The sequence below is a fragment of the Ovis aries genome, chromosome 5, assembly GCF_016772045.2.
Source record: "Ovis aries strain OAR_USU_Benz2616 breed Rambouillet chromosome 5, ARS-UI_Ramb_v3.0, whole genome shotgun sequence".
NCBI classification, from domain to species: domain Eukaryota; kingdom Metazoa; phylum Chordata; class Mammalia; order Artiodactyla; family Bovidae; genus Ovis; species Ovis aries.
This window is the reverse complement of record NC_056058.1, coordinates 50,253,657-50,372,670: the sequence shown is the minus strand read 5'-3', so window position 1 is coordinate 50,372,670 and position 119,014 is coordinate 50,253,657. Positions and strand designations below refer to the sequence as shown.

The 119,014-nt window shown below is 41.9% G+C and overlaps 1 protein-coding gene and 1 non-coding gene across 2 annotated transcripts; one reads left to right on the top strand and one right to left on the bottom strand.

Annotated features, from left to right (window-relative positions):
- Positions 1–1,167: 1,167 nt before the first annotated feature.
- Positions 1,168–118,723, top strand: DIAPH1 (diaphanous related formin 1). Its single transcript, XM_060415855.1, has 29 exons — positions 1,168–1,415; positions 33,882–33,908; positions 34,922–35,077; positions 37,744–37,845; positions 38,194–38,324; positions 38,513–38,599; positions 39,401–39,464; positions 41,791–41,930; positions 43,005–43,113; positions 43,572–43,682; positions 43,984–44,102; positions 44,756–44,872; positions 45,338–45,453; positions 45,981–46,045; positions 46,735–46,914; positions 47,684–48,203; positions 48,241–48,509; positions 49,374–49,488; positions 49,990–49,998; positions 99,779–99,877; positions 105,517–105,611; positions 105,935–106,036; positions 106,245–106,484; positions 106,603–106,732; positions 107,449–107,574; positions 108,175–108,338; positions 108,846–108,981; positions 110,853–110,939; positions 116,798–118,723. The coding sequence occupies exons 1-29, from the start codon at positions 1,299–1,301 to the stop codon at positions 116,950–116,952; spliced, it is 3,888 nt and encodes a 1,295-aa protein (XP_060271838.1). The 5' UTR covers positions 1,168–1,298; the 3' UTR covers positions 116,953–118,723.
- Positions 82,351–82,457, bottom strand: LOC114115127 (U6 spliceosomal RNA). Its single transcript, XR_003589609.1, has one exon. It is a non-coding gene; the product is annotated as a U6 spliceosomal RNA (small nuclear RNA).
- Positions 118,724–119,014: the final 291 nt, after the last annotated feature.

Genomic DNA, 119,014 nt, shown 5'->3' with positions numbered 1-119,014 from the left:
CAAAGAACACACTTTTGGAGAATGCCTGTTCTTTTCACTCAGTTTGGGTTATGTTAATTCAGTTGAGTTCAGTTGCTCAGTCGTGTCCAACTCTTTGGGACCCCATGGACTGCAGCATCCCTGTCCATCACCAACTCCAGAGCCTACTCAAACTCATGTTAATCGAGTCAGTAATGCCATCCAACCATCTTATCTTCTGTCATCCCCTTCTCCTTCTGCCTTCAGTTTTTCCCAGCATCAGGGTCTTTTCTTTTCTCCCAGCATCAGGGTCTTTTCTTCATGAAAAGAAAGAACTGAGTCAGTTCTTCATGTCAGTAGGGAATCCTTTTTAAACACAGGGCTTGGCAATCAGACCAACCTGGTTTTATTTTTTTTGGTCAATTATGTGTCCTTGGGTAAGTCACTTCAATTGTCGTTGTACAGATTTCCTGTCCTTAAAATGGTGAGACTAGTGGAATCTGTCACATGCCATTGTGGAGATTCAGTAAGAAAATACACGTCATGTTTTTGCAAAGGGTCTGGCATAGAACAAGTGTATGGTAAATGGTTAACTATTATTAAGTTTCAGGCACAGCAGTGGCAATAACTAGTTTTCCCAGATTAGGAACGTGGAACGTAGTAGACCTGGAATTTAGAACTAGGTAATTGAACTCCAGAGCAGGTAGAGTTTGCTCTAGCACTGGCCCTGAACCAAGCTCTGTTCTTGGCACATAAATGGTAGCTATCACTTTATTTTTTCGTGTGCTCCGTGGGTATTGAACACATAAAAACTATTATCCGGGAAAGCTTGGCACTAAATTTTCTGCCAGGATAAGTCTCTCTCATGCAATTTTTTTGTTCAGATAATAATATCACACTCTGGGGTGTGAGAGGGTCCAGGCTTCACAGCCACGTGGGCACTGCATGGGAGCAGGGAGGCCTGCGCTGCTCCAACCGGCAGGCGGCGCTGTCCCAGAGTTACACCGCCCACTCACCCTCCCCCCCCACCCCTCAACGTGAGTCCAAATGGTTAGGCCCGCCAGGCAGGTAGTGCGCTTCCGCGGCTTTCCTCCACCCTCTCCCTTCCCCCGTTGGTAGGTGCTGCGGGTCCGGGCGGAAGTGGGGCAGGCGGGCGGGAGCAAGGCGTCGCCGTTGTATATTCATGAGGCGCGCGCAGCCCGGCATGCTAATGAGGCGGGGCGCGGCGGCGGACTGAGAAGCTGCTGGGCGGCGGCGGCGGCGGCGGCGGCAGCGGCGGGCTTGGAGCTGCCGGGCGGGAGCGGCGTGGGCGCGGGGTCACTAGCAACGCAAACCTGGACATGGAGCCGCCCGGCGGGGGCCTGGGACCCGGCCGCGGGACCCGGGACAAGAAGAAGGGCCGGAACCCGGACGAGCTGCCTTCGGCAGGCGGCGACGGCGGCAAATCCAAGAAATTTGTGAGTGTCCCTCCCACCTGGTTCCCTCAGGCTGGCCCCTTAACCGCCCTCAGGACCCCAGAGACCCCCCGCAGCTGGCCCCAGGGGTGCACGCCCGTTTCTAGGGAGCCGCCCCCGCGCCTCCCTTCCTCGTTTTGCTCGATGCTGGGCTCCGAAGCCCGACCTCCGGCCGCTCTGGGACCTCGGGAATCCCCGGAGTCCCACCCGGCTCTTGCCCTGGCAACCTCGGGGCTTTCTTCACCCCTCTTCTCCCCGCCCTCATGTTCTGCCCTTACCCGCGTAGCCCTGGACAGTCTCAGCCCTATCTCTTCCCTCTCAGCCCCACTTCCTTTCTTCTTCCTCCGTTACCCGAACACGCCTTCTCTATCTCTAGCCTCAGTGCTTTTCTGGGTCCGTTTTCTCTTATTACCCTTCCCCCCTTTTTTGGTATCTTCTTATTTGCTTCTCCAAAGGTCACTTCCTTCCCCAGGCTTGATCCCTTTCACCTGCTAACTTTGCTCCCGCCCAGTCCCCTCTCTGGGCCCTCAGCCCGGTGTCACCTGATAATCCTTCCCCTCAGGAATGTTACCTGACTTGGGCCCTACCTTCCCTCTTCCCTTGGACGTTTGTCCTTGTGACTGCAGAAAGGGGTTCCTGCCCAGTTCCTGTGGTCGTTGGGTATGACGGTAGTTGACTTTCCAGTATTTCCCCATCCAGAACACCTGTCTCTTTGCTCTGTTGCTAATCGGTCACTTGTCAGGGGATTGGAACTTCTCTCAAGAATATGCCCTTCTTGACTTAAGAGTGGTGATCACCCTACCCCACGGGGAAGAAGTTGGACTAAAAAGGTCCAGAAGTTTTTGAGTACCTGATTATAACTGTCTTCTGTGCGTTTTCATGATAACAATCTCCTCAGCTCTTCTGCTACCTCCTGTGCTCCAGGGCTACTGATAACCTTTTTCCCGACCTGTAGAAGAGTCGGGTTTTCCTCAGGTGCCAGTTACTTCCAGTCTGAAAGGATATTGGTATTCGTGTAACACCGTGGTATCTTATTATCTTTGCCTACACTGAATGTTGGTTTTTACGCTATCGAGGGAAAGATAGGAGGCGCTGTCCAAGATAGGGCGTCTTGGATCTTAATAACCTTTCCTAACTAGTTTTGTAGTCTCTCCCAGGTAATTAACTCCGCGCCTCGGTGTCTTCTTTCTACTAACCAAATGGTTTCTAACTTTCCCTCTTTCTCTTATCCCCACCCATTAGCATTCTGACGCAGCTCCACAAGTTTGGGAAGAAAACTGAGAAAGTGATGAAAACAGGAAGATAATGTTGCTTTGGGACGTTGAGGGTTGAGATGTGGAGAGTACTGAACAGATTTAAAATAGTGACTCATCTCTTCCTACCTATTTCCATCAAGACAGGTGCTTCTGGACTGTCTTATCCAGTGACTATAGGCTGTCAAGTCAGTGCCTGTTTTTATCTGGTGACTGTCTTTTCCCCCCCAGAAATGTGGGTTTAATAGTAGTGACAACCTTCCCTCACTGGTGATCAAAGCAACATTCTCCTAGGTTTCTTTAGGATAAGCATGACACTCTAGTTAGGGAGCTTTCCTGCGAAGTCTTAAGCTTTAGGGCCCGTGTATCTTCTATTTCTGTATCCTTTTGTTTTGCTTTTGTTTCCATGGGTACTATTTGACCTTACTCACCCGAATTCCAGCTATTTTTGCTGATTTATAGTGACCTTTGTGACTTGTAAATGTTTTTCAAGTTCTAAATGGAATTTTATGTGTGCTTGTTGTATCTAACATGAGTTTCACCAATTTGTGAATTCTGCGAAGTATTTGGGGCTGAACAGTGAGATACCTGAGGAAATTCAACTTCTTTTCACCTGTTTTTTGGAATGTCCATGGAGTCTTGTGTATGCTGAGTGGATTTGGCTCAGAGTTGGTATTTGCTTTAGGGAGGGTGGAGCTGAACCAAGTTCTCTTTTTCTTTTGAGGTGTTTTTCTTAACTCTTAATCTGCTGAATTTTTAGAAAATATGTACACACACAGATAGTGAGAATTGCATTCCTGGCTGAGGGATTGGTAGGTTTCCAGGAAAGTAGTGCTGTTTAACCCCTTTACTGCCAGCTGTACCATACCTCAAGGCTTTACCATAGTCTGTCTTTCTCGTTGCTTTTTATGTAAGAACTCTGTGGAAATGAGAGCCTAGGAGGAGCATTGCAATCCACTTCTCTTTGTGTCTGTGTATGTATATGGGGGTGGTAGAGTGGGCGAGATTGCTGGTTTGCATTTGTTACCCATGGCTTAGTTTCCTTGAACTGTAGGCTAAAAGTGAAGTCAAAAGGGTTTCGCCTACTCCACCTTTTCTAGTGTGTGTCCTCGGGAACTCCATTAAGAATACATTTTATAAAACTGTGCTCGTTTGGACTGAGTGTGCCTGAAGATTATTTGTTTGCATCTGAGGAGTTACTAATCCCTTTAGCTGCTGTATACCTTTCCAAGCTTATGCGGTTCTAAGTGTAGATCAACTGATGAGAAAACAGAACTCACAAGTTACCAAAGATTTGCTCTTTACTCTCTGAGGTAGCTTGTGTGGAAAGCACACAAGGAGCCTAAGTTGAAAAAGGGGTGAGGATCATCTTTTTAAAACATGTGGTTCTTCGAGATGCAAATGTGTGTGGTGAAGCCAGGGTGTCTGGTGTTCCATTCCTTGGTTCTTCTTCAGTCTGTCTCTGGGCCATGAGCTTATCCCTCGTCCAGCATTATTTCAGTTCCTTTTGGAAGCCCTTAAGACAAAGGAAGATAAAAATGCTAAATGAACAGAGTGTTTTCTTACTTTTTAGCAGTGATGAGCGTGGGTGTCAGATAGACTGATTTCTGAAATATGTGTAAGGGGAGTAAGTATAACCAGGATGTTAGGAGGCTGCAGAGCATTCTGCATTTTGTAGACTGCATATCTTCTCATACAATCAAGAATTGATCTGTTTTAAGAAAGACTATTGCATCTTAATTCAACTAGGAGCCTAACTTTGTAAAACATGCTTAGTGTGGGATTAAAGACAGTACAAGGTATGTAATTTTTAAAATCTTGTTTATTGTTGGACACCTATGTTAAATTTTTACCATGTTGCAGTTTCTAAAAGCAAAGTGAGAGTGAAAGTTCATTTAGTTGTAGATCCCTGTTCATCCAAAATGAGAGCAAGGATGAAGGATGCTAGGCAGAATTTTAAACAGATATTAGGAAAGGTGAAGATTATAAAAGAAGTGGAGTTGTTTATGTTTCTTTCCTCTTAAAGATACTAACTTTGTTCCAAAAGGTCGCTCAAAACCAAGGAGTATGCAGAGAACTTTATACAAATCATTTGTGTTTTTTGAAAGTTGATAAACACAGGGATTACATAGTTTGAAAAGAGGGAGAGGAACCTATAGGAATGTTAGTGAGAGTTTGAGATGACAGCATGATACCTTAAAAATTTGCCCTCTGCCTGCCTAGTCTTTAAAGACACAGCCCAAGGATCACTGGATAATGTTACTTTCACTTGTCTCTAAGGAAATCCTCCTTCACAGGAGGTGAAACTGAGGGAATGCCTCAGCATTTAAATCTCTTGAGAGAGTTGTTAAATGTTGGGATATTTTTATAAAAAGAGTTGAAACTTTTATGACCTGTAAATTGTTTTAAATTGTTGTAAATTTATTTTAAAGAGCTAAGAAAATAGTAACAAGTGAGGAATGATTTAACTTTGTTGATGGGCATACAGGTCAGAATAGACTAATTTTATTCCCTGTGTGGTAAAATCACCTTTTGTTACCCCTGGGGTGCTCAGTGTATTTTGTAAATGGATTGTCAAGTTATTCTTGGAGAGTGTTATATTTTCAGTGAAATGTAATAGAGACGTAAAAGATAAGGTGTGAATTAGAAGAACAGGTTAAAAGCATGTTTATTAATAAGAAATATTCGGTATTGTAGAGAAACAAAGTTTGTACATGCAGGTGGTGTTTCCTCTCATTTTGTGTCTCAGTTGAAATCATTCATGACTACCAAAAACATCTCCATATTCAAACAAACCTTGTGTTTTTCTTTGTTGTGTTGAACCTTCCATTCTTTATCACTTTTATTTGAAAGCAGTAGGGAAAAAAATCACCTCTTGCTAACCAGCAGAGCACCATTGATTGGTTGTCCCTGATTAGGGTTAGGTGAGACCGTGCCAACCCTCTCTCCCTGCCCTGCTGTCTGTCATTCCCTTCCTCTTTGTTTTTTAATATTGCCCAGCTGCTATAAGAACTGATTCTAGTTCTTTTTTTTTTTGATGCTAAAATTTCTTAAAACTTCAAAGCTAAGATTGAAAAGTAAATATTTTAATCACTATGAACATATCTTCTTACCTACCTGCTTTGTTTTTTCTTAACAACTTTTCTTTTTTTTCCAAATGATTTTTCTAATTGAAGAACTCTTTTAAGAGAGTAAAGTTACTGAAGGAAAAGGGAAACTGAGACCAGTATTTTAAGGAATTTTACCACTGATTACAGGATAACTCTGGGTGAATCATTGTTCTTTGAACTTTGAGATTCTTACTTCATTCATTATCAAAGCTTGCTATGAATGGTAGTCTTAAAATTTTAGAGTTGGAAGGGACTTTAAATGTCATCAAGCCCAAACACCCACTCAGTGCAGCAGCAATCCCTTCTTACAGTTGTAGGTTGAAAACTGAATAAATAACGAGGAGGAAAAAAGCATAGATTTTGGATTCTACATTTCCTTTAGTAAATTTCAGGATCTTGGAAGAAAAGTGATCATGTAAAAGGAAGAGATACGCTAGAAACTCTGAGACTGAGAGAGAAAAGATTGAAGAAAGTGACTCTGTTGCATAGTTCTGTGACAATTAGGGAGTATCAATTTCTCCTTTAAATAGTTGCTTAAATTTCTTCCCTCCAAGAAGGGGGATGAGATGGATAAGGGAACACAAGAAAGAATTGTCATAATGAACTGAATTAGAGAAACACATTGCCTTCGTGTGTGGAAGCAATGTTATATGGCAGATGGGAAATCTTATCCTTGGTTGTGATTATAAGTGGTCTTTAGGTGGTAGCTGCTTTGGCATTCTGTCAGGGTAGCAGATACAGGTAGAGTTTATGGTGTCCTAGATGATTTTTCTGGGTTTCTGATTGTGACTTATTCCCTGTTTTAGGAGTAATGCTGTTGAAAGCAATAGGATTTTCATTTTCTTTTAAGACTTAGCATACTTTAAGGATCCAGCAGAGATTGGTTTATAAACTGTCTTTGATCCTAAAGGTTACAGAAAACCAAGGTAGTAGGCTTATATCTCACATATAGCTGCCTTTTTAAAAATATGTTAGAACTTGAGGATCAAGTAAAAAAATAACCCTCACTTTTTTTTTCCCTCTCCCTAGAGAAGGCAATGGCACCCCACTCTTGCCTAGAAAATCCCGTGGATGGAGGAGCCTGGTGGGCTGCAGTCCATGGGGTCGCTAAGAGTTGGACATGACTGAGCGACTTCACTTTCACTTTTCCCTTTCATGCATTGGAGAAGGAAATGGCAACCCACTCCAGTGTTCTTGCCTGAAGAATCCCAGGGATGGGGGAGCCTGGTGGGCTGCCTCTATGGGGTCGCACAGAGTTGGACACGACTGAAGTGACGCAGCAGCAGCAGAGTAGCTCATACTTTATTCGGGGTCTTCACCTTTCTGGCTGTTAAGCCTAACCATCTTTTTTTATTGGTGTATAATTAACATATAATAAACTACATATATTTAGTGCATAATTTGTGAAGCTATTACTGTAGTCAAGATAACGAATATATCCCACACCCTCAACAGTTCCTTCTGCCTCATTGTAATCTCTTCTTCTCAGCCCTCCTTGTGACCCAGTGCTCAGGTAACTAACCACTGATTTGCTTTCTTTAACTGTAGACTTGTTTGTATTTTCTAGAAACTTATATAAATGGCATTATACACAATATGAACCCTTTCTTTTGGTTTCTTTTAGCATAATGTATTTATGTTAGCTATATTAATAGCTCATTCTTATTTTTTTTATTGCAGAGTAGTATTACATTGTATGGGTTTACCATAATTAGTTTTTTATAATTTTATTTATTTGTTTTGGCTGTGCTGGGTCTTTGTTGCTGCCCAGGCTTCTCTTTAGTTGTGGTGCACAGGTTGCCCATTGTGGTGCCTTCTCTTGTTGCACAGCATGGGATCCAGGGTACTCCGGCTTCTGTAGTTGCGGCATCTGGGCTCAATAGTTGTGGCTGCCAGGCTCCAGAGCACAACCTCAGTAGTTGTGGTGCACTGGCTTAGTTGCTCTGCTGAATGTGGGATCTTCCTGGATCAGAGATCGAACCTGTGTCTCCTGCAGGCAGCTTCTCTACCACTGAGCTACCAGGGAAGCCCCTACCGTAATTTATTTATTTACTGTATAGACATTTGAATTGTTTCCAGTTTTGGAGCTTTGTTGTTTGGATTGTTTCCAGTTTTGGTTCTTTATTGTTTTGCTGGGAACATTCATGTACCAAGTTTTTGTCTGGGCATACGCCTTTATTTTTCTTTTGTAAATACCTAGGAGTGGAATGACTAGGCTATATGATACGGCTATGATTAACTTTCCAAGAAATTGCCAAACTATTTTCCAAAATGGTTGTACCATTTTACAGTTTCACAAGCAGTGTATGGGTTCTGGTTCCTTGTCAGCTCTTCGTATGATCAATCTTAAATTTTAGCCATTCTAGTGAGTGTGTGAGGGCTTCCCAGGTGACTCGGTGGTAAAGAATCTGCCTGCCAGTACTGGAGATGTGTGTTCCACCCCTGATTGGAAAGATACCCTGAAGGAAGAAATGGCAACCCACTCCAGTATTCTTGCCTGGAGAATTCCATGGACATAGGAGCCTGGCAGGCTGCAGTCCACGGGGTCACAAAGAGTCCAACACACAGAGCTATTGAGCACACATGCACACCTGCACAGTGGGTATATATAGTGTGAACACAGAATTTGTCTGCCATTTCAGTAAGCAAAGGATGTTGTGGCCATAAAGCCATCAGCCACTGTCGGGGTCACTGATGCTGTACCCTGAGGGGAATTCAGGAAGGAGAAAAACAGGTTGCCAGCCACCAAGCCATCAGTCACTGTAGCTGTCCTGACAGTGCACCCTGAGTGGAATTCAGGATGGAGAGAAATAGGATACTGGCCTTAGGTAGTTAAGATGTGTATCAGAGGAATGATTGAGTAAGCCCATACTCTTACGTCTTCTCATATACAGAAAAGTCCTGAAATCATTAACTTGAGATAATCTGTTTTGTGATTAGCAGTAATCTTTTGATGTGCAACCTCATGTTTTTTTTTTTTCCCAGCAAAAATTTCTGTGTATCCCGGTTCCTTTCTTACATCTTTGGAATAGTCCCTCAGAGCTATCTCAGAGACTGCCATCCCGGGCTGTAGTCCTCAGTAAGGCCTTTGAATAAAACATAAATTTCAGCTTTCAGGCTGTGCGTTTGTTTTTTTGTATTTTTTCAGTCAACAAATGGTATCTCAGTGTGGCTTTTTTTTTTTTTTTTGGTTGCACCAGATTTTCGTTGCTATGAGCAGGGGCTACTCTGCTGTGCATGGGCTTCTTGTTGCGGGGGCTTCTCTCGTTGCGGAGCATGAGCTCTAGGTATGTGGGCTCAGTAGCTGTGTTTCAGGGTCTCCAGTAATTTTGGCACATGGGCTTATTAGTTGCTCTGAGGCATGCGGAATCTTCCCTGACCAGGAATCCAACACCTCTCCCCTGGACTGGCAGGTGGATTCTTTACCACTGGACTCCCAGGGAAGTCCTCAGTGTGGCTTTAATTTGCATTTCTTTAATGATGTTGAGCATCTTTTCAGGTGTTTACTTGCTCTCTGTATATCTTCCTTGAAGTATCTGTTCAAAAATTTTGCCCACTTAAAACTTTTTATTACAGTCTAAATACAGGTCCTTTGTTGGATATATGTTTTACAGATGTTTACTTCCTCCTGTGACTTGCCTTTTCATTTTCTTAACAGTATATTTTGAAAAACAAAAATGTTTAGTTTTGATGAAGACCAATTAATTTTTTCTTTTTAAATTAATTTTTATTGGAGTACAGTTGCTTTACAGTGTTGTTTAGTTTCTGCTGTATAGCAAAATGAATCAGCCATACAAATAATATATCCCCTCCTTTTTGGACTGAAGTCCAATCAATTATTTTTGCTTTTTGTATCATATTTCAAAAATCTCTGCTAAAATCATAGTCACTAAGATATTTTTCCTAAAAATTTGAAAGATTTAACTGAAATTCTCCTCTTGTCACTGTGGAAATGTGAGTTATATTCCACATGTTTTCTTTGGGGTGTAAATTTTCACCTTTAGACAAGACAGACCATTTCCAATTCTTTTAGGGTTGGGGACCTTTGAGATTCTGTTTATCCTGAAAGTATTTGCATTTCTTATGTGGCATTAGAAACCTTTCGTTTTCCTGTATTCACTGTGTTACAGGTTGTATAATGCCAATCTTCCTATCTATAAATATTAATGATTGTTCAGCATCTTTATAGATAGGAGGATTACTTCATTGCAGACCGGAAGAACATGGAGTAGTAATAACAGTAAGAGTAACAATAATAATAGCACTTGTCTGTTACACTTGCTTAGCCCTAGTGCTACACTGAGGAGAAGGAAATGGCAACCCACTCCAGTGTTCTTGCCTGGAGAATCCCAGGGACTAGGGAGCCTGGTGGGCTGCTGTCTGTGGGGTCACACAGAGTTGGACACAACTGAAGCAACTTAGCAGTAGCAGCATTGCTACACTGAAGAGCTCTAGACTCATTATCTCATTGATCTACATCAACCTCATAAAATAGGTACTGTTATTATTCCCACTTTATAGGTAATTAAACTGAAACTCAGTGTGATCAAGCAACTTGCTTTAGGTCATAGAACTGGAATTCAAAGCTAGGTCTAGCCGATTAAAAAATAAAACACACACACAAAACCATGATTTTATTTACTGCATTGTGTTGACACTTTATAAGTGTCCAGTTTTTTCACTTGTATAGTGTCAAAGAAATTCACTATTAGGAATTTCATAGAAAATTTTGATGGTATATCTTTAGAGCCCTTTGACTACTGGGGTTTATTTAAACTGGACTTTCCTTCAGTTCAGTTAGTGGGAAAGAAGTATTGGGTCTAGGTGAACAAAGTGCAGTGGCTAAATACCTAACTGCTTTTTGCATTTAATAATTTAGACTTTAAACCATTGCAGGAATCTTAATTAAATCTTTCTTTTCTTAAGCATGTAAAAGTAGCTGTTATAGTGCATGCAAAACCCATCTTTCTCCTGGTTATTAAAAAGTTGTCTAAATTATTATTTTTAAAATGTAACCTTGTCTCTTTTGTAGATAGAACAGCTCTAGCAGCATCACTTGTCAGGAATGACTGTCAAGAGCAACAAGTAGTGGACATACAGGGAGGAGGAAGCTGCTGCTAGACCAGCTCTCTAGTTGTCTTTTCTATATTTTAGAACTGGCCCTGAAACTTGACCGTAAGGATTGCAAATGGTTACCAACTCCAGGGTCTCTCCTGAGTCTGGGAACTGCTGGAGTTTATTCTCTAGACCTAGCAATTGGTTAATAATTAAAACATTGCCACAGAGGTCCAGGTACCTGGAAACTAGGATTTTCTGTATGATTGGTGGTAAGGAGTAGAGAATACAGTTTCCTTGTTTGTGTGAATCTACCCTAGATGCAAAAGGCAGAAGAGCAAGAAGTCATGTGGTTGACCTGACAGGTTCAGTCCATGCGTTAAAAGAGGTTGTAATCTCTTCCATAGCTGTAGAAGAATGGACAGGAAAAGCTCAAAGGCCATGAGCATAGGAGTGGGGACCTTTGAGATTCTGTTTATCCTGAAAGCATTTTCGCTGCATATGTGGTGTTAGAAACCTTTTGTTTTCCTGTGCTCAGTGTGCTATAGGCTGTAGCTGTTCAAAAGTTGTAGAAATTCAGAGAATTTAAGGAATTAAGTGGAAAGATTACTGAATTGAGAGTCAGAAGACCTAGGTTTCAGAATCTTAGAATGCTGGAGGTGAAAAGGATGGTTAAAAGTTATTAATTCATATCTCTTATAGATGAAGAAATGTGGGCCTACAGAAGTGATCTGTCCAAATTTACAGCTAGGACTAGTATCCTCATCTCTCATTCCCAGTGACATATTCTTTCCATATATTTCTACTTAGTCTGACTGCTACTAATTAACCATGTGAACTCTGGGCAAGTGACCCCTCTTTTCTTGGTCTTTCCTTATGAAATGAGAGAATTATTAATAGCATAAATGATTTCAAAGATCTATACTAATATCCCAAACTCTGCATGAATAATTTAGAATATAGTTGCGGGCAATGCTAGTTAGCGTCATAGAAGATGGGGAACATGATCAGGCCTGGACATAAATCCAAGGATTGGTAGAGGAGAGGGGGAGGGGGTTTCATGGGGTGGGGAGTAGTGTGAACACAGGGTCAGGTTTGAGTGTGTGGCTGTAGTAAAAAGAAATGGCCTGGTTATAGCCATCAAGAGGATGGGTGGGAGATGAATCATTTAAAGAAAGCCACTTCATAGAGATTATTTTATCCCTGGGAGGAGCTTTTAGGTTCTCTTTCTGTAGAAACCTATAGAAAGCAGGACTGAAAATTTGCATTGGGTAACGTCACGATGCACATTGATGCAGTTTTTGGCCTTGTGGGTATGTGATGGTGAAGAACTTGAATACATTCGTCTTAAGGTTCCAGCAAATCACTTCTGCTGCCTAGATGGAGTTTAGATAGTTGTTTGATTTCCACTCCTTTTCCATTATAATAATCCAGCTTCTCAGACTTTCAGTGATCATTCTAGATTTTAAAAGACAAAACTGTCTTCATCTGGAGTCAAATTGTAGGCTCAGGTGGGAACTGTCATTGGAACAATCTGAGCCTATCTTTGGGTCCTTTCATTTTCTTCTAAACATACTCCAGCACAGTGCAATGTAGGTTTTGATCACATGCTAATTTGAAATGTTCTTTAGTCTTTTGTGAAGGCACTATATATGGGGAGAGAGAGTATGATATCGAGATCTCTTTTGGGGAGGGTGGGTCATACCTCCCATCTAGCTTGTAAGGTACCTAAGAGCAGTGATAGTGTTTAGTTCATGTTAACAATATCCTGTTACATATTTTAGTTTTACTATTAGTCTTCTGAATCTTGGGATTACTTTCAAGGATCTCCATTTCTGTGATCTAATGACAGTTTTGAAAACATTAGTCCTCTCACCAAGGTAACGGTAAGGCAAAGAGAATCACTGATATGACTATACCAGACCAGAAGAACTCTGTTGAGAAAAGATTTTAATTTTTCTCTAAAGATAGTATCTTAGGTTTTGTCTTGTGTTTAATGAAGGGACACATCTATAGGATTAAAAATCTCAGCATTATTTCACACAGAACAGAGCTTCCAACTTTTATCATTATAAATGAGAGCAGTATTTGGCCCAATGGTCTTGGGATTGATAACATGTATTTGGGGCTTCCCAGGTAGCTTAGATGGTGAAGAATCTGCCTGCAATGCAGGAGACCTGGGTTTGATCCCAGGGTCTTTAACATACAGTTAAAGTGAACAGTTGCTGAGTCCCTGTATTATTGAATCTGTTAGTACAGTAGTCTTTCATAGCTTTACATAGAATATTAAATTAAAGGTCTACATAGCATAAAGAAGATGAAGAGGAGTCTTCAGGTCCCTAGGATATGTCTGGATCTCCACAAAAATTGCTGCTAGCAGTAAGACTGCCTTCGTTTTTTTTCTCCAAAGTCACATATTTCTGCCCATAGCAATGGAGTGCCTTCAGTTCCTTCATTTGGCCTTAGAAGTGAAGTTGTTTTGGACTCTTCTAAAATTATTTCATCTTGCTTTCATGGGGCCTAAAGAGATATTTTTAGTTTTGTTAGTTTTTGTGAAAGATGTGTGTCAGGCTCCCTAGGCATAGAGGTTTCTAGTGATTTCTTGATTCTGGTATTTTAAAAAGATGGGAGTTGGCCTTAGTTGGCAGCTCTTTGCATCCGCCAGGGTTTGTTCGTTACTTACTTCTAGGCCCATGGGTGACGTCTGTTTCCTGTGATTGAAACCACAAGAAGAAGCAGTGAGAAGCCACTGTAGGATATGTCCTATTCAGCAAGCAGCAGGCATTGGGCTGCCCTCAGAAGAGCAGTAGTAACTAAGCACTGCTTTTAAGGGTTCCTGAAGAGACCCTAGACATGATCTGACCTAGCCTCCTCATCTTAACATGAGAAGGCCACTGAGGCCTAGAGATATTAAGTTGCGCAAGGTCATGTAATTAGGTGAGTTAGCTTTTAGACTCCACTAACTGTTCATTATTCTTTCTCATATTGCATTTTGTAACTAAAGTTTATTAACTGTGCCCTGCCAGATTGTTTCCTTAAGCAAAGTACTACTGGAAAAGAGTAAATGCTTGTGGGCATTTTGAATATGAAAATTGGATGATGTTGCTTTGCCTTTAGAGGCTGTGCTATGATTTTTTTTATACTTTTCTTTTGAAATGACTTTTACATACATTTTCAAAATAGCAAAGTCTAAGAACCCTCAATTTTTAAATTTTTATTTCACTTAGTATTTGAACATTTTAGTCATTTTTATGCACAGATATTTTTTACAATATTGCAATTACAGTTTCTACATGTTTTCTTCTTGTAAAACAATGTCATATACATTTTTCAGCTTTCTCATCTTTGAAAATTGCTACTTTTGTTTAAAGTGGAAATTTGTTTTTCCTAACCACACCACACGGCTTGTGGGATCTTAATTCCCCCAACCTGGAATCAAACCTGGGCACCCAGCAGTGAAGGCAGAGTCCTAACCACCAGACTGCCGGGAAATTCCTTGGAAATGTATTTTCATTATAAAAGTGATTTTCATTATTATCATTTTCTAAGACAATATAGATGTGTATAAAAATGAAGTAAAACAATCCCCTCTCTTGTTTTCCAGAAATCATACTTATTTTTTAATAATTAGATCCAAAGAGAAAAATACATGATATTAACACATGGAAGTCTCTTTGGAGCCTGAGTATTTTGGCATGAAATTCTGTAATGTGTTTGCATTAAAACATAGTTCCACACAAGTACAGGTACTGAAAGTATTAGAAAGTTCTTGTTTTAACTCTTGATTATACCAATATTTCTCGTTACAGAGGAGTAATGAGATTTCACCTCATGCTGTCTCCCTACTCTCTTCCCCAAATTTTCTCAAAATCTTAGTTCTAGATTTCTAAAAGGCCAGTAAATGTTTACTGTGGTTTCGTAAGATCAAGTCTGGCTTTTTGAGTAGTTTAATTTTTGGATCAGTTAAGCTATTATCAGTAGGCCCTGATGACTTCTATCGTCACATCATTCAGGAATGATATGAGAATAAAAGAAAAGAGGTGTAACCATCATTTAGAAATGAAGGGTTTGAGAATGGTATTTAAAACAAGGTGGCCTCATACTCAGTGCCTGTATGTAGCAACAGTCTCAGCTGCAGGAACTTCCTGTCTACCAGGCCTTTGGGTGTGTCATTCACAGGCTCACCCATGAGGAAGAGTAGATGTTCTGCTTCTCACATCACAACATGGGAGGAGAAGACCGTTGCTACGGAGATTGGGAAACAGCATTCCTGAGTCATTGACTGTTTCCAAATGAATGAGTAACACCCCCTTTTTTCCTTAGCTTGTCTAAGCTAAGGCAGTAAAGAGATCTAATAAGTAAAGAACAAGCATCAGTATTTGGATCTTGAGAAATATGTCAAAACTTTGGAAAAGTAGGTTAACATTATTTATTGCTTTCTATTTATGTATTTGGAAGTTTTATCAGAACCTTGAGATGTTTGAAAGAGAGGAAGCTTTACTTAACTCTGTTCTCTCACACAGATGACAGACTGTTTGCACCTCCTTCCTGACAGCAAAGGAGATGGGCGTGTCTGCCGCACCATATGACACATTGGTAGGAAACTCAGTTTGGTTCAGTTGCTCAGTCATGTCTGACTCTTTGCAACCCCATGGATTGCAGCACGCCAGGCCTCCCTGTCCATCATCAACTCCTGGAGTTTACCCAAACTCATGTCCATTGAGTTGGTAATGCCATCCAGCCATCTCATCCTCTGTTGTCCCCTTCTCCTCCCGCCTTCAATCTTTCCCAGCATCAGAGTCTTTTCCAGTCAGTCAACTCTTCGCATGAGGTAGCCAGAGTACTGGAGTTTCAGCTTTAGCATCATTCCTTCCAAAGAACACCCAGGACTGATCTCCTTTACAATGGACTGGTTGGATCTCCTTGCAATCCAAGGGACTCTCAAGAGTCTTCTCCTACACCACAGTTCAAAAGCTTCAATTCTTCGGTGCTCAGCTTTCTTTATGGTCCAACCCTCACATCCATACATGACCACAGGAAAAGCTATAGCCTTGGCTAGACAGTAGGAAACTAGGACTTTAGAACCTGAGTGCTTGCTCTATTGGCTGCTTGTTTTCGCAACCCCTGAGTTCTTTGTAGTGCAAGGGGGTGGCAGTTTGTTTTGGATGGACATAGGGGAAGAATGCCATGTTCCCAGTCTGTTTTCCGCCTGTTCTGCTGAGCTGGAATAGTGAAACCTGAGTGGACTGTCCTTCCTGGAGGCTATCAGCTATCTAGGATGCAGGCTCTGCCAGTCCCAGGCTTCAGGATGAGCTAAGCTGGAGGCAAAAGGTTACCTTCTCCTTTTCCTCAAGAGACTTGTCTTGTTGGACAGTTAGAGAACTATTAGAATATACTGGACCTATCTGTCAGAGGATTGATTCTAATACTAAGATAGTTTTTCCCCTCATTTTAATTATAGTTGGGAAATGTGGTTTATTGGAAAACAGACGCTCATCAGTTTTAGATGGTTATGAGGGAAGTTGAGTTTGTTGCTCCCAGTCTATAAGTAAATTATTGAAGAAGGGAATGGATATAGGCACCTAATGCTTCTTATATGGCATTTCTCACTCGTGTTTCACACAGGCTACTGCTTAGAATCTTTCCGGGCTCCCTGGTTTGTGTCAGGAAACATACTGATTCTGGAAGGCAGGGGAAGACTGAAAGAAATCTTTTAATTAGGAATAAAAGATCTTGGACTCTTCTCTACTGTGTTTCCTTTGTTGTCTCTTGTTTGAATTCTGACAATACTGAGTTCAGCTGTGGGGCTGCCCAGGCAGTGTGGAGCTAAGTGGATGAGCTGCTAGAGTCTTACTTACTCCTTTACCACGTTTTCCTTAGCAGTCACGGAGAATGGGAGTGTGCCGTCTCATTCCTGGGGTCTGCTAGATAATCTTCAGTTTTCTTTCCCTGAAGCACATTTCACTTTTGAAAGGTAAATTAGCTTTATAGTTCATGTTTTTTCAGTGTCTCATCATTTTGTGCTTCTCTTTTATAGACTTCCTTTCCTCAGATATACCCTTTTCCTTTGATTTTCTTTTTCCAAGTGGGTACTTCAGTTCTACACAGCTCCTGTTGAGTCTTTTGGCACCAGAAAGTAATGATGTCAGAATCTAGTTTGTTTCTCTGTAAATGGTCGATGAGGTATTGACTCATTCAGTGCCATCTCTGGGCGGTGATTTGAAAATGGAAAGGAAGGTTTCCTACATTTGAAGGTATCCATTATTTCCTTCTCTCTAGTTTTAATTGACTTCTTTATAAGAAGTGGGAATTGAAGGGAGTTTCATTTGTTCCATCATCATAAATTATATACTTTTTACCAAGCACTTTGCAAAACAAAGTGCTTTACATCTGTTTTATTCTTCTTCACAGAAACCCTGTGAGACAACATAGTCCCAAAGATAGGAAGACTGAAATTGTGGTGGATAAAAAGAAAAGCTTACATTACCTTTTCTGTCCTTTAGTGGAAACGTAGCAAATCTTGTGGCAAAGATGGAATAGGATTCTTTGGCAACTGAATTAAAGTTTATGTTATGATCATCCATTGCCTGCTATCCTAAGAAACAATGTCAGTCCTGTACTAGAATAAAAAAATGAATCAGAGCCAGACCTTTCTCTCTGTTCATTTTGATTCTGAGTGACAGATACCTTACCTGTTTCTTTCTGGGTAGGTGTATTAGGACTTGGAAGGAAACTATTGTTGGCTACAGTGAGACTTATTTCCCATTTTACCTATCAGTTCAGTTCAGTTCAGTTCAGTCGCTCAGTCGTGTTGACGCTTTGCGACCCCATGAATCGCAGCACACCAGGCCTCCCTGTCCATCACAATCTCCGGGAGTTCACTCAGACTCACGTCCATCGAGTCGGTGATGCCATCCAGCCATCTCATCCTCGGTCGTCCCCTTCTCCTCCTGCCCCCAATCCCTCCCAGCATCAGAGTCTTTTCCAATGAGTCAACTCTTTGCATGAGGTGGCCAAAGTACTGGAGTTTCAGCTTTAGCATCGTTCCTTCCAAAGAAATCCCAGGGCTGACCTCCTTCAGAATGGACTGGTTGGATCTCCTTGCAGTCCAAGGGACTCTCAAGACTCTTCTCCAACACCACACTTCAAAAGCATCAATTCTTCAGCGCTCAACCTTCTCCACAGTCCAACTCTCACATCCATACATGACCACAGGAAAAACCATAGCCTTGACTAGACAGACCTTAGTCGGCAAAGTAATGTCTCTGCTTTTGAATATACTATCTAGGTTGGTCATAACTTTTCTTCCAAGGAGTAAGTGTCTTTTAATTTGATGGCTGCAGTCACCATCTGCAGTGATTTTGGAGCCCCCCAAAATAAAGTCTGACACTGTTTCCACTGTTTCCCCATCTGTTTCCCATGAAGTGATGGGACCGGATGCCATGATCTTCGTTTTCTGAATGTTGAGCTTTAAGCCAATTTTTTCGCTCTCCTCTTTCACTTTCATCAAGAGGCTTTTTAGCTCCTCTTCACTTTCTGCCATAAGGGTGGTGTCATCTGCATATCTGAGGTTATCGATATTTCTCCCGGCAATCTTGATTCCAGCTTGTGTTTCTTCCAGTCCAGCGTTTCTCATGATGTACTCTGCATAGAAGTTAAATAAGCAGGGTGACAATATACAGCCTTGACGCACTCCTTTTCCTATTTGGAACCAGTCTGTTGTTCCATGTCCAGTTCTAACTGTTGCTTCCTGATCTGCATACGCATTTCTCAAGAGGCAGGTCAGGTGGTCTGGTATTCCCATCTCTCTCTGAATTTTCCACAGTTTATTGTGATCCACACAGTCAAAGGCTTTGGCATAGTCAATAGAGCAGAAATAGATGTTTTTCTGGAACTCTCTTGCTTTTTCCATGATCCAGCGGATGTTGGCAATTTGATCTCTGGTTCCTCTGCCTTTTCTAAATCCAGCTTGAACATCAGGGAGTTCACGGTTCACATATTGCTGAGGCCTGGCTTGGAGAATTTTGAGCATTACTTTACTAGCATGTGAGATGAGTGCAATTGTGTGGTAGTTTGAGCATTCTTTGGCATTGCCGTTCTTTGGGATTGGAATGAAGACTGTACCCATAGGTAGCCTATGTCTTTGTTTCTTTGTTGTTTAGTCACTATGTCCTGTTTGACCCCCTGGACTGTAGTCTGCCAGGCTCCTCTGTCCACGGAATTTCCCAGGCAAGAATACTGGAATGGGTTCCTATTTCCTCTCCACTCAGGGTCCCCTGGCCTGAGTGGGAACCTGAGTGGGAACCTATTCATAGGAAAAGACATTATTCTCAAAAGTTTGGTCTGAGCTGTCTGCAACAATCATAAGGTACTGTCATAAACCTTGACTTGAAACTTTTCCTTTGTTTGTTCATTTGAATAAAGTAATGAATAAATTAATTTACTGGGCTTAGAATGATGCTCCTAAATCTAGAGTGATGATTATTTTAAAAATATTTATAAAGTATTAGACATGTCAAATTGCAAGAATACACAGAAGAACTAGACGAAAAAGATCTTCACAACCCAGATAATCACGATGGTGTGATCACTCACCTAGAGCCAGACATCCTGGAATGTGAAGTCAAGTGGGCCTTAGGAAGCATCACTACGAACAAAGCTAGTGGAGGTGATGGAATTCCAGTTGAGCTATTTCAAATCCTAAAAGATGATGCTGTGAAAGTGCTGCACTCAATATGCCAGCAAATTTGGAAAACTCAGCAGTGGCCACAGGACTGGAAAAGGTCAGTTTTCATTCCAATCCAAAAGAAAGGCCAATGCCAAAGAATGTTCAAACAATCGCACAGTTGCACGCATCTCACACGCTAGCAAAGTAATGCTCAAAATTCTTCAAGCCAGGCTTCAACAATACATGAACCATGAACTTCCAGATGTTCAAGCTGGATTTAGAAAAGGTAAAGGAACCAGAGATCAAAGTGCCAACATCTGCTGGATCATTGAAAAACCAAGAGAGTTCCAGAAAAACATCTATTTCTGCTTTATTGACTATGCCAAAGCCTTTGACTGTGTGGATCACAATAAACTGTGGAAAATTCTGAAAGAGATGGGAATACCAGACCACCTAACCTGCGTCTTGAGAAATGTGTATGTAGGTCAGGAAGCAACAGTTAGAACTGGACATGGAACAATAGGAAAAGGAGTACGTCAAGGCTGTATATTGTCACCCTGCTTATTTAATTCTATGCAGGGTACATCATGAGAAATGCTGGACTGGAAGAAACACAAGCTGGAATCAAGATTGCCGGGAGAAATATCAATAACCTCAGATATGCAGATGACACCACCCTCATGGCAGAAAGTGAAGAAGAACTAAAAGCCTCTTGATGAAAGTGAAAGAGGAGAGTGAAAAAGTTGGCTTAAAGCTCAACATTCAGAAAACGAAGATCATGGCATCCGGTCCCATCACTTCTTGGCAAATAGATGGAACATCAGTGGATACAGTGGCAGACTTCATTATTTTCGGTCTCCAGAATCACTGCAGATGGTGACTGCAGCCATGCAATAAAAAGACACTTACTCCTTGGAAGAAAAGTTATGACCAACCTAGATAGCGTATTAAGAAGCAGAGACATTACTTTGCCAACAAAGGTCTGTCTAGTCAAGGCTATGGTTTTTCCTGTGGTCATGTATGGATGTGAGAGTTGGACTATAAAGAAAGCTGAGCGCTGAAGAATTGATGCTTTTGAAGTGTGGTGTTGGAGAAGAGTCTTGAGAGTCCCTTGGACTGCAAGGAGATCCAACCAGTCCATCCTAAAGGAAATCAGGAATATTCATTGGAAGGACTGATGCTGAAGCTGAGACTCCAATACTTTGCCTACCTGATGCGAAGTACTGACTCATTTGAAAAGACCCTGTCGCTGGGAAAGATTGAAGGTGGGAGGAAAAGGGGATGACAGAGGATGAGATGGTTGGATGGCATCACCTACTCAATGGACCTGAGTTTGAGTAAACTCCAGGAGTTGGTGATGGACAGGGAGGCCTAGTGTGTTGTAGTCCGTGGGGTCGGAAAGAGTCAGACATGACTGAGCAACTGAACTGAACTGAGACATGTCAAATGAACCAAACATGGATTTCTGCCCCCAAGCAACTTACAGTTTGGTCCACAAAAACAGCTACAATAAATGGTCTGAAGAAGGACCTGATATAAAAGTACTCAGAGCCTGGCTTGACTGAGTTCTTTAGATCTTTTTGTGGTATGACTGACTATGGCTAAGTATACTATTTATAGATGAGGAATGACGATTTCCTTTTGACATTTGTAGGAGTGCTGTGTCAACTAGTACAGTCTTCATGTGTATATTTTTCTAGAAGTTCTTCTGTAGTAATAACAGCACGATTATTTTTATAAAATGTTCTCACTGCTCCATTTTATGACCTTAATGGTTCCTAAGGAGGCCTGGCATGCTGCATTCCATGGGATCGTGAAGAGTCGGACACGACCTAGTCCCTGGACTGAACTGAAGGGTTCCTAGAAGTGTGTCTGGTTTTGTTTTGTTTTTAATAAATAGGGGAACTGAAGCATGAAGAATTAATGTGATTCACTCAGAATCATACTTGCAGTGATTTAGGAGGCCAGAAGTAAAAATTAGGACTCATGATCTTTTTCTTTTAGCTAAATTCTAGATAAATTTTGTCAGTTTGCTTAATGTATTGGTTGCCTGCTTTAACATGACAAACTCAGTAGCTTAAAATAAACCCCACTTGTTGGCTCACAGTTCTGTCGGTCAGAAGTCCACCATGGTTCATGTGGCTGTGTTCTCAGTGTCACAGGGCTGAAATCAAGGTGTCAGCTGGGCCATTCCTCATCTGTAGTTGCTGGAGGCAAACCTTTCAAGCGCATTCAGGTTGGAAGAATTCAGTCTCTTGCAGTAGGGGGACTGATTTCCCTGTTTCTTCGCTGTCTCTTAGTTCTAGAGGCTGCCTGTAATCCCTGCCGTTTGGCCTCTTACGCTCAGACCAGAAATGGCATGTTGAACCTTGTGTTTCTCACTCCTCACCCTAGAGTTAAAGGACTTGTGAAATTGGGTCAGACCCACACATATAATTTCTCCTTCTTAAAAGTCTGTCCTTGGGGATTCTCCTGGCAAGACTACTGGAGTGGGCTGCCATGCCCTCCTCCAGGGGATCTTCCCAACCCAGGGATGGAACCCAGGTGTCCCACATTGCAGGCAGATTCTTTACTGACTGACCCACCAGGGAAGCCCTCTTAAAAGTCAGTTGTGGAAAATAATATAACCTAATCACAAGAGTGATAGCCTATCATATTTACAGTTCTGATAATTATACAGGTTATGTACCTCAGGCTAGAAATCTTGAGGGAAGTCCTAGAATTCTTCCTTCCACACTAAACATTTCCCTCCCTCTGAATTAGCCCATGAGCAGGTGTGGATGTCAGAAGAGGGAGAGCTGGGAATTAAGTATATTGAGGCAGTGAACTGCACTGTGATTGTGGGTTTTTTGAGAAAAACCTGTAGTTCTCAGGAATCCTGGGCCTCCAAAGAATCATCACAGAGTAGGGGCCAAGGGGCATTCAGCTGTGATGTCTTCCCTTAGCCAAGAGCTCAGATATAGTTGTTCCCAATAAGGTAGCCTGAACAAAATCTTTAGAAAGTACTAAAATATGGGCTTGCTTTTGTAGGCTTGTATCACCCCTGTGCTAGCCGCATGGTTCATGAGGTAATTGTCCATGATTGACTGTTCTTATGAAGCACATTGGTAGAAATTAGAAACACTCTTTGCTGTGTAATGTATTCTGTGATCAGAATAATGTTTAATCATATTCTCTTATTAGATCACTGCTAACCTCTCTTCTGCTATGGACACTACCTGATTACCTTTTGTTTGGCTACATGAGAGACTAGCCTTAATTGAGAATTCAATGCCCTTTTTCTGACTGGAGGGAAAAGTTAAAGATTCAGGGAATTGGGTAGAAGTGAATCCGTGCCTTGGATGAATTTTCTTATATCCTTTAACCTATAATAAGTCCAATTCTGTTACTAGGCAAACAGAGGGAACCTCTGTCCAAAAGACTGGCAAATTTAGTCCAATCGACCCACTCTTAAAAAGCTGAAGTATTAATAGATTCAGCTACCACCACCACCACCACAAATCCAGTTATAGAAAAGGAGTTTTAGATTTCATTTGCATTTATTGTGATACTAATTGAGCAGGGTATGTTTCAAATTCATTTGGTCATAAATTGGTTTGGTCTCACCGGGCATACTTTGGGATCTTGACTTTAATTTTTGGTTTCTTTGAGAAACCAAACTGTAAAGTGTTTAGGGAGTTTCTTGTTTCCTGTAGATGGTAACTAAAAGATTTATCTTACCACATATTACATTAGGATGTGGTGACTGAATCAGCTTTGAATTACACTCTGGAAGGAAAGTGAGGGGACAGCTTTTCATTTTTATTTTGACTGATGGTCTTAATGCAGAGCAGTACCCAGCCAAATATATTTATTTTGATGCTATTACTTTGATGCAGTGCACCTTTGAGCAATTTGTGTTAATTTAAGTAAGATTTGATAATACTGAGAATCTTTTAGAGAAATTGAATTTTTATTAAATGCAGTTTAAGCTCTTTTCCTGTACCAACTAATGACCTTCAGAAATTTATTTGCTCATTTAATTCTATTGAACAAAAAATTCCTATCGAATAAATTGTTTTTCTGCCCCTTTAAAAACATTTTGTGCTTCTATCAATAATTGTTTACATATAAATGAAAGATTATTGGAGAAATTAAGTTACCAGCAGAAATCTAGACTATGTTTAAATGACAGTATTGCCACTGTGAGATCGAGGCTCTCAAGAGAGAAGAAACAGTACTATCTTGGAGGCACAATCTGACCTTAGATTCTCCCAGTGTTTACAAGGGCTCTTTCTGAGGGTGTCAGTGGGTCAAGCCGTGGGGAATGTAGGGGGTCACCATAAAGATCCTGAAATCTTTGCCCTAGGGATTTTCTTTACCTCTTTCAGATGTTAGATCTCCTGTTTCCTGTATTTCAGGTCTGTCACTTTCTTGGTTTGCTCCCTTATTTTGGTGGAGTGTATCCTACAATTGCTTCCTAAGGTGCACTTGGATATGTTTCCGGAAGACTTTAATGTCTGAAAAATGTCTGTTTTGAACTTACATTTGATCAGTAATTTGGGTATAGAATTCTAAGTTAGAAAAGTTTTTTATATTTTAAACTGCCTTTTTTGTTATTTAGCTTTTTGTATGTATTAGTAGTTTAAGAAATTCAAAGCTTCTCTGATTCCTTTGACCAATTTTCCTCCCTTCTTTTTGTCTCACACCTTCCCCCGCCCTCCACTGTGTGGCATTTGGGATCTTAGTTCCCCAACCAGGGATCAAACTTACACTACTCTGCAGTGAAAGCAGGAAGTCTCAACCACTGGATGGCAAGGGAAGTCCCCTTCTTTCAAACTGTAAAATTTTCTTTGTTTTCTTAGTGTTTGGGAATTTCATCATGATATGCCTTTGTGTGGTGATCTGTCTTTTGTGATGGAGACATCCTTCAGTACTGGGAAATATTTTTTTACATTAATGTACAGTTGATTTACAACGTTGTGTCAAGTTTCTGCTGTACAGCAAAGTGATTCAGATATACACATGTGTGCATTCTTTTTTTAATATTTTTTCAATTATGGTTTATGCATGTTACTACAAATAGCATTATTTCATTCTTTTTTTATTGCCATGTAATATTGTATTGTATATATGAACCATGTCTTCTTTATTCGTCTGATGATTGACATTTGGGTTGTTGCCTTGTCTTTGTTATCATGAACAGTGCTGTTTATGAACATAGGGGTGCATGTATCTTTTTAAATTACAGTTTTCTGCATATATGCTCAGGGGTAGGATTGCTGGATCATATGGCAACTCTGTTTTTAGTCTTTTGAGGAACCTCCATCCATACTGTTTTCCATAGTGGCTGTACCAACTTACATTCAGTGCTAGGAAATATTCTTGAATTATTTCCTTGATAGCTTGCTCCTCTGTTTTCTCCTATTATTTGGGTATTGTACTTGCCAAACTGATCTAATTTTCTTATCTTTACTCTCAGTTTCGCATCTCTTTTTGCTCTGCTTTGGGGAGATTTCCTCAAGTTCTTATCTTTCAGCCTTTCTTGAGTTTTCTGTTAAGTTTCTGTTTTCATGTGTTCAGCTCTAAGTGTTCTTTTTTCTCTGAATATTTCTTTTTAAAATGGCATTATGAGGACTTCCTAGGCTCCAGTGGGCTTCCTGGTAGCTCAGCTGGTAAAGAATCCACCTACAATGCAGGAAACCTTGGTTCAATTCCTGGGTCAGGAATATCCACTGGAGAAGAGATAGGCTACCCACTCCAGTATTCTTGGGCTTCCCTGGTAGCTCAGCTGGTAAAGAATCCACTTGGGTTCAATCCCTGGGTTGGAAAGATCCCCTGGAGAAGGGAAAGGCAACCCACTGCAGTATTCTGGCCTGGAGAATTCCACGGACTGTATATTCCACAAAGAGTCAGACACAAGTGAGCAGCTTTCACTTTCACTGAGGCTCCAGTGGTTAAGACTCCATGCTTCCACAGTGGGGCACAGTTCGATCCCTGATCAGGGAACTGAGATCTCACATGCTGCATGGAGTAGTCAAAAAAAAAAACAACAAACCACAACCCCAGCATCATGTTCTCCCTTATAGATATTAATTTTTTTCTATTCTTTCTTCTTGCATAGTCTCTATATAAGGAGTTGCTTTTTCCCCTCTCTCACATTTGTATTTTTCCTTATGTGTTTAATAATCCTTGGTTGTCCATGTTTAAAAATGAAGGACTAAAAAATTCATTGGAAACTGGATCCATGGGTAGAGCTTGTTAGCTGTGCAATTTATTGTAGGCTTGCCCTGTTCAGTATAAATATAATATAATGTGAGTCACATATGTAATTGTAGGTTTTCCAGTAGCCACAGAAAAAGGCAAAAAGAAAAAAAGTGAAAAGAATCATGTGAAATTAACTTTAATAATGTTTTTTAACCTTGTGTATCTAAAATATTGTTTTACTGTATAATAGATACATATTGATTGTTAGTGATGTTTTTGCCTTGTTTTTTATATGAAGTTATTGAACTGCAGTTTATTTTATATCTTACAGCACATCTCAATTTGAATGCTAAGTTTTTGTGGATATACTTGATATGTATTTAGATTTCATAAAATTTACAAGTGAAAGGTAGATTCACATACCTAGCATGTTCCAAACATACTTAAGTTTAACAATAACATACTAGTTTTTAATTTTAAATTTTTTAAAAATTAAATAAAATTTAAAATTTCTGTTTCAGTTGCACTAGGCACATTAGAAATGCTCAGTGGTGAACAAGATAGAAAACCCAGAGATAAATCCATGCACCTGTGGGCACCTTATCTTTAACAAAGGAGGCAAAAATATACAACGGAGGAAAAACAGCCCCTTCAATAAGTGATGCTGGGAAAACTGGACAACTATATGTAAAAGAGTGAAACTAGAATACTTGCTAACACTATATACACAAAAAATAAACTCAAAATGGATTAAAGATTTAAATGAAGGCCAGAAACTATAAAGCTTTTAGAGGAAAACGAAGACAGTACACTCTTTGACATGTAGCAAGATCCTCTATGACCCACCTCCTAGAGTAATGGAAATAAAAATAAAACAAATGGGACTTAATTAAACTTAAAAGCTTTTGCACAGCAAAGGAAGCAATAAACGAGATTAAAAGACAACCCTCAGAATGGGAGAAAATAGTTGCAAACCAAACAACTGACAAAGGATTAATCTCCAGCATACATAAACAGCTCATATAGCTCAACATCAGGAATGCAGCCCAATCAGAAGATGGGCAGAAGACCTGAGCAAACGTTTCTCCAAATAAGACATACAGGTGCTAATAGACGCATGAAAGATGCTCAGCATTGCTCATTGTTAGAGGCAAGCAAATCAAAACTGCAGTGAGGTATCACTTTACACCAGTCAGAATGCTGCTGCTGCTAAGTCACTTCAGTCGTGTCCGACTCTGTGCGACCCCATAGACGGCAGCCCACCAGGCTCCCCTGTCCCTGGGATTCTCCAGGCAAGAACACTGGAGTGGGTTGCCATTTCCTTCTCCAATACATGAAAGTGAAAAGTGAAAGTGAAGTCGCTCAGTCATGTCTGACTCTTCGTGACCCCATGGACTGGCTCCTCGGCCCATGGGATTTTCCAGGCAAGAGTACTGGAGCCAGTCAGAATAGCCATCATCAAAAACTCTACAAGCAATGAATGCTGGAGAGGGTGTGGAGAAAAGGGAAAGCTCTTGCACTGTTGGTGGGGATGTTCATTGATACAGCCACTATGTGTGTGTGTTAGTCTCTCAGTCGTGTCTTACTCTTTGCGACCCATGGACTTCTCCAGGGTGTTCCCTTCTTCAGGAGATCATTCCAAACCAGGGATCAAACCCAGGTCTGCCACATTGCAGGGAGATTCTCTACCATCTGAGCCACCAGGGAAGCACTGAAACATACAGCACAGTATATGAAATAAATAGCCAGTGGGAGTTTCCTGGATGAAGCAGGGAACCCGAAGCTAGTACTCTGTGACAACCTAGTGGGATGGGGAGGGAGGTGGGAAGAAGGTTCAAGAGGGAGAAGACATATGTATACCTATGGCTGATTCATGTTTATGTATGACAGAAACCATCACAATATTGTAAAGTAATTATCCTTCAATTAAAAATAAAACAAATACTTAGTAGTTGCTTGTGGCTGGTAGCTACCATATTGGACTACATAGCTCTTTGGTGACCTGCTTGGACTATGTCAGTAGTTTAAGGTGGTTTTTCAGTTCCCCAGAGAAGGCTCTTCCAACCTTCTGCCTCAAGGGTAAGGATTTTGGGGTGTTGGAGTCCTGAGAAACTAGAAAGGGGAAGGTGCTGGGTGTCTCAGCATATACAGTACGTATAGGTTAACTACTTGTCTTTTTGGTATAGGATTTCTGCCCACAGCTGTGCCTGGCATCCCCCGAGCCAGAGATCTGTGTTTTACCCTCTTCTAACAATAAATTTCCAGATTTATGCTAGAGTAAGGGAGGGTAGTCTCCTGATGGCATGAGGGGAGGGGCTTTGGGGATAATGGGAAGATCTATAGGTCTAACTGCTTCTTTAAGTGAAAAGTGAAAGTCAGTCAGTTGTGTCTGACTCTTTGCGACCCCATGGACTGTACAGGCCAGAATACTGGAGTGGGTAGCCTTTCCCTTCTCCAGGAGATCTTCCCAACCCAGGGATCAAACCCAGGTCTCCCTCATTTCAGGCGGATTCTTTACCAGCTGAGCCACAAGGGAAGCCCAAGAATACTGGAGTGGGTAGCTTATCCCTTCTCCAGCGGATCTTCCCGACCCAGGAATCGAACCAGGTTTTCGTGCATGGCAGGCGGATTCTTTACCAACTGAGCTATGTAACTGCTTCTTAAACAGCCTTCAAACCAATCTTATTTTTGGCCTCCCTCTCCTCCAGCTGCTCATTTCTGTAAGTATTATACCTGGTGCTGCTAATTCCTGAGCCTGTTGAGGATTCTTAAGTACAGTCTGGATAGTTATTAGCTTTTCCTTCATCAGGTTTAGGGCTCATTTTTCTTAGATCTATTGAGTCTTGGTCCCAGCTTCAAAAGTTTGGTTATAATTACACTTTTCTTGTTCTTCCCAACCTTGTAGGCTCCTTCCTTTTTTTCCCTAAAAATTCCTTTTCTGTAGATGTAGAAAGATTTCAAAAGGGGGGGAAATTTAATTCAGTTTACTGTCTATTACCTGGATATATTAATTTGTATTCATGAGCAGGTTTTGATATGTTAAAATTTTTTCATTCTGTATTTATGCTTCCTTCAGTATCTGTATTTGTAGTTAAAGGTTTTAGTATATAGCTTCAGTAGAAGACTTGATAAGGAGGGACAGGCAGATGAAATATTTAGTGCAGTGAGGGTTTATAGTTTGAAGGCAGAAAATAATTGATAGCAAACAAGGGAAAAGATGAACATAGAGGCATATAGAAATAGGTGGGATCATTAGAGATCATCAGAAAGCTTGAACTTCTGGGGCATAATATATAAATACAGGTCCAGTAGCATTTATCTTCTAGGACTCTACTATTTTTAGTCATTCTTACTTTTCATGAGCTAGGAACCTCTTGTTAACTACCTCAGAGAATCCACAAAGCATGTTATGTATCTTAGAAAATTCACGAAACAGTTAATGTTACAATTAGGAAAAAACCTCACAAAGTTTACCGTTTGTAAACTGTAAGATCCTCAAGGAAAACACATGTAACATTAAATAAGTAAATTAATACACGCTCAATATACTGTAGCAGCAGTTTCCATTTCAGTAATAGAGCTGAGCTTACAGTTTGGGTGTTCCGTTGGGTTCTGAAACAGAATTTTGCCTGTGCTGTGATTCACTTTGCTGGCAGATGCTGCCCTCTGTTGGGAGTAGTTGAGAAAATACATGGATCAGTTTTGCTGTCCTTACTCAAATCGCGCACTAAAAAAACATGGATACTTTTTTTAAAGGAATTAAAATCTGTTTCTAATGATGCACCAAGGAAATCTAAGGAGACTGGTTTCTTCCTTTTTAAGAAAACAGATGTTTACTTTTGTGTGTCTAAAAGCAACAGTTAGTGGGCATTAAATGGGAACAAGACAAGAATTTGGGGAATGCAAAGGTTTAGGGCTATCTGGAGAGCAGAGTTCCATACCCAGCTTGCCTTTGTATGACCTCAGTGATTTACTCCATCTGTCTGGGCTTCAGTTTCTTAACCGATGCAATGAAAAGGTGGAACAAATCTTCAGGTATTGGTATTTTAGGAGAGCAGCCCCAAATAATGGTTTTTGTTCATAGGAGATACAATGACTGAATCTAAGGCTCTGCCCCGAAGGAGTTTAGTCTGGAAATAGCTAGAGGGGACAGACAATCAAAATACAGTTGTAATCCACTTGTAGTGCTGTGAGGCGGGCAAGTACCTATTTCTGCAGAAACGCAAGGAGAGGCACCTTTCCGATCAGAGGAGGTGTCATCCTGTAGGGCCTGTTGGAGCTGCCTTGAAAGCACAGTCTCGACTGAGGGAAGCAGCAGCCTAGAGAAGGTCTGCAGTGGTGAGACAGCGTGATCTGTCTGTGGACTTGCAGTGAGTTCAGGATGCCCAGAAGATAGGGTTTGAGGTAGAGGGCTTGTTGAGAGATGAGTCAAGACAAAGAAGTCAGAAGTGTCCTATGGCATGCTAAGGATTTCGGGTCTTAACCCAAGGGCAGTAGGGAACTATCGCACAGTTTTAAATGAGAAATAACCCAGACAGCTTGACATTTTAGAACAATTACTCTTAGATTTAGTATAGAGCGTGCATTTTGTGTTGGGCAAATGAGAGTGAAAGAAGGGACATGAGTTAGGAGGCTATTACAGTAAATCAAATGACAGATCATACCACTAGGATGGAGGGAAGAGAAATGAGTCTGCAGACAGAAAAAACAAGTTGCTGGTTTCCTGTTCTTTGACTTAGCCTGCAGCTATGCAGAGTCTAGCTGGCACTGATTCATTAGACCCAGGTTCTGTTATCTATGTTATATCCATCCCAGAATTGTTTTGGTAGTGGTTTGGTTCTGACGGAACATTTTGAGTTTGGAGGACAAGGTTCTGGACTGGAAGCACTTGCTCTAGGAGCAGGTGAGTGTAACCTTGGTAGTGGCAACCTGACTATAAACACTCACCCTTTGTGTGGCTTGTTTCACCTCTGTGTCAGGCGACCCAGAGCGATGACAAAAGGAACTGTGAGTCTCCCTGGTGTTGTGGTCTCTGCCTCGTGATCCTTCTGCCTTGGCTGCCCAGTGAGCAGCACACACACAAGGTAGCTTCAGATTCCATGGACACTGAGCAAAATTCTTAGGGTTTTGGGTGCATGATTAGCTTTCCATCAGCAGCAGGTTGACCTCCTCTGGACTGTAGAGGGCAAAGTTAAAATTCACAATTTACATGGGATTTAACCAAACTCTTGACTTTGGGCACATGAGCATAATGATATAGATTTTTCTTGTCTGTAAAAAGATTAGTAGAATAATTTTGTGGCAGTGTCAAATAGTTTTTCATTAGTTGAAGAATGTTACTCAAGAGGCATTTACTATACTCTTCTAAGAAGAGCAAAAATAAAATTTAAAAAATCTTATTTTTTTAGCCGCACTCAGTGGCATGTGGCATCTTAGTCCCTAACCAGGAATTGAACCCATGTCCCCTGCATTGGAAGGCAGAGTCTTAACCACTGGACCTCCAGGGAAATCCCTGGTTTAAAACTAAGTATTAGAATGAAGAATTCCTGCTTTCCTGTACCTGCTTGAATCAGACTTTTGACCTAACAGAAGCAGAAGATATTAAGAAGAGGTGGCAAGAATACACGGAAGAACTGTACAAAAAAGATCTTCACGACCCAGATAATCATGATGATGTGATCACTAATCTAGAGCCAGACATCTTGGAAAGTGAAGTCAGGTGGAAAGCATCACTACGAACAAAGCTAGTGGAGGTGATGGAATTCCAGTTGGGCTCTTTCAAATCCTGAAAGATGATGCTGTGAAAGTGCTGCACTCAATATGCCAGCAAATTTGGAAAACTCAGCAGTGGCCACAGGACTGGAAAAGGTCAGTTCTCATTCCAATCCCAAAGAAAGGCAATGCCAAAGAATGCTCAAACTACTGCACAATTGCACTCATCTCACATGCTAGTAAGGTAATGCTCAAAATTCTCCAAGCCAGGCTTCAGCAATACGTGAACTGTGAACTTCCTGATGTTCAAGCTGGTTTTAGAAAAGGCAGAGGAACCAGAGATCAAATTGTCAACATCCACTGGATCATGGAAAAAGCAAGAGAGTTCCAGAAAAACATCTATTTCTGCTTTATTGACTACACCAAAGCCTTTGACTGTGTGGATCACAATAAACTGTGGAAAATTCTGAAAGAGATGGGAATACCAGACCACCTAACCTGCCTCTTGAGAAATGTGTATGTAGGTCAGGAAGCAACAGTTAGAACTGGACATGGAACAACAGACTGGTTCCAAATAGGAAAAGGAGTATGTCAAGACTATATATTGTCACCCTGCTTATTTAACTTCTATGCAGAGTACATCATGAGAAACGCTGGACTGGAAGAACCACAAGCTGGAATCAAGATTGCCGGGAGAAATATCGATAACCTCAGATATGCAGATGACACCACCCTTATGGCAGAAACTGAAGAGGAACTAAAAACCTCTTGATGAAAGTGAAAGAGGAGAGTGAAAAAGTTGGCTTAAAGCTCAACATTCAGAAAACGAAGATCATGGCATCCGGTCCCATCACTTCATGGAAAATAGATGGGGAAACAGTGGAAACAGTGTCAGACTTTATTTTGGGGGGCTCCAAAATCACTGCAGATGGTGATTGCAGCCATCAAATTAAAAGACGCTTACTCCTTGAAAGAAAAGTTATGACCAACCTAGATAGTATATTCAAAAGCAGAGACATTACTTTGCTGACTAAGGTCTGTCTAGTCAAGGCTATGGTTTTTCCTGTGGTCATGTATGGATATGAGAGTTGGACTGTGAAGAAGGCTGAGCGCTGAAGAATTGATGCTTTTGAAGTGTGGTGTTGGAGAAGACTCTTGAGAGTCCCTTGGACTGTAAGGAGATCCAACCAGTCCATTCTGAAGGAGGTCAACCCTGGGATTTCTTTGGAAGGACTGATGCTAAAGCTGAAACTCCAGTACTTTGGCCACCTCATGCGAAGAGTTGACTCACTGGAAAAGACTCTGATGCTGGGAGGGATTGGGGGCACGAGGAGAAGGGGACAACAGAGGATGAGATGGCTGGATGGCATCACGGACTCAATGGACATGAGTTTGAGTGAACTCCGGGAGATGGTGATGAACAGAGGCCTGGCTTGCTGTGATTCATGGGGTCGTAAAGAGTCGGACACAACTGAGCGACTGAACTGAACTGAACAGCACACATACAGAAGAGAAGAGAATATGAAACATACAGAAACGTTATAAACAGACATCCATGTATCCATCATCCGTATCAAGAAATAGAATATTATTGTAAGCACCCCTGAAGCCCCCATCCCTTTCTACAATCATTATTCTTCCACCCACCCCAGGTAACCACTGTTTTGCCATTTGTGGTAATCATTCTCTTTATGATTGTACATCCTAGGTAATATCTAATTTTGTATGGTTTTAATCTCAATGTAAAATAATACATTCACTTTTATATTTGTGAGTAGCTATATGTTCATTCACTTTCTGCATGTAATTATTTTCCACTGTACCATTATACCAGTTTACCCATTCTACTCCAGATGGCTGTTTGGATTATCCTCTATTTCAGATATTACAGTGTTACTGTGAACATTCTTGTTATACTCAGCCTGCTATGTAAGTGCAGCTTTCTGAAGGAAAGGTAGATTTACAGAAACTGTTGTGTTGAATTGTGATATAGCTGCATATTTTCACTTTACTAGATTCTGTTTTCCATTGTGTTTTCCAAAGTGGCCGTAACAATTTACATTACACCAACAGTGTGTGAGATCTTCTGCTGCTCTGTGACTAGACACACATGAAAATTTTTGCCAGTCTTGAGTGTAAAATGATAATCTTGTTGTGGTTTTAGTCTGCATTTCCTTGTTTACTGATGAAGTTGAACACATTTCATAGGTTTATTGGTCATCTGATTTAGAGTTTTTTTAGTTCTCCACCTCTTTTCCCCAAAAGGGTTATTATATGTTAGTGATCTTAAAACTCCTCCTGCCCCTTATCTAAGGGAACGTGCTAAGGAGTATGGCAGAAATCTAGCTTGTAGGAAGGAGCCTAGATCCTTTCAATTTGTTTTCTCCTCTTTTTTTTTTCCCCAGTCCATCTGGTGTTTAGGAAATTTCCTGGCGTTTCACTGATCTCTCTTCCCTCTCTTCTCCTTCCTTTTTCCTGTTCCTAGACTCTGAAGAGACTCATGGCAGACGAGGTAAGGAAATTTTGTTCAGCATGTGCATGGCTCATTTCCTACACTATGGTATTTGCCAGTTGCAATAGCTTTGACTTTCTATAACTTATAAATTGATACGGGTTCTACTCTCAGGTCCTCCCGAAGCTTTTCTCTAACTCTTTGCTCTGTTTGATTTATTGCATGCATTTCCCTGGCATATTCACTGACTTCCAAGGTTAGGCATGTTCTTTAAGCTCCAAGCTGACTTGCTGTCTGGATGCCACTCATATCATTGGAAGCCCCAGAATGCTTGTAGATACTAACTGTTATTTTCAAACAGGTAGTGCCGATAAGCTGCAGTTTATCGGTAGCTCTTTTTTAATTGAACACCTGTCCTTGTGGTTTGAGGAATGATTGAGGTTGGTTGACAGAGAGATGGTATATATAGCCCTGAAGCCTGAAGTACAATAGACTATATTCTTTGCGAAGAGGATTTTGGAGAATATATTTTGAACTTTTGCTGCTTGCATAACACAAGTGCTATGGAGTGTACAGAAGAAAGAAATAACAATGGTTCCTGGTTTTAAGGCATTTCCTTGTTTCTTGTATATAACTTATATCAAAATCATAATCAGACTTAGCTCTTGAAGGGAGAGGTCCTCTGAGGATCTGGTCACAGTTATTATTGGATAGCTAGAGGGAAACTGAGGCCATTTTACTGAGCACTCTGCATATGAGGTGCTTTCAGTTCTGTGTTGCTCGAGGGCTTAGGAATGGCGGAGGAGCTAAAGAGCAAAGTTCTCCTTTTTAGACAGGTTCCAAATTATAGTATTTCATTCCTCTTATCTTTGGATGATGGTGAGAGTACAGAGTCAGTGTAGTGTATTAGATACAGGAAAGACTGGTTCTCTTTTTCACGTCAGAAGAGCCTTAAAACTGCCCACAAACCAAAGGAACCATGGGTGTATAAGAGGCTAGAGGCTATTTGAGGTATGGTTTGTTGTATAAATAATAAAAATGGGTCACTGCTAATACTTTTTTCTCTTTCTCAGCTGGAGAGATTTACCAGCATGAGAAGTAAGAAGGAGAAAGAAAAGCCCAATTCTGCTCATAGAAACTCTTCTGCATTTTATGGGGATGATCCCACAGCACAGTCATTGCAAGATGTTTCAGATGAGCAAGTTCTAGTACTCTTTGAACAGATGCTGGTAAGTTCCCCGCCTGAAAACATTGATTCTTCTTGAAAATGCTTTTATGAGCATGTTTGTTGTTTAGTCACTAAGTCGTGTTCGGCTCTTTGAGACCTCCTGAACTGTACCTGCCAGGCTTCTCTGTCTATGGGATTGCCCAGGCAAGAATACTGGCATGGGTTGCCATTTCCTTCTCCATAGATAGGCATGTTGGGCCCTTTTTCATGCACAGCCCTCCTTAACTCGCCCTTAATAACGAAAAAACCCTCTAGGTTTAATAGAGAACTTAATAGCAGCTCCATTAATGAAGGGACTAAATATACAGGCACCAATCTGTAGACTGGAATCTGTGAATTAGGGTTAGAAATATCTGATCACTGACCATTTTGTTAGTCTCCTTTAGCCCAGCAGCACTTAAGCGGCAAAGATATAGAGTGGGTGGGCCAACTCATGTGGTAGTGTGATGACTTCCAGAGTAGATAAAGGTTTAAAACATTCACAACAAAATCTCTACAAAGAAGAAACTTTGATGACGTGGAAAGGCGTCATTTGCCCAAGGTCTTCTGTTTAGTGGTAAATCTGGAAAGAGAATTCTGATGTTATAATCACTAGAAGACCTTTAAAGACTGGGGCTGAGGTCGGTTCAGTAATAAACTGCATGGATGACACTGACTTTGCTGCCCTCAGTGAGGACTACTGAGTGAGGACACTCGGTGAATGTCCACTAGTGCTAAGTGTTGCAAGGTTTAGAGTACATGCTTATACGGTTTCATGAGGCCTCTGGATTAACTTGCATTTACAATCTCAGCTTCAATTAGAGACTAGTGGAAAGTCTAACTAAGTTAAAAGCATGGGTTTAAAACCCTTAATACAGGGCCTGGTACCTGTGGTAGTAAACCCTCAACCACTACTACTGTTATTGCTTTTCACTGAAGCTTTCAGTTTGTCTCATAATGATCCAAGTGTGTTAGCAGTCTAAGAGTATGCTCTTTCCAGACAGTCTCTTTGGGGCTTTGGATTGCAAATGTAGGTGTCTTCAGGGCAAGGGGAGGTAGCATAATTAAGTTAAGGCTACACAGTAAAAGTGAAAGTGAAGTCGCTCAGTCGTGTCCGACTCTTTGCGACCCCATGGACTGTAGCCCACCAGACTCCTCCATCCATTCGATTTTCTAGGCAAGAGTACTGGAGTGGGTTGCCATTTCCTTCTCCAGGGGATCTTCCCGACCCAGGGATCGAACCCGGGTCTCCACATTGTGGTCAAACACTTTACCATCTGAGCCACTAGGGAGTCCCCCAAGGGCTACATAAGAGATAATAAAAAGGAAAAGAGACTGCAGTAAAATGAAGAACATTTGGCGTTTTTGTTAAAAGCCAGCCACAATTCACTTCCTGGTTTTGCAGCATTCCTGTTGGGAATGCTAGCCCAGTAGTGCCAGATGTTTCTGTTTTTCAAGAAGCCAGAAATCTGTACATTTTAAAAAACAACAAAAATTGTTTTTTAACAAACAAATAGCCAGCATTCAGATTTCCCTAATAAAGTCATTAAAATTTTTTTTATTTATTCAAGTCACGATTCCAGATAGGCTCCATTGTAATATTCTCCTAAGTTTTGTTTGAACTATAGATTTTCCTGCCTCTTTTTTATCCTTTCTATTGCTACAAAAAGCTTCTTCTTTCTTGAAGAAGCTGTTTGACTTTTACAGTTTTCTGTAATCTAAAATTTGCTGATTGTATCCCTTGGTGCTAAAAATTCATATTTTTTAATGAAGTCTCTCAAATTTAAAATGTTGAAATTTTTAGAAGACAAAGCATACTTAGAAATTTTAGAAGACAAAGCATACTTCATCTTTGGGTCTGATTCAGCCTCAGGGCCACTATTTTGCAATTTTCTGTTCAGTTTATCTGTAAAAGGAGGAAGAAAGCACCAGAAATTGAGTCAGGAAAAAGTCAGATTGCTATTATGGTTTGGTGGTGATGATTCCTTCACACATCACACACATACACATGGAGAAGAAATTGAATATTTCCACTTTTTCCTCCTATACATTCCCATTTTAAATAATATTCTGGACTTGTTAGGGTTGAACTTCTGCTCACAGAGATAGGAAGATCAGACAGATGGTTTCATATGTAACAGGCTCAAGCAGAGCCTTTCTCCTGATAACACACTCCAGATTATGTCTGTTGAGGGAATTTGTCGGCTTCCAGTTAGTTCTTCATGGAGGCGTTTGTCCAGGGACTTAGTTAACCAGGAGTAATGGGTGTTTAGACCTAGAGTGGCACAGATTTTGCTGATGTTTGAATGGTGCCAGTGGTCCAGTGCTTCAGCCTGAAGAAATTACTAAAGTCCATCCCAAGTGCAGAAAATATTAATGCTTTGTTTGTTTTCTTTCAATAATACAAAGTAAGTTTTCCTTCTGTATTGAGAGTCCATTTTTGATAGGAGAAAATTTAGGTGTATGTATATAAAAATGTCTGTTGGGATTTATACTAAAATGTTAAGCATTTTTATCCCTGAGGAATTCCCATCATCTATAATAGCTTAAGTCCCTGGGGGTCAGGAAAATTTCTTTATTCACTAAGCATTTAGTGTGTTCATCTCTTCACTAAGTATACTAAATATTAAACACTCAAACTTGTAAGGAATTCAAAACAATTTTCCCCCTTTTTTCTCCTGCTGCTAGCTGGATATGAACCTGAACGAGGAGAAACAGCAACCTTTGAGGGAGAAGGACATTGTCATCAAGAGAGAGATGGTGTCCCAGTACTTGCACACCTCCAAGGCTGTGAGTCCTGGGACAGGTTCCCATGACATGGGAGACTGTGCCCTTATCTTGGCCGTGTTTGTTTTGCTACTTTCATAGAACATTTTATGTCAATGTCAGTTCTATTTCATTGTTTTATGTAAACTTACTTATTTTTTACCTTCATTTGAGTTACTTTTCTTATATACTTTTGCCTAAGTCAATCATCATAAAGTATGTATGAGTAATAGGAAAGAAATTCTGAATCTCATGGTTCTGTGCTATGTATAATGGGTGTCTGCCCTCATGTTGTTTAAATGTTATTGACTAATTCTTGTCCAATTTATGACTGAGTCCAGTGTTTACGGACCTCTATTTGCTTCTTTCCAGGGCATGAGCCAGAAGGAGAGCTCTAGGTCAGCCATGATGTACATTCAGGAGTTGAGGTCAGGCTTGCGGGATATGCCTCTGCTCAGCTGCCTGGAGTCCCTTCGTGTCTCCCTCAACAACAACCCTGTCAGGTGAGGATTCTCAGGTGGAAACAGGAGTAAGAGCCCACTGTAGAATTCACTGGCGGGGATTAGAGATCCGAGGAATCAGGGAAGTATGAGAATGTTCTGGATTGGGAGTAAGAAGTTGCCAGGATACACTTTATTTTTGTGGATAAGAATATATTGATTTGATATTGCATTGTCTTTGTTCCTAACAGTTGGGTCCAAACATTTGGTGCTGAGGGCCTGGCCTCCTTATTGGACATCCTTAAACGACTTCATGATGAGAAGGAGGAGACTGCTGGGTAAGGACTTCCAAGTCTTGTCATCTTCTAGGTGGAGGGTAGTAGAGGGATTGGCTGTTTGCTGTAAAGGAGGAAATAAGTTAGGACTAGGACATTATATGTTAGCTGAGAATGGGGTTTATCATGGGGGTGACTGGAGGATGAATAATGATTATAGGTACAGGAAAAGGAAGAGGAATTTAAATTTCTCGTGTATACCACATATGATTGTGAGTCTCCCAACAAAGGTTCTTATCCAGTCTGGAAATAGGATCTGATTAGACCAAAGCTATCCCGTGATCTGGTCTGGGTCATACCTCATTTGGAAATACGTATGATCAGTTTGAGACTAACTTTATGATAGCCTTCAGGGTTCAAATAATTCTTGCACTGACTTAGGTTAGGCTTTCTTGAAGCCAACCTGACCCAGTATGGTTTCTCTACTTCTTGGGATCTTGCCAAAGCAAAACACAGGTCCTGGGCCTCCTGAAAGTACAGACTTGAAACCTTTGGTGTAGATGAGGCAAGCAGTAATAGATAGGATGCTATTGTGATAGAATTTAGCCCTTAGGAGCCTACTAGGAGTTAAAGGGGAGATTTTAATATAATACGAAATTCTTGGTTAATGAGAGGATTAGCCAGTTGTTCTTTTCTTCAGCTATCTCTTTTTGCCAGTATTTCAGGACAAAGTGCTATGTGCTAGAATTTACTTAGCTACTAGTTGGGAGTATTTATTTATAACACCCTTGTTTGTAATTGAAAAGTCAGTGGGAGAGAGGTGTAGGATAAAGGGACTTCACTAATTAAGTCTTATATACACAGAGGCTACGACAGCCGTAACAAGCATGAAATCATTCGCTGCTTGAAAGCTTTTATGAATAACAAGGTAAGATTGTTCCCGTTCTCATTCTGACTCCATCATGACCCCTGTTCTTGCTCTTCTGTTGGCAAACTCAAAAAAGAAGGACCTAGAAATAGAAGATTCAAGGCTTCTAGCTTTCCCTTTTAGTATCGCAACTTTTGATTAACACATACACATACTATTATGTATTTTTCCTCAGATGTAATGTCTGTTTCAGAGGAAAGGCTTAATTTCTTTCTTCTGTTTATACTTTTGTTAATTATTGGATTTCCTGACCTGCAGTTATTAATTTTTGGAAGGTTTACTTTATTCTCTGCTTTATTGTTTTGTCCCCTGTATGTTCCTACTGTAGAATATTTCCTTTTTTTCTCCCCTGTCTGTTTAGTATTTAAACCTAGGGAGCCTTCAGTGATTTGTTCCTGAGTGTAAATCTGTCTTCCTGACTGTTTAATTTTATTATAATTACTCCACTGGCTTGTGGGGGCATTGAAATAGAAACGTAAGAGTCAGTTTTTATTCTTGGAAGACATAGAATTCTGTTGTGTCTGCTCAGTTCAGTTCAGTTACTCAGTCGTGTCCAACTCTTTGCGACCCCATGAACTGCAGCACTTCCCTGTCCATCACCAACTCATGTCCATTGAGTCAGTGATGCCATCCAACCACCTCATCCTCTGTCATCCCCTTCTCCTCCTGCCTTCAATCTTTTCCAGCATCAGGGTCTTTTCGAATGAGTCAGCTCTTTGCATCAGGTGGCCAAAGTATTAGAGTTTCAGCTTCAACATCAGTCCTTCCAATGAACTTTCAGGACTGATTTCCTTTAGGATGGACTGGTTGGATCTCCTGGCAGTCCAAGGGACTCTCAAGAGTCTTCTCCTACACCACAATTCAAAAGCATCAATTCTTCTGCACTCAGCTTTCTTTATAGTCCAACTCTCACATCCATACATGACTATTGGAAAAACCATAGCCTTGACTAGATTGACTTTTGTTGGCAATGTCTCTGCTTTTCAATATGCTGTCTAGGTTGGTCATAACTTTTCTTCCAAGGTGTAAGTGTCTTTTAATTTCATGGCTGCAGTTACCATCTGCAGTGATTTTGAAGCCCCCCAAAATAAAGTCTGACACTGTTTCCACTGTTTCTCCATCTATTTGCCATGAAGTGATGGGACCGGATGCCATGATCTTCGTTTTCTGAATGTTGAGCTTTAAGCCAACTTTTTCACTCTCCTCTTTCACTTTCGTCAAGAGGCTCTTTAGTTCTTCTTCACTTTCTGCCATAAGGGTGGTATCATCTGCATATCTGAGGTTATTGATATTTCTCCCGGCAATCTTGATTCCAGCCTGTGGTTCATCCAGCCCAGTGTTTCTCATGATGTACTCTGCATATAAGTTAAATAAGCAGGGTGACAATACACAGCCTTGACATACTCCTTTTCCTATTTGGAACCAGTCTGTTGTTCCATGTCCAGTTCTAACTGTTGCTTCCTGACCTGCATACAGATTTATTCCCATCTCTTGAAGAATTTTCCACAGTTTATTGTGATCCACACAGTGAAAGGCTTTGGCATAGTCAATAAAGCAGAAATAGATGTTTTTCTGGAACTCTCTTGCTTTTTCCATGATCCAGCGGATGTTGGCAATTTGATCTCTGGTTCCTCTGCCTTTTCTAAAACCAGCTTGAACATCAGGAAGTTCACAGTTCACGTATTGCTGAAGCCTGGCTTGGCAAATTTTGAACATTAGTTGTTGTGCCTGCTAGAAAATTATTTTTTCTATGCTCATTTCTGTTTAGCCATTTTGGGAAACGTGTTCTATCCTGTTATTAGTTTGCCAGGGTTGCTAAAACACAGTACTACCAACCAGGTGTCTTAAACAACAAGTTCATTTACCTCACAACTCTAAAGGCTGTAAGTCCAAGATCAAGGTGTCAACAGGATTGGTTCCTTCTGAAGGCTGTGAGGGAGGGTGTGTCCCGTGCTTCTCTCCTAGCTTCTGGTGTCTAGCTGGCAAGCTTTGAGATTCCTTGACTTGTATATGCATCACCTAATCTCTGTCTTTGAGTTCACATGGTGTTCTCACTGTTTGCCTATGTTTCATCTTTTTATAAAGACGATAGTTATATTGGGTTAAGGACCTACCCTACTCTAGTCTGACCTAATGGTAATCTAACTGGCTACATCTGCCTGTGACTCTATTTCCAAATAAGGTTACAATCTCAGGTACTAGGGGTTAGGGCTTCAACATACGGGATTTTGGGAGGAACGCCATTCAACCCATAACAACTCGTAAACTTGTCCCTGGTTAGGTGCTCTCATCTTTAAGCCTCCCTTTTCTGTTTTTGTCCTCCCAGTTTGGAATCAAGACCATGCTGGAGACAGAAGAAGGAATTCTGCTGCTGGTCAGAGCCATGGATCCTGCGGTTCCCAGCATGATGATTGACGCTGCTAAGCTGTTGTCTGCCCTCTGCATCCTGCCGCAGCCAGAGGACATGTATGTGACTGGAGTGGTTTCTCTTTTCTGTTTGCTTTTTTATCATCTTCCTTAGTCTTGAGGAATATTGAGTTGCTTCCACTTACTCTTAAATATTAGGTAAAACTATATTTCTTACATGAACACTGTGAATCTTAATATTTAAGAACGTTTTTTAAGAGATACAGGGTGTAATGCTGGTTATCGAAGGTACAGCAGAATGCCTCCTAGATCTCCAGTAAAGTCTGTATTGTCTAGGACAAGGGTTTCTTTTTACATTTTTTAAAATTCAGAAGTAACACAAGGTTATTTTAAAAATCCAAACAACACAGAAATATATGAAGTACAATTCAACAATGTCATCCCTTTGGCAAACCCTGTTCTGCAGAGGTGATCACTGTTAATGGTGTGGTGCAGTCTCATGGATCATTTTCTAGCGTAGACAAGTATGCTAATTTATAACATACCTGCCACTCTAAAAGATGGTGTCTTAGAATTAAGGAAAGGTGGTGCTGAGTGGTAAAGAATCCACTTGCCAAAGAGGAGATGCTAGAGACACTTCCCCCTGGGTCGGGAAGATCCCCTGGAGTAGGAAATGGCAACCTGCTCCAGTATTCTTGCCTGGAAAATTCCATGGATGGAGGAGCCTGGTGGCCTACAGTCCATGGGACTGCAAAGAGTTGGACATGACTGAGCACACATACGTGTATTTTTTGTACAGTATATATATATTATTTCATATTTATGTAATTATTTATGTTGGGTAGATTTTCTAGGAGTAGGCCAATGTTACTGGCATTAAAAACTGTTAATGTTAAATGCCTCTCCAAGAGTTGTCTAATTTATATACCCTAGAACAGGGGTCTTAATTTGATAAATATGGTTAGGAGTCTAGGGCTGGATTTTTAAGGAGTGCATTTTTCTGAAGAGATGGTCTTTAGTTTCCTGGTGATCTGGCCTCTGCTCTGTATGATAAGAAGAAGAATATGAGAAATTCAGAATGTTGATATTGTCTGTTTCCTAACTGATCTGTGCCCCTGTGTAATCTCCCTGACCAGAGCACCTAATTCTCTCCCTTTCCTCACTCTTGGGCAGGAATGAAAGGGTTTTGGAGGCGATGACAGAAAGAGCTGAAATGGATGAGGTGGAACGTTTTCAGCCACTGCTGGATGGATTAAAAAGTGGGACCTCCATTGCTCTCAAGGCATGTATACCTGTGAAATGACCTACAAGTAGAATTCAAGATAGAAAGACTGAAGTTCATTTGACCTTTTAAAAGAACACATGGAGTGGTTACCAACAATGTATTTTATATTTCAGAGTTCTTTCTGAAGGGAAAATGGTTACTCTTCTCTCTAAAAAGCAGGGAAAGAACTGTTTTCCTCATTACGAGATAGAAAAAAGGCATGGTATTTATTTACAAGCTGGGAAAACCAAGGCCTAGAACAAATTGCACTTTCAAATCCCCGGAGTTCTTCCACCCTCTGAGCTCTCTGGACTGTTTTTAAACTGGGTTATTTTGCTGTGGCAGAAAGTCATTTTTGTCCTTTCTGTACTGCATCTGCTAGGTTATATTTGGGAGCCTCAGAATGCATGTAAAGAGAATGGGTCTTGATCTCTAGGAGCTAACATTGACAAAGCTGCTGAATTTTCTTATCTTAGGTGGGATGCCTGCAGCTCATCAATGCTCTCATCACACCAGCTGAAGAACTTGACTTCCGAGTTCACATCCGAAGTGAACTGATGCGCTTGGGGCTGCACCAAGTGTTGCAGGTGAGAGGCAGCTCTTCATTAGAAAGGCTGGGCTGGTTCCTCCTGTCCCTATAGCCCCACCACCCCTGGGATAACTTCCATTTTCAGTTTAAAAACCAGGTCGAGGGAGTTCCCTGGTGGTCTACTCGTTAGGATTCAGCACTTTCATTGCTGTGGCCTGGGTTCAGTTCCTGGTTGGGGAACCACGGCAGGTCATGCAGCGTGGCCAGACAAACCAAAAAAACACAGAGTGAAAGGTGTGAGTTTCTAGCCAGCATCAGGCACTTCTGGGTTCCCTGACCTGTATTTCTGACGTTGACAGGACCTTCGAGAGATTGAAAATGAAGATATGAGAGTGCAGCTTAATGTATTTGATGAACAAGGAGAAGAAGATTCCTATGACCTGAAGGGACGGCTGGATGACATTCGAATGGAGATGGAATATCCTTTTACTGACTGGGTTGAAGACAGACAAGACATTCAGTTGTTTTCAGTTATAGATCCCTATATGGAATGGTGTGTTGATGATGATCAGAAGAGGGCCTGTCTTCTTAGTAGATAAGGCAGGTGTCTTTTGATTGCTGTGGATTTATTTACCTCAGCATGGACTAGAGAAATTGGGAAAGGTCATCTGAGGGTTGCTCAGCATGGAAGCAGCCCTCATAGTTAGTATAGATCTCCTAGAACACAATAGCTTAGCTTATTCAGGTGTGGAACTGGTTTTGGAAGGACATAGGCAAGTCAGGGAATAGGGCTGTAACTTGTATGTGCCCCTGAGACTGACATGGGGAATAATTTGGTTACCTATCGATATTTTCCACAAGTGACTTTGAGGCACTTACCTTTTTCTTTCTGTCTGTTGCTTGATTTTCAAGCCAAGTACTGGGCATTTTGTGTCTGTGTATAGTACCACTGACTCACTGGTCCTCTGGCCAAAGGAAGTTTACATAGCTTAAAGTTTAGGGCAGGGTGTACAGGAGGAACAGCTGTTAGAATAGAAGTGGCATCTTGTTCCTTTTCACAAGAGTTGTCAAGCTACCTGTCAGACATATTTTCTAAGTATATGATTTCCTTAGCCTCTTCTCCTTTTCCACTGACTTCAGTGAAATCTTCCAGATTCTCTTAAACACAGTGAAGGATTCAAAGGCAGAGCAGCACTTCCTGTCCATCCTGCAGCACTTACTCTTAGTCCGAAATGACTATGAGGCCAGGTGAGACGGTAAACCTTTGGGAAGATTAATCTGAACCTAAATGGAGAGAGCAAAATCCAAGTGAACTGCCCTCTTTCACAGTGGGGTGAAGGCGATAGCCAAGGAAGGCAGCAGTATAAAGTTTTTTGATGTTGGAACAGGAGATTCAAGCCATAGACTAGAGATTCAGCAGTAGTCCTGTCTGTCACAGGCAGGGTCTAGCTTGAATTTTAGATGGAAAAGGGTTTGCACTGGGAGACAGATGGCAAGAAGTTTTGACTTTCTGAAGTAAATGCGCACAGCTGATGCGGAAGAGGGGGATTTCTTAGCATGGCAGCAGTACTCTGTCAATTTTATGAAAAAGTCTTTTCCAGGACATTTATCCTCAGATCCTTCTATTGTCAAAGCAATTTACCTTTCTTGATCCTGAATACCAAAATTATATTTTGGTTTTCCATTAGTAACCTTGTTTTGTTTCTTCTGTAGACCGCAGTACTATAAGTTGATTGAAGAATGTATTTCTCAGATAGTTCTGCATAAGAACGGGGCTGATCCTGACTTCAAGTGCCGGCACCTCCAGATTGACATTGAGGGACTGATTGGTAAGTGTATTCATCTGTTTGGTTCCTCGTGAAACATTGCTTCCACCTTTCATTTTCCATCTTTCTTTCAGTGAAGATTTCAGAGAAGGTACTTTTCTAGCCCATGGGTATTTCCATTTTCACCCTTTCTTTGGTGATATAACAATATCTATGCTAGGAATATACAGGCTTCTAGTTTATTTCCAAAAAATTAAAAAAATTTTTCCCTTCTCATACACCTCCCCACCTTTTGAAGGGACTTCAGGTATTGTCTCTAACTCCTGCTGGCCCCAGAGATTCATAAGTACTACTTGTAGGTATTCTCTGTGCCACCCAGCATGGTGGCCATACTGTGTAACAGGCACTCAGAAATTATATGTTGAACTTAGCTGAAAGTTCCATTTCTTTGTCTCATACAGAACATTAAGAAGGATAAGAAAAATAACCAAAGGGAAACCTTTGCTCCTTTTGTTTATATGGAAGGGCTTAGTGAGAGGGGCAGAGGAGAATTGGGAACTTGACTTCCTGACTCTTTGCTTTCTTTTTAGACCAAATGATTGATAAAACAAAGGTGGAGAAATCAGAAGCCAAAGCTACAGAGCTGGAAAAAAAGGTATGTATGAGAGATCAAAAATAATTGAGCTATATCTTTCTTTCTTTGTTTAAGGGTTGTGATTTTTCCAACATGTGACATAGTTACCCATGATATTTTGGAAGCGTTCAGCACACAGTAGCAGTTCCTTGGGGAAACCTTTCTGGTATAGGTTACTCAGTGGAGAAAGTGTGATCGTGGTATAGATGTGATCATGAAGAGCTGGTCAGTTGTGAGTTTGCACAGTTCATGGGCCCCCGAGCAGGAGGAAGACAGGTGGCACTCTCATATAATGTTGTCAGCACTTGGGTTTGCTTGATGTCTCAGGCCTCTTAGCCATAGAATAATAGGAACTGGAATATGTCTGAATTCTTTTTCTCTTTGATTAAGGGCTCCTATTGTTGATAACTCTGATCCTTGAGACTGTTGGCATTGTGCACCTTAGCTGCCCTGGTTAAATGTCCTTAAAATCTTGGTGGCGGTGGCTTTTTTTTAAAACCACTCCCAATTATAGATAGTCTGTGGAAATAATCCCTGGCTTCCCCCTCCTTTAACCTTGATTTTAAGGTCAAAATCATGGTGGCCTGTTTTCCTAGGCATTCCTTGGGTCAGTGAGCTCAACAGATAAAGGATTAACACAAAACAGTAAATTATGGGGAATAACACTGGGCTTTTGCTGAGAGGGAGAACCTGATTTCTTTCTCTTCTAGCTGGACTCTGAGTTAACAGCTCGGCATGAGCTCCAGGTGGAAATGAAAAAGATGGAAAGTGACTTTGAGCAGAAGCTCCAGGATATTCAGGGAGAAAAGGATTCATTGGATTCTGAAAAGCAAAAAATTGCCACAGAGAAGCAGGACCTGGAAGCAGAAGTGTCTCAGCTCACAGGAGAGGTAATGTCCCAACAGGGAAGGCAGAGTGACCTGTGACTGCCATCAGCAGCTTCAGGGTGAGCCTGTGTGGGAGCAGGACTCTGTCATCTCACAACTTGGAAGAGTTCAGTTACTAATAGGTAATCTAGTTAGGTGATGCATATTCTTTAAATCATGAACTGTTTTGGGAATAAGTAATACATAAGATAGACAATTTGGAGAATACATAACACAAAGAATAAAATGAGTCACAGAACTACTCAGAGATAAAGATAATATTTCTAGTAATTTAGAAATATTTTAGTACCTTTAGGAGTAAATACTAAATAAACTGTTCTGTTTACTAATTTTTTCTTACTTTAGTCATCTCTGGACAGATCTATGCCTACATACTCTCTCTGCAGTTATAGATATTTATATGATCTGTGATACCTGATAACTTGATCACTTTATGTGGTTATAGTACTACATTTATAACACATGTTAATTATATAACTAGAATATTTAGTTTGCTTGATCTTTGCAATTTCTCATCAAAGGGAGAATTTAACATAAACTTTGAAGTTGCCTTCTTAATGCAAAGCATACTGAACTAAGAACATGAATACCTGAATTCTAGTTTTGTCTCTGTTGCTAAGTAGCTCTGTGACTTTAGGTGGAGCCTATCAACTCACTGTTTTCACTCCCTTCATGTGTAAAATGAGAAGTTTGGATCAAGTAATTTCTTAGGTTCTTTCCAGTGGTCCCTGAAGTGGAATGAGACATATTCCTCTTGGTGGTATTTCCACAGGTCGCCAAGCTGTCCAAGGAACTGGAAGATGCCAAGAAAGAAGTGGCTTCTCTCTCTGCTGCAGTTACTGCTGTAGCCCCTCCTAGCAGTGCTACTGTTACCCCTGCCCCTTCTTTACCTGGCGACTCTGGGCCCGTTATACCCCCCTTATCAGTCCCCACACCCCCTCTTCCTGAGGCCAGTGTCAGTCTTCCTCCACCACCTCCTGCTCCTCCTCTACCTGGGTGTGCTTTCATCTCCCCACCTGGGGGTCCTAGCATCCCCCCTCCTCCCCCTTTGCCTGGAGGTGGTGGCATCCTCCCACCTCCTCCTGCCCCTTTGCCTGGAGGTCCTGGCATCCCCCCACCTCCTCCCCTTCCTGGAGGTCCTGGCATCCCCCCACCCCCTCCTCCCCTGCCTGGAGGTCCTGGCCTCCCCCCACCCCCTCCTCCCCTGCCTGGAGGTCCTGGCCTCCCCCCACCCCCTCCTCCCCTGCCTGGAGGTCCTGGCCTCCCCCCACCCCCTCCTCCCCTGCCTGGAGGTCCTGGCATCCCCCCCCCCTCCTCCCCTGCCTGGAGGTCCTGGCATCCCCCCACCCCCTCCTCCCCTGCCTGGAGGTCCTGGTCTTCCCCCACCCCCTCCTCCCTTGCCTGGAGGACCAGGAATGCTACCTCCCCCTCCCCCTCTTCCTGGTGGAATCCCTCCACCCCCTCCATTTCCTGGAGGCCCTGGCATTCCTCCACCTCTCCCTTTTGGAGTTCCTGCAGCCCCAGTTCTGCCATTTGGATTAACCCCAAAGAAACTTTACAAGCCAGAGGTGCAGCTCCGGAGGCCAAACTGGTCCAAGGTGAGAATTTCTGTCCGTCTCTTCATTAGTAGATTAAGAAAAAAAACCCTTCAGCTTCCTACCTTGTGTTTTGTGCATGGTTGGACTTCCCTTTCTTATGGTTCACGTCTGTGTGTCTTCAAGTTCCACTCATGCATATGTTTATTCAGCAGATAATAGACATACCCTACATGCCAGATATCACTTGGGAGAGTTCTTGGAGCCTGTACTCTGCTAGAAAACCTAAACTTATCCTACAGTTAATGTTTTTTGCCCTTTTTACTGAGGATATGAGTGCCATGATACTGCATAGTTTGATAATAGTCATTTCACTGATCTGCAAGGTACTGATAATTTTACTCATCCAAAAGTCATAGATTTATGGATACAGCCCCCTACCACCTCTGCCCATCCAGTAAATGAGTTACACAGGATATGATTGCACAGGTATGGTATGTATTTGAGACCCTTACGATTCTATATCAGTCCTTTGCTTTTGGAAACCAAGTGAAAATAAAGGAACTTGTTCATAAAATGAACGAATTTGGTACATTTAGCCACATTGATGGGGAAAGTGTAATGTAAAGCAAGGGAAGATGTAAAATAAAGCCTTATTGCTTCTAAAAGTAGAGGATTTGGGGTTAGAAGGAGGATAAGCAGCATATCTGAGTCTAGTTTCTGAATAAACGCCACTAAGCACACAAGCTGGAATCATCATCTGGTCCACCACAAAGAGCATAGCTGTTCTCTGTGCCCCAGGTTAGTCTCACTCTAGTAAGATGTTGATAGCACAGCCAGCTGCTGCTTTTGCATCTCAGTCAGTTTTCTAGGATGGGAAGTACAGAGCTCGGCTTAGTAACTCTTAACACCTGCCTGTATCTACAGTTTGTCGCTGAGGACCTTTCCCAGGACTGCTTCTGGACAAAGGTGAAGGAGGACCGATTTGAGAACAGTGAACTTTTCGCCAAACTTACCAGTACCTTTTCTGCCCAGACCAAGAGTGAGTCCTTTCCTCTTTCTGGCAAAGGGCCAGACTAGGACTTAGAAGGTTCTTTAAGGTGGTCTCCCATTTCTTTCCCTTCCCTGGTTGAGGACTGAAGAGAGCTGGTGGGGGAGGTTTCTTATTCAGAAGAAAGTAAGCTTGGTTTTGTATTCTGGGGATGCTGGAGTTGGCAAAGAGAACTGTTGCACGTAGGTGTTTTGTCCCCAGTTTTTGTACATATAGGTATTTTATGTCAGTGGAGCATGTGGGGGTGTGAGATTAACATCAGAGAGCTCAGGCTGGGCCCATCTTGAAAGGATTCTGGCACTGCCTTTAAGGCGCCACCATCAAACCTATATACGTAGTTGATCAGAGTTGGGCAGGGTCCTTAGTATTAGTAGGTCAGGTGGCTGAGCAACTGTCTTTGTATAATAACAAAGAACCATACGTGATCCCTTTTTTTTTCCATTTCTTTCCAATATCTGATGCTTTCTCCTTCCTGGCCATTTGCTCCTGCAGCTTCAAAAGGTAAGAGTACTGAAGAGCCATGTAGTTGGGTCTCTTGAATATCAGAGAAAACAGTGAAACAGATGTAAAGGAATTTCTCTTTGAAAACTAAGACTAGAAACTGGGGACTGATTTCTCTTTTGCTAGTTTTTTTAAGAGTCCAGAAGGACCAGTAACTCTGATGTTAACTGACAAGGACGAAAATTATTTTAACTCAAAGCTACCATATACTTGTTCTTTCTTTGGAAGGTGAGGGACAGCTTAAATAATAATGCTGTTACTTTACATTTGTGTTGTGTTTTACAAATTTGAAAGTTCTTGAACATATTTTACCCTGTTAAGCCTGCAAAGAAACCTTATGAGATAGGCAGGGTGTATGTCGTTTCCATTCCATAGTGTTCATAGACTGGTTAGTTAAGTAGCTTGCCAAAGGTTTTATGACCAGATCCAGGGATCCTGACTTCTGGTCTGTCTTTTCATATAAATTCTTGCTTTTCATCTTCACCTTCGTATCTTCCCTTTCATTTTAGAAGAGCTGATCTCTTTTGGCCTCTTCTTTCTTCACTTCCTAATTTTTGTGGTTTGATGCTGTTTTGTGATGGGGCATTGTAGTTATTTCCCCAGAGGGATGCAGTATTTGAAAAATACTGTCATGCCTAATGACAGTTCATTTCAGTCGCTCAGTCGTGTCCAACTCTTTGCGGCCCCATGAATCGCAGCACGCCAGGCCTCCCTGTCCATCACCAACTTCCGGAGTTCACTCAGATTCACATCCATCGAGTCAGTGATGCTATCCAGCCATCTCATCCTCTGTCGTCCCCTTCTCCTCCTGCCCCCAATCCCTCCCAGCATCAGAGTCTTTTCCAGTGAGTCAACTCTTCGCATGAGGTGGCCAAAGTACTGGAGTTTCAGCTTTAGCATCATTCCTTCCAAAGAAATCCCAGGGCTGATCTCCTTCAGAATGGATTGGTTGGATCTCCTTACAGTCCAAGGGACTCTCAAGAGTCTTCTCCAACACCACACTTCAAAAGCATCAATTCTTCAGCGCTCAGCCTTCTTCATAGTCCAACTCTCACATCCATACATGACTACTGGAAAAACCATAGCCTTGACTAGACGGACTTTAGTCGGCAAAGTAATGTCTCTGCTTTTCAATATGCTATCTAGGTTGGTCATAACTTTTCTTCCAAGGAGTAAGCGTCTTTTAATTTCATGGCTGCAGTCACCATCTGCAGTGATTTTGGAGCCCCCAAAAATAAAGTCTGACACTGTTTGCACTGTTTCCCCATCTATTTCCCATGAAGTGATGGGACCAGATGCCATGATCTTCGTTTTCTGAATGTTGAGCTTTAAGCCAACTTTTCACTGTCCTCTTTCACTTTGATCAAGAGGCGTTTTAGTTCTTCTTCTCTTTCTGCCATAAGGGTGGTGTCATCTGCATATCTGAGGTTATTGATATTTCTCCTGGCCATCTTGATTCCAGCTTGCGCTTCATCCAGCCCAGCGTTTCTCATGATGTACTCTGCATATAAGTTAAATAAGCAGGGTGACAATATACAGCCTTGACGCACTCCTTTTCCTATTTGGAACCAGTCTGTTGTTCCATGTCCAGTTCTAACTGTTGCTTCCTGACCTGCATACAGATTTCTCAAGAGGCAGGTTAGGTGGTTTGGTATTCTTATTTCTCTCAGAATTTTCCACAGTTTATTGTGATCCACCCAGTCAAAGGCTTTGGCATAGTCAATAGAGCAGAAATAGATGTTTTCCTGGAACTCCCTTGCTTTTTCCGTGATCCAGCGGATGTTGGCAATTTGATCTCTGGTTCCTCTGCCTTTTCTAAAACCAGCTTGAACATCAGGGAGTTCACAGTTCACGTATTGCTGAAGCCTGGCTTGGAGAATTTTGAGCATTACTTTACTAGCATGTGAGATGAGTGCAATTGTGCGGTAGTTTGAGCATTCTTTGGCATTGCCTTTCTTTGGGATTGGAATGAAAACTGACCTTTTCCAGTCCTGTGGCCACTGCTGAGTTAGAACCTAATAATTTTGTATTTCCATCTTCTACCAGCTTTTTTGTTTATTTAGAGGTTTATTTTGATCCTAGCGATAACAATTGAGTGCAACTTTAGAGCATTCCCCTTCACCAGTCAGAGCATTCCCCTTCACCAGTAAATAAGCATTTTTAAAGACAATTACTACCTTTTTCCTTAAGTGATCTGATGATACTAGGCTGCACTTTGTTCTAATAAGAAACCTAATGGAGAGAGTACCCTGGTGCCTAGTAATTAGGATTCGGTGCTTTCACTGCAGAGGCCCAGGTTTGGTCCCTGGTTGGGGCATCATCCCACATGCTACATGGCATACCTCTGTTAATTGTTCAGTCATGTCCAACTCTTTGCTATCCCATGGACTGTAGCCTGCCAGGCTCCTCTGTCCATGGGATTCTCCAGGCAAGAATACTGGTGTGGGTAGCCATTCACTTCTCTGGGGGAAATTTCTGATCCAGAGATTGAACCCAGGTCTCCTTCCTTGCAGTCAGATTCTTTACCATCTGAGCCACCAGGAAAGCATGACAGGACCAAAATAAAAACAAAAACCAAAACAACCCATGCTACTGGCAGCTGTTAAGTATATGTATGTATCTGGGAGTCAAAGATCACAGTGCTCAGGCCTGTCTTGCTTCCCTAGCATTCAGGCAAAGGTGCCTTTTCCTCTAAGAGATTTACTACCTTCTGAACTAAAGTTCAGCCCAGAAAATTACTTCCACTCTCTTAGTTAAAAACTCTGTGATAAGGACTTATACTACTCTAGAATATCAACAAAGACTGGTTGACAGTGAAAATCAACATCAAATTTGCTAATCTGTAAGTTCACAGAATCTATCCCTGTATTGGCTTCTGGTGTCACTTTCTTTCTGGTAGCTTCCCTGAGTGCCGCTGCAAATGACAGGGTCCCTTTTCCTCCCTGCTCTGTCACCATCCTTCTTTTATTCTGTACATTTGTATTGCTGTTGATTGCAGCAGAGTTTTCTTCAGTTTAGTGGTTTTCCTCAGCGTTACATTCCCACTATGAATTGGTATATAATGTTTTAACCTAAGCAAGACCTTATCCCATCTTTTATTATTTTTCAATAGTGTAACCAAACTTCTCAATGTTCCTTTAGTCTCAGTTTCTGCTCTGGAAACTACTTTCTAGTCACTGATGATTCTAACTTCCTGACAGCTTTGGCTTCCCCACCCCCTTAAATTATTCTTAGAAAGAGCTGTATCTTAATTTGAAAAGAATAAGTATGAATTAGTCAATTTAGTGTCAGTTTTGATTTTCATGCAGTAATAATCATCAGTAATAGTTTGTTGTTACTTTGACTAAGGACAGTTCTAGCTAGTCTTTAAATATCTTTATAGGTAGGACTTTCAGGTGTTAAATTGTCACCCTGTCTTAATTTCCCAGTCTTTTTTATTAGGAAGCACTAGCGAGGGTAGTCTTGATAATTATTAAAACATGAGCAATTTTCTAAACAGCCTAAATTTTAATCACTTTAAGAAATTCCTGGAAGAGATTTTTTTTTCCTGCCAAACAAGTACTTATAGTTTACCCAACTCTTAACAGTTATCTGCAACACTCCCATGCAATGAAACTTTCCTACTTGTCATCAACCACACTAGATCTCTATGTTTCTAATTATCTTCCAACCCAAAGCAAATACTTCTTCCTTTAAAAATTATTTCTTTGGATTTTCAGTGTTTTACTGACTTTAATTTTTTTTTTTCCTTCTACATTTTCGTGCTTTTCTTCCCTTTGACTTACTCTGCAAATCTGTGGTGATGTAAGCAGTATTTGAATGTCAGGGCTGGTTCTAATGTGTGTTTCTCAGGGACAGATAGTTGCTTGACATCCAAGTAGCAGGTGAAGGTGCTGTATGTGGACCCAGTGCCTCAGCATGCACTGTGATCCAGGGACCTCACCTGCTCTCTGCCTTTCCTGAGCAGAGCCTCCCTTTCTTGGTGTTCTGGTTGGCAAACTTAATACAGACTCTTCCCAGGGAGCCCTTTTCTTGCAGCCTGGCCCCCAAAAAACATTTTAGTGAAAAAGACTAGGATTCTTAGAGTTTAGGTTTTCATCAGGTAAAGAATTTCGAGCTATAGAAACTTCAGAGGTGAGGACTCAGAGGACCTAGAGTCCTCAGTGTGAAAGCAAGGTTTCTGGTTCTTTGAGCATCTCTAGCATGACATTGCAGAACACCTTCATTCTTAATCCTTTTTTCAAGTAGGTAACCAGTTTCAGTAACCACGTCTCTCATTCACAGTCTTAATATTGATGCTATAATTAAATTATAGGTAAATACTCAGTAGTAGTAGTAGTGTTAGTCACTCAGTTGTGGCTGATTCTTTGTGACCCCATGGACTGTAGCCTGCCAGGCTCCTCTCTGTCCAAGGCATTCTCCAGGCAAGAATACTGGAGTGGGTAGCCATTCCCTGCTCCAGGGGATCTTCCTAACTCAGGTATCAAATCCCAGTCTCCTGCATTGCAGGCAGATTCTTTACCATCTCAGTCACCGTTACCACTCTATTTCATCTTCCAGATGAAGAAGTAGAGGTATTGGTTAAATAATTTTTTCAAGGCTCTATGGTAAGTGCCAGAGGCAGGATTCAGACTCCAGACTGTGACTCCAAAGTCCTGCTCTAGCCCCCTGCTTTCCAGATGTGTATGTTCCTGCTTTTAAGAGCTTCTGAAGGCTGAGATCAACACGAAAGCTTTGAAGAGGGGGATATGCTGGCTTCTGCTACCACCTCGTTCATCATGGCACCAGTATCCTTGAATTGGAAGTAACTCTTATGAGTACAAAAAAGGAGCAACGTTCGATTAGGAAAAGTAAGATATCAGATATTTAGGGTTGAAGAAGAGAAGCCATTTTCTGATTACAGTATATTCAACTCTAGTCAAACTAATCCAGCTGGAGAAAGAAGTACAGCATGCATGTCTAGTACAGTAGACATCTTGCTTAGATGATTTCAGCCCAGCAGTTGCCAGTCTTGATGAGGAAGTCATTTGGACACAAGGTTTTCATAATATTACATTGTTTCCTCTCTCACTTGCTAAATACTACTCTCTGCTGTTTGTTAAGTGTGGCTGTATTCCTCTTACATTTTAGTGATAACCTGCAACCTTCCATATAGTGACTGGCTCCTCCAGGAATGACCATTAAAGACAACATCCACCTTACTCTTGACATCTGCCTCTTGTAGTCAGAGGTCTCCAGCCATTGCTTCATTAAGGTTCGGGAAGATGTGTGCTGTTTACTAAGAGAAGAGCTAAGAGAGAGGAGTGGGTGAGTGAGTGAATGAAGTCGCTCAGTCGTGTCCGACTCTTTGCAACCCCATGGACTAAAGCCCACCAGGCTCCTCTGTCCATGGGATTCTCTAGGCAAGAATACTGGAGTGGGTTGCCATTTCCTTCTCCAGGGGGTTTTCCCGACCCAGGGATCGAACCCAGGTCTCCCACATTGCAGGCAGACACTTTAACCTCTGAGCCACCAGAGAAGAAAGAGGAAGTGGTCCCCAAATTGATACTATAGAATCCTTTATGCATTTTTCTCTTAAGGATTATTCTTTTGTTTCTGGTCTCCTGACTTTCTGTAAATCAGGGATTTACTTAGTTGATTTATTCCTTGACAGAGAATATTTTGAATTTTTATTTGATAGGCAGTGCTGTAAAACATCTAGTCCTTTTTCACTCTCACTTTCCTGAGGGTGATCAGCAAGGAATCTTTTATCATAGTTTCTTTATTGAATCTACTTCTTGAATTCCTGAGAACATGTTCAGTAGTTAAATTGTATTCTTTTTCATCTTTTCTTCGGGAACATTTTCATCACCGTGGTAGCCTCAGGTATAACAAAGTAACTAGTTTTAGTTTTTCATTCTGCTTTTCTTCTAACTCTGACTCTCTTGTAGATAATCATGTTCCCATTAAAAGTATAGCCTCTTAAAATGTAGGCTGGTAAGTGAAAACTGATGTTCTGAGTACAGTAATGTTTTTCTTTTTAGGTTTATTTCTTCCTTCCAAAAAAACTTCTGGACTTATAAGATCCACAGGCTAATCATCCTTAGTAGGTGTGCAGTGGACAATATGTGGCATCAGCCCTCGCCCTGTTAAAATGTGAGGTGCATTTCCAGAATAGTGAGCATCAGAGCATTCTACAAGTGGTTAGTGACAGTAATTTTGAAAAAGCTCTTAATTTTGAAATTAAGATCCTGACAAAAAACCTGAGGGTTTCATAAATAACAGTATTCTAATTAGGATTTGACTATGTGAGTCTGGATTCCTAAGTTTGTGTTGTAGTCCAAGTCAGAACTATTGACAGCAAGTGGTGGGTTTATCTGTCTCTTGCTCTTCCAGAACCTGCTTGCTTAAGGCTTCAGGCTGTATCAGGTGCCTGTGTTGGTGTTGGAGAAGCAGCCCTTTCCCTAAAGGGATCTCAGAGTCTTTTTCCTGTGAGCCTCTTCTGTCCACTAGGTGGCACCCACCCAGTTGGATCTTTATCAGAAAACATCCTCGCGAATCTTTACAGGCTCTGGAATTTTAACCTCTAGATATAAGGTTTCTAAAAGCTCATCATGCTCTACCTTACTCAGTGAGTCTTTCAGCAGAAAGGTATCTTGTTTCATGAGTTCCCTACCCTCTCAGGAGTATAGGATTAGGACCAGAAGTGCTGTTCAAGTGAACATTTGTCTTTTAATTACTAATTTGTCTTGCATTTTGAGCAGGGTCAGACTGTTAGCACAGAGCAGTTGGGAAGTTCTGTACTATCAGATAATACTCCCCTGTGATTTAAAGACATAAATCTACCTGTATCACCTAGGGTTAGAAGGACTCCTGCCTGTGGCATAAGTACTACACCTTCTCCGGGTTGTGATTGTCCATCATTGGTAGTGTAAAAGAACCACAGCACATACCCACTGTACTCCAAACCTTGCCGTCACTGTTTGCCTTGAACCCACTGTAGCTAATATTGTGTCATCTATGTTGGTTTATGTCAATCACCACAGGAAGTTGCAGAATCCCAGGCTGTCCTCATCTCTCATATGCGAATCCCTATCAGGTTCTGTGTGTCTCCTATTCTGCCTCCTCCTCCCATCTCATCTGAGCTCTTGACACGCTGGAATTCATGGCCCATTGCTAACAGAATCTCCTGTGTCATCAACTTGACTCTGTTGCTCTAACAGCAACTTGGCTTTCCCTCAACACTGCTTTCCCTCTTGCCCTCTCATGTGTTGTTTCGTTCCTCTCATACTCCTCACCCCAGTGTATAGGATCGATGTCCCCTTTGTTCTTCATTGCCACTTTCAGATCAGTCCATCTTTTTCTTTCCTAAAAACCCATAATTTTTAATCTCATTACATGGAATCATAATCCCCAGTTTCTCTCTTTGCTGTTATCTACTAACACCCCAAGTTATTCCTCCTCTGCAGTACTCCAGGACTCCTTCTGTCTTAATTCTTAGCAGTTTCTATACAGAAGGGTCATGACCCTGTCAATATTCTGGCCTCACATTTCCTTACATTCTTCTTTTCCAGTGATCTGTACTCCACGCCATTTCACCCATCTGAATTACACCATCATCACCAGAACTGCAGCTCCTCTGCAATCTCAATTTCAAACTACCTACCTTCTTTTTCTTGTGTAAGATACAATTCATGTCCCAAAATATGTATATGTATCCATCAGTGTAGTAAAAACTAGATAGAAAGCTAAGTGAAGAGAGATTGAACCACAGGAACAGCATAAAATAAAATGCTGAAGTAGTTTAGTTTTAGAGAACCCAAGATAAGGTCCCCAAATTAAAAACAGGGTTCTGTGGGTATAAGTTTAGGAACAGAAAAAGGATGAGAGGGTGTTTTGTAATAGCATCACCTTCCATCTTTTTACCTCACTGTCTTTGGTACCCTAACCCCAGCAATCTTCCAACCCCACTAGGAAAGAAAGTGAAAGTAAAGTCACTCAGTCATTTCCTACTCTTTGTGACCCCGTGGACTATAGCCTATACCATGCTCTTCCTTCCATGGGCTTTTCCAGGCAAGAGTACTAGAGTGGTTGTCATTTCCTTCTCCAGAGGATCTTCCCGACCCAGCCATCAAACCCTGCTCTGAGCCACCAGGGAAGTCCTGAACCCACTAGGAAGCCACTTCATTTATCCTTCTCTTTTCACCATCCCTCACCTCCTAGATTTCACTCTCCTCAGGTAAAATTATCATCAAAATTATAATAATCCTTCCCTTTTTCTCTCATTTCATCACGCTTGGTTGGTAGGTTCACAGTCCTGGTTGATTCCGTCTATCCGTCTTGCACCTGCAGCTGTGCAAGCAAACACGTTGGAGACACAGCCTGCTCTCCTTGGTACACTTTACTCGCCTGGCTCTCAGGACGCAGTCTCTCTCCTGCCTCACTGGCTGTTCTTTTTCCTGCCTCTCCTCTGCTCGGTTTGCAGTGTTGCTTGGCCTTACTAGGCCATCAGATATTAAACATTTCTAGTCCATTCAGTTCCCTACTCTCCTACTTCACTGAAAAAATTGAAACAGTCAGAAGTTGTTACACAGACTTCTACCATTCCTTTAACCTACTTTCTGTGTCTTCCTCTGTGACTGTGTTCCTGTCTAAAGCCAGTTTCTGGTCTAACATCATATCCTCACTTCAATACACTGAAAGTATAAATTCTCCTTCTCACCTCTCAGAGTGACCAGATACCTTTCATATGTATATGTTATTCTAATAAAGGAATAGGCAAAATTCTTCTTCAGTTCAGAGAAGAAAATGTGGGAACTTTTCAAATAGAACCTTACTGGAAAATTAAGGGGCAGAGGAATTAAAAGATAACATTATAGAAATGTGAGGGAATATACATATTTTTAATGAGATGTGTATGATCCCATTTGGTATATACTGCTATGTATTTTGCGTGACGTTTCAGCATCTCTTGATATCATTAGATACAGATCTACTTCATTATTTTTCTTTTTTTAAATTTAAGTATAAGTTGATTTACAATGCTGTTTCTGGTCTACAGCAAAGTGATTCAGTTATACATATATATATATTTTTTCATATTCTACCTCATTATTTCTAAAGGATGGTTGAATTCTGTCAAAATAATACCAGATGATCCTTTATTGAGAATTTAAATTACTAATTTTTATGTAACAGGCAATGCTGCTAGAAACATTTTCTATTTATCCCTGCATACTTGTATTTCTGCATAGTAAATTATTAAAAATAAAATTTCTGGACCCAAATTACTTGGTGTAGAATTGTACCATTTATACTTCCTTCCAAACTGGCTAATTTCTGATGAGGCAAAAATGTTACCTTGTTATCTGATCACTAATGAGATTGAACCAAAGGTTATCCTTCCTACCTTGACTCTTTCCTCACCTGTAAAATGAGATAGATAAAGATACCTTTCAGTTCTAAACTTATGGTTCTCATACTGTACTTTTCTTTTTTTCTTGGATAAGCTTTCTTTGGTGCTATCTGTCTACATCTCACTCTTGTTTTGACAGCCTTTCAGTTTCTTGTGTTGGTTTGCTTGTTTTATTCCATACAGTGGGGCCAGGTGTTAGGAGTTGCTCCTTGCTTACAACAGGTATTTGGGGATAGAGAGCTAAAGTGGTGTAAAACTTTAACTCTTATGCATGAAGGCTGCTGATACAGATTCCACAGAAGATTTACTTGTGGAGATTTGAGGAAGGATGTCATCAGATAAAGCTAATTAACTTTAATTCCTTTTAAACTAGAGGAATTTGATCTGTTTTATCTGCAGTGTGCGCTTCTCCTTTTTTGCCACCAGATGGCACATGGAGCTCTTCTATTTTAGCTGTGTCATTGTTACGTCTGGTAGTGATGCAGTCACGTTAGAGAGCGGCAACGTCTGTTGTATTCAAATATGCTCTGCCTGGTATGCTGCCCTCTACCGGTCAGGAAATTCACTTGGAGGACTGTAAGTAAAAATGAAGACAGGAAGCTGTAGCTTGCCCTTTAAGAAAAGGGTCTTGTCGCATTGCCGCTTGTATTCCTGGAGGAGCAATGTTACTGTTCTCTGGGGACCCAGAGGCTGGAGAATGTTTTTGGTTTTGTTTTCGTTTTAGTCTGATAGCTTCATGAAAACAGCCTTCCTTTCAGAGACTTAAAGAAAGGCTTATATTGATATTTTACCATTTTGGTAGTTCATTATATGTATATATTTGTAATCCCATCATACACACATTCATAATATCATCTTTGTCTCAGTTTCTACTGAATAGGTACTTCAAGCACGTAATAGAATTACCCCCTGATTATTTACTGATCATTTCCCAGAGATACTGTACTGAATTAATTTCCTTCAGGGAATTCCCCTAGCTTGCCTTGGGCAGAATTTGCTGGTGCAAAAAGGTTTTTGTATGTAGTCAACCCTTCTGTCATTTATTAACTTCTGATTATCTTAAAATAATCCCAGTGTTAAAGCTTCTCTCTAGCTATTCAGACTGCAACTGTAGCTTTTAAACTCAAGGTCCCATCTCCCATTGCCTACAGATTCCAGATTTGATTTCTGACAAAATGTCCTTTTGTATGGCACTGTCTGAGACTTAAACCATCCTGTATGGGATGAATATTGCTTCAGCTCCTATCATCTTAGTGCAGTTAGTCCCTATCTTTAAATATCTGTTTCTCCCAGTAATTCCCAAACTTGAGTGCACATAAGGATTATGTGAGGAGGTAAATACCTGGGCTCTATACCTCCAGAGATTCTGAGTTACAGGGACTGTAGAAGGGTATGTCTTTAACAAGCTCCTCATATAATTTTGTTATAGATACATTAATATGGCTCAATCCATTACCTCAGTGTTTATTTCTTTTTCCATTTTCTGCTTACTGTCTTCCATTCTCTGCCATAGTCTGAAAGCTGCCTTTTACTTTTTCTGGTAATAACATTTTTGATATCTCTGTCAGAGTGAATATTGTACAATTATCCTTGTTTTTATGGAGGTCATGCAGATCAGTTAGGAAACAATATGACATTTTCTATTAACTGCTACCACACTTGCTTTTACAGACTTCTTTTCTTGCCATCTTCCCAGCCAGATCTCAACAGGCATCTTAGAAGGGAAGGTTCTCAAGAAGTTCTCTGGAGTCAGTGAAGTAGCTGGAAGTACTGAGAAACTGGCTGGCCTGAAGAGGGTGGATGGAGGGCAGGTGGTGAGAGCTCTCTCAGGCCCACACGACAGGTGGAGTTGTGAGGGACTGGAAGGGGTCCAGGTCATGATGGAAGGATGTTGCGTCTGACTGGAAATAACTCTTACTCACGTTTGGTTATTCTCTCACCATGCACACCTGGAGTCGGTAGAGATTAGAGATGTGTTTAGTAAGAGGAACAGGGTCTCAGGGAAGTGTCAGAGCAGAGCTAGGCTTTGGGCGGGTTTTGCAGAAGAGCGATTGGTGCTCCTGGGCTCCTTACTGAAGCCTGGCACTGGTGCCTCAAGGGAAAAGCACTGTTCTGAGGATCCCTTATAGTCCTTGGGAGTCATTGGGTCTGAACTTGGTTTTCTGCTGGTGGGAGACAAATGTCCCTCCAAACATAAGGACATACTAGTTTTCAGGGAGTACCAAGGGTATCTTCACTATAGAATGTTTCTTCTGGGGCTTTTATTTCTGCTTTTGTATTACCTCATTTTCTATGCAAACAATATAGGTACTTCAGAAGTCAAGATGATATTTTTAAAAGTCTCATTCCCTTCCTAGTATTCATCCATCTCAACCTTTCTCTGTCCCTGGCTGAGGTGCACAGCTTGTGGGATCCTAGTTGTCTGAGCAGGGATTGAAACAGGGAACTCCCGAGAAGTAGCCATTTTATTAGTTTCTTTCAGTGGTTTTGAAAACTGCCTTTGTAGCACATACTAATACAGATTTTTATCTTCTCTGCCTTTACCAAAAGTGCTATCTGTACTCTTCTATGCCTTGCTCCTGTATCCTAGAGATTTTTCTTATTAGTACGTAGAGATCTTTCTCATTTAAAAAAACTGTAAATTTAAAACTTTTTAGTTGTCACTTTTATAATAAAATACTACAATAAGACAGAAATATGTACAGTAATGAAATACTCCGTCCGTTTTTGGAACAGTCCCTGGAGTAACCCTTTTGATCTCACTGCATCTTAGTGTGCACGTGTGCTATTTTCTTCTCCCTGCTTTTCTTGCCTAACTTCATATAGCAACTGAACTTAGTTACCCACACCAACTCTGAAGACACAACAGTTCATATTACAGCCAATATGGTGTGGGGAAGAGAGACTTGAGAATTTCTGCTAAGGGCCCTCCAGACCTCTGGCTGCTTCACTGGAGCAGGAGCAGAGCTTTGTGTCACTACCCGTGAAAAGGCATGGCCTTCCTATGTAGTTTTTGTTCTGGAGAAAATTCCTGTAGAGCTTAATACCCTGTAACTGTCCCATTTTATGACTCTGGCCCATTGCCTTTGGAGCAACATGGAAGAATGCTCATGATAGAGTGTTACGTGGGAAAAAGCAGGAAACAGTCATATACAACCCTTATTGCAGTTGTGTTTTACAGGGAAAAAACGCAGAAATAAAAGTCTGAAAGGAAATGTATCAAAATATTGTAATAGATTTTGTTAGGGTGCTGGGTTTTTTTCACTTCAACTTTTCTGTACTATGGTCAACTTATTTTTATAATAGGAGAAGAAAGGGTTAAAAAAGAAATTTGCTAGTGGCCAGGATGTGTGAAAATGAGGTTTTTAGAAGTATTTGGACCTAATAAATGAATCCCTGCAAAGACATTGGAGCTCTATTATCCAGTTCTGTGAAGCAGGTAACAGCATCTTTTACTTCATTCTCCCTAGTAATCCTAGCCTGCTTCTCTTTGAAAAGTCAGACTACAACTTTTAAAGACTGTTCTTTTGTGCACCCCCCTGGGTAAGGGAACCCCAGAACACCAGTCAACAGAAGGGCATTGGTAGCCCCTCATCTACAAGATGGAATGGCCATTCTTCTCTCCTAATCCCACAGTGATTCCAGCTCTGTTCTAAAAGTCACGATTTGTTTTCTCTTGGATCTGTTAGATGAGAAGATTAGACACTCTTCTGTCTGCCTGTCTGTGTGTTTAAATTTCTTCTTTGCAAGAAAAACTGCTCAAATCCTTCCAAATCTCCCTTTTCCTATTCGGCTTGCTTTCCTCCTGCTCTGCTTGCATTTTTCTTTTCAGCCACGGGGTGTGCGCAGTTGAGCCATTTTGGCTCAGGTTCCATATTGTGAGGTCAGAAACCAGGGATTGGAGGAGACCATCAGGTGACTTTCTGTAACTGATGACGGTCCTGTCCTCATCCCCACCCCTTCTCCCCCCTCGTCCCCACCCTATCCTGGCTTCCACCTTAGGAACAAAGAAAGGAAAAAAACAGCAGTGTGACGAAAACCAGCAGCTGCATCTGCAGATTCAGGCTGGGGGCTGGGTGTTCATTCCATCTGTTCTATTTGTTATGCTTTTATCCCGTTACTTCCCCTCCCAAAACCCAAAATAAAATGGAGGATATTTCTAGGATCCTTTGTTACAGAGAATGGCTTAGAAGTCTGCAGTTTACTCTGTATTTAGGTTGAGGGCAGCAGTAAGAGGGGGTGAGGCTGGGCAAAGACTAAAACTGCTCCCAGCACCTAGAAAAAGATGAAGCTATCTTATCTTCTCATTCCATTTTATCCCAGAATATGTATTTAATGTCAGATACTGTGACAGAGGCTCATCACCTATTCTTTCTGATTATTGAAACAATGCTGCCAAATAGGTATCATCTTCATTTTATAACTGACAGATATGACTATGTCCTTTGTTTACTGAGAGCTCATAGCAAGTAAATACCAAGCCAGAATTTTACCCCAGGTCTTTTGTGCTCTGAAATTTAGCATTACTGACAGGAGGGGCAAGAAGGCAGGAATGTTAGAAAAGGCTGAGGTACCCTCTGCTGGGCACCATCCTGGCCCTGTGCCAGTGCTCTTCACCTTTCATCAGTGACCAGTGTCCTGATCTCTTTAACAGATGACTCTCAGGAGAGAAAAGGAGATGGAAGGGAACATACAGGTTAAAAGAGAATGTAAAAATATGTCAACCCCTTATTTAGATCCTGATTCATTTTTTTTTAAGAAAGGAGAAGTCTTTATTCCTAGTACCTTAATTTGATGCCTTTTCTCCTGCCCTCTCACCCTCCTGTTTCCTTGCATAAACCTGTCCTACTCTTTTGCTGACTTGCTTGGGACAGTGCCCGTCCTTCTAGCCCCTGCCCAGCGACATCTCTGAAGCTGGTCTGGTTGTTAGCACACCCTTGCTGAGTCACTGTCCTGGGTGTGCTGGGAAAGTATCTGTGAGAAGCTCAGTGGCTGTATTATTGTCTGGATGAGCAGATTGCTTGTAAAGTGCCCAGATTCTGAACACTGCTTTTCTGCCACCCTTTCACACTTCTGTGTGCCCTTTTCTTGCTGACTCTCAGCACTAGGTTCTTATAGATTTGGAATTCTGTCTGGCCTTGTTCTTGACCTTCAGGTTTATCCATTTCTCCGAGTTTGCTCCATTCTTCTTGACAGCTTGCACATCTGTTACTGTCCAGTTCTGTGTGATTTTGCAGATGGATATTTGTTTTGGCTAAGAGGTCAGTGATAGAAATCTGGTTACCTTTGGGCAGGGATAAACAGCTGTTCAACTGGCATGCTGTTTATCTGTCTCCCCACTATCCTCCCCACAGTGGTGTATACCTCTGAGTGACTTTGAGGGTGCTCAGTTTCCCTCCTATCACAGTGAAGGGGAATATAAAGTGGAAATCCTGGCCATGGGCACCTTACATTAGCACATGGTAGGCTTCTCTTGCTGTGTCCTCTTCCCAGAATCAAAGAGTTCTTGTAAAGCTGAAGAGACATAGTTTGTTGTATGCCAGGTAGACTTGGTGAGTCCATAGCTGTGTTATTCTCACAGAAAGCCTGTTATTATTTCCTAGAGATCTAACACAATATTCTAATCTTTCAGATATGCTGGAGAGACCTACGCCTCTTCTATAAAGACCCAATTTTTTTTAGAGAGAACTGCAGGGGTACCAGAGTCCATTTTTTTTTCTTTAATCTTGCTATTATGAGTCTGTGCTCATGTGTGTTGTATGTATTGCTGTTATCTCACTTTATGGACACTGGATAAACTCACATGTTTGTGCTGCCTCATTTAAGTAGTGAAAACCATTGGTGCCTTGGATCCATGGATTTCTCAACATACTTCTGCTTTTTCCATCTTTCTCATGTGCTTTTAGTCATAAAGTATTCAGTTTACTCAAAGGAGCTGTAGCATGAGATTATGGAGGGTGTTCCCTATAGAATAGGGACAGATGCCTCAGGCTTCATCCTGGGCAGAGCATGTAGTGCGTGGTCCTGAGTCAGTGAGTGAGAGTTAAGGATAGGTGGAGCTGTTTTATGCATCAGCCTGGATCTTTCACCCCTTCAGCGGTAACTGGCTTTAGAGCCAATCTTGTCTTCTCAGCAATATTTCCCCCAGATCCTTCTTCCTACCCCTCTTAGTCACTCCCACCTGCGACTCTTAGGAATTTAGCTGCCAGGATGTCAGGCAACTCACCACTCCTCCGTTTCCTGTTTGTGGTCTTCACTGAGAGAAGTCCACAGCAGGAATTCCTGGGGAAGTGATGGCTATAGTTGGACTCGGGGGGCCATTAGCTCATCCTGAAGTTGGGGAATACTGCATGGAGACGGACCTCCCTTCTGTTCTGAGGGCTCTTAGGAACCGTTATTAATCATAACCAAATAACAACTGGGGACTTGGGCTGCTGACCTTGTGCCTTGACTCTGCTTTGTCTTTAGAAACTGAGAATTATTTTCCCTTCTTAGCCTCAATTTCTACTCTCCAAAATTTAGAATTCAAATTAGATATCAAGATTCATGACAAAATTAGCTTGGACTCTGTAGGATTGATTGATTTGACATATGCAAAAATAGTGATAAAAGAAAAATAGGGTCCCTGTATTGGACAGCAGGGGGTGCCCTTTCCCTTCGCTTTATTGCCTGGCACTCCCTGCTGCATTCAGCCATTTTAGACAGATTGTTTTTGCTCCCAGCTAACTCCATTTTGTGTTTGTGACGCAGAAAAAAAAAAAGAATTCTGCAAGGGAGGAGCCTGGCTGGGGGATGGAGGGAGGCAGGCTGAGGCAGGGCTTCAGATCTTTACTCAGCACTTGTTCATCAGGGACTTACCTTGCTGCAGGCTGCCTGCATGCTGAGCAATAGATGCTGCAAGTCCCTGCCAGCTGAGCAAAGAACAGAGTGGTGCCTGGCTGCTGGACATCAACTAGCCATGGCAGGGTGCTGGTTTTGAGATGGCAGGCAGTACATCGCCTTTGGCTTATCAAGAATCTGAAGCCTGGGTTTCAGTAGTTTTACTGCAGAGATGTTTAGGCTGGGTATCCTCAATTAAAGAATCAGCTAAGAAGAAAAGATACCCTTTTCGCTCACTTGTCTGAGGAGAATCAGATTCTCTGGTGACTCTAGAGAACAGTCTGACTTAAAAAAAAACAACACTTATTTTTGAAAATGTAACCCCTCTCCCCACACGTGTGTGGTACATATGTACACTTGTGTGTACACACACACATATGAAGAGAATAGTATGAATGCCTGTCTCCATCACCCAGTTTAAAAACTTAACTCATGGCTAGTCTTGTTTCATGTTCCTGCATCAGCCTCCTCCTCACCACTCCAGTTATTCTAAAGCATATTCTCATTAGTCATATCATTTAATATCCTTAGTTGAGAATGTGTATCAAAAAATAAAGACTTTAAGAAAGGGAATTGTATTTTCACATCTGAAAAATTCTTTAATCAATCAACACATATCCACTCAGTGTTCTTAAAGTAGTATTTTTTTTTAAGTTTGTTCATCTGAACCAGAGCCAGACAAAATCTACATTGCAATTTGTTGGTGTCTCTAGATTGCCTCTCTAGCTGGCTTTGTCTGTTTTCTCATCTTGCAGTGTGTATATGGACTTCATTTCTTAAGGAGTGAGGGAGGCTCCCTCAGATTGGGACTGAGGAGGTTCAGAGCCAGATGTGTCTTCCTCACACAGCAGAGCCTCCCATCGTTTGGATTTCCCCAGAGGTGCTGGCCGAGGAAGTGAAGGTGCAGTGCTCTGCAGCCCACAGAGGGAGAGGGGCGGAGGCTTTTACTAGGACAGCGGCTTGTGACTCCTGACATGATAGTCTGTTACCTACCCAAAGTCTTCAGAAAAGTTCACAGGTTGCTCTCAACAGAGAACATGGTCGAAGTGGACCATGCTCTTTCTGGGGAATTAAAGGAGAGCTTTTACGCTTTGGGACACCAAATTTACTTGCTCTGTGATAGCTGCATCCCTATGGTGATCCCAGGTCACTTTATCTCCCAGACACTTCCTTTTTACTTCATTGTAGCCTTTCTCCCTGATCAGACTTAATTAGTTAGAAATACTTCACAGACTGCTCTACAGAAAGAAAAAAATGCTGTTGTGTGGGGGATGGGCACGTGTGAAAATTCTTCTGCAGCTTCAGGATTATAGCATCCCCATGACCTTGTCAGAGATAACCAAGAGACGGGCCTAGATGCAGATGATGAGATGAAAGCTCTTGACTCCTGATGCTCTTTTTCCCCTTTTGGAAATGGGTCAGTGACTCTGACTTTCAGCAGCTACAGCAGGCAGTCTGTTCCCTTGCTTTGGGCAAGAGCACAGGTTACAGAAGGGACACTTCAAGAGCTGACTTCTTGGCAGGGCTGGCAGGGCACTCAAAAAGTCTGGTCCTTGGAGACCAGGTTGGCTGAGTGCCTGGTTTGGAAGCTGTAGTACCCATTAGCCAAAGTGCTAAGAATCTTCTAGAGGTCAAGGTTGCAGCAGCTCAAAACACAGACCCTGGCACTAACACTGTCTCCTGGAGTCTCCTGAGTGATAAAGGGTGTCTCTTCTGCTATTGTCAGCAGAGAAGCACATCCATTTGCAAATAAGATTCTTCTCCTTCCCTCTCTGCTAAAGTGCTGTCTGTATCCATTTCTGTGTTTGTCCCACATGAATTTTACACAATTCTCTAAATTGAAATTAGCTTTTGATGTCATTTTTCGTTTGAGACATGAGGACTTTGTTCTAGGTTTCCCATCCTTGATGTGGCAAAAATAGGGGCTGGAGTCACTGAGAAGGTTGTATGATACTGTCATGCTTGTATCCTAAATTAGTGCATCATTCCTATAACAGTGCTGAGAAGGCAACTAATTGGAGTATTCGATAGGTTTTACACTTTGACTGTATCTTTCCTGTTGGTTGTCAGTGGATCTCTACATCTCCCAGTCCAGTGTCAAAGCCAGACCAGGGCCAGCTATCCAAGGATGTGAAAATGTTATAGGTGGTGTCCAGACCCATGCTTTTCTAGCGTTTTCCACAGTTCCCTGATGGATGACAATTTTAAACATTTAGACATTTACATTGTCTCAGTACATTAACAAATGGAACCATTTTAATTTGTCTACATTCCTCTGTAGTCTTTGCTCACACTGTATATATATGTTTATATTGTTTTAATTAGAAGTGTGTGTGTCTGTCTGTTTCTCTAGCTTGAAGTGTATAGATCATACATGTATGGGTTAATGAATTTTCACAAAATTAAAAATGAAATTTTAATCTGTGTAATTGACACCCAGTCAAGAAACAGAATGTTACTAAGACTTGGGAAACTCATCTTACCCGTTTCCAGCTACAAATGATACCTTACTCCTCCCTCCTTGACTCAGAGTAACCACCACCCTGACTCCTCACAGCATAGATGCCTTTTAGCTGGCTCTTTTTAGCCACAACCTATTTAGTAATGTTTTTAGTGTTTGCTCATTCTTACAGTACACATTAATAAGTGCCTTCAGAATTGCTAAGTCATAACACTTTGAAGCACGTATATAACCAGAGTTCAGTATATGGTTACATCAAGCCTATTTGATTATTTTTATTAGGTAATTCTCAAATTCATCCTATTCCTGTTTCCATCCCTACTATAACCTTGGGTCATACTTTATTTCTTACCTGAATATTAAACCCCTCTTTTAAAAAATATTTTATCGGTCTCATTGACAATCTTCTGTATTGTATAGTAATATCTATTTAAATACTGTGCTTTTGCCTCTGTTTTTTAGTAAACTGAAGACTTTTATCTGTTGCCTCCCTATTAGGAAAATGAGAATTTAATAGTTATATTACTACCCTTCCCTCTCTACCAACTTATCATTATCTAATTTTTATATCTTCTTTTCATATTTTAATTTAGTATTAAATATAACAAAAATATAGAAAGCTACATAAAACAGATGTGCAACTTAATGAATTATTATAAGGTCAATACCCTTGAAATGCCACATGTCAGAAGATAGGAACTTTCCAGGAAACTCCTAGGAAAATTCATTTACCTCTTCCCTCTGAAAGAAACCATAATCCCAATAAAATGTATGGTCTCTTTTTTTTTTTTAAGTTTTATCACCCAAGTTTATATTCCTAAACACTGTAGTTTAGTTTTATCCTTTTTTTAAAAAAATATCTTCATCTCTTAAATCTTAGTGGGTTTTCCTCTTTCTCTTCTTTCCGCCTTGAAATTCATTCATTGTAAAAAACTGTATCATTTGTCCTGTAGTGTTTACCATAATAGCAGCTTTGCGATTGTATTCCCATAGTGTAGTGTATAGTTTCTGTCCCCTGTATTTGCTGTAAATTAGCAGTTGGATCTAGAAGCTTAGTCAGAACCAGACTCCATTTGTTTGTTTTTCACCAAAACTTCTTTGTAATAGGTGTTAGGTTTCTCTTCAGAAGGCGCATAATCTGTGGCTCTCCCTTCTGTGATGTTAGTGGCTGCTGATTCTTGGTACATAGATCTGTTTGTTCATTAGGATTGCAAAATAGTGCTGTTTCAATACAAAATAAATTCTTTGTATAGCCTAGATATTGGTCCTCTGTCACAAACATCTTCTCTGACTTTGTGGCTTTTCTCCTTTTTTTTGAACAGTGTCTTAATGAAAGTTCTTTATATGAAGTGCTTAGATTTACCAGTCTTTTCCTTTATGAGTAATGTGTGCTGTGTCTTGTTTAAGAAATCCTTTAGTCATCAAGATAATTAATCCTATAGTTTTTCCTTTCACATTAAGGTTTTTAATTGATTTGTGTTTGATTCATTTGCATATGGGTACAATTTCTTTTTTTATATGGACCCTTAGCTCCAATCCCATTATTTGGGATATCTGACATGCTCAGTTAGTTCAGTTCAGTTCAGTCGCTCAGTCGTGTCCAACTCTTTGCGACGCCATGAATCACAGCATGCCAGGCCTCCCTGTCCATCACCAACTCCCAGAGCTCACCCAAACTCATATGCATCGAGTTGGTGATGCCATCCAGCCATCTCATCCTCTGTCGTCCCCTTCTCCTCCTGCCCCCAATCCCTCCCAGCATCAGGGTCTTTTCCAATGAGTCAACTCTTCACATAGGTGGCCAAAGTATTGGAGTTTCAGCCTCAGCATCAGTCCTTCCAATGAACACCCAAGACTGATCTCCTTTGGACATGCTCAGTGTGTTATATATCAAGTGCCTTTTATGCGTAGGTCTGTTTTCTGAACTGTGCTCTCCTTCTGGTTGATCATTTTGTTTATTCCAATGCCAGTACCATACAATCTTGATTATTATGGTTCTATAAAATGTGTTATTAATCTCCTATCTTTTGCTGCTTTTCCAAGAATGTACAAGCTCTTTTTTAGAATCATCTTGTCAACTTAAAAAAAGAAACCTGTTGAGATTTTTATTCTGCTGACTATATACATCAATCTAGGAAGAATTGGCGTCTTGTTATCAAGTCTTTTAATCTATGAATCTTAAAGTCTACATTCACTTGTCATTTTAAATGTTTTTCAGTAAAGCTGTATTGTTTCTGTATAGAGGTCTTACACAACTTTTATTAAATTTATTCCTAGGTACTTCGTATTTTTATATTGTATCTAAAGTTTCTTTATCTGTAGATTCTTTTGGAGCTTCCCTGGTAGCTCAGGCAGGCAGTAAAGAATCTGCCTGCAGTGCAGGAGCCCATGGTATGATCCCTGGGTCGGGAAAATCCCCTGGAGAAGGAAATGGCCTCCCACTCCAGTATTCTTGCCTGGAAAATCCCATGGACAGAGGAGCCTGGGACAGAGGCTACAGTTCATGGGGGTCACAAAGAGTCAGATACAACTTAGCAACTAATAACAACAAAATCAGTATCTTAAGATGAGAGTGTTATTTCTTCCTTTCTAATTCTTAAGATTGTTTTTTCTTGCCTTACTGCACTGCATCAGACTAAGCACCAGACACCTCACTGTTTTTGAGTGAAGTGATAGATAACACTGAATATTCTTGTCTTACTCCTGATCTCAAAGACAAAGTTTTCAACATTTTACCTTTAAGCATGGTTTTTGCTTTCAACTTTCAGTGAATACTCTGTCATATTGAGGAAGTTATCTTGTATTCCTTGTTTGCTGAACATATTTATCGTGAATGGGTATTGAATTTGATCAAATGCTTTTTTTATACTGTTAGGATTATCACAATTTTCTCTTTCAGTGTGTAATTGTGGTGAAGCATAACAATTGGTTTCTGTTAACACTAATCTTGCATTCCTAAAATAAATCCAATTTGGGCATTATTTATTATCCTTTTTATTTTATATTGCTTAGTTCAGTTTGCTGGTATTTTACAAATTTTGTGCCTAGGTTTATGAGTAAAAGTAACCTATGATTTTTTGTTCTTTCACATTTTGCTATTAAAGATTATGCTAACCTCATAGTGTGAGTTGAGGAATACTTCCTTTTTCTAAACTATGGAAGAATTTTTACATAAGATTAAGGGAATTATTTATTCCTTGACTCTTTGAAATAATCAGCTGGCAAAGTCATCTAGTCTCCTAGGAAATGTTGACTACCAATTTAATATCGTTCATAGTTACAAAGACTGATCAGGTTTTTTCTTGTTGAGTCAGTTTTGGTAAGTTATGTTTTTCTAGGAATTTGTCCATTTCATCTAAATTCTCACATACATTTTGTATGAAATTATTCATTATAATATGCAAAGCATATTTAATTCAGTTCTCTTTTTATTTTATTTTTTTGTTGTTGTTCCTGATGTTGAGTGCCTAATTGCTCTCTCTCATTTTTAAATACTGATCAGTCTCACCAGAGATTTTTTAAATTTTCTTAAAAAAACAAAGAACTGCTAACTTTGTTAATCTCTGTGATCATTAATTTCTGCTTTTACCTTTATTTTCTTTAAAAAGTTTTCTTTAGTGTTTATTTTACTGTTCTAATTTCTTGAAGTGGTTGGTTAAATCATTAGTTTTCAGTCTCTTTATTTCATATATATTGTTGTTCAGTTGCTAAATCATGTCCATCTCTTTGCGACCCCATGGACTGCAGCATGCCAGGCTTCCCTCTCCTTCACTATCTCCTGGAGCTTGCTCAGACTTAGGTCCTTTGAGTCAGTGATGCCATCCAGCCATCTCATCCTCTGTCACCCTCTTTGCCTCTTGCCCTCAATCTTTTCCAGCATCAGGGTGTTTTCCAGTGAGTCGGCTCTTCGCATCAAGTGGCCAAAGTATTGAAACTGCAGCACTAGTCCTTCCGATGGAATATTCGGGTTGATTTCCCTTACGATTGACTGGTTTGATCTCTTTGGTGTCCAAGGGACTCTCAAGAATCTTTCCATCACCACAGTTCAAAAGCATCAGTTCTTTGGTGCTCAGCCTTCTTTATGGTCCAGCTCTCACATCCATACATAACTACTGGAAAAACAATAGCTTTGATTAGGGGGAACAAAAAGGAAAGTAATTGCTGAAGTAACTTCATCCCTTGAAGTAATTTATTTCTGACAGCATTACCTGTTGAACTGGCCCATATGCCTTGGTTGTCTGGTTGTTACTATTGCAATGTCTGAAGGAGAGGAGTTGGAGCTTTTCCACATGCAGAGAGCCTTCCTCCCTTCCCAGCACACTTGATAGCATTGTCCATGGTGGCTAAAGTGTACCACCTCGCTAATACAGAACATTAGGTGAGGCCTAATTGGGCTTCCCTCATAGCTCAGTTGATAAAGACTCCACTTGCAATGCAGGAGACCCTGGTTCAATTCGTGGGTCGGGAAAATCCACTAGAAAAGGCATAGGCTACCCACTCTAGTATTCTTGGATTTTCCTTGTGGCTCAGCTGGTAAAGAATCTGCCTGCAATGCAGGAGACCTGGGTTCAATCCCTGGGTTGGAACAATCCCCTGGAGAAGGGAAAGGCTATGCACTCCAGTATTCTGGCCTGGAGAGTTCCATGGGACTGTATAGTCCGTGGGGTCATAAAGAGTTGGGCACAACTGAGCAACTTTGACTTTCTTTCAACTGATCAGTACTCTTGTGATTTAGTCTTAAAAATTTGTAAAGTTTTCCTTTATGACTGGGAATACTGTTAAATATTATAAATGTTCTATATTGACTTGAAATGAATGGATATAGTCTTCAGTTGCATCAGGTGTTCTATGTATCTCCATTAGGTCCTGGTTGTTGATTGTGTTGCTTAAATTTTCTGTAGCTTTACTTTTTGTTTGTTTGTTTTATTAGTTACTTAGAGAAATGGTTAAAACATCCCACTTTGTGAATGTAACATTGTAATTCTGTTGGGTTTTGCTTTATATTTTTCTTTTAATTTATCAACATAGTTTCAGACTTATAGAAAAGTTGCTAGAATAAAACAAAAACCTTCTTGCACATTCCTAATATTTGCCTTTTCTGTGTGTGTGCATTGTCATTTTTTCCTGAAGCATGCAGATTGGTTGCCTCTTTATCCTTCAGTGTGCATTTCCTAATGGTAGATCCATAACCACATATCAAAATTAGGAAATTACCATTAATGTAATAGTGTTTTAAAATCTGACCTTTAGATTTTGCCAGTTGTCACGGTGACATCCTTTACAGAAAAAATTAATGGATCGTGTGTGGCATTCAGTTGTCCTTTCAGTTCAGGTCAGTCACTCAGTCGTGTCCGACTCTTTGCGGCCCCATGAATCGCAGCACACCAGGCCTCCCTGTCCATCACCAACTCCCAGAGTTCACCTAAACTCATGTCCATTGAGTCGGTGATGCCGTCCAACCATCTCATCCTCTGTCGTCCCCTTCTCCTCCTGACCCCAATCCCTCCCAGCGTCAGAGTCTTCCAATGAGTTGTCCTTTAGTCTTCTTTAATTGGGAATAATTTCTATTGTGGTCACCTGCAAAGGTGTATGGACGCCTATTCATAATTTGGTTTGGATGTTAAGAGTGATGACACTCCCCAAACATATCAAGAGGGTATGAAAAGGTTTATTAACAGGTAATTGAGTTCTCTGAGAAGAGGATAGTCCTCTCAAGTATGTTTGAAATGGCTTGAAAGGCTAAGAGGAGGAGACCGGCCTGAGTTTTTATTCTGCTTAGGGCAGGACCAGGCTGAGAGTTCCTGCACAGGGTCCCTGAGTAGTTTGAATCTCCACTGGTACCTGGGCACTGAGGCTTCCAGTTCTTGTGCCCAGATGTGGGACGCAAGGGGAAGTGGGAGAAGTAAGGCTTAACAGCTGTTAACACTTAAACCAAAAATGGAGTCAGACTCCTTGTTATGGTTCTCGGTCTTTATCTTTCATAACTTTGCCCAGGTGGTTTGTAAAACATCTCTCAGTTTGGATTTGTCTAATGTATCCTCATGATTAAATTAAGACTGTCCTTTTTCTATTGCTTTATGTATCTTAATATATAAATATATATTGTTATTGCTGCTGCTGCTACTAAGTCACTTCAGTCCTGTCCGACTCTGTGTGACCCCAAAGATGGCAGCCCACCAGGCTCCCTCATCCCTGGGATTCTCCAGGCAAGAACACTGGAGTGGGTTGCCACTTCATTCTCCAATGCATGAAAGTGAAAAGTGAAAGTGAAGTTGCTCAGTCGTGTCCAACTCTTAGTGACCCCATGGACTGCAGCCCCACCAGGCTCCTCTGTCCATGGGATTTTCCAGGCAAGAGTACTGGAGTGGGTTGCCGTTGCCTTATTAGGTGCTTACAAATTTAAAATTCTTATATTTTCCTGACAAACTAAACCCTTACTATTCTAGTATGTCCTTGTTTATCTTCTTGATGCTTTGTGTTGCCTGGAAGACTATATTATCTAATATTAATGCACCTTCATCATCTATAATATCAGTCTCAAGTGGAGTATATAGTCTCTCTACATTTGACATAATTGTTGAAATATTTGGATTTAAATCTGTGTGTGTGTGTGTGTGTGTGTGTGTGTATGTGTGTTAGTCGCTCAATTGTGTCTGACTCTTTGTGACCCTACGGACTGTAGCCCGCCAGGATTCTCTGTCCATGGAATTCTCCAGGCAAGAATACTGCAGTGGATTGCCATTCCCTTCTCCAGAGGAACTTTCCAGCTCAAGGATTGAACCCTGGTCTCCTGCCTTGCAGGCAGATCCTTTACCGTTTGAGCTACAAGATTTAAGTCTACCATCTTATTTTGTGTTTAGTCGCATCTGTTCTATGTAATATGTTGATTTCATTCTGTTAAAAATATTTTCTAATTTCTTATCGGACTCCAGTTATTTGGATATTTATAGAATAGCCAAACAATTGGGAACTTTGTAGTTATCCTTTTAATGATTTCTCACCTATTACTAGTCTGATCAGAGAACATACTTCGAATGATTTGAAATTTCTGGGTTTGCCGAACATGTGGTTGTTGTCATTGTGCAGTTGCTCGTTTGTGTCCAACTCTTTGTGACCCTGTAGACTGCAGCACACCAGGTTTTCCTGTCCTTCACTATCTCCCAGAGTTTGCTCAAACTCAAATCCATTGAGTCAGTGATGTTATCCAACCACCTCACCTCTGTCATCCCCCTTTTCCTCTTGCCCTCGGTCTTTCCTAGCATCAGGGTCTTTCCCAATGAATCATCTCTTCACATCAGATAGCCAAAGTATTAGAACTTCAGCTTCAGCATCAGTCCTTCCAATGAATATTGATTCACTGGTTGATTTCTTTTAGGATTGACTGGTTTGATGTCCTTGCTGTCCAAGGGACTCTAAAGGGTCTTCTCCAGCAGCACAGTTCAAAAGCATCCATTCTTCGGTGCTCAGCCTTCTTTATGATCCAGCTCTCACATCCGTACCTGACTACTGGAAAAGCCATAGCTTTGACTTGGCAGAATTTGTTGGCAAAATGATATCTCTGCTTTTTAATATGCTGTCTAGGTTTGTCATAGCTTTTCTTCCAAGGAGCAAGCATCTTTTAATTTAATGGCTGCAGTCACCATCTGCAGTGATTTTGCAGCTCACAGAAGTAAAGTCTGTCATTGTTTCCATTTCCCCCCCGCATCTGTTTGCCATGATCTTAGTTTTTTTAATGTTGAGTTTTAAGCCAGCTTTTTCACTCACCTCTTTCACTTTCATCAAGGGACTCTTTAGTTCCTCTTTGTTTTCTTCTGTAAGGGTGGTTATCATCTGCATATCTGAGGTTATTGATATTTTTCCCAGCAATCTTGATTCCAGCTTGAGCTTCATCCAGCCCAGATGTATATAAGTTAAGTGAGAGGTGACAATATATATACAGCTTTGACGTACTCCTTTCCCTATTTTGAAGCAGTTCATTGTTCCATATCCAGTTCTAAATGTTGCTTCTTGACCTGAATACAAGTTTCTCAGGAGGCAGGTAAGGTGGTGTGGTATTCCCATCTCTTTAAGAATTTTCCACAGCTTGTTGTGATTCATGTAGTCAAAGGCTTTAGCGTAGTCAATGAAGCAGAAGTACATGTTTTTCTGAAATTCCCTTGCTTTTTTCTGTGGTCCCAACAGATGTTGACAGTTTCACTTCTGGTTCCTCTGCCTATTCTAAAACCAGCTTGTACATCTGGAAGTTCTCAGTTCACTTACTGTTAAAGGCTAACTTGAAATATTTTGAGCATTACATTGCTAGCATGTGAAATGAGCAAGATTGTGCAGTAGTTTGAACATTCTTTGGCATTGCCTTTCTTTGGGATTGGAATGAAAACTGACCTTTTCCAGTCCTGTGGCCACTGCTGAGTTTTCCAAATTTGCTGGCATATTGAGTGCAGCACTTTAATAGCATTATCTTTTAGGATTTGAAATAACTCAACTGAAATTCCATCACCTCCACTAGCTTTGTTCATAGTAATGCTTCCTAAGGCCCACTTGACTTCCCACTCCAGGCTCTAGGTGAGTGATCACACGCTCGTGGTTATCCAGGTCATTAAGACCTTTCTGGTTCTTTTGTGTACTCTTGCCACCTCTTCTTAACATCTTCTGCTTCTGTTAGGACCACACCATTTCTGTCCTTTATTGCACCCATTTTTGCATGAAATGTTCCTTTGGTATCTCTCGTTTTCTTGAAGAGATCTCTAGTCTTTCTCATTCTGTTGTTTTCCTCTTTGCACTGTTCACTTAAGAAGGCTTTCCTGTCTCTCCTTGCTATTCTTTGGAACTCTGCATTCAAATGGGTATATCTTTCCTTTTCTCCTTTGTTTTTCGCTTCTCTTCTTTTCTCAGCTATTTGTAAGGCCTCCTCAGACAACTATTCTGCCATTTTGCATTTCTTTTTCTTGGGGATGGTCTTGATCACTGCCTCCTGTACAGTGTCAGGAACCTCTGCCCATAGTTCTTCAGGCACTCTGTCTATCAGATCTAATCACTTGAATCTATTTGTCACTTCCACTGTATAATCATAGGGGATTTTCCTTAGGTCATACCTGAATGGTCTAGTGGTTTTCCCTACTTTCTTCAATTTGAGCCTGAATTTCGCAATAAGGATTCATGATCTGAGCCATAGTCAGCTGCCAGTCTTGTTTTTGCTGACCGTATAGAGCTTCTCCATCTTTGGCTATAAAGAGTATAATCAGTCTGATTTCTGTATTGACCATCTGGTGATGTCCATGTGTAGAGTTGCCTCTTGTGTTGTTGGAAGAGGGCATTTGCTATGACCAGTGGGTTCTCTTGGCAAAACTCTGTTAGCCTTTGTCCTCTGTTTCATTTTGTACTAGAAGACCAAATTTGCCTGTTAATCCAGGTATCTCTTGACTTCCTACTTTTGCATTCTAGTGACTTCCTACTTTTGCATTCTAGTCCCCTATGATGAAAAGGACATTCTTTTTTGGGTGTTAGTTCTAGAAGGTCTTGTAGGTCTTCATAGAACCATTAACTTCAGCTTCTTCAGCATTACTGGTAGGGGCATAGACTTGGATTACTGTGATACTGAATGGTTTGCCTTGGAAACAGAGGTCCTTCTGTTGTTTCTGAGATTGAACCCAAGTATTGCATTTCGGATACTCTTTTTGACTATGAGGACTACTCCATTTCTTCTGAGGGATTCCTGCCCACAGTAGTCGATATAATGGTCATCTGAATTAAATTCTTCCATTCCAGTCCATTTTAGTTTGCTGATTCCTAGAATGTCGACGTTCACACTTGCCGTCTCCTGTTTGACCACTTCCAATACCTTGATCCATGGACCTTGCATTCCAGGTTCCTATGCAATATTGTTCTTTATAGCATCGGACTTTACTTCCATCTCCAGTCACGTCCACAACTGGGCATTGTTTTTGCTTTGGCTCCGTCTCTTCATTATTTCTGGAGTTATTTCTCCACTCTTCTCCAGTAGCAATTGGGTACCTACTGACTTGACGAGTTCATCTTTCAGTGTCATATTTTCTTGAGCAAGATTAGTTGTTTTGTTGTATAGTCATTAGCTCTGGGCTTAAAGAAAATGACCTCTTATGTGACTAAGATGAAGGAATGTAGAAAAAAATGTTTGTCATTTTCTCCTCCTTGAGAGTCCCAAACCCCTTTCTCCTCCTTGAGGGCCTCAGACCCCTTTGTCCTTGAGGGCCCTGCACTCCTTATCAAGTTACCTAAGAATTAGCTCTCTCAGTTTCATTAAGTTACACAAAACTGTGATCCATGTGATCTTTTGGTTAGCTTTCTGCGGTTGTGGTTATCATTCTGTCCTTGGATGAAGTTACGAGCTTTGTGTAAGCTTCCTGATGGAAGGGACTGGCTGTGGGGAAAACTGGGTCTTGCTATGGTGATCAGGGCCATACTCAGTATACCTTTAATTCAGTTTTCTGCTGATGGGTGGGGCTGTGTTCTCTCCCTGTAGTTTGGCCTAAGGACAAACTGTGGTAGGGGTAATGGCAACTTCCTCCGAAAAGGGCTTAGGCCTAGGACTGTTGTTTTCAGTGCCCCTGACCCCACTGCAGCCCACTGCAGACCCACGCCTCTGCTGGAGACTCCCAAACACTCATAGGCAAGTCTGGCTCAGTCTCTTGTGGGGTCACTGCTCCTTTCTCCTGGGTCCTGGTGTGCATCAGGTTTTGTTTGCGCCCTCCAAGAGTCTTGTTTCCCCTGTCTTGTGGAAGTTCTGTAATTAAATCCCACTGACCTTCAAAGTTAGATTCCCTGGGGATTCTCAGTCCCTTTCCTGGATCCAGGAAGTCCAGGATCCAGGTTGGAAAGTCTGTTGTGGGGCCTAGAACTTTTGCAACAGTGCAAGAACTTCTTTCCCATCAGCTCTGTAGTGGGGCTAATGAAGACCACCTCCAAAAGGACTTATGCCACAAGCCGCGCCTCCCAGGACTGCTGCTGCCAGAGTGCCTGTCCTCGTGGCAGGCCACTGCTGACCCGTGCCTCCACAGGAGCTTCTCAAACACTCACAGGCAGGTCTGGCTCAATCTCTTGTGGGGATCGCTGCTCCTTTCCCTGGGTCCTGGTGGACACAAGTTTTTGTTTGTGCCCTCTAAGTGTCTCTGGAGGGTATGAGGCTTGATTTTAAACATGATTGTGCTCCCTCCTACACTCTTGTTTTGGTTTCTCCTTTGTCCTTGGATGTGGGGTATCTCTTTTTGGTGGGTTCCGGGAGGCCTGGCATGCTGCAGTTCATGGGGTCGCAGAGTTGGACACGACTGAGAGACTGAACTGAACTGAACATTCTCCTGTCGCTGGTTGTTCAGCAGCATGTTGTAAATGTTGGTAATGTTGGTGAATGTTCTATATGCATATGAAAAAGTGTAATTTGTCATTGTTGGGTGCGTTGTTCTAATACAGCAACTAGCTCAAGTTTGTTAGATGTGTTCAGATTTTCCAAATCCCTTCCAAGTTTTTGTCTGCTTGTTTCATTAGTTACTATACAAAAGGTATTAATTCTTCTACTGCAGTTATGAATTTACCCTTTTCTTCTTTTAGTTCAATTTTTACTTTATATATTTTGAAACCAAATTATTAGATGTATTTAGATTTAGAACTATTATATTTTCCTTGTGGATTGACCTTTTATCACTATGAAATGTGCAGCATTCAAGGCAGTGGAATTATTAGAGACAAAATTTCCTTCGGATACTAGGTACATCAGCTTTCTTTTGGTTAGTATATTTTCTTCCACTGTTTTGTCCTAAGACTTCTGTGTCTTTATTTAAAGTGTGTCCCTTGACAGTACATATTTCGTGTGTATGTTTTGTAAATCCAGTCTGATGACATTAGTCTTTTCATTGCAAAGTATTTGATTCACTTGAATTGATACATACCAAATTGCTATTTGTTTCTGTTTGATTTTTCCAGTTTGCCTCCTTTTTTTCTGTTCTTATTGATTCATTTAAAACTTTATTATTTCACATTTCCCTTATTCTTATTTATACATTTTTTACTATCCTTTTAGTGTGTACCTTAGAAATTACAACATGCATGCTTAACTTACTACAACCTAATATAAATTAGAACTTTTACCACATTCCAAGTAATGTTAGAACTTTATAATACTTTAAGCACACATTTTTTGAATTATGCATGTCTTGCATTTTTAATTATTTTAAAAATATTTTAAACATTATTTTTTAAACCCTAGAAACATTTAGTATTATTTTATCATATGTGTGTGTTATATGTGTGTGTGTGTTAGACATTCAGTTGTGCCCGACTCTTTGCGGCCCCCTGGACTACAATCCACCAGGTTCCTCTGTCCATGAGATTTTCCAGGCAAGGATACTGGAGTGGGTTGCCATTTCCTTCTCCAGGGAATCTTTTCAACCCAGGGATTGAACCCGGGTCTCCTGCACTGCAGGCAGATTCTTTACCAACTGAGCTACAGGGGAAGCCTTTATCATATCAGTATTCACTTAAAAAGTCCTTTGTAGTGTTTTCCTTCCTACCTACATTTCTATATTTCCTTTTGGAATACTTTTTTTTTCTGCTTGAATAAATGCATGCCCCTTTTATTATTTCTTTTAGTCTAGTGGTAGTGAAGTCTCTGTTTTTATATGGATATATCTTTATTTCACTTGTATTTTTGAAAGATATTTTTTGTTTTTCCTAAAAAAAACCACACACACACACAAAACAACCCTCCACTGTCAGAGTTTTTTTTATTCCTTTGAGGATAACATGTTCTGCTTCCTGCTAGTTTGGGAGAATTTTTTTTTATCCTGGCTTTTAGAAGTTTCACTGTGATGTGCCATCATGTGGTTTTTTTTGTTTTTATACTTGGGACTCTCCACGCTTTTGGTTCTGTGTATTGCAGTCTTTCATCACTTTTAGAAAATTAGCAGCAATTTTCTCCTCAAATATTGCTTCTGTCTAGTTGTTCTTGTCCTTTAATTATTGGCATTTTACTTTGCTTTCAGATTTGGTGCCAGTAATATCATATTTAACATTCCATTTTAGGTGTGTATGTGTCATGGGGCTTGTTTCTTTTGGTTTTGTTGTTTTTAATATTTTACTTTCTCTGCATACCTGTCTAAGGCATCTGTTTAAGGACGGAAATTGTGGGACTCTTCCTATGCTCCAAGTCATGTTTCTCCCCTTTCTCTAGCCTCTAGCTTTTTTATTTTTTATTTTTCCTTTTTTAATTTTTTTTATTTTTATTTATTTTTTTATTTTATTTTATTTTTTTAGTTTTTTATTTTTTTAATTTTAAAATCTTTAATTCTTACATGTGTTCCCAAACATGAACCCCCCTCCCACCTCCCTCCCCATAACATCTCTGTGGGTCATCCCCATGCACCAGCCCCAAGCATGCTGTATCCTGCGTCAGACATAGACTGGCGATTCGATTCTTACATGATAGTATACATGTTAGAATGCCATTCTCCCAAATCATCCCACCCTCTCCCTCTCCCTCTGAGTCCAAAAGTCCGTTATACACAGCTGTGTCTCTTTCCCTGTCTTGCATACAGGGTCGTCATTGCCATCTTCCTAAATTCCATATATATGTGTTAGTATACTGTATTGGAAAAATATGGAACGCTTCACGAATTTGCGTGTCATCCTTGCGCAGGGGCCATGCTAATCTTCTCTGTATCGTTCCAATTTTAGTATATGTGCTGCCGAAGCGAGCACTCTAGCTTTTTTAAAAAAACTTTTTATTTTATATTGGCATATAACTGATTAACAAAGTTGTTATAGTTTCAGATAGACAGCAAAGAGACTCAGCCATGCATAAACATGTATCCATTCTCCCTCAAACTCCCTATCCAGCCTCCAGCTTTATTCAGGTGTATTTAATATACAAAAAATTACACTTAATGTATACATTTTGATGAGTTTGGACATATGCATATACCTGTGATATCATTGCTACAATCAAGGTAATAAACATATCCATGACCTCCAAAAGATTTCTTATGTCCCTTTATTTTCATTTTCTTGTAAGAACACTTAACATGAAATCTGTCCTCTTAACAGAATTTTAGATTGAACTCACGTTTCTTACGTCTCCTTCATTGACAGGCAGGCTGTTTACCACTAGCACCACATGGGAAGCCCAGCTTGTGTAGCACCGTATTATTAATTACTCTGTCCAGTCCGTTCTTCTCTTCCTGGGCCTCCAGTTACACATATGTTGGACATCTTCACATGTCCCGTACACTCTTTTTGTTACTTTTCATCCTTTATCTCTTGGCTCTAGTTCGTATGTTGATCTGTCTTGCAATTTATCAACTTCTACTGTTTCTCTAGTTAAACCCATCTAATGGCAACCCACTCCAGTACTCTTGCCTGGAAAATTCCATGGATGGAGGAGCCTGGTAGGCTACAGTCCATGGGATTGCAAAGAGTCGGACACAACTGAGAGACTTCACTTTCTTTTCTTCTTTCTTTCTTTACTGAGCTCTTAATTTTATTTAGTTCTAGAATGTCCATTCATTTATATTTTTAGTAAATTTTAGTTCTCTGACAAACTTCTTCATCTTCATCTATTTTTATTTTTTTCTTCTGTATTCTTGAACATGTTAGCTATTATTGTGTCTGACTCTTTGTGACTCCACGGACTATAGCCCGCCAGGCTTCTCTGTCCATGGAATTCTCCAGGCAAGAACACTGGAATGGGTAGCCATTCTCTTCTCCAAGGAGTCTTCCTGATCCAGGGGTTGAAGCAGGTTTTCCTGCATTGTGGGCAGATTCTTTACTGTCTGAGCCACCAGGGAAGCCCTAAAAGGCTGGCTTGTCAATTCTCGTTGGCTAGATCCAGTTGTCTCGTTGGCTAGATCCAGATTCATACATAAATCTGTTCCTATTGTGTTTTCCTCTCTAGACAAATAGGTGTGTGGGCAGGTCACCTTAAACCAGTCAGGGAGTGAGCTATGCCAAGTCTTGGTTATGGCTTTGTAAAGGCTTGGTCTACCTCTGGTTCACCCTGTTCCTAGAGTGTAGGTTTTCTAGGACTCCCAGCTGCAAACCTGTTGTGTTTGCTTTTATCTCTGAGGATGTAATCTTTTGTAATCTCTGAGGAGTCTTGTATGAGATTCCCCACATTAGGCAGCAGCTGGATCTTTTTGTTGTTGTTGTTTAATTGAAGGATAATTAATTGCTTTACATAATTTTGTTGTTTTCTGTCAATCCTCAACATGAATCAGCCATAGGTACACGTATATCCCCTCCCTTTTGAACCTCCCTCCCATCTCCCTCCCCATCCCACCCCTCTGCTGCTGCTAAGTCGCTTCAGTCCTGTCCGACTCTGTCCCACCCCTCTAGGTTGATACAAATAGATAGCCAACAGGAATTTGCTCAGAAACTAGATCTTGACTCCTGGGCACCCTTGCTGCACAGAGCCCTCAGAATAACACGAACAGGGCTCCAGTGATCTGCTTACTTCTCTGGAGCAGTTCATCACCGTCTTCTTAGCTCTTCTGTGCTTCAAGGTAATTTTTTAAATACCATACCAGCATTTTTAGGTATTTTTCCATGGAAGGTTTGACCTCTAATGCTGGAAATGGAAATTTTCATTTCTTATCATATTTCTTCTGATGAATTTTTACTACATTGAAAAACAAAAAATTTATATACTGAAATCAGTCTGTCTTTTCCTTAATACCATCTTGATTTTGCATTATCCTTAGGGAATTTTTCTTTTATTCAGAATTATAATGCATTTCTTTTTTTTTAATGAATTTATTTATTTATTTTTATTTTTGGCTGTGCTGGAGTTTTGTTGCTGCTTGGGCTTTCTCTGGTTGCAGAGAATAGAGGCTACTCTCTAGTTATGGTGCAAGGGCTTCTCATTGTGGCTTCTCTCTCTTAAGAGTTGAGGAGCATGGGCTCTAGAACCCCGTGGGCTTTAATAGTTGCAGCACATGGCCCCAACAGCTGCAGTTCCCAGGGTCTAGAGCACAGGCTCAATAGTTACGGCACATAGGCTCAGATGCTCCGAGGCATGTGGCATCTTCCCGAATCAGGGATCAAACCTATGTCTCCTACATCAGCAGATAAATTCTTTACCACTGACCCACCAGGGAAACCCCTGTATTTCTGTTTCTAACATTTAGCTGTTTAATGTATTTGCAGCTTGTTTTTGTGAATAGTATACAGTTAAGATCTTACCTATTTTCCTTTAAAATGGAGAACCAGTTGTTCCAACACTATTGATGAGATCAGTAGTCAGAAAACTATGGCCAACCCACTTTTGTTAAGAAAGTTTTATTGGAACACGGCCATGCCCACTTGATTACATATTGTCTCTGACTTTTTAAATATTATACCAGCAGAGCTGAGTAATTGCAACAGAAATTGCAGTTAGAAAATTCATATTCCTAATGAGTTAATGATGTTGAACACCTTCTCTGAGCTTACTTACTATCTGTGTATCCTCTCTGGTGATATGTCCCATAGAGCCATATATTTATTTTCTAGTAATTTAAGAAAAAGTTTACCAATTCCTATTTTAGACTATACTTTTTCTAAATCAATGACATGTCCTCAGCAGCTTGTCCTGAGGACACTAGATATATACTATATCTATTTATATACTGTGTGTGTGTGTGTGTGTGTGTGTGTGTGTGTGTGTGTGTGTATGTATGCATGCTAATTTGCTTTAGCCATGTCTAACTCTTTGCAACCCCGTGGACTGTAGCCTTCCAGGTTCCTCTGTCGATGGGATTCCCCAGGCAAGAATACCAGAGTGGGTTGTCATGCCCTCCTCCCAGGGATCAAACCCAGGTCTCTTGTGTCTCCTGCATTGGCAGGCGGGTTCTTTACCACTAAAGCCACTTGGGAAGTCCTAGGCTATACTTTTTAAACTGATCTCAGTTTTTACTTTAGCATATAATGTGTTTCATATCTTTTTCTAGAATCTTGTCTGTTTATTATTATTTCTTACTAAGAACTTCATTTGTTCATTTTATCACTCCTAGAGTTATTGTAGCATTTTATTGGCTTTGAAGATGCAATGTATTTAATTAGGTTTGTTGAGGTATTATTTGCATATAATAAGATTTATCCTTTTTATGTGTACAGTTCTGTGAGTTTTGACAAATGTATATAGGCAGATAGAGAACAGTTTCATCACTGTTAAAGTTTCTTCCTCCCCATTTGTTCATCGCCTTCTCCTCACCACTAAGCCCTGGCAGGGGCTGATGTGTTTTCTTTTCCCTACAGTTTTTTCTTTTTCAGAATGTCATATATATGAAATCATACACTAAGGAGTTTTTGAAGTCTGAATTCTTTCACCTAGCATCATGTATTTGAGATTGTCCATGTTGTTTGCATGTGTGATCATTCCCTTTTATTGCTGAGTAGTGTTTCTTTATGTTCATTCACTGGTGATGGACATTGGGGTTGAATCCAGTTTTCGGCAATTATGAATAAAGCCAATAGAAACATTTACATGCAAGATATTGTCTGAACATACGTGTTTTTATTTTTTTGGACAAATGCCTAGGAAGGGAATTGTTGGGTCATTCGTTACAATGAATGTATGTTTAACTGTATAAGAAACTGCCAGACTGTTTTCAGTTTACCTTCCAAAGTGGTTATACCATTTTTTTCATTTCCACTATCAATTATGAAAGTTGCAGGTGCTTTGCATCCTTGCCAGCACTTAGTATTTATCAGTTTGTTTTTCCATTTTAGTGATTCTAATAGCTTGAGCATTATAGTTTTAATCCCTAATTAGTTTAATTCTTAGTTCATATTCCTAATGAGTTAATGATGTTGAGCACCTTCTCTGAGCTTACTTACCATTTCATCTGTATATCTTCTCTGCTGATGTGTCCAATGTCTTTTGCCTATTTTTAAAAATTGGGGTGTTTATTTTCTTATGGTTAACTTATGAGGCTATTTTATATATGTTCTGAATGCTAGTCCTTTATCAAAAATGTGTTTTGCAGGGACTTCCCTGGCAGTCCAGTGGTTAAGACTCCATGCTTCCAATGCAAGGGACACAGGTTCAATCCCTAGTCAAGGAGCTAAGTTCCCGCATGCTGTGCAGGCCATTTTCTCTCAGTGTGTCACATGTTTTTATTTCTCAACAGTGTCTTTCAAAGAATAAAAGTTTCAAATTTTGATAGTCCACTTTATCCATTTTTTATTTTAGGTTTTATATAATTTTCTACTGCTGTGTAACAAGTTACCACAAACTTAATGGTTTTAAACAACATAGATTTATTATCTCACAGTTTACATGGGTCTGGAATCTAAGTTAGCTAGATTCGCTCTGCTCAAGGTCACACCAGACAAGTCAGTGTTCTGACTGGGCTGATTGCCTTCTGGAGCCCAGTGTCCTTTGCCACACTCACATAGTATTTGACTGAATCCAGTTCCTTATAATTGTAGGACACAGGTTCCTTTCCTCTGGCTGGCCATCAACCATTGACTCCTCCCAGCTTGCAGAGGCTGCCCACCATTTCCTGCCATATGGCCTTCTCCAGAGCATGGCAGTAACTTTTTTAAGAATGACAGGAGAGCATCTGCTTCAGTTTCAAATCTCTCTGACTTCTCTTGTCTCTGAGATTGAAACCTTTGTTTTAAAGGGCTCCCCAGAGTAGGTCAAGCCACTCACATTCAAGGGAGTTATACAGGGTATGTGCATTAGAAGGGAACTCCTACTTTCTTAGAACTCCAAGAAAATCCCAGGAGGCCACCATAGATTTCTTCCTACCACGTGATTTGTACTTTTTGTTTCTGAGAGATCTTTGCCCCCTCCAAAGTGGTGAAAACTTTTCCAATTTCTTTTTTTCTCCTTTTTTGCTATGCCACAAGGCTTGCACGAGCTTAGTTCCTCAGCTAGGGATTGAACCCAGGCCATGGCAGTGAAAGCATTGAGTCCTAACCCCTGAACTTCCAGGAAACTCCCTATGATTTCTTTTAGAAGGTTAATAATTTCAGAGTTTCTGTCTAGACCTGTAGTTCATTGTATGTATGTATATATTGTATTATGTATGTATGTATTGTATACATCCTTAATGTATACAATTCCATGATCTTTTTGTATATCACAGTGGTGCAGCCACTGCATTAACTCTAGAACATTCTCAATACATAAAAAAGAAACCCTCAATTCGTTAGCAGTCAGTCTCCACTTCTGCCAGGGTCCAGCCCCCACAGGATCCAGGGCAACCCAAAGGAGAAATGGCATCGGCGAATGAAGAAAGATAGAGAAAGAGATAAGGAAAGAATGTTGTAGATAAGAAAATAGAGGAGAGAAAGAGGCTGAGGATCAGCCTGAAAAAGAGAGTAAGAGAGAGAAAAAAAGAAAAGAAGAAAGACACGTGGTGACCAAGCTTCAGTGAGCGAGGCCCGTCACTTAATTTTCAGAGAGGGCTTTTTTACCCTGAGTTGTACATTGAGCAAAGTGAAAAATGTAGTCAACTCAACATTCCATCAGTATTAACTTTTATCGATACCAGGTTCTTTCCTGCAAGAGTCTTACTTTTTGTACATTATCTTCTGGCCTGGAGGCCTGTTGATATTTTATGATCTCTTTTTGATAAAGATTGGTCAGCCAGAACAATAATTTTTCCTTAAAGTGTTTCTTCTTAAATTCCTAGCCTGCGTCACCCTTAAAGTACAGAGTTACATTTTTATGGAGCAAAGATTCAGTGGGTTACAGCGAAGAAAGAACTTATTAACTCAAAGTCTAAGGTTGTTAATGTTAAAGCTGCTGCTTGTTTTTCCTACATCCTGACTATATGCACTCCCAGGAACACAGTGGATAAGGGATGTGAGAACTTGGCAGCAAGCATTGGCTCAACAATGTTGCAAGAGTCTGAATAAACCTGCCAAGTAAGCTAGAATGCTAACAGGGGGTTTGAATTGAAACACTCTTGTCCAGGAGACTTATTATCTAGAGCCCTAAGTTAACTCTTTCCAGAGAAAGGTGGTTGGGGACAGCCCCCTGTTAATGTCAGAAGAGTTGGTGAAAGACATAAAATGGTAAGACAAACAGATTCTGGTTTTGGGGTAGATACTCGAGCAGGTCCAGGGGGTCCATCGAGTCCTGAGGCCTTGCTTATCAGGACTCTTCCGCATGACCTTGTCATGGGTGGGATGGCCCAGGGAGTCCCTCGAGTCCTGCATGACCTTGTCATGGGTGGGATCTCCCGTGCTGGCTCCCGGCAAACTTCCTTTTCCCCCAACTTGGCAATCACTAATCTACTTTCTTTCTCTAATTTGCCTGTCCTATAGATGTTTTGTATCAGTGTAATCACACAATATTTGCACTTTTGTGTCTGTCTTTTTCAGTAACCATTTGCAAGTTTCACCCATGTTGCAGCATGCATTAGCACTTCATTCCTTTTTATGGCAGAATAAATCTAGGGGGCTGCAAAATCACTGCAGATGGTGATTGCAGCCAGGAAATTAAAAGACCCTTACTCCTTGGAAGGAACGTTATGACCAACCTAGACAGCATATTCAAAAGCAGAGACATCACTTTGCCAACAAAGGTCCGTCTAGTCAAGGCTATGGTTTTTCCAGTGGTCATGTATGGATGTGAGAGTTGGACTGTGAAGAAAGCTGAGCGCTGAAGAATTGATGCTTTTGAAGTGTGGTGTTGGAGAAGACTCTTGAGAGTCCCTTAGACTGCAAGGAGATCCAACCAGTTCATTCTAAAGGAGATTAGTCCTGGGTGTTCTTTGGAAGGACTGATGCTAAAGCTGAAACTCCAGTACTTTGGCCACCTCATGCAAAGAGTTGACTCATTGGAAAAGACTCTGACCCTGGGAGGGATTGGGAGAAGGAGGAGAAGGGGACAACAGAGGATGAGATGGCTGGATGTCATCATTGACTCGATGTCCATGAACTGAACTGAATACTCCATTGTATGACATACATTTTGTCTTTCCATTTGTCAGTTGACAGATGAGTTGTTTCTGTGTTTTGGCTGTTACAAATAATGCTGCTATGAATATTTTCTTTCTCTTTTAACAGAGCTGTTTCAGAGATAAAGTACCAACATCATGGCCCTTTACCCCTGAATTCTTCAGCATGGTTCTCCCAAGTACAAGGGCATTCTTTTCCATAACCACAGTGAAGTTACCAGATTTAGGAAATTTATCATTGCTATAACACTGTTATCTAATATACAATCCATATTCAAACTTTACTGATTTAATTAGTGATTTTAAACATCTTAAACAGTGTTTAAAAATTACAAAATTTTTTATTAAGGTGAAATTCATTTAACATAAATTAACCAATAAAGTGGATAATTTGGTGAAATGATGTAGGAAGTATTTCCTCTTTTTCTATTTTCTGAAGGAGATTGGCATTAATTTTTCTTTAAATGTTTGGTAAAATTCTCTAGTGAAGCCTTGTGGCCGGGAGATTTTCTGTTCAGGAGACTTTTAGTCATGAATTCAGTTTTTTAAATGATTTTAGTAGGACTCAAGTTACCTGTTTCATCCTGGTTGACTTTTTGGTTGGTTGTGGGTTTTGAAGAATTGGTCCATTTTTTAGTAGATTGTTCAGTTTATAAGTACTAAGTTATTTATAGTATTCCCTTATTATCCTCTTAATGGCTGCAGGATCTAAAGTCATATCACTTCGTTCCAGATATTGGAGAGAGATAGGTCTTCTCTGTTTTTACTTTTGTCAACCTTTCTAGAGGTTTATATTATTTTTTAAACCAGCTTTTTGTGTCACTGACTTTTTTTCTGTTGTTTTATTGTTATTGATTTCTGTTCTTTTATATTTCCTTCCTTTTGCCTGCTGTGGGTTTTTTTGTTTTTGTTTTTTCTTCTTCTTCTTCTAGTTTCTTTTTATTTATTTATTTTTATTGAAATCTAATTGCTTTACAGAATTCCATTGTTTTCTGTCAAACCGCAACATGAATCAGCCATAGGCATACATATGTCCCCTCCCTTTTGAACTTCCCTCCCAACTCCCTCCCCATTCCACCCCTCTAGGTTGATACAGAGCCCGTTTGAGTTTCCTGAGCCATACAGCAAATTCCTGTTGGCTATCTATTTTACATATAGTAATGTAAGTTTCCATGTTACTTCTTCCATACATCTCACCATCTCCTCCCTTCTCCCCATGTCCATAAGTCTGTTCTCTATGTCTGTTTCTCCAGTGCTGCCCTGTAAATAAATTCTTTAGTTCCATTTTTCTAGATTCTATATATGTGCATTTTTCTTAAAGTAGGAAATTACTGATTTGAGTTCTTTCTTTTCTAACGTAAACTTCAGTTCAGTTCAGTGGCTCCGTTGTGTCCAACTCTTTTGAGACCCCACGGACTGCAGGATGCCAGGCTTCCCCATCCATCACCAACTCCCAGAGCCTATTCATACTCATGTCCATTGAATTGGTGATGCCATCCAACCATCTCCTACTCTATCGTCCCCTTCTCTTCCCACCTTCAATCTTTCCCAGTGTCAGGGTCTTTTCCAATGAGTTGGTTCTTCACATTAGGTGGCCAAAGTATTGGAGTTTCAGCTTCAGCATCAGTCTTTCCAGTGAATATTCAGGGCTGATTTCCTTCCGGATTGATTAGTTTGATCTCCTTGCAGTCCAAGGGACTCTCAAGAGTCTTCTCCAACACCACAGTTCAAAAGCATCAATTCTTCAGTGCTCAGCTTTCTTTATATAAAGCTCTCACATCCATATATGACTACTGGAAAAATCATAGCTTTGACTAGACAGACTTTTGTTGGTAAAGTAATGTCTCTACTTTTTAATATGCTGTCTAGATTGGTCATAGCTTTTCTTGCGAGGAGAAAGCATCTTTTAATTTCATGGCTGCAGTCATCATCTGCAGTGATTTTGGAGCCCCCAAAATAAGTCTATCACTGTTTCCACTGTTTTCCCATCTATTTGGACTGGGTGCCATGATGTTGGTTTTCTGAATGTTGAGTTTTAAGCTAACTTTTTCACTCTCTTCTTTCACTTTCATCAAGAGGCTCTTTAGTAGTTCTTCGCTTTCTGCCATAAGGGTGGTGTCATCTGCATATCTGAGCTTATTGATATTTTTCCCGGCAATCTTGATTCCAGCCTGTGTTTCTTCCAGCCTGGCAATTCACATGATGTCCTCTGCATATAAGTTAAATAAGCAGGGTGACAGTATACAGCCTTGACATACTTCTTTCCCAGTTTGGAACCAGTCTGTTGTTCCATGTCCAGTTCTAACTGTTGCTTCTTGACCTGCATACAGATTTCTCAGGAGGCAGGTCAGGTGGTCTGATATACCCATCTCTTTAAGAATTTTCCAGTTTGTTGTGACCCACACAGTCAAAGGCTTTGGTGTAGTCAATAAAGCAAAAGTAGATCATTTTCTGGCATTCTCTTGCTTTTTCTATGATCCAGTGGATGTTGACAATTTGATCTCTGGTTCCTCTTCTTTTTCTAAATCCAGCTTGAACATCTGGAAGTTCACAGTTCATGTACTATTGAAGCCTGGCTTGGAGAATTTTGAGCATTACTTTACTAGCATATGAGATGAGTGCAATTGTGCGGTAGTTTGAGCATTCTTTGGCATTGCCTTTCTTTGGAAATGGAATGAAAACTGACCTTTTCCAGTCCTGTGGCCACTGCTGAGTTTTCCAAATTTGCTGGCATATTGAGTGCAGCACTTTCACAACATCATCTTTTAGGATTTGAAATAGCTCAACTGGAATTCCATCATCTCCACTAGCTTTGTCTGTAGTGATGTTTCCTAAGGCCCACTTGACTTTGCATTCCAGGATGTCTGGCTCTAGGTGAGTGATGACACCATTGTGGTTTTCTAGGTCATGAAGATCTTTTCTGTTTAGTTCTTCTGTGTATTCTTGCCACTTCTTAACATCTTCTGCTTCTGTTAGGTCCATACCATTTCTGTCCTTTATTATACTCATCTTCACATGAAATGTTTCCTTGGTATCTCTCATTTTCTTGAAGAGATCTCTAGTCTTTCTCATTCTGTTGTTTTCCTCTATTTCTTTGCATTGATCACTGAGGAAGGCTTTCTTATCTCTCCTTGCTATTCTTTGGAACTCTGCATTCAGATGGGTAAATCTTTCCTTTTCTCCTTTGCCTTTCACTTCTCTTCTTTTGTCAGCTATTTGTAAGGCCTCCTCAGACAACCATGTAAAGTAAACTTAGCAAGTCAATTTCCCTCTCAGCATCGCTTCAGCTATGCCCCATACATTTTGATATGTCAGACTTTCATTTTCATTCATTTCTAATGTATTTTTAAATTTTATCTTGAGACTTTCTGTTTGGACTCACAAATTATTTAGAAGTGGTTCTTTAGTTTCCAAGTGTTTGAATATTTTCCGTATCTTTCTGTTATTTATATTAACAGTTTGATACTTTTATGGTCAGAGAACATGATCTATGATTTTAATCCTTTAAATTTGTTAAGGTTTATTTTATGGCCCAAGTAGATATTTTTCTTGGTAGATATTCAGTGAGCACCTTAGAAGTATTCTGCTATTGTTGGGTGAAGTGTCCTATATATGAATATATCAATTAAACCCTGTTGATTGATTTTACTGTTCACTTCTATATCTTTGATGATTTTTTGTATAGAGTTCCAGCCATTACTGAGATAGGATATTAATATCTTGAAGTATTATCATGGCTTGGCTATGCTGGTTTTCTCATTTCATCTCTTAGCAGTCTTTGTTTCTCGCATTTAAGGCTCTGTTGTTTGGTACATTACACATTTAGAGTTGTTATGTCTTCCTGGTGGTGGTGGTGATGGTTGTTCTGTTGCCAAGTCACGTCCTGCTCTTTGCCACCCCATAGACTGCAGCATGGTGGGCCTCCCTGTCCCTCACCGTCTCCTGGAGTTTTCCCACATTCTTGTCCTTGAATCAGTGATGCCATCCAACCATGTCATCCTCTGTCGCCCTCTTTTTTTGCCTTCCATGTTTCCCAGCATCAGGGTCTTTTCCAGGGAGTTGGCTGTTCGCATTAGGTAGCCAAAGTGTTAGAACTTCAGCTTCAGCATCAGTCCTTCGAGTGAGTATTAAGGGTTGATTTCCTTTCAGATTGGCTGATTTGATCTCCTTGTTGTCCAAGGGACTCTCAAGTGTCTTCTCCAGCACCGCACTTAGAAAGCATCAATGCTTTGGCGCTCTGTCTCCTTTATGGTCCCGCTCTCACATCTGTACATGACTGCTAGAAAGACCATAGCCTTGGCTACACAGACCTCTGTCGGCAAAGTGATGTCTTTGCTTTTTAAGACATTTTTAGGTTTGTCATAGATTTCCTGACAAGGAGCAGTCATCTAATTTCATGGCTGCAGTCACAATCTGCAGTGGTTTTAGAGCACAGGAAGAAGAAATATGTCACTGCTTCCACCTTTTTCTCCTCTATTTGCCATGAAGTGATGGGACCAGATGTCATGATCTTAGTTTTTTTAATACTGAGTTTTAAGTTGGCTTTTTCACTCTCTCCATTCACCCTCATCAAAAGGTTCTTTAGTTCCTCTTCACTTTCTGCCATTAAAATGGTATCACCTGCATGTCTAAGGTTGTTGGTATTTCTCCCAGCAATCTTGATTCCAGCTTGCCACTCATCCAGCCTGGCATGTTGCGTGATGTGCTCTTGCATATAAGTTAGTAAACAGGGTGACAATGAACACTCTTAAAAAAATAAACAAACACCCTTGTCGTACTCCTTTTTCAATTTTGAACCAGTCAGTTGTTCCATAGAAGGTTCTAACTGTTGCTTCTTGGCCCACATACAGGTTTCTCAGGAGACAGGTAAGATGGTCTGGTACTCCCATCTCTTTCAGAGTTGTTCACAGTTTGTTATGATCCACACTGTCAAAGGTTTTAGTCAATGAAACAGAGGTCGATGTTTTTCTGAAATTCCCTTGCTTTCTCTGTGATCTAGCTAATTTGATCTCTGGTCCCTCTACCTTTTATAAACCCAACTTGAACATCTGGAATTTCTTGGTTCACGTACTGTTGAAGCCTAGCTTGGAGAATTTTGAGCATAACCTTACTAGCATGTGAGATGAGTGCAATTGTCCGGTAGTTTGAACATTCTTTGGTACTGCCCTTCTTAGGAATTGGGATGAAGATTGACCTTTCCCAGCCATGTGACCACTGCTGGGTTTTCCAAATTTGCTGACATATTGAGTGCAGCCCTTTAATAGCATCATCTTTTAGGATTTTAAGTTCCAGCTTTGCTGGAATTCCATCATCTCCACTAGCTATATTGGTAGCAATGCTTCCTAAGGCCCACTTGACTTCACACTCCAGAATGTCTGGCTCTGGGTGAGTGGACCACATGCTCACGGTTATCCGGGTCATTAAGATCTTTTTTTGTACAGTTCTTATGTGTACTCATGCCATCTCTTCTTGATCTGTTCTGCTTCTGTTAGGTCTTTACCATTTCTGACCTGCATTGTGTCAATCTTGGGATGAAATGTTTCTTTGATATCTCCAGTTTTCTTAAAGAGATCTCTAGTCTTTGCTCTTCTGTTATTTTCCTCTATTTCTGTGCATTGCTCATTGAAGAAGGCCTTCTTGTCTCTCCTTATTGTTCTCTGGGACTCTGCATGCAGTTGGGCATACCTTTCCCTTTTGCCTTTTGCTTTTCACTTCTCTTCTTTTCTCAGCTATTTGTAAAGCTTTCTCAGACAATCAGCTTTGCCTTCTCCCCTCTCTTTGGGATGGTTTTGTTGACTGCCTCCTGTACAATGTTATGAATCTCTGTCCATAGTTCTTCAGGCACTCTGTTTACTAAATCTAATTCCTTGAATCTATTTGTCACCTCCACTGTGTATCATAGGGAATTTGACTTAGATCATACCTGATTGGCCTAGTGGTTTTCTCCACTTTCTTTAGTAAAGCCTGAATTTTGCTATGAGGAACTCATGATCTGAGCCACAGTCAGCTCCAGGTCTTGTTCCTGCTGACTGTATAGAGCTTTTCTATCTTCAACTACAAAGAATGTAATCAATCTGATTTTGGTATTGACTATTTGGTGATGTCCATTTGTAAGTTGTCTCTTGTGTTGTTGAAAAAGGGTGTTTGCTATGAGCAGTTCTCCTGGAAAAATTCTGTTAGCCTTTGCTCTGCTTCATTTTGTATTCTAAGGCCAAACATACCTGTTTACTCCAGGTATCTCTTGACTTCCTACTTTTGCATTCCAGTCTCCTATGATGAATAGGACATCTTTTTTTTCGTGTTAGTTCTAGGATGTCTTGTAGATCTTCATAGAACTGATCAGCTTCTTTGGCATCGGTGGTAGTGGCATAGACTTGGATTACTGTGATGTTCAATGATTTGCCTTGGAAACAAACTGAGATCATTGTGTCATTTTTGAGGTTACACCCAAGTACTGAATTTCAGGTTCTTTTGTTGACTATGAGGGCTACTCCATTTCTTCTGTGGGATTTCTGCCCACAGTAGTAGATATAACATTTATCTGAATCAAATTCACCCATTCCCGTCCATTTTAGTTCACTGATTCCTAAGATGTCAGTGTTTACTCTTGCCATCTCCTGCTTGGTCACATCCAATTTACCTTGATTCATGGACCTAACATTCCACGTTCCTGTGTAATATACTGTTCTTTACCATCCTCATTGAATTGATTGGATTTTCCTGTCATCACCAGACATATCCATAACTGAGCATCGTTTCCACTTTGGCCCAGGTGCTTTATTCTTTTTGCAGCTATTAGTAGTTATTCTCTGTTCTTCCTTGGTAGCGTGTTGGACACCTCCTGACCTGGGGGGCTCATCTTTCAGTGTCGGCAAGAATTCTGGGTTGGTTTGCCACTCGCTCCCCCAGTGGATCACATTTTGTCAGAACCGTCCACTATGATCCGTCCGTCCTGGGTGGCCCTGTGTGGCATGACTCATAGCTCGTAGCTTCATTGAGTTAGACAAGTCCCTTCGCCATGACAAGGCAGTGATCCTTTAATCATCATGTAATGTCCCTCATTGTCTCCAGCTATTCTCTTTGCTCCGAAGTTTACTCACTGGATAGCATATAGCCATTGTACTTTTTTGTTTGTTTGTTTATGCTTGCATGATATATCTGTTTTCAGCCTTCTACATTCAGCCTTTGTATTTGAAGAAAATTTCTTACAGACAACATTTTATTGGGTCTTTTGTTAATCTACTCTGCCAGTGTTTTGTGTAGGTCTCAGCCTAGCAATGCTGTTACTTGGGCATGTCTGGGGGCAATCACTTGGGCCAGTGTTGTGGCTGGACCAGCCTTTGTGGTTCTTATTATGATTGCAAGATGCATCTCAGCAACATGCATCAGAGAACCCCCAAAACAAGGTTTCATTGCTGGCGGGTCCTGACACAGCATGCCTTAGGCCACACATTAAAGGACTAAGAAGAGACATGGGTAGGGGGCCACAGGTCATCCCTGGGCTTCTGCCTTTACTGAGGTTGAGGGTGAGGGGCCTAGGGTTTAGATCATTTATATTAAAGGTAACTACTGATATGTTACGGCTTAAGTCTGCCACTGTGTTTTCTGTATGTTTCCTCTTTTTCCTTACTTTTCTGTGGGTTTTTTAAAAAATATTTTGTATTCCATTTTGATATATTTTTAATGCCTGAGTATATCACTCTATACAGTTCGCTTAGGTGTTGCTCTCGGTATTGCATTATATGTACTTCTCCCAGTCTAATGATTTGTGTCTTACCAGTCCATGTGAAGTATAGAAACTGTATTTCAATTTTGATCCCTATACCTTCCCCAATTTTTAGACATAATAATATTTCCTCCACATGGGGATACTCCATTTTGGTGAAACTGGAAGTTCGTATGCTTGTCTTTTATCTGTCATCTTTACTAAATTGTTCATTATTAGTTCTTCGTTACTTCTAGTACTTGCCTTGAATTCTACATACAGTTGTATTTTAATCTTATTACCAAGCAACACAAGTCTATTTTTCTGTTTTTCAACATCAGCAGTGATCTCTATCTTTTCATTTTACTTATAAATGAGAGATTTATTTGCACTTTGCCGCTCCGCTTCTAAGTTTTTATGATACAGTCTGGGTGTTTTAAGTCTAAATTTTTATCTGATTACCTCTGATTTTCATTTTTATATGATCTGTCTTTGGATCCTCTCTGACTTCACTCCACCTCTCCCCTCATTCCATCCACTCCACCAGTAATGAGCTTTTTGTTCTTCCTCTTTCCATCAGGCTTTTGCATTTGTTGTTCCTGCTGCCTGAATTGCTTTGGTTTCTCACCTTATAAAAGGTTTTTACTGTCATGTGACATTCTCACTAAAACCTTCCCTGGTCACCCCACTCAAGTTATAATTCATCCCCTCATCTAAACCCCCAGTTCTCTTCCCGACTTGGTTTTCTTTTCATAGCACTTAGATCACCCATGTACTATTTTATCTATTAGCTGATTTATTGTCTATTTCTCTTTGTTAGAATATAAATTCCATGAAGGCAGGAGTTTTTCTGTATTTTCTTTTATTCCTGGTGCCTGGAACAGAGCCTGGCACATATGGGTACTCAGTAAGTCTTTATTTAAATAACTAATCTTCATCCATTTAGCATTTTTCCTTCTTCAGTTAGAACTATCAGGCCAAAGGATGTGTTTTTTTATTAATAGTTCTTTGTATCATTTGCCATATAACTTTCTTTTCATTTGCTTTCTTTCTTATTTATTTATACCAGGTAATACTTTTCAATGATTTAAAACTCAAATAGTGTAATAGAGTTTGTGTTGAACAGTATTCCTCCCATGTCCATAGTCAAGCACGCTACTCTTCTCCTCAGAAGCAGTTAGCTTTGTCACTTTCTGGATACTCCTTACCAAGATAGTCCCATACAGCTTTCTGAAAAGTTGGCAGAATATTTTACAACTGTCTGTCCAGTCCTGTTTTTCTTTCTGTCTGCTCCTCAGTCCTTCTCAGCGGGCAGTGTACATCATTTTTGAGAGAATGGTACTAGCTAGCTGTCGTGCCAGGTGCTGAGGGAGTGATACAGTGAAGGATTATTTTGCCCATGCTCTTAAAGTTCAAAATCCAAATGGGGTGGGAAGGTATGCACGCTTAAAAAGTAACGCAGGATTTAAAACGATCAAGATGATACATGTGAAATATCATGAACATTGAATTATTAATTGTTGAATGAAATCTAAGTAACAAATACCAGGAAAATTAGCTCATCAATGCAGAGAGTGACTCCATCTATCAGGGAAGAATACATTGGCTTTGGATAATCTGAGAAGAGTGTGGAAGAAGGAAAGGAGTATATTATACCTTCTGTGTGTGTACGAACATGATATTGAAGATCTTACTAGCAATATATTTTTATGCTGTATTTTCAAAGAAGAATAACAAAGTCCTTCTCTTGTGAAGGAGAGACTATATTTGCTTATAACAAAGTCAGTGAGAGGACTTGCTGTAAAGTTGTATCAGATACAGTGGGGATTCAGGGAGAAATCATAACCATTTGGGGAAATCAAGAAAATGTTTATAGGGAATTCATGGTCAAGATAGGTCTTGAGAGAGAAGTAATAATAGCACAAAAGGATAATGCTAGTGGAAGACTCTAGTACAGGGATTAGCAAACCATAACTCTTAAGCATACCACTTATTTTTGTAAATAAAATTTCATTGGAGACATAGTCATGCCCATTGGTTTATGTATTGTCTGTGACAGCTTTCCTGCTGTAGTGGCAGAGTTGAGCTGTTGAGATAGACCACAATAGTCTGCAAAGCCTAAAATACTTACTATTTGGTCTTCTACAGAAAGAATGTTTGCTGTTCCCTACAAGTAGATAGACTCTGGGTAAGCAAGTATTACTGTTAACTATTAAAGAAATGAAAATGGCATATTTATTACGGCTAGAGAGGGAAGTCAGTAATAGAAGATTGGGTGGTTAAAGAGGAGGTTAGCTTTGAGGAACTTTAATAGGAAGACCATTACGGATAAGTAAAGGGCCTCTCTAGGATGGGATAGTAGTTCCTTTCAGGATAGAGGTGGCCTGTCCTTAATCATACTTTTCTAATCTTTCTCTCACTAGCCAAGAAGGATCAGGAAGGTGGAGAAGAAAAGAAATCTCTGCAAAAGAAAAAAGTGAAAGAGTTAAAGGTGTTGGATTCCAAGACAGCCCAGAATCTCTGTGAGTAACTCTGCAATCCCAGCAATTTGAAATGTGAAGGAGTTCTTCTGAGAGCCTAATTCTGGTGGATCCAGGGTACCTTGATATGAAACTTAATAATTCCTGCTATATACTTGGCATTGCATAGTAAATATCTGATATCTATTCCCTTCAATAGTACCGCATGGTTGTTAGTATCTAGTTTTATGGTAAGAAAATAAAGGCAGTAGGACTTTAAGGAATTTGCCTCGTCACATAGCGAATAAGAGACAGGTCTGAGAGTTAAGCCTCAGGTTTTATTTCAGAGCCCTAACTATTTCCATTGCATCCATAGAAAATCTAACAAAAATTTTCTACCCATCGCATATTTCCTTCTTTCTCATTTTCTTTTAGGTATTTCCTTTATAGGTGGGTACTGGCATGACTTCAGTTAAATGTAAAATAACTTTGTGGTTAGAATAAATAATGTAAATCCTGTGCTTCTCAGAGTAGGATCAGTAGCTTCAAAGAGTTCTGTTCTGAACTTGCTCCTTATACTCATAACTCTGCTTGCTGGCAAATTTCAGATCAAAACTCCTCTGCAAAGTTGTTATAGGTCGTATTTAATGATCAGCATGAATGTTCATTTTTTTGTTCATTTTATTTTTTTTTTTTTTTTTAATTTTTTTATTTTTTAAATTTTAAAATCTTTAATTCTTACATGCATTCCCAAACATGAACCCCCCTCCCACCTCCCTCCCCAGAACATCTTTCTGGGTCATCCCCATGCACCAGCCCCAAGCATGCTGCATCCTGCGACAGACATAGACTGGCGATTCAATTCACATGATAGTATACATGTTAGAATGTCATTCTCCCAAATCATCCCACCCTCTCCCTCTCCCTCTGAGTCCAAAAGTCCGTTATACACATCTGTGTCTCTTTCCCTGTCTTGCATACAGGGTCGTCACTGCCATCTTCCTAAATTCCATATATATGTGTTAGTATACTGTATTGGTGTTTTTCTTTCTGGCTTACTTCACTCTGTATAATCGGCTCCAGTTTCATCCATCTCATCAGAACTGATTCAAATGAATTCTTTTTAATGGCTGAGTAATACTCCATTGTGTATATGTACCACAGCTTTCTTATCCATTCATCTGCTGATGGACATCTAGGTTGTTTCCATGTCCTGGCTATTATAAACAGTGCTGCGATGAACATTGGGGTACATGTGTCTCTTTCAATTCTGGTTTCCTCGGTGTGTATGCCCAGAAGTGGGATTGCTGGGTCATAAGGTAGTTCTATTTGCAATTTTTTAAGGAATCTCCACACTGTTCTCCATAGTGGCTGTACTAGTTTGCATTCCCACCAACAGTGTAGGAGGGTTCCCTTTTCTCCACACCCTCTCCAGCATTTATTGCTTGCAGATTTTTGGATCGCAGCCATTCTGACTGGTGTGAAGTGGTACCTCATTGTGGTTTTGATTTGCATTTCTCTAATAATGAGTGATGTTGAGCATCTTTTCATGTGTTTGTTAGCCATCCGTATGTCTTCTTTGGAGAAATGTCTATTTAGTTCTTTGGCCCATTTTTTGATTGGGTCGTTTATTTTTCTGGAGTTGAGCTGCAGAAGTTGCTTGTATATTTTTGAGATTAGTTGTTTGTCAGTTGCTTCATTTGCTATTATTTTCTCCCATTCAGATGGCTGTCTTTTCACCTTGCTTATATTTTCCTTTGTTGTGCAGAAGCTTTTAATTTTAATTAGATCCCATTTGTTTATTTTTGCTTTTAATTCCAGCATTCTGGGAGGTGGATCATAGAGGATCCTGCTGTGATTTATGTCTGAGAGTGTTTTGCCTATGTTCTCCTCTAGGAGTTTTATAGTTTCTGATCTTACATTTAGATCTTTAATCCATTTTGAGTTTATTTTTGTGTGCGGTGTTAGAAAGTGATCTAGTTTCATTCTTTTACAAGTGGTTGACCAGTTTTCCCAGCACCACTTGTTAAAGAGATTTTTGTTCATTTTAACTGTCGATCTCCTGACTTTATGTTGAGTAATAAAGATTTAAATATTCGCTCAACAAATATTTGAGGGTCTCCCAGCTTTCAGGCTCTACTGGCACATACTAGGCATGTGTTCCCGGAGAAGGCAATGGCACCCCACTCTAGTACTCTTGCCTGGAAAATCCCATGGACGGAGAAGCCTGGTAGGCTGCAGTCCCTGGGGTCGCTAAGAGTCGGGCACGACTGAGCGACTTCACTTTCACTTTTCACTTTCATGCATTGGAGAAGGAAATGGCAACCCACTCTAGTATTCTAGCCTGGAGAATCCCAGGGACAGAGGAGCCTAGTGGGCTGCCGTCTATGGGGTTGCACAGAGTCGGACACGACTGAAGCGACTTAGCAGCAGCAGCAGGCATGTGTTCCAGAGATGAAAGGGTATGTATTCCATAAAACCCACTCATAGTGGGGTGATGTGGCTATTGTCCCCATTTTACCAAGTGAGAAAACTAAAGTTCAGATGTTACGACTTAGCCAAGGTCACACAGTTAACTTCTGGGTATATGTCCTCATTAAGTCAGTAATATAATGAGAACAGTAAGCTTTTACATCATTCTTGACTATATAATATTAGATCATTGACAACAAATATCACCGAGTAGTGTCTGTAGATAAGTCTTTTTATGGGAACTAAAGTGATGTGAGGCATAATAGTTGCTCTTCTCAAGATTATCTCTAGCAACATAAAAATGAGTAATTTTTATTTTAAAAATGATAGAAGACTGTGGGGTAGTATATTGTTATTTCCAGTTGAATGATATCAATATGGAAAACAAAATTTAGGAAGAGAATTGAGTTTAGGATGGTCTAGGAAGTATTGCTTAGTGATTCAGTGATTATTAAATGCCTCTTATATGGCGGGGAGGCAAAACGGAATAAGGTCATCCTCATGAGCCATATGTCTGGTGGAGATGAAAAAGGAAATACGGTAATAGCACGATGTGTTGAGTGCTGTGATGGAGGTGTGCCTGGATGATTATTAGAGCCCTGGGCAAGGTCTGAACCACGTGGGAGGAGTGCTGGAGGGAGCTCAGCCTCGAGGTCATTCTAAATGTGTTAAAACTGTTAACAGCAGGCTAAAGGAAGGGTGAGGGGTGGCTTGTCTCATTTCAGGCATAGGGATCAGCATGTGTGAAGGCACAAAGGCATGAGGTAACATCCCAGTTCAGGAAGTGCAGTACTTGAAAGCAGCTGAGTAAAGGCCATCTGTGGGGGAATGGTGGTTGAAGAAGTTTTCAAGAAATAGAGAGGCTAGATGATACAGACGTCTTGGTAGGCTTAGGCTAAGAGGTATGTATTTTGTCCTGAAAACTATGGAAGTCATTGGAGGGGTTTTAATCAAAAAAGTGAGAGATACAGCCCTCTGTAATCTTGGGGAGGACTACTTCAGCAGTGATTTTGAGGCTGGATTGCTAGGAGACGGGAAGATGTGTTATGTTATGGCTTCAAACTAGGTGAGAGGTGATCAGGGCTGAAACTGAAGTTATAAGAATGGATATGAAGGCAGAAGATACTAAGAAGAGAGAATCAATGGAACTTAGTGATTGATAGAGAGGAGAAGATGTTTTCTTAGGTTAAGATCCCTCTGTAGAGAGTGGTACCCTTTATGGAAGTAGAATCTGCTCCTGCTGAATTTTCCTGTCTTTTGTGGGAGAAGTGGTGGATGTGAATGAGAGGCTGCACGGTGGTGGGTAGAAATGATTAATTTGATTTTAGGACAGAATTTAAGATTCCTGTGGGACTCCTCCAGGAGTGTATTAGGCTTTTGGGTATATCAGGCGGAAGGTCTGACTGGAGATATGAATTTAGGAGGATAGCATATGAGTCAGAGTTAAAACCATTAATTTACTTTGAAGGTCATTAACATTGAGGAGACAAGTAACAAAAATGGAGTCCTCAAAAAACTGGAAGGGAGCAGCAAGGAAAATAGTCTGACACAGTCCTAAAAGTGGGAGTGGCGGTCGAGTAAAATGAGGATCTGGCATTAGGAAAGGCAGTGACCTGGGCAGGAATCATTTCAGTATGACTTCAGTGGTACAAACAGAACTCTGGCCTCCATTTGTATTTAAATCCTGGCTCCAGTCCTTAGTAGCAGTGTGACCTTGGACAGGTGGGTTAAGTTCTTAAGTATTAGTTTCCTTTTCTGTCAAATGCGGCTAATAATACAGACTTACACATTATTATAAATAGGGTTAAATGAGATCATATGTGTAGATTGTGTTTATGATACTAGGTCTTACATGGAATATGCACTCAACAAATAATTGTCATTTTTCCACTGACTTTGTGGGGACAGAAGAGTTAATGAGAATGTGGAAGAGAGAATAGACTGGTGTTCTTTGTTTGTTTGTTTGTTTGAGATAGAAAAGGCTTGATTATGTGTACAATTGTCCCTGATACCTGTGGGGTTCCAGGACCTCCAGCGATACCACTTTGTATAAAATGGTGTGGAACAGTCTGCCCTCTGTGTCCATGGATGTGGAAGGCTGTCTGTATATGCTGAAGGAAGAGGTCCTTAGGGCCATTGAAATGTGAGAAAAGGCTGGGTGCATGGATCTAGTTCTGCTAAACTTAGAGAAGTGTCAGCGCACGTTCTAGACGATTCGAAGAGTCCTTACTCAAGCCTTTCCTAGTCTGGTTCCAGCTGAGAGCCCCAGTGCTCAGTTTGTAAGTGACGTAAGAGAAAACTTAGCAAGTAATTTGACCAGTACCTTCAATTTTTCACATTAAAAAGAAACAAGATCTTTTTAGAACAAATAAGGAAGTAGTGGGACATTTGGGAGAACAGGGCTATTTTTTATGGAGGAGCTGGCAAGAGATCATGGACTGGGGACATGCAGAGGGTTCCTGGCCATCATCAGTGCCTCTTCATAGAATCTGATCTGCAGTGTCCATCAGCCCAGGTGTAAGGGAAGAAAATGAGATGGCTGGATTAACCAGGGACTGGAAGGAGAAGAAACCAGAGAGTAAGAATTGTCGTAGTAATAGGGCGGGAATGAAAGGGCAGACCACAGGGTCTGGGTTAAATAGAGAAAGCCAACTAGAACTGAGACATGCAGAGAAAACGGAATGGTTGTTTCTCTCGTGAGAGAGTGTGTGCACGCAAGAGCACACTGATGAGGTTGAAGAGTCAATTGGGGAACTAGTAAGTGAGAACTGGAAGGATGAGAAGTTTTTGTTAGGGTGTGGGATATGGCAGTTTAAAAATCAGAGCATTTCAAGGCAGTGGCAGCTCTGAGGATAGAGTCAGGGAATGAGGAACTGAAATAGAATGGGGTGAATGTTTTTGATGTGTATAGATAGATCACAGATTTCCTGTGTGAGCAAAGACAAGGAGTCAGTCACAGTGTTTGTAGAATGTGGTGCTTGGAACAGTGTGGCTGGTGTGTGAGTGATACAAATGTGGGGATTCGCACAGGGGAAAGCTGGGAGGTAGGAACCTGAAACACTGGGCTCAGAAACTTGGATATTAACTATACAGTGAGGAGCTGGTGGAGGTTTCTGATCATGACTTCACGAGAGCATCCCTCGGAAAACTGTCCAAAGTAGGTTTGTAGGATGGGCTGGAAGGCAGAAGAGGCTGAGAAAAACATGTCTTTGTATCTCATTTCCTGGCAGCAATCTTTTTGGGTTCCTTCCGCATGCCCTATCATGAGATCAAGAATGTCATCCTGGAGGTGAATGAGTCTGTTCTCACTGAGTCCATGATCCAGGTAAGGAGCAGGCTCATCCTGGTGCTGGCTCTCTGCATCATTCAACACCAGTCTGTCTCCTCTCTGCTTAGACCATGAGGACTCTCTTAAGTATCATTGACTTAAAGAATGCTAGCTTTGGATAAGCTTCCATCCCTCTGGTGATCAGGTTATTTCTGGTATATTTTTCAAAAGTCCTGCCGTCTCACTGGATGCCTCCCCAACCACCTGACCCCAGCCCATGTTTCCTCCTTAGTGGTCCTCGGGCAGAGTGAGGGCCTGACAGGAGGCTCCCATTGTCAGCTCACCCCGCTCTAACTGAGACAATCCCTTCTCTCTTTCAGAACCTCATTAAGCAGATGCCAGAGCCAGAGCAGTTAAAAATGCTTTCTGAACTGAAGGACGAATATGATGATTTGGCTGAGTCAGAGCAGTTTGGTGTGGTGGTGAGTGAAGCCTGTGGCTCAGGCTCTTCTCTGACCCCCTCTTCTGCAAGAGCATCAGGACGCTTGCTTCCAGCCTCTGGTCCATGTCTAGCCCATCTTTCTCCTCCCTACTCTGTAACTCAGATCCTGCTATAGGACGCGTAGGCCTGTATCGGTCCCTTCCTTTTCTCTCTCTGCTGGCTGTAGTGGACTCCTTGTCTCTCCTCAGATGGGTGCAGTACCCCGCCTGCGGCCTCGCCTCAATGCCATCCTCTTCAAGCTGCAGTTCGGGGAGCAGGTGGAGAACATCAAGCCCGAGATCGTCTCGGTGACTGCCGCATGTGAGGAGGTGCGAAAGAGCGAGAACTTCTCTAACCTCCTGGAGATAACCTTGCTTGTCGGAAACTATATGAATGCTGGCTCCAGGAATGCTGGTGCTTTTGGCTTCAACATCAGCTTCCTTTGTAAGGTGAGCGGGACGAGGGAAGGGAGGCCATGGCCTCCGGGAGCCCAGTATGGCAGACTGCTGTTGGTCTGAGGTGGCCTTGGGTGTCAGGACTCACCCTGTTCCCCTTTTCCTGTCCAAGCTTCGAGACACCAAGTCCACAGATCAGAAGATGACGTTGTTGCACTTCTTGGCTGACTTGTGTGAGCATGATCATCCCGAGGTCCTGAAGTTCCCGGACGAGCTTGCCCACGTGGAGAAAGCCAGCCGAGGTGAGGCAGATTGGGGTGAAGCTAGAAGGGGGTTCCAAGCCCCAGAAATCTCTGCCCAGGGTAGGGAAAGAATCAATTTAGATTTTAGATCATTTTCAGTTTAGACAGTTACAAGTGGGAATGGGACGATACCGGTGTGGTGTCTAAGCCACAGGGGCAGAAGAGAAAGCAGGAAAGCTCCATGTGTGAAAGTGGGAAGCACTCTTCCCCTTCCTAGGGAAACATCAGACACCAGAAAACAACTGGAAGAAAGGCAGGTATTTGTAGTTTAAGTTAACAGTTTTTCTTATTCAGAAAGCATAGACTGGAATAACAAAAACCAGGCCTCACCATTCTAGGACTAGGCAAAGAAAAAGCAGCATTTCGTAGAAATGGGAACAGATTTCTGCCCTCCGCCTGTATTTCTGTGTATGTCTCCTTCCTCTCAAACCCTGTTCTCTAAAATAAATGAGAACAAGATCCTGAGGGATTTCATAGATTCTTGTTAAATTAAATGAAGCCTCTCTTCTTTTCTTAGTATTGTACAGCTTATGAAGGTTGGGGGTTTAATCATCAAGTAATTTTAGTTTCACTGGAAAAATGTGTGAAACAGTTGGAGAGTACAGAAGAGAACGAAAATAATTAAGTACAGACCATAGCTATGCCCTGGAGGACCGAGCAGGGTCTTGAGGCTGGAGGTGGTGAGCTCTCGCTGTCTGTTTCTGTGTCTACTTTAGTTTCTGCAGAAAACTTGCAAAAGAACCTAGATCAGATGAAGAAACAGATTTCCGATGTGGAACGTGATATTCAGAATTTTCCAGCTGCCACAGAAGAGAAAGACAAGTTTGTTGAAAAAATGACCATATCCTTTCTTGAAAGGAGGGAGTTGCCACCCAGGAAAAGAAAGAACTTCCCATGGTGGGGCAACAGGTTAAACTGATGGCATACAATTCTTCCTCTTTAGAAAATGTGGTTTCACCAAGTACAGAGTTCTGAAAAGCATTCTCATTGCTGTGTTTTGCATCAAGCCTTGCAGATAAAGTATAAGTCTCCTTTGGACCTTGCTCCCTGCCCCATCACACACACACAACATGTCCCCTCCCCCCTCCTCTTCTCAAAGATAACTACTGCCACTGGACTTCTGATTTGCAACCTGATTAATTTATTTTAGTGAAAACTGCATTGTATTGCCTTAGCATTTCATATGTTTGGGCCCCGTTTACACAGCAGTGGATGCAGAACAGTCTCTTTTTTGAATTGCTAGCCCCTGTCCTGTAGGAATACCATAGTCAAGGGTGTACTGTTTCCCTGTTTGGATGTTTCAGTTGCTTCTGGGTTTTGCTGATATGAACAGCGCTGTTACACATCCGTGTGTACAGATAGCAGTACGCACGTGTGAGTGTTCCCAGGGCTGGAGAAGCTGGTCTGCTTCCTGGTGTTGGTTCTTGACTTGCTGCTGCACAGCTTTGTGAAGGATGCACAGGAACAGTACAACAAGCTGCGGATGATGCACTCTAACATGGAGATGCTCTACAAGGAGCTGGGCGAGTACTTCCTCTTTGACCCCAAGAAGGTGTCTGTGGAAGAATTCTTCATGGATCTGCACAACTTTAAGAATATGTTTGTGGTAAGCAGGGATGGCCTTCCCTAGTGGCTCAGTGGTAAAGAACCTGCCTGCCAAGCAGGAGACTAGAGTTCAGTCCCTGGGTTGGGAAGATACCCTGCAGAAGGGAATGGCAACCCACTCTAGTATTCTTGTGTGGGAAATCCCATGGACAGAAGAGCCTGACCAGCCTGCAGCCCACGGGGTCGGAAGAGTCGGACACGACTGAGTGATAGAAGCAGCAGCTGCCAGCAGGGAGGCCTGCGAAGTGGCGCTTCTGTCCACCTTTCTCACCTTCCACTGGGTTCATGTTGGTTGGTGGTGGGTGTGCACATGTGTGATTGGAGAAGGAAATCGCAGCCCACTCCAGTGTTCTTGCCTGGAGAATCCCAGGGACGGGGGAGCCTGGTGGGCTGCCGTCTATGGGGTTGCAGAGTCAGACACGACTGAAGCGACTTAGCAGGAGCAGTAGCAGCAGTGCACATGTGTGAGTGCCTTCGTGCCCATGTGTTCACTCCCCTCTCCCCCCAGCAAGCCGTCAAGGAGAACCAGAAGCGGCGGGAGACAGAGGAGAAGATGCGGCGAGCAAAGCTGGCCAAGGAGAAGGCAGAGAAGGAGCGGTTGGAGAAGCAGCAGAAGAGAGAGCAACTCATAGACATGAATGCTGGTGAGAAGCGAAGGGCCAATGGGCTGAGACAGGATCAGCTGGAAGGCTGCTCGGTCTAAATCTAGAGGCCAGAGCACAGCTCCTGGCAGGCGCTGCTGGCAGCCTTCCGCCTCCGCGGTCCTGACGCTGGACTTCTACCCCTGGCTCTGAACACACGTGCTGCAGCGCTCCACTCTGTCTTTCCCTCCTTTGCTGCACTGTGTCTCGTCTCCGCAGTGACTTAGTGGTGCTGTAATATGTATGCTTGCCTTCTGCTTGTCCAAGAGTCTCCCTGTCCGGTTTTCATACCCTCTACAGCATCTTGTGCTCATTTCCTCAGACTGTTTTCCTGGCCCTGCTCCTGTCTTTTAATGGTTTGTCTCCCCTTTCTGCTTATTTCACTAAGGGTTGTGTGCCCAGGACCTTCGCACAGTTGTAATCAGACTATAAATGGACTGAACTTCTGCAAAGGGGGCAGGGGAGCCGGCCACCCTCTTCAGCGGACTTTGTATTTCACTCTCAGAGCATGTCTTTGTTGAAACATATGGCCTCAATTACTGGCCCTCTGTTTCCTGTTTCTGCTTCTTTCCTGCTGCCGACTCCCTGCGCTCTCTGGCTGCTCTCTCTGTGGGCAGCGGAAATCCAGCATCCATTACATGGCCCTGAGCTGATGCCACCCTTCTTGACCCTGAGGGGCTACGAGCCATCTAAGTAGAGGTTCTCCAGGCTGCTGGGTCTGGCAAGAATCAGTGCTGTGCTGAGCACAAGGGGTGAGGGGCCACTCCAGCATTTGTGCTCCCAGGGACTTTACTTTGGCCACTCCGGCCGTGGTATGATGAGGGACCTGAAGCACCCTGCATTTCTATTTTTTCTTTATATTTTTTTGGGAAGCAGTTCCCCTGCCCTTAATCCAGTTGTATGTAAGCCACAAACTTTGATCTGATAATAAGCCCATGTGAGATATATCCTTCACCTTTCCCCGCTTCTCCCCAAGCCTCTAGGGTTTGTGCCTAGTTATTGTTTAGGGCGTAATAGGGAAAGGTGGAGTCCAGCTGATTTGTGGGATGAAGGCTGAACACAGTCATCAGTCAGCACAGGGGGCCCTGCCCTGGTCCACGTCCCCAGGGCAAATAAATGAGGTTGGAATGTAGGTCAGCTGCACTGGTGGTGTTCAGCCAGCAGGTGGCGCTGGGAGCAGTGAGCCCAGCTTTAGGGCTAGCAGCCTGCTGGCCCCTAGGGATTTCAGTTTAAGATTTCACCACCCTTAGCTGTTGCCATGGAAACAGAGCCGAGCTGGAATAAGGATTCTACATTAACTCTTTGTATTCCAACCAGCAGCTCCTCTTAGACTGTGAGCTGACTTCAGGAAGATGCAGCCACTGGGGGCAGTACTTAAGTGAAACGCACTCTTGAGAGGTGGTCTCTCCTGAGCCTTGCTCTGAAACTGGAACCAGGCTTTCCATGAGGGGTTTATGTAGGATAAAGAGAGTGACCTAGTTCCTTATTAACTTCATAATCCCAGTCTCTGTATTCACCCCAGTCTTGGAGTCGGGCAGTTGTCTGTGCTGGTTTTGATGGGGATGGGAAGGGCGGCGGCACTGCAGGGACATTATCCAGGGTCTACAGTGGCTGGTAGCCAGTGAAACCTAATGTTTGAACCATTTGCAAACAGACACAAGTAAACAGGGACTGTGAAACCTGAGACTGAGCCCGCTGTGTGCCGAGCCCCCAGAAACTGAATGAGGGCAAGCTGTACATACAGTGGAGATGCCCAGAAACTGTGGGCAACGGCAGGCTATACATACAGTGGAAATTCATTTTTTTGTGTGTGGCTCAACCCATGGATGCTGCTCGGGCTGAAAAGCTTACATCTCCATCTTTGTTCACGACAGAGGGTGATGAGACGGGTGTGATGGACAGTCTTCTGGAAGCCCTGCAGTCAGGCGCAGCATTCCGACGGAAGAGAGGACCCCGTCAGGGTAAGTCAGCAAGCGGAGCCCAGCCTGGGTGCTGAAGGAAGGCGGTGAAGCCTCTCTGCTTCTGCTCATTTTAGGCTAAAGAGCAGGTGATGATGTTCTGAGGGTTTAGAAACTTCCCCACGATGTCCCTGCACCTAGCGTGGATTATCCAGTCCTCTTCTAATTGTTAGAAAGGACTGACGTGGAGAACTAGGATTTGCGGGACTGACAACAGATATTACATTTGGTTATTCTTACATTTCTCTTCATTCTTGAGGCAGAAATGTAGGATAAGCAAACCATTGTGCAAGACATAGATTTGGGTAGGCATCTGGGTAACAAAAAGTTGATGTAAATTCAAAACCATACATTAGATATAGGAATACAAGGAAAATAAGCATCCTTACTCTCAACTTCACAAACAGAAGAAACAGAGGATAATAGTATAGAATCCTATAAAGAGAAGGCTGGGTGTCATTCTCTCCAGATGTGTTAAATAAGGATGTGGAAGAGCATCTTGACCAAAGCTCATGCTGTGTCTGAGAACCTCCTTTTTTCCCGAGGGGTAGTCAGGCTGTACCATACTCGCCTTCCCTGTTTACCACCCCCCTCGCCTGCCTTTCGGAAGATTTAAGTGGATTACGTTGAGCCAGAGCCTCTAAGAATTATTATGGGGATAGGACAAATGATCCAGGCATTAGTGTGGGGAAAGATCAACTGATAAATCGCCTTTGAGGAAAGTGGATAGTCAGCAGAGACTGTTCGAGAAGAAGATAGATCCAGAGCTCCTCCTCACAACCTGCCCTGCACAGTCTGGTGAAGGCCCTTTGGGACTGGGAATGCGGGCTTCCTTCCTAGGTTGAAGGGTGGCCTTGAGCTTTGTTCCCTCCTCCCTGGCTGATGTGTTCTGTAGGCCTGTACGATAGGAGCTTCACTTTGAGGCTGTTGTGCAGTTTGCTTGAGCTTTGTTCAAGCAAAGCAAAGGCGGCCTTGAGCTTTGTTCCCTCCTCCCTGGCTGATGTGTTCTGTAGGCCTGTACGATAGGAGCTTCACTTTGAGGCTGTTGTGCAGTTTGCTTTGGCCACTGCTGAGCTATTGACAGTAGCGTCCGTAGGCCCAATGGCGCCTGCCTCAGCCTGTAAAGAGAACCTTATGATCCAGGGTGCGGAGCGCTCGCCCCACACAGTGCCCTGGCCCAACACCGGATCACTATGAGAATGCCTGCCTGTTTCTGCCCATATGCTGAATATCCACAGGGAAATTCCCTTCTGAGGGCTCTTCTGTATGACTTTAGAATGTTCCCTAAACAGAAGAATGTCTGGCTATAACTCTTATCTGTTTCCTGGCATCCTCTGAGTACAGCCTGTCTAGAGGAGGAGAGAGGTGAGTATGGTGGGTTTAGATCTTCCGAGATGTGTGTTTAGTCTTACAGATCTGGGTATGGGTAGAGTGTGAAGCTAGTAGTATTTTTTGTCTTTAGAGAGTCTTGCGACATTGTTTCCTCCCCACCATATAAGGTGATGTGGCCTGACATTAAGCGTTTCCAGATAAAAACATACCACCTCTCCCTGTTTTCCTCCATCCTGTTAGCTAACTGCCAGCCTTCATCAGACTTGAGGTGGGGAATTCCCTTTTCATCTTCCTGTGGAACTGAACCAGAATCCCAGATGCTTCCTGAACACAGGGAACCAGACATCAATGGCTTCCCTCTCCTGGGGATACCCCATTGCCCACTTCTTTCCAGGTGGGAAACCAGGGCTTACAGGCCAAAGCAGCAGGGATTTTGGTAAAACCTAACCTCTCCGCAGGAGACTTGAATTAGTCGAAGTACTGTTTCCCAGTGCAAAAAGGAGGAGGAGACCTAGGTGAAAATGACAACTACATGCTTTCAGAATTGGGTCCGTCCTTAGCTTTCTGGGCTCTGGGGTCACTAAACACACTGAACATATCTGGGAGAAGCTCTCAGGGGAAACACTTCTTGTTACTCTGATAAGCCCTGTGGCCATTGGTACATTCACTTCTGAGTAAGTGGCTTGGCGCCATGAAGCAGAAGGCTAGGCAGCACAGTCGAGCGCCAAGAGCACAGGTCTAGATGGGGTCAGAAGACCCAATGTCAGATCTAACTGATGCTGTCTAGATTACTCGAGACAAGTTTCTGGGACTCAGTTTCTTCATGTCTAAGGAGAGTTGGGTTAAGAGGAGAAAAGAAAGGTTGGACCCAGAAGGCCACACTGTAAAACTGGAAAGGCTCTGGTGACTGTGGGTTCCCTGGGTGGCTATGGCTATAGCTGGCTCACCCTTTGCTTGGCTGTCTCTGACTATTGCTGCCGACTGGCTGCTCTGAGCCGGGAAACCAGAGTGCTGTCACACAGGTCTGCCTCACAGCCCTCCAATCCCAGAGAGGCAGCCGTCCATAGTCAAAGATACTAGCTTCTGCCCTGGGATTTAAAGGAATGTTTTTAAAAAATCTGGTCTCTGGAGACCTGAGGGAGTGACCAGTGTACAAAGACCCATTGAGGAGCTGAAAGAGGAGAGTGACTATCAGGGCTGGTTCATTAAAAGTGACATGTAAGCTGCTGTGATCTGCAGGGCGTGGGAGAACAATGCTGCGAGTGTCAGGGGGAAGAATCCATGTGATTGTATTACAGCAGATATTTCAGGCTGTCTGAGTCAGCTTCTGGTTTTAGTGACTCAACTTTCTCTCCATGTCTGAATTGTGGCTTCTTATATACAGGCCATCTGCTCACTGGGATAAAAGTGAAGGAAAGAAAGAAATTCATCTCTGTCTCCCTTTCCTTCCCCCTGCCACTTCTCAGCTTCCTGCTAAGCTCCCCCTACACGGATAGAACCTTAGAGTTGGGACCAGCTCTAAAGATCTTCTCTCTAAAGAGTGTTTAGCAGCTCACCTTCTCTTAGGTAACAGGGCTTGAAACCCAGATAAGGTCTTGCCAAGATCTGCTGATAGAGCCAGCACCGGAGCCTGCTTTTATGAATCCAGGTCCAGGACTCTTTCCACAAGGCCTGTGTGAGGAGCAGGAAATGATGGAGAGCCCTCTGTGTGTGCCAAAAATACTTTACAAACACTCCTTCTGCCAAGGAGAGCCCTGGATGTGGTGAAATCGGTTCAGGGAAATTTCCGATGTCCACATGGCTAGAGAACTTAAGAGTGTTTCCTCTAGCACCACTTATATCTCCCTCCACTTCTGTATTAATAAAAATAGGACAGGAATTAGGAGTGCTTCCGACAGCGGGGAGCTCTTCAGGGTGGCCGTGACTGCCGCATCTGTCCCAGTTTCCTCTTCCCTAAGGAAGCTCGTTAACAAGAATACTTCCTCCATAGTAGCAGTTCCTAGCCTGTGTTTTATAAATACCTTTTTCTAATTCATCTATGCCTGATTTTGCTAGTGTTTTTATCTGGCTCGGCCCTAACGTGTAGGAATCTGGCCTCAGAGAGCTTTGACCAGTGTCTCAAGATTAGGGCTCCCGGGTCCCACAGAAGCAAAATATGCTTCTGTGGCTACTTTTCAATAGTCTCAACAAGTACCCAAGTTAGGGAAAGGCTCGGAGAGGGCATCTGCTGGAGGATCAAGCTGCGGCCCTGAAGCTAGGGTGGCAGCCAGGATTCCTTGATCCTATTCCCAGTTCCCACAGGAGTTTTCTTGTTCTGACCTTAGGCCACATCAGGTATCCCCACTTTCTAGGCTTAAAAGGGAAATTTTGGTCTTTCCCTCCACTTCATTTTTATGAATTTGTAACGCATCGGCAGCTTTTTTAATCTAGAAGAATATAGAGACATGCATGACTAGGTACAAACTGGTATCTTCTGAGTTCAGAGGAAGAAACCCAAGAGAGAAACAGCTGCAGATACTTCCCACTTGAATTCTGACTTTGCCCACGTTGTCCAAGATGAATGCTCCTGTAGTTCCTTTTCCCTGGGTCCAAAGTCAGGAAGTAGTATTTTAACATGTACTTAGCCCTTGAGTCACATACAAACAAATATAATTGGAATATTTTCTCAAGTGCTGGTGACTGAATTCGAAGAATCAGCCACCACCTTTCATGAGAAGTAGGCTCCTAGAGGAGGGTGTATTTAAAAAATGAGCAAAAACCAAGCAGGTCTGAAGCAGATTTTGCTGGAGATAGAAGACCATCCTAGTCGCACTCCCATGGGCCCCTTCCCTCCCTGGTCGGTCCCTGAGGCAGCACCACAAGGGATGTGAAGTCCTGTAGTCGCCGCCTCATGCCTTCCCCCTGTGCCTGCAGCCAGGCTCTTCACTGGTCTTTCTCCTCTTATTAGACAATCCCAGTCCCTGGGAGGAGGAGGAGGAGATCTATAAACTGGTAACCCGTGGGCATGCCGTGTGCTCCCTCTTACCTGTGTGTATGCTCTGGGTCACGCTTCTGCAGAGGCGGACAGCCCTGGGGAAAGCCCGTGCCCCCTGACCCTGTTTGGCTTCCGTCCCACCTCAAGCTTTTTGCTGGTCCCAGGAAGGCAGGGTGTACGCTTGCTTCACTGGCTCTTCAGGACCTCTTCCTTCCTGCTAGCACCCGCCGCTGCCCTGTCCTGCACTCAAGAGTGTGGCCTTCTGTCCTCTGTCTGCTTCTTCAAGGTTTAGGCGCTGCTTTCTCCACCCAGCTTTCCTGTGACCCAGAGCTGAGTTTTTTTATTTTAATTGATATATCAACCACATTCCTAAAATTCACCCTTTCAAAGTACACAGTTGTGGTTTCAGTATATTCACAAGGTTGTGCAGCCATCACCACTAATTCCAGAACATTTCATCATCCCCCAAAAAGACCCCATGCCCATTAGCAGTCACACCCCCTTTATCTCCTCCCCTAGGCCCTTGCAACCACGAATCTACTGTCTCTGGATTTGCCCATTCTAGACATTTCATAGAAAGGGAATTACACCATCTGTGGCCTTTGTGTCTGGCTTCTTTGACCCCAGGCAGGCTGCTCTTTGTGCCCCGCAGTCTCTCTGGCTGCTCAGAGGCGCGGGAAGCGGCAGACAGCAGGAGATAGGCTCAGGCCCAGCTTGAGGGACCAGGACCAGGAACATGGAGTCTGTGAATTAGTGAGAGTCTGGGGACAACTCCCAGCGGTTAGGACAGGAATTCGTGGAGGGATTGGTTCTTCTCTTCACTAGCCCTTAGCCTGTCAGGCTGAGGTCTCTGTAGGGTTCCTCCTGGCCTCCCCGACATACCTTCCCTCACCCTTCCCCCTTCACACACCCACACACACAGCACACTTGCCCTTGGCCTTCGGATCCCCACTGCTGCCCTTGAAGAGGTGGACAAGAGCTCGCTGTGCGGGCATGGCCCAAGGGGGAGGGTTGAACACAGGTGGGGTGGCCTCGGGTGGTGACCGCGCGTGGCTACTGCTCCTCTGCAGGAGCCCCTCTGGCCACCTGCAAAGGCCTGCCCTGCCCTGGGCTGACTGACAGTGGTTTTGGCCTAGGAGCGTCCATGAGGACTGCCAAGAAAACAAAATACTACTACTGTTTACTAAGCTTAAGTCTGTTTACATCCAATGATTCTCCAATGAGAAAACAGCTTTTGAGTACTTACCTCTCTCCCTGCTGATACTTGAGCCCTGCTCTGTCTGCAGAGCTGTATTTACACTCTTGTACTGCTTGTCACAAAGGAATGTGAGAGCCAGACTTGCTCTCCCTGCCTGCAACGTGCTCTGCCCCCACTCCTACCCCAACAAAGGTATCTTCCATGTGTCCTTGGCTATCTTCCCCTCCTTTACAAGAAGGGCCTCTGAACTGACCCGGGGCAATGCGTGTGCATGGCTACTGGCCGAGTATCTGCTGTAGAGATGGAGACAGCAGACTAGCCTTCTGTGGACAAGATGGCGCGTGTCTTCTCTTGCAGGCGCCAGGAAGGCAGCGTGTGCAGCCACATCTCAGCTAGTCTCAGAGCTGACCAAGGAGGATGCCATGACCTGTGTTCCTGTCAAGATGCCTAAGAAGGAGGAAGTCCCCACCATCCTCGAGGAGACCACAGAGTTGCTTGGCCGTGCAAGCTAAGCCAGGTCCTGGGGCCACGGCAGCTCCTCGGTGGAGCCCCAGACTGTCCCGCCTGCAGCATGTGCCTGAAGGGTCGCGGAGGTGTTCCTCTGCGGTGGCCGCTTCCATCACCCTGACCCCCACCTTACTCTCCGGCATGCTGCTCTCTGCCCATCGCACACAGCTTCAGCTGCCTGGAGGCCAGAGGAAAGGGCAGTGTGGGGGGGCCTGAGCCCAACCGGGGCAGTCCTGGCTCTTGTTACCAAAGCAGGCTCTGTGTTTGCTGCCTTAACCCCAAGTGTCTCCACTGTTCTCTGGGGCCTCATCTCAGACAAGGCCCACCTGCTCTCTCAGCCCCTGCCTCTCAGTGGGCTTTGCCTAGGTCAATTGTGCTGGGTTTGTGCTTTTCTGTTGTGTTTTCTCTCGTCCTGAGAGCAGCATGGGCTTAGGAACCTCTGGGCTCCATCTCCCAGCTCTGCTCTGCCTGCCCTGGCTCCTGTTGTCTATTACTGGTGGGGAGGCACTGGGAGGTGCTTCCAAGGAAGCGGGGAGCAGATCCCCCTCCCACCCCACCATTTGAGAAAGACCTCCCCAAACAAGGCGGACCTAGACCACGTTGACCTGTCCTGCTGTGGCCTAGGCCAGGGCCTGGGGGCGGGCAGGCAGGGTGGGACAGAGCCTGCCCTGGCCTCTCTCGACCCTCCCCCAGTACCAGCCCCTGGTACCAGCCCCCGGCTGAGCCACGGGCCCTCCTCCTCATGCCCTCCCCAGAGCTTTGGTCTCATCTGAAAGTGTGGGCTGTCCTGTGACCATCCCCACACCTTACCCTCTGTCTCCAAGGAAAGGGGAGGTGGAGCCTCCTGGTTGAGAAATTGTTTTGCAAATGGATCTATTTTTATATGAATTTTTTTTTTTAAAGAAAAATAACCCTTCCTCCTTTCCCCTCCATAATATAAGAGGCTTTGATGCCAGGTTCCAGAGTCCCTGGGATTTCTCACCACAAGCCTCAATTCTGAGCAGCCCCTCTGGACCTCCACTCAGCCCTCAAGCCTCTGGGCCCTCGAGGCCAGTGCAGACTCTTATCCCCAACATCTGACTTGGGGGCCAGAGGCGGCTCTTCTCTGGTTGAGCTGGACCAGGCCTAAGCGTAATAGGAGCTCTCAAACAACAAAGAATTTTTATAAATTTAATATATTTATCAAGCCAAATGTGCAGATGCTAACTGGACGCTCTGGAGAAGTGGGCCCAGGGACGCCCCACCCTGTTCTCTCTCTCTTCAGCAGTGGGAAGGCCACATGCTTCAGTGGCCACAGCCACAGGAAGCTCAGATCCTCTGGCTAAAGGTAACACTTTGCCCTTCTGTGCTCCTCTCAGCTTCCCACTCCCAGGTAGGGGGTGAGAATGGCACTGGAAAAGCCTGGCCCCAAAGTATAGTTCTTAGAGCAAGGGGAGCTTAGGAGACCTCAGGCGCCCCCAGGGAGGCCTTGAGGCTGGGCAGAAGGGTTCTGGTTGCTAGAGCCTGTCTCCAAAGGGGCACCAGCAGCCCCCCTGAGCTAGTGCTGGGAGGACTATGATCAGGGGGTCCTGCTACTCTCCTCAATCCCCTCCTCCCTGCTGACATCTGGGGCTTTGACCCTTTCTTTTTTAATCTACTTTTGCTAAGATGTGTTTAATAATAACAATAAAGGGACAAAATGCAAACCTGTTTCCCTTGCCTCTTGGGCTTCTGGGATGTCATCACCTCCAGTTTGTTGGGTTTGTTTCCAACTGTTAATAAAGCATTGAAACAGTACTGCCTCACAGCTTCCTTTGTGAGTTTCTGCACTCTTTTCACTGTCATCCAGGCTCCTCCCCAGTTGTCCTGCCTCAAGCCTGTGACTGACTTGACAAATCATCAGAAGGGTGGTGGCACCTTCATGTGCTGGCTGGGTGCAGGGCTGGCTGTCTCTGTAAGGGAGTGGGGCCCCAGTTCAGCCCCTGCCCTTCTGCACTGATGCCTTTTAGCTCAGCCCTTTTCTGGGACCCCATCCCCACCTCCCCATGACTCCAGACTTCACCTGCAGTTTCCTGGCAGTTCCTGGGC

Bases quoted from the DNA above. Each gene is read 5' to 3' on its own strand.
- DIAPH1 (XM_060415855.1), top strand. From the start codon at position 1,299: ATGGAGCCGCCCGGCGGGGGCCTGGGACCCGGCCGCGGGACCCGGGAC. The intron at 37,846-38,193 runs GTGAGTCCTGGG...GCTTCTTTCCAG, and splicing joins ACTTGCACACCTCCAAGGCT to GGCATGAGCCAGAAGGAGAG. The intron at 106,485-106,602 runs GTGAGCGGGACG...TTCCTGTCCAAG, and splicing joins ACATCAGCTTCCTTTGTAAG to CTTCGAGACACCAAGTCCAC.